The sequence below is a fragment of the Danio aesculapii genome, chromosome 3 (assembly GCF_903798145.1).
Source record: "Danio aesculapii chromosome 3, fDanAes4.1, whole genome shotgun sequence".
NCBI lineage: Eukaryota > Metazoa > Chordata > Actinopteri > Cypriniformes > Danionidae > Danio > Danio aesculapii.
The window spans coordinates 48122171-48234537 of record NC_079437.1 but is presented as its reverse complement, the minus strand read 5'-3'; the positions used below and the strand labels follow the sequence as shown (position 1 = coordinate 48234537).

Below are 112367 nucleotides of genomic sequence, written 5' to 3'. Positions count from 1 at the left end.
AATTGCAGCACACGTTTATTGCTGTCATATTTTATTAATTAATACATATTTAAATAAAATACGCACAAATATTATCACTCAAAAATGCTCCAATCTACAACCCCAAATCAGAAACAGCTGGGGCAGAATGGAAAACACAAACAAAGAGAGCAGTGATTTCCAGATGTACTGTGACTTGTGTTTCACTGCAGACAGTATGAACACAGAATATTTGAGCTCTCTGACTCTGACTTCTAGTGTGTGATCGGCAATCTCTCCTTTATTCAAGAAGTGGAGTTAAGTTTTAACCAACGATGCTACAAACAGAATGGATTTTAACTACTGGCCTCCACCTTTACTGGTGTCCATTCCGGTCTGCATGCATCAAACACCGCGGGATCAATGCTGTAAGAAATGCTGCAGATGGAGAGGAAAGTGCGGAGGAATTGCAGTCAAAATAAAACTTCATCTAACACGGTTGTCTCTACGTTGTCCTCTCATGGCTTTCAATGGCCGATCAATAGCTGGGGTGTATCATGATGATCAGTGAAGGTTCCACAGCAAGATGTTTGGCCCGTGATAGAGATTATTCCACAAAATCATGGCCATCCCTGGTTCTCTCTCGTCAAGGAGGAATAAACCACAGGAATCTTCATCCTTTAAACCGCACAGCTCAGCTGGTTGGTGGCTCAGTGCAAGTTCAGATGTGTCTGATAAATGCATGCACTCTTAAAGGACACTTCACTACTCGAACTTTAAATACTGAGACTTTCCCAAGTTTTGAGGTAGTGTTCCACCTGAGAAGTGATGAACAGTTTTCTATTACTGTTGTATACATCGTCCCTCAAAGTAACCAAAGACTTCATAGCTTGCTGATTTTCTTGGTGGAATCGTCTCTCGATTTGATAGGCTTTTAATTGTTGGAGATTTTAGCATTCGTGTCTGCTGTGATACAAACCCACTTGCTAATCAGTTTAAAAGCCTTATTGACTCTTTTGACTTAGCTCAAACAGTTACAGGACCTACACCAGGGGTCACCAAACTTGTTCCTGGAGGGCCGGTGTCCTGCAGAGTTTAGCTCCAACCCTAATCAAACACACCTGAACAAGCTAATCAAGGTCTTACTAGGTGTACTTGAAACATCCAGGCAGGTGTGTTGAGGCATGTTGGAGCTAAACCCTGCAGGGACACAGGCCCTCCAGGACCGAGATTGGTGACCCCTGACCTACACACTCACTCGGACACACTCTTGATCATACACAGCGTCACTATTCACAATCTTAGTATTTGTGATTTGAGTTTCTCTGATCACAACCCTGTCCTGTTTACTTGCTCTAGTTTAGAACAAGCTGTTAAACCCAAGAGCCTAATACTTCTGTTGTTGGATCTGAGTGCAGCCTTTGATACGGTAAATCGTGACATTCTTATTTCCCGACTTGATCATTGCGCTGGTATTAAAGGTGTTGCTCTTCATTGGTTCAAATCCTATTTAAACAACAGAACCTTCTCAGTTTGTGTTGATGAATGTTTATCTTCTAAAACTGTGGGGTGAGCTAGACTTCTTTGACTTCTCTGGACTGGTTGCCGGTATGTTTTAGAATAGAGTTTAAAATTTTACTCCTCGTGTTTAGGGTTTTAAATGGTCAGCACATGGGCTCAGCACTACTGCGGAAAACCTTTGTCAAATACCACAGTGCATAGTTACTTCCATAAATGCCAGTGACAACTGTACTGTGCCAAAAGGAAGCCCTATGTTAACAGTGTCCAGAAGTGCAGTCGACGTCTCTGGGCTCGGAGGCATCTGGGATGGAGCATCACACAGTGGAATGTGTACTGTGGTCTGATAAATCAGTATTTCAGGTGTTTTTGGGAGAAATGGATGCCGTGTGCTCCAGACCAAAGAAGAAAATGATCATCCAGACTGTTACCAGCAACAAGTCCAGAAGCCAGGGTCTGTCATGGTCTGGGGTTGTGTTCGTGCCCTTAGTTAAGGTAACCTGCTCTTCTGTGATGCTCCATTAATGCTGAACAGATTCTGGAGCACAATATGCTGCCTTCTTCTACAGCAACGCCCATGCAGAGATCAACAAGACAATCCAGAACCACATTCTGCACACATTACAGAGTCCTGCTGTGGATTAAGAGGATATTTTATTTGTGTTTTCCATACTATCCCAACTTTTTCTGATTTGGGGTGTTTATTTTGAGGTTACATAGATACAATTTTGGGAGCAGATGCAACCAAAGGTACAAACTCTCCTCAGTCTCTTGTTCATCAACACAGTTTCACTGATGATTCAGAATAAACCCAGAACCCAGGATAGAGCGGCTCAGTGAATGTGGTCTGGACTGAGTGGATGAGGATCATTGTGTCTTCATTGATGTTGTAGAAGATCAGAGTTCCTGCACTGTGATCCACAAACACTCCTATTCTCCTGCTGATCGGCTCTACAGGGAGAGCATTCTTCATGTTATTGTATCTGAATGAGAAACTGGAGGGAGAGCAGCTCAAACTCCAGGAATGATCATTATTACCAAACCAACACTCTTCACCGTATCCCTTCCTCGAGATGCTCTTATACGACACTGATATTAACACATGATCTCCACTCCAGTCAATCTCCCAGTAACAGCGTCCACAAACACTCTCTCTGCACAACACCTGAAGAACACAATCAAATCTGTCTGGATGATCAGGATACGGCTGTTTCTCTCTCACACCAGTCACCTCTCGGTTCTCCTCAGACAGAATGAGTTCAGCGTTTGCTGTGTTTGGATCCAGTGTGAGGAAACAGGCATCTGAACACAAGAAGAGACATGATATATGTAATGTGATGAATATTGATGTTACGGTATATACGATAGGCTACATGATAAGAAATCAATGTGATGCAATCTATATAGAGATTCAGAATCCACCCAAGGTTCTACAAAAACAGAGCGTGGTTTAATACATTACACCTTTAATACCATGTACCCTTAATATGAATGCAAAGCTCTAAATTACATTTACAATTACAAATAATCACCGCCTGAAAATAGGATATACTGAGTTTGAAAATAATGTGTGTGAGTGAGTGTGTACTGTGTGTGTAGTGTGATTGTGTATATGTGTGTAGACATACATTTGTGTAGTCCTGCTGTAATCCTCTTCTCTCCTCCATGATCCACACTGTAAACACACACAGATTTAAACACATTCAGCCAGTAAAACATTGCTCAGAGCTCAAAATTAACCTAAAATGTTCAATTTTGTCACAACCAGCTACAGAACATGTTGGCAGACAACTCCTTTATTTGACGGCATATGTATGTATGCTCCACAAACTTGAGTTTGTCCAGTGTGTAGTTTGGATCCTCCAGTTGTTCAGAGAGCAGCTTGACTCCTGAATCTCCTGGATGATTGTAGCTCAGATCCAGCTCTCTCAGGTGTGAGGGGTTTGAACTCAGAAAACCACAGCCCTCCTCTGTCACCATACAGCCAGACAACCTACAAACACAAACACATTAGTCTGGCAGACAGGCGTCACTAACACACCAGATAGCAACTGAGTAGGCTTGTTCAGCTCGCTTGAAGCTGCAGAGGCTTGAGGTTTTGGTTGGGAGGCCAGCCAAGAGTGCATTGCATTAGTCTAGCCTGGACAGGACACGATTTTGAATGTCAGACCAAAGTTATGTCATGTAGATGGAGAAGAGAAGCAGACCTAGAGCAGAGCCCTGAGGTTCCTCAGTAGCAAGGCTTGAACAGTTCACCTCTCCAAGACACCCTTAATGACCTTCCTTAGAGGTAAGAGCTGAACTACTGGAGTACAGTTTCCAAGATACCCAATGTCCTGAGGGATTGCCTAAGGGATTTTCTGGTCAATCATGTTAACAGCAGTAAACAAATCATAGAAAGTGAACACTGAGGATTTGGATGCAGCTCTTGTGATTCTCATGTCCAAAAGACTGTCTAGTTTCAAGTGTTTTTTTTATAAACAGCAGGAAGGATATTCACTCCAATAATCATCTGTAACTGTCTATAAGTGTTCGAGTTTGGCTTTGTGAGCACACTGACAGGCAAGACAAGGTGTAGCCTAAGGGAAGCTGGACAAGGGAGTAGAGAATCCAAGTGCAGTTTTATTAAGAATCGTCTGGCAGGCAATGGTAAACCGCAGGACAGTTAATCCAAAATAAATAGTCAAGAAACAGGCAAATGGTAAGTACAGGCTGCAGACAGGAGGTGAGGGTCAGGAAAAATGGTAAAGAAAAATAAGATACGGAAATGCTTCATAATGCTACAGTATAACAAGACTCAGCAATGTGTGTGGGAAGGTGAGCAGTATATATAGTCTGCAGTCAGATTAGATGAGCTACCAGCTGTGTGTGTGCAATCATCAGAGATCTGGAACAGGTGTGTGTGGTGCATGACGGGATTTGTAGTTCATAAAGTGACAGAATTGTAGTCCAGGTGATGCTGCAAGCCTGGATCACGGGTGATGGTGACTTAAGGACAGTAGTGAGTGTGTGGTTGTTTCTGTGGTGTGTTTGTCAGATGGTTGCTTTGTAACAGTAAGCGTAGCATACCTGGTCTTTTATTATGCAACTTGCCAGATGAAAAAGGAGCACTAAAAAGTGCTAACTGGTCGCTCCATTCATTTGTGATGCTAGTTTGATCCACACTGACTATAATACACCAAAGGTCAACAAAAGTGTCCTAACAATTTACTAGTCATAATGATTGCTGTACAATTCAAAGTAGGTTAATATATTTTATTTGGCTAGTAAAATTGAGATTATCAGAAAGCTTACAGAATGACACCCTGCGCTGGTGTATCCTGCCTATTGGATCCCAGACACTTTCGAAACTGTCCTCTAAACTATTCAATTTAGAACAATCATAAAAAAATACAGCATTCACCAAGACCTTTGTCTGGTCATATTTTACCAATCACACTGAGAGTGTCTGTGACGTGCTCTGGTAGAGGTACGGGATGAGTGACTGAGACAGCTGAACAACTTGTTTTCTTGTAGGTTTGCTTCTCAGAAAGGTTTTTGTTATGTTCCATGGTATCAGCTTTTGAGAGTTTCTTGGGAAAGAGGTAGGTAGATCAGAGTTTTCATTCAGCTCCATGAAGGAATCAGAAAATCAAAATGATCCTACAGAACGTTTTGAAGATCATAGGAGAGTTAGAAGAGTAAATTTGGTTTATGATAGAAGGTTGATTTACAGCATGCTCTTTCTGTCACCCTGAGTTAGGACCGATGCTCTCTGAGAACATCAGATAGCTAAGTGGCAGAGGAGATGTGGCATACTGGCCAGATAAATAAAAAGGCCAGATTGTCTTAGCAGGAGTGGAGCCTTGATTGGGAAAGGTGATGCATGGAGGTGAATGAAATATGTGAAAAGTGAAATTTAGGGTGAGGGGGAAGTGGTCTTATGCGTGTAGTTGGGTTACCAGCACATTGTCAGAGGAGCAGTGACAGATATAGATAAGGCCAAGATGCCTACCTGATCTGTGAATAGCTGAGGTAGGCACTTTCCTCAGATCAAAAGAGGCTAGCAGAGTGTACTATTTAGCATTATAAAGCTTGCCTAGGTGGATGTTAAAAACTCCAAGTACCACCAGAGGAGTCCCATCCTCGGGGAAGGTTGAAAGCTGCACATGCAATTCTTTCATAAAGCTGCCTTGTTGATCCAGAGGAAGATACACTGCAGAAGTATCCTCTATCCATAGGGGGGTAAGAAACAGTAAGAGCCAGAAGAGATTAGAATAGATGGAAAGACCTGTGATGAATTCTGTTTTGTTACCAGGAGAATGGCAATTCCAAAGACCAATTTTGATAGATTGCTAATTGTTGAATGAGATAGGCAAACTAGATATGAATTAAGCTCTACAAATAGTGAATAATAAAAGGAAAAGGGTGGCCAGTCTGTGTCATTGCTCAGTGGAGTCATACAGGTGGAGTTGCAGGTCTTTTCATTTATTTTAAAAGAAAACCTATTTACCTCAGTGTCTCCAGTTTACAGTGTTGACTCTTCAGTCCATCAGAGAGCTTCTTCACTCCTGAATCCTGCAGGTCATTGTTACTCAGGTCCAGCTCTCTCAGGACACAGTTTGAGGATTGTAGAGCTGAAGACAAACTCTCACAGGACTGAACAGTGAGATTACACATGCACAAGCTGAGAAAGAAGAACACAGATTACATTAACAGTGTGATTTTGGTAATACACATGTTTAAAATAATCAATCAGGTGTTTAAACTCAGACCTCAGTGTCTCCAGTTTACAGTGTTGACTCTTCAGTCCATCAGAGAGAAGCTTCACTCCTGAATCCTGCAGGTCATTGTTACTCAGGTCCAGCTCTCTCAGGACACTGTTTGAGGATAGTAGAGCTGAAGACAAACTCTCACAAGACTGAGCAGTGAGATTACAGCACTGTAGCCTGTGTAGAGGACAGAACAAGCAACATTAATGTGTTAATCTGGACCACAGATTAATTGAGAAACCACTGATTGCAGTCATAAAGTTAAAGCTAAAAAGGTACCCAGTAATTACTGAATTTAAGAGAGAATGAAAGTCACCCACAGAAAATGAAGAACCAACTAAAAAAAACTAACAGTGTATAATATTGGTTGTAAAGAAACTCTTACAATGCTCTTCTGGTGTTCTTGATCACTGGTATCAGTCTCTTTAGTGCTTCATCAGATCTTCTGTATTTCTGCAGTTCAAACTTCTCTTGAGTCTCTTCTGACATCAGGAGCACAAACACCAGACCTGACCACTGAGCAGAGGACAGATCCTGCGATGTAAGATTTCCAGAGCTCAGACTCTTCTGGAGGTCCTCCACAAAGTCATCCTTCAGTTCATTCAGACAGTAGAAGAGGTTGATGGTCCTCTCTGCTGATTTCTCCTTCTCTATTTTCTTTTTGATATAGTTAGTCGTGTCTTTGGTGTTTTCTGTTTTGAGCTTCAGTCCTGGCAGTAGCTCCTTCAGGTCACTCTGATCACTCTGATCTAACCCTAACTCCAGTGAGAGACCCAGCAGGAACCGGAGGAAAAGGTCCAGGTGTCCATTCCTGCTTTGTAAAGTCTTCTTGACTGCAGCCTTATGAAGTCCAAACAGGGTCTTTTTAGAGAGTTTCCATGTCAGCTTTTTCCAGAAATCAAGAAATGGATTTGTTTTCTTGATTTTGTAAGTATAAAACACATAGAGAGCAGCGAGGAACTCCTGGACGCTGAGATGTATGAAGCTGTAAACCTTTGCATCTGAAACTTCTTTTTCCTCCTGAAACATCAGAGTACATAACCCAGAGAACACTTTCCCCTCACTGATGTCCAGCCCACACTCCTGAAGATCTTCTTTGTAGAAAATCAGATTTCCTTCCTCCAGCTGTTTAAAGGCCAGTTTCCCAAGCTTCAGAATGATCTCTTCAAAAGACCAGACATTGGCGTCAGGGCCAGGATCATTGCTGTATTTCTTTTTCATCTGTTGCTTTTGAGACAGTAAGAAGTTGGTGTACATCCCTGTGAGAGTTGTCGGTGTTTTGCCATTGCACTTTTTACCCAACAGAGGCTGAAGAACAGTGAGAGAGATCCAGCAGAAGACAGGGATGTGGCACATGATGTACAGACTCCTGGATTTCCTGATGTGAGCGATGATGTTTCCAGCAACCTCAGGACTGCTGTTTTTGATGAAGTACTGCTCCTTCTGTTCATCATTGAATCCTCGCACCTCAGTCACCTGATCAATGTAGTCTCGGGGTATCAGACCGGATGCTGCTGGTCTAGATGTGATCCAGATGAGGGAAGAGGACATCAGCTGTCTCTTTAAGAGATGTGTTATTATCTCACTCACTGTCATTTCCTTATCAACATCTGTAAATCCATCCTCCTCCTCAAAGTTCAAGTCAAAGCGATACTCATCCAGTCCATCAAAGATGAACATGACCTTCCCTTGTTGTTCAGGAAGAGAGCTCAGTCCTCCAGCTCTACTAAAGTAGTACTTGTTACACAGACCTATGAGACTGTACTTTTCTTCTTTAATCAGATTCAGTCTACGGAACGGCAGTGGAAATATGAAGACTATTTCCTGATTCTCTTCTCCTTCAGCCCAGTCAAGGATGAATTTGTTAACAGACACAGTTTTTCCCACTCCTGCAATCCCCAGTGTCAGGACTCTTCTGTTTTGTCGACCTGTGTCAGGCTGAACTTTAAACATGTCATTACACTTGATTGGTTCATCCTGTTGTTTGTGTTTTGACTCCATCTGTATCACCTCATGGTCATTCTCTCTTCCTCCAGTCTCGTTCTCCACCACATATAGGTCAGTGTAAATATCATCCAGGTTCTTCTGATGACCTTTCTGTGAATTACCAATCAATATCTTCTCATAGCCCAGCTTTAACATGTCCTTTAGTTCACGGCTGGTGATTGTGTAATCAAGAGGAGGAGATTTACAGATCTCTGAAGCTGCATATAGAGATGATCAAAGTAAAACATATTATGCCCTGTGCTTCCCATTACAGAAAATAAGAATTGCACATATAACGTAATTTGTTTCATCCTTTAAATGCCTTGAACAGATTATGTTGAAGTTGACAACATTAATGGTAACTAAATAAGTAGAGGTAGGCGATTTGACTGAAATCTTACTGAAATTACTCAGAATCATGCAGGACTAGTCAGAAAAGTTCTCCAGAATTAAAGTATCCTGATTATATATATTTTTAATTACTTTACTGCTGATCATATGTTGTCTTAATGTTTCCTGACTTGACGTTTAGGTTCACAGGGAAAGCTGTCTGCAAACAAAACATGCTCACACATATGCATAAATTCCTTTATTATTAAAAGAAGAAATATATAATTGTACTATCCCAGAAAAAAAGCCCTTTCATTTAAGAAGAAAGGCCCCTAAAGCAAGATCCAAGTATTCTGCTAATGCTCAATTCAAGAGTTTGCACTTAGATATTGCTTGATAATACTAGCAGGTTTGGCATGCTGTCCCGGGAGAAAACACTGAGCTCGGAGATCATTGAGCCCAAGGCTCCCGCCTGGTCATTTAGCACGAAAGGGAGTCCGAGATCAGGTGGTCAGGTAGAGATCAGGAGGAAAAGAGGGAGATGAGGTGGACGGGGGATTCTTCAAGAACGAAGATAAGGAAAGTAAAGCAAAATGGGCTGTTTATTGTAGGCTCAGATTCATCTCATTGGTTTATCGATGATTGTAGATGAGAGACCAGCCGCAATCAATCATAGCACGTGCTCGTCTTGAAATTAGTTTATTAAACTTCACTTATTTCAATAGCCATGCAGACCGAGAATGAGGGACTGAAAACCAATAACTTTATATACATGCAATCTAACATGAACTAACATGAACAGTTTTGAGATGTTGACATAACATATATGTGTGGCATGTGGATAAGAAACACTGTTAGGACACTAACTACTCACTGTTGGGTGAAAATTGGTTAATTTGGGTTGTTTAGAGCAAATTAGTTTTTCCGATTTAAAGATAAATTTCAAAGCCCCATCATGGCCAGGAGGTTAATGCTCAGTGTCTGAGGGGTGACTGGTACACATTGATCTCCTCTGGTTTTCAGTGCTTCTGCGCATTAACTCATGAGAAAGAGCTGGTTCAATCCAAACATTATTTAACTCCATTAATATATATATAAACATGTCTGACTCTTCCGTCTTACCTAACAGTGAGTAACTTACCTGTTACAGTGTCGTAGTTTAGAGTCAGGGGTTGTCAGTGCTTGTTTCTAAGTGTGCTAACACAACTTTTTTTCTGTTTCCCCACAACACAAGCAGATTGCACACGGTTCAAGCTGTTCACTTGCTGTGGCCTGATGACCTAGGCCTAGACCTAGAAAATTAGCTTGTTTACCTGCAAGCTTTTTTAATCCTCCCCTGGCTTGCTTGGTTTGGGACTTGCGCCCTGTTTGGCCTTTGCTTTTCCTCGGCTTGTGTGGGTTTGCATTGCCAGTCTGCCGCTGCTTCGCTGAGTTCGAATTGATGTTCACTGTGCCTATGATGCTTCTATTGAAAAAAGGAGCATTTACAACCGCTCCTTCAGCTTTCACATTAGCAATGACTTCAGCTTTAGCACTGCTGCTCGCCTGACCTGCAATAGAGACAAAGATGAACACTGTTTACTAAAAGACAACTAGATTATTACTGATAATACTATTAATAATCCATTACATTTATATAGCACTTTTCTCAGTGCTCAAAGCGCTTTAAGGCCAGGACACACCAAACTGACCATCTGGACTGCACTAGACCATCGGGCAGCATGTGTCAGACTAGTGCGTTAGGTGTGTTACACACATCACTTATCATCAGGTTACCAACCCAGGCTCATTCTGAGAACGTAGTCCCGGGGACGTTTCTGGAGACCGCGAAATACGTCCCGGGAGGTACGTATTTGTGCAGTTTTTGTTTTCGCGAGTCCGCGAGAGGCCGCTGTGCGCGCTTTTTCCCGCGCCGTTCTCGCATAAACCCGCTACAGGCTGCTGTCGAACGACCTTCCGCCTGTCTGCCCTGATGACAGAATGATTGACTGTGCGACCGGCCAATCGGCGGGCTGACCCACCCTCCTCCATCCCTGAACCCAACCAACGACGGTTCACAAAAACCGTCCAGAAAAAGAAAAGCCCTCGTCTGATTTTTACCACGTTTTTGGATTTTGACCACATTCTCACCCTGTGACGAACTTGTTCGCTTCATTTTTTGGATTTTGTTTTTGTTTTCTTACCTGATTTCTGGAACCGCTCTTCCCCGGACTCGAACCCGGTCGTCTTCGTCGTGGTCAGCCCCTCTCTGCGCCTCGAGTCCGCCAGAGTACACGAAGAGCTAACCGGACAAACTGGCTGCAGCGGGAAAGCTCTCCACACGGAGGCGAGCGGCCGGCAAGCGCCGAAGGGAACGGCGTCACACCGCCCCGCAGCGTTCGCTTAAAAAAATGAAATGCAGCCGTACGTACCCCCGGCTACGTATTTCGCGGTCTCCAGAAACGTCCCCGGGACTACGTTCTCAGAATGAGCCTGGGTTGCAGGTTACCTTCAGATACAGTGGTCAGATTCAACATGTAGAAATATTATCAGCTAAAGAGAGAGCTCTGATTGGTTATTCAGCAACGAATCAGAGTGCAAGATCAGAAACTGAAGTGACATAATCAAGTAAAGGATTCAAGTCAAGAGCGAGCATAACGCCGCGGCCGGAAATTTACTACATTTCTCAAATATTTGCAAATGATGTGGATTATTAGATGATCAAATTATTTGTGGGAGCAGGTCCCTCCATGGGGTGTGACCATTACTCTGATAATGGTACTGAAAGCTGCTGTCAGGTCTGGTTCTCCTTTGTGGAATGAGAAAACAGATACTGCCACCTGTCTGTGTGGAGATCCATGTTCTCTGACACGGAACACAGAGTCTCATTTCATTCGACTGTCGTCTGTTTGGTGAGCGCAGCATTTTGCTCTAGACAGGAGTAGAAGCGGCTGACGTGAGTTAACAACACATTTGGGTTTTGTTGGTGTTAGCTCTTTCGGGTCGGCTCAGTGTTTCCCAGCCACTTTTGAGGGAATCTCCTCAAACATGCACCAGAACAAAGGACATCCCGAGGTGTTGAATGACCACAGAGAGTCAGGACCTCAGTTTAACCAAGAGTATCTGGCTGCAGACTTGCACATGCAGTGTCAGACACATGCACTCAATAGAGCTAGTGATGTCACTGTAAGGGGTGGGGTTAGGGGTGCAGGGTTTGGGATGAGGTCAGGAGTACACATTAAAAGCATTGCATGCAGTCTCAGCCTGCATGTGCAACCGATCTGCAACACCTCATCCGAAGCACTCTGTTCACTGATAGTTTAACGGATATTACTGATATGCTTTGCTTTATTACCTTCCTTGTGTTTGAGGTTCACGTCTTCCAGCTGGTTAGCAGATGCCATCGACCTTCACTGCTGTTAGACACAAAGACAAAGATTGACCAAAAGCCCTCTTTTATTTATTTATGTAGTGAAATTACTCATTCTCATGTTCATTTTGGTGTTAGTACATCTGACTGAACACTAAATCTTTTTGTGTGTACGCAGCGTTGATGCACAAGTCACGATAAGCAGGGTTTAGCCTATACATTGCTAGAGAACATCACCAGAACTACAAGTCTGCCACTGATATGAACTACAACTCCCGTCATGCACCTCACACACACCTGTTCCAGATCACCCATAATTGCACACACAGCTGAAGCTTGTATGGACTGACGGGCCTGGAATATATATACAACTCTCATTCTCACACACAATGCTGAGTCTTGTCATTGCCGTAACATTACCAAGCGTTTCCCGCTTTTTGTCTTGCTGTGTTTTCCTTACCATTTTGATTCCTTGCCACCTAGTCTGACTGTTTTGACCATGCTCTTCAGATTACCCTTCTACTCCTGCTTGCACATGTTGACCACTGCCAAACCTGACTTATCCTGTTAATAAACTGTACACATGGATCCTCAACGCCGTAGTCATCCCAGGCTCTCTTGGTTACAGCGTGAGGCTCTGCTGTTTTCACTCTGGTATTTGAGCTAACGGCGTTCATAATGGGCTGATTTGAGTGAACAGTATCTAGTGCTTTCTACATAACCACAAAGCGTAGGCAGCGAGAAATGAAGAGGTTTTGCAGAAACACTTCAACAAATCACACTCATGTGGCGAAGCAGGAAACGGTGTATATTTTAGAGAAATGGATGTGCTTTGTAGAAAAATGGGCTGAATTGAGTCAGATTGACTTGTTTTAGTGACTGAAAACCCTGCAAACCCACAATTAGCAGTAGCACATCTTGCCTTTAAAACCCTCTATTAAATCTGAACTATATTTTGTAAAGTATCATGATAAGTATCAACATCGTCATGTCCAGCTCCAGCTCAAATCTGAGCATCGCAGAAGCTTCGCACAAGAAGAACAGCGGTTCTTTATAACGTAAAGCGGCTAATAAAGTAACTGGAGCAGCAACCAAGAAAGCAAATATCTGCTGATGAGTGAATCTGACATATTCAGTGAGTTTAGCGTTGAGTATCTGGCACAGCTGAGCTCTGGAATTCAGTGTCTGTGTTTAAGCACATCCTGTGAGCGAGTAACAGAGGAAGTCAACTGCAGATCGGCACCTTGATCTAATATGCATGTGTCAAGGTGCTGTGCTTGTAATGCATGGGTGTGAGCTCATATGTGTGTGTATGGGTTATTTGAAAAACAGGAAGCTTTAGCCACAGTGTGTGTGTGTGTGTGTGTGTGTGTGTGTGTGTTTAGTCTAGTGCCATGAACTTGCAGCAACATCAGACAAGCTGGAGGTTAAAGCTGAGTACAGTTTCAGGGGAATGGGTCATGTGTACTGTAAGAACAGATCAGGTGTGTGTGTTCAGGGCTCTGTCTATACAGCCAAACATACAGCGTTATCTTATTTTAGGGCTCATTTATATCAGGGTGATATTTATATTATTTCACTCATGATGAACACGGTTTTATATGATTTAATCATTGATTAGGGAACATTTGATGGTCACATGTTGATCTGTTTATTATTATTATTCGTAATATTTCATGCTTATATTATATTTATTTCAGTATTGTTGTGTTCTTATCCTCCTGAGGTTTGGATTTTAGTTTTTTATGAGAAAAACAGGATTTCTCTACTTGTTTACCGTCACTGTACAACGCTGTTCACACTGCAAAACACACTGCTGCTCTCGTTTCTGCTCCAAATATCGAACAATTCTTAAATCAAGAAGCGTTATCTAGACCAGCATAAAATATAGAGTTATTTTCAGAAATAATGAGTCAAAATGAAGAGAGTTTCTCCTTAAATCAAGCTAAATAACCTGCCAATGGTAAATAATGTGAAGAGGAAAAGCAAGATGGTTCTATTCAGAGTATTGAGCTTGTTTTAAAGAAAACCTCACTTCATTTAGCAGATCATTTCTCACAGTAAGACAATATTTAATGCTCGTCTAGAAAATGCTTCTTGATTGAGGAACGTTTAGACATCTGGACTGTAAACTCTACAGGACTGGAGTCTAGAGTCTGTGTGTGATTACAGATTCTCTGCTTATGAAATGACTCTGCTGTTGGCACAGAGGCAGTTCTCTCATGCTCCAGCGGTACCGCTTATACCTCATGTCATGTGCGGTTTTATATCGCTTACCAGCCTCCTCAAATGTGGTAACTAATGCCTGTGCTCTGTCACTATTTCAGGTTAAGTGGAGGGAATCGGAGGCGTTTGTAGATGGAGCATAACAGACTGATGAAGAGCAGACAATAATGAAAATGATAGTATTATTATACTGTCTACAGCGCTCAGCATAACCCAGTACAGCCCATTTCCTCCATCTCTCAGTAAATATAGAGAATGTATTTTGGAGCATTAAAACAAAGCAGATTTATATATTTTAATATGAATAATTAATATTAAAAGTATATTCATTTAATTATATGATATATTAATATTAATGATTACTGAGTCATCAAACATATTGAGAAATATAAAGACAACACAGTTAAATTCAAGCTAAATATTCCTAAATTTCAGCTCAAATTCAGTTGTTTTGCTCTTGATTTCTCCTCTATTTTTAATTTGTATTTAATATTTCCCTATAACACACACATTTGGGTGTTCTAGTGTCTTGACTGTGTCTGGAAGTGATTCTGTTTAGATCAGCTCCAGATTTGGCTCCAGTACTGACTAATCTAATGTATAAGCACACACACATATAATACTGTAGAGCTCCTATTAAACATATGAATATAGAAGAGAGATGAGTGAGGGGTGAACTCAGATATGCTGAGCACTGTATGTACAGTTGAGGTCAGAATTATTCACCCCTCGGTTTATTTTCCCCCTCAATTTCTGTATAACGGAGAGAACATTTTTCTTCAACACATCTCTAATCATAACAGTGTTAATAACTCATCTCTAATAACTGATTTATTTTCTCTTTGTCATGATGACAGTAAATAATATTAGACTAGATATTCTTCAAGACACTAGTATTCAGCTTAAAGTCACATTTAAAGGCTTCACTAGGTTAATTAGGGTAACTAGGCAGGTTAGGGTAATTAGGCAAGTTATTGTATAATGATGGTTTGTTCTGTAGACTATCAGAAACAAATATATCTTAAAGAGGCTAATAATATTGAGCTTAAAATGGTGTTTAAACAATTAAAAACTGCTTTTATTCTAGCTGAAATAAAACAAATCAGACTTTCTCCAGAAGAACAAATATTATCAGACATACTGTCAACATTTTCTCAATTTGAGAAACAGCATGTGGGAAATATTAAAGAGAAATAAAATTCTGACCTTAACTGTATAAACAGGACATGTTGTCATTCATCTGGCATCTTAGTGTGTTGTATTAATGTACATGACATGTATTAACAGAGGTGTGTTGTGTTGAACATCTCTCTAAAGTGTCTTCAGCGTGTGAAGATGCTGCAGATCTTCAGTGCACCCCCACATGAGCTGCATGTACTCTCCCTCAAGTGTTTGAGTTCTGTCGAAAGCTAAAGAAGATATTTTGTAGAATGCTGAAAACCTGTCTCCATTGACTTCTACAGCAGGAAAAACAAATACTTAAGTCGATGTTTGTAGGTTTACAACATTTCTCTAAATATCTGCTTTGTGCTGAACAGAGTAAAGGTACAGGGGGAGTAAATGATGATAGCATTAGCATTGTTTGTTGGTGATCTTCCCCTTTAATGAAGGTTTTGATGATCTCCCCTGCTCAGGGAGCAGTGCACACTGTGACCCTAACAATCAGAACACAGCCGACGCGTGGAGCTGTTCTAATAAGAGCTAATCACTGTGCTGGGTTTCACAGTTTCCCAATGTAAACTGATGAAGTTAGCTTAACTCAATGAAGTGGACTGAACATGAAACTTCAGTTAAATTATCCTGAATAATCCTGAAGAGGTGAGTTGCTTCAGCTCATTATACAGAAGTGCTTAGAAAGAGTATTACAGACACAACAGGAGGAGATTTGGGCTGCGAGAGCCTCCGTCAGTGTGATGATGGATTATCTCTTGATGGTTTTCTGCTGTTATTTCAGGTGTTCAGACCCACATCTCACCTGATCAAGTCTTAGAGTTAAACTGAGTTCAGCAAACAGAAGAGGAGGAGGACACAACAGCAGAACTAAAGCTTCAATACTGCTGATACACTCTACTGTACTGTGAACAGTGCTTTAAATACAAAGATAGTCAAATATAAATGATGAAATGAGGAGATATTGTACATACGCAGAGCACAGACTGAGAAATAATCTCCAGAAAAGCATCTCTCACCTCTGATAATGACTGGATCTGTCTGCTCCTCTGAACTCTGAACACTCTCCTCAAACACTGCTGTATGAGAAAAGACATGAGAAAAACACTAGTGTACATCCCACACAAACCACACACACACACATGCACACACACACACACACACACACACACACTGTTGAAGCGTATAGATCTTTCTGTTTCCTTCATACCTATTGTGTTGACTGCAGGTGTGAAATATAGTTCACTTCAGAAAGACAAGCCAAAATGAGCTTTAAGTTGAGACACGAGCACACACTAAACACACACACACTAAACACACACACACTAAACACACTTGGTATTTCCTAAAGTGAAATGATTAAACAGTTCAAATGTTTGGAGGTTTGGATGATCTGTGAACAGTATCATTTATAAAGCATCCTTGTCTACATGTGTCAGTGGATGTCGTGTCTGGGAGACCTGCTGCACTGGAGAAACAAAAGAAGCTTAAAATCAAAAGCTAACTCCAATGATAACACAACTGATATGTGGAAAAAGAAACAAAAGCGTTGTGTGTTTGTTCATGAGCTTTGACGTGAGTCTGCGTGCGACATCATTGACGTGTGTTAGCAGAATGTTGAGCAGAAGCAAGTGATTGTAGAAGAATTATTACTGTATGTTCAGTGTTTGAGAGGACTAGTCAAGCGTTGAGACCGGCACTGCAGCAAGTTTGGACAGTAACTCTGTGTTGGTGCGCTCTCCCAAATGTCTCCGTGTTTGTGTATGTGAATGAAGAAGACACCAAAACACCAGGTCAAGCAGAGCAGCTTTAATTTAATGAGCTGTTCCACATTTAGGTACTCTCACACAGCACTGCAACAGCTTTCCACAAGAAAATAGAGCAGAGATTTAGAAAAATTCAAAGACTATAATGTATGGTAACAGTTTAGGTCACAATTCACGTTATTAACGAGCCTTTAACTAACACTAGCAGCTAAATAAATTAACAAATAGTGAGTTATTAATAGTAAGGTTGAAGTAGGGTTTAGGTATTGGGTAGGATTAGGGATGCAGAATAAGCTCATAATCACTAATGCACAGTTAATATATTAATGTTAGGTAATACGCCAGTAGTGAATAGCATAATAGTAATAATAAAGCATTTTATTTAAAGGAGCCTTTCTTGACAGTTGACACTGTCACTGTACTTCAATCCTAAAACAATCAATAGAATAAAACACAACATTTAAAGACAATACAATACAATTTAAAAACAATGTGGAGTTGAGTTTGAGAGAGTCGGCTATTCTAAACATACACGCAAGCAGAGTTTAAATTACAGAGATCAAGAGTTCCAGAGCTGACCAGATGTATAACTTGTTTATATTACACTGTGATGATAGATGATGAACATGTGACATAATGATCATACATTCAACATCAGCTCAAGCTCATCTGATTATTGATGCTCAAATCAAAGCAGTTTACAGTATAAGAATGACCTGTTCTGAGTGAATGTGTGTGTGTGAAAGCTTATTACCAACCCAGGCTCATTCTGAGAACGTAGTCCTGGGGACGTTTCTGGAGACCGCGAAATACGTCCCGGGAGGTACGTATTTGTGCAGTTTTTGTTTTGGCGAATCCGCGAGAGGCCGCTGTGCGCACTTTTTCCCGCGCCGTTCTCGCATAAACCCGCTAGAGGCCGCTGTCGAACGACCTTCCGCCTGTTTGCCTGGATGACAGAATGATTGACTGTGCGACCGGCCAATCGGCTGACCCACCCTCCTCCGTCCCTAAACCCAACCAACGACGATTCACAAAAGCCGTCCAGAAAAAGAAAAGTCCTCGTCTGATTTTTACCACGTTTTCGGATTTTGACCACATTCTCACCCTGTGATGAACTTGTTCGCTTCATTTTTTGGATTTTGTTTTTGTTTTCTTACCTGATTTCTGGAACTGCTCTTCCCCAGACTCGAACCCGGTCGTCGTCAGCCCCTCTCTGCACCTCGAGTCCGCCAGAGTACACGAAGAGCTAACCGGACAAACTGGTTGCAGCGGGAGGCAAGCGCCAAAGGGAACGGCATCACACCGCCCCGCAGCGTTCACTTAAAAAAATGAAATGCAGCCGTACGTACCCCCGGCTACGTATTTCGCGGTCTCCAGAAACGTCCACGGGACTACGTTCTCAGAATGAGCCTGGGTTGCTTATTACTCATTACACACACAGCTAAATTATTAGAGTCAAGTTTACTCCACTCAGTGTATTTGTTATCACTGTAAGTTAAAGTAACTCAGCAGCAGAGTTAAAGTTAATGAGATGATAAGGGATCGGTGCATTGTGGAAAGGGCAGTGGTCGAAGGTTGGGACCATGACAACCCGATTGTCAGGCACAGAAACTGGCTCTTGGGACATGGAATGTCACCTTACTGGGAGAAAAGGAGCCTGAGCTTGTGCCGGAGGTTGAATGGTACCTACTAGAGCTAGTTGGGCTCACCTCCATGCACAGCTTGGGCTCTAAAACTCAGCTTCTTGAGAAGGGCTGGACTTTATTCTATTCTGTAGTTGCCCACAGTGAGAGGCGGTGGGCTGGTGGCTTGCTTATAGCTCCCCAACTTAGCTGACATGTGTTGGCGTTTTCCCCGGTGAACATCCTGTGCCTTTGAGTCAGGGATAGGTCTTTCACTGTTGTTTGTGTTGCCAAACACCAGTGTAAAGTACCTGGCCTTCTAGGAGTCCTTGATAGTGGTGCTGGAAGGTGCTCAGACTGAGGACTCTACTGGGGTAATTCAACATACTGATGATGGTGATACCTGGAGAGGTGGGATTGGGAGGTGGTAATTCCGAGTGGTGTGCTGTTGTTGGACTTCTATGCTCATCACAGTCCATACCAAACACCATGTTTGAGCATAAGGGTGTCTATCAGTGCACATAGCACCAGGACATCTTAGGGCGGAGGTTGATGATTGACTTTGTGGTTGTATCATCTGATTTCCGATCATATGTCTTAGACACTTGGGTGAGAAGAGAGAAAGAGAAAGGCAGAACTGTCAACTGATCACCACTTGGTGGTTAGTTGGATCCACTGACAAAGAGTATCATCTAGCTGAACCACACATCAAAGGGAACTCTAACCTCCAGAAGAGCTTTGACCAGGTCCTGGGGGTAGCTGGAGCCATTGAGACAGTGTGGTCCATGTTCTTTGGCTCCAATGTGGATACATCTGTAAGAAGATGTGGCTGTAAAGCCTGTGGTGCCTGTCCTGGTGGCAATCCTGGAACCCAACGGTGGACAATGAAAGTAAGGGATGCTGTCAAGCTGAAAAAGGACTCCCGAGGCAGCTGATGGGTACCGACAGGCCAAGTGTGCTGCAACTCGGGTGGTTTGTAAAAGCAGTAACTTGGGCCTAGGAGGAATTGAAGAAGACCACGAAGGACCTCGACTGAGGATATAGCTGGACAGTGGAAGGATTACTTTGGGGATCTCCTCAATCCCACGGACATGTCTTCCATTGAGGAAGCAGAGACTGGGGATGCAGGGGTTGACTCACTCATCACCCAAGCTGATGTCACTGAGGTAGTGCTCAGCAGTAGCAAAGCAGTGGGGGTGGATGAGATTCACTCTGTTTATCTCAAGTCTCTTGTGGGGCTGTCTTGGCTGACATTTCTCTACATTATCACATGGAGATCCAGGACAGTACCCCTGGACTAGGCAACTGGGGTGATTGTTCCCATTTTTAAGAAGGGGGACCTGAGCATGTGATCCAACGGTAGGGGATCACACTCCTCAGCCTCAGTGGGAAAAGTCTATGCCAGAGTACTGGAGAGGAGGATCTGGCTGATGGTTGAACCTCAGATCGAGGAGGAATAATAGAAATTTTGTCCATGCTGTGGTACTCTGGACCAGCTCTATACCTTCACTAGGGTGCTGGAGGGTTCATGGGAGTAAGCCCAACCAGTCCACATGTGTTTCTTGAACTTGGAGAAGGCATTCGACTGTCTCCCCTGTGGCATTCTGTGGGTGGTGCTCAGAGTATAGAGGCACTCTGTTGAGGGCTGTCCAGTCCCAGTATGAACAGCTCGGGAGTTTGGTTCACATTGCTGGCTATAAGTAAGGCTTGTTTTCAGTACATGTTGGTCTCCAGCAAGGCTGCCCTTTGTCACCAGTGCTGTTCATAATTTTTGAGGCCTAATTTTTTGCAGATGATGATGCTGTTCTGTTGGCTACATCGAACATGGACCTTCAGCATGCACTGGGGTGGTTTGATACAGAGTGTGACGTGGCTGGAATAAGAATCAGCACCTCTAAGTCCAAGGTCATGGTGCTCGACCACAAAAAGATGGCTTGCCATCTCCAGGTTGGAGAAAAGTCCTTACCCCAGATGAAGGTGTTCAAGTATCTTGGGGTTTTGTTCATGAGTGAGGGAAGGACATGGATCATGAGATTGATAGCCCAAATGTTTCTTTTCTGTGATTAAATTAAGCAGGAGGATTAATGTTATAAAGAGAAGAAACTCTAGAGCATCTCACTGCTACTGACTGATCCAGCAGAGGATTGTGGGTAAATCTCTCCTCAGTCTCTTAGCACAGTTTCACTGATGTTCCAGGATCAACCCAGAACCCAGGATAGAGCGGCTCAGTGAATGTGGTCTGGACTGAGTGGATGAGGCTCATTGTGTCTCTATAGATGTTGTAGAAGATCAGAGTTCCTGCACTGTGATCCACAAACACTCCTATTCTCCTGCTGAGCTCATCTACTGGGAGAACTGTCTCTTTGTCATTGTGTCTGAATGAGAAACTGGAAGGAGAGCAGAACAAACTCCAGGACTGAGCATTATATCCGAAAGCACACTCATCACTGTCTTCCTTCCTCCTGATGCTCTTATATGACACTGATATAAACACACCATAATCTCCACTCCAGTCAATCTCCCAGTAGCAGCGTCCACACACACTCTCTCTACACAACACCTGATGACAATAATCAAATCTGTCTGGATGATCAGGATACGGCTGATCCTTCCACACACTCTTCACCTCTCTGTTCTCCTCAGACAGAATGAGACGAGTGTGTGCTGTGTTTGGATCCAGTGTGAGGAAACAGGCATCTGAACACAAGAAGAGACACATTTATAAAGCTGTGTGTGTGTGTGTGTGTGTGTGTGTGTGTGTGTGTGTGTGTGCCAATGCATGTAGTATGTCTGTATTTTTGTGCTGACATACATTTGTGTAGTCCTGCTGTAATCCTCTTCTCTCCTCCATGATCCACACTGTAAACACACACAGATTCATTTAGTCAGTAAACAAACACTAAATCACAATTTATTTCCAGTAGAACTATATAACTCAAACATTACTCAATGCATATTAATTAAATGAATGTATTTTTGCATTAAGTGTGTTAATCTTGTTCTACTTGCTGAAATTGTCAAAAACAAAAACACCCATATGCTCCTCCATATACTTGAGTTTGTCCAGTGTGTAGTTTGGATCCTCCAGTTGTTCAGAGAGCAGCTTGACTCCTGAATCTCCTGGATGATTGTAGCTCAGATCCAGCTCTCTCAGGTGTGAGGGGTTTGAAGTCAGAGCTGAAGACAGAAAACCACAGCCTTCCTCTGTCACCATACAGCCAGACAACCTACAAACACACACACACAGTCCACATTACATTAGTCTGGCAGACAGACATCACTAACTCACATTCATCTGTGCAGACCCAGCTACCAAAATTCATGTGGCTCAAATCCGGCCCACACCAGACACAATTAAGCCATAGCAATATCACATATCAGCCAGATTCCAACCAAATGAACCAGAACTAACCCTATTGTGGGCCACAGTTTGCTTTTATTCTGGCCCAGATCTGGCCTATTACTTCTAATAATGGATTAAACCTTGGTAACCATCAGTGAATTATATTATTTCATCAGAAGTTGTGCCTTCATTTTGTTTCAACTTTTCAAGCAAAGTTCTTAAAAGTTACAGCAGCCAAAAAGAAAAATTATATCAAGAGGTTCAGGGCTATGAGCCCAACTAAATCAAAGACTTTTCTCCATGATCATAGCTTACTGTGCCAAATATTCGCCAAAAGTGGCCCACATATGTCTTAAGATAACTGGGCCACATTTGCCCTATCTTCTCTGGGCCACTATAGGCTAACGGCTGCATTAGCCAGAGTTTACTGTGCCGAATATTTGCCAAAAGTGGCCCACATATGCCTTAAGATAACTGGGTCAAATTTGCACCTACACGTGTGGGCACTTTAGGTTTAGACCCAGATTACCCTTAAATGACTATGCCACTATTTTGCCAACTGTGGCCCACATTTGTCCTCCGTCGTTTGGGCCAAATTGATCATTTTCCACATGGGCCACAATAGGCTCACAATCAGTTACATTATCCCATAAGTGCCAAATCTATGCCTTAAATGGCCCATATATGAATGTGAATCTTTGGCCCCCCTTTGCCATTGTACAGGTGGGTAACTTCAGGCTCACATTCATTTTGTCTGGGCCAAAGGAAGACCACCAGTGCCGCATAACTGCCTTAAGTGGGCCACATTCGCATGCTATCTGGGGAAGCTGTTATTTTCTCTAGTTTCAATAACAAAAGGAAAAGTAAGCACCAGTAAAATAGAAATGTACTTATAACTTGGTTAACTAATAAATATCTACTGCTGCATTGTCTCTAGAAATCTCACAGTGTTGTTAAAAGATTCCTTTCAAGATTCAAAAGATTCAGCTGACTCCTTCCCTTTCTCTGATCATATGCTACTTTCATTCAGTGTTAATCTCTCACTTTCCAAATGTAATCCTTCACGCACAATATCATTCCGAAAAATTAAGGACATCAACTTGGACACTTTATCTTCTGATATCAACAGCTTTCCCAGTACTGATGGTCTCTATACACTCGATAAACTGCTCTCACTACAACAATAACCTTCAAAACCTTCTAAATAATCATGTTCCACTAAAAACCAGGACTGTTTCATTTACTGCACCTTGGTTCACTCCTGCTCTTAGACAATTAAAATCAAAAGGACGTCAGCTTGAAAGACTCTACAGGAAAACCAATCTCACTGTACACAGGGACATGTATGCAAATCACATTCATCACTATAAAGACTGTATTTCAGCAGCTAAATCCACATACTATTCCAGTTTAATCAGTTCCAATGAAGGTAGTTCTAAAGCCCTCTTTTCTCTCTTTACTAACATAACAAAATCCTCTATCTCACTTCCTCCAAACCTATATACCATGTATTTCTGTAACAACTTAGCTTCATTTTTCTCTTCAAATATTGAACATCTATCAGCAAATTCTGTCCACTTCTGTTTTGAATCCATCTGTCCAGGTCATATTCACCCCCTCTCATTCATTTTCAGAATTTGTTCTACCCTCAGTAACTGAAATATGTAGTCTTATTCTTAAATCCAAACCATCTACCTGCAGGCTAGACCCCCTACCTACTACTCTTATAAAGGCCATACTCCCTTCCCTGTCTCCTCTCATCACTGACATAATTCACTCCTCTCTCACCACTGGTATTGTTCCTTCCTCTCTCAAAGTTGCTGCTGTTACTCCAATTTTACCTGGTTTAGATCCCGACATCCTCAGCAACTTTCGTCCTATTTCTAATCTTTCATTCATCTCCAAAATTCTTGAAAAAACTGTCGCTGCTCAACTTCACACCCATCTTTCCTGTAATAACTTATATGAGCGATTCCAGTCTGGTTTTCGCCCACTACATAGCACAGAAACAGCTTTACTCAAAATCACTAATGACCTCCTCCTAGCAGCAGACTCTGGTTCACTATCCATTCTTCTTCTGCTTGATCTAAGTGCGGCTTTTGACACAATCTCACATAACATTCTTCTGGACAGGCTCACTTCAATTGGCATTGGGAACATACCTCTCAGCTGGTTTCATTCATACCTCACAGGTCGCACTCAGTTCATTTAATTAAAGTCTTTCACCTCGTCATCAGTCCCTGTCACTACTGGTGTGCCCCAGGATTCAGTTTTGGGTCCGCTGCTATTTATCATCTATCTTCTTCCACTTGGTTATATTTTCCGTAAACACCAAATTCATTTTCATTGCTACGCAGATGACACCCAGCTCTACCTATCAACCAAACCCAACCACAAACTCCCACCTTCATCCCTTACTAACTGCTTTGCAGACATCAAATCCTGGTTCACCATAAACTTCCTGAAATTAAATGACAATAAAACTGAACTTCTACTTATAGGTACACGATCCACATTAAACAAATCACATAGCTTTTCCATTCCCACAGATGATTCTGTCATCACCCCCTCCCTTCAGGTTAAGAGTCTGGGGGTCATCTTCAACAGCACCCTTTCATTCACTGCACATGTTAATAATGTCACCCGATCCGCTTATTTCCACCTTCGAAATATAAATCGTTTACGTCCTTCCCTCACACCTCATTCAGCTGCCATTCTCCTCACTTTTAAAGCCATCCACAATCTCGCTCCTCCATACCTTGCTAATCTTGTTCATATCGCCACACCTTCTCCAACACTCAGGTCTTCTTCTTCCATTCACCTCACTGTTCCCTCTGTCCGCCTTGTCACCATGGGGAACAGAGCCTTCAGCCACTCTGCTCCTCAGCTTTGGAATTCACTTCCTCCTGATCTCCGTAATTTAGACTCTCTTTCACAATTTAAATCCAAACTCAAAACACATCTGCTTAGACCAGCTTATTCTCTTTAACTCGACTGCATTTTTAAAAAAAGTTGGTATTGTACTTTATTGATTTTATTGTGTTTTTATTTGAACTGATTGTTCTAGCTGTTCTGTACAGTGACCTTGAGTGTCATGAAAGGCGCCTTTAAATAAAATGCATTATTATTATTATTATTATTTTGGGAAACGTTTACTTCTAAAGAAATAAAAATTGACTTAAACATTAGATATCTTATATCGTGTTTTTAATCGCAAAGGTAAGGCATTTGATCACAAACAGACATTTGTCTGTCAGAGTTCAAACCCAGGGTGTGGTGGCAAAGGTCTAACCACTACACCAAGGAGTGCACTGCAGAATTATGTAACAGGAAATCATTTTTATGCAATAGCTTGGTTGTACCAGCAGGTCAGTGTGCTTCATCTAGCTAGAGTAATTTATCTTTTCTAACAAAGAATTTGTGACCATTGGTAGTTTTGCTTTCCATCCATTTCCTCAATTCTTCAGCATACCTTTAATTTAGAGTTACTTTACATGATTTTAAATTGTGAAGTAATAAATGCAGACTTCTGGAAAGGGGAGGCATGTGACATAATAACCATTTTATATTCCCAGATGTGCTAAATGGGATTCAGATCTGGGGAACGGGAGGGCCAGTCCATAGCATCAATGTCCTTCATCTTGCAGAAACTGCTGACACACTCCAGCCACATGAGGTCTAGCATTTTCTTGCATTAGGAGGAACCCAGGTCCAACCGCACCAGCATATGGTCTCACAAGTTGTCTGAGGATCTCATCTCAGTACCTAATGGCACTCAGGCTACCTCTGGTGAGCACATGGAGAGCTGAGCGGCCCTTCAAAGAAATGGCACCTCACACTACCCACTTCCAAACCGGTCATGCTAGAGGATGTTGCAGCCAGCAGAATGTTCTCCATGGCAACTCCAGACTGTCACATCTGTGTCATGGATTGGTCAGGCTCTCACGACCCCCACTCACGAAGATCACCATCACCTGACTTCTAATGAGCACACAGCTGCATCACATTCACGAGCACCAGATAAAAGCACAGCACTCCAGTCGCTCATTGTCCGGGCTCGTCTCGACGAAAGCGGACAACTGAGCGACCACTCAGCGTAGTCATCCTCAGCTAAAACAAACGATTTACTTACCTGTTCTCTTTGTATTCCTCCTAGTCTTCCTGGTCCTCCCGAATCGTCCTGTCTTCCAGTCCTTCCAAGTCTGTGTCATCCTCTGTCAGCTGTATCTGGTGTGTGCTGTCCATCCTCGTGTATTCCTGTTACCCAGCCACGGAGGAAAAGACCCCAACATCATTCCTGATCCTCCTGGCTATCCTTCATGTGCTCCTTGTTGTCATTTAATAAACACCCTAACGTTTCCTTACCTCTGTCTCCTGTCCGCTTCATAACAGAAGCCCGGACCTATAACGACGACAACATGAGCACCCCCGATCACCTTCAAGAGCTGGTGGACCAGTTGAAGCGGATTCTACAGCCACCAGCTCCACTTTCCAACGCACCACCAGCACCGAGCACTTCCGCCTCCACAGTTTCTTCTTCGGCCCTTCCTTCCAGTCCCATGGCCCGACCAGCGCCCTACTCAGGCGGAGCGGGGGAGTGCAATGGTTTTCTGTTACAATGTTCCCTCATATTCGAAATGCAACCTTCTCTATATCCCACAGATAAGTCGAAGATCGCCTACATCGTATCTCTACTCTCTGGACCTGCACTTAAATGGGCTGAGACGATCTGGAACCAAGCCGGGCCGGTCATGAATTCCATCACTACCTTCACGGAGTATTTCAAAGAGGTGTTTGGACGTTCTGATGGGGAAGTAGCCGCTGGAGAGCAGCTGTATCATCTAAAGCAAGGTACTCTATCTACACAGGAATATGCTCTCCGGTTTCGCACTCTAGCAGCTGCAAGTGGATGGAATGAGAGATCGTTGTTGACCACGTACCGGCTCGGCTTGGAACCCACTCTCCGAATCCAACTGGCCACATTAGATGATACAATGGGTCTGGAGAGATTCATCCAACATTCTCTCCGATGTTCCGATCGTCTCCGTTCCTATCAACAGGACACCATCACCCCCCTCGTCTGCACTCCTCCAATCGCCTGAGTCAACAGCCTCTCCAGAACCAGAACCCATGATAATAGAGTCTGGAAGACTGACATCAGCGGAACGACAGAGGAGGCTGACCCGGGGTCTGTGTCTATACTGCGGTGTCAGTGGACACACCCGTATGGAGTGTCCCCTTCGTCCCATTCGGACTTCAGTGAGTGTATTCAGTACGAATATTGAACAATGTAAACCACTTACTACCACCGTACAAATAACTACTGCCTCTATTTCTCTCCTTGTCACAGCCCTCATCGACTCCGGGTCAGCAGGGAACTTCATCTCCCAATCCCTCTGTCGTCAACTCCACCTCCGTACTGAGGCGTCCTCGCATATATACCAGATACAACCGATAACCCAGTGCACTCGATCTTCGACCCGTATCCATCGACAATGCGAAGACATCCTTCTTCAAGTGGGGTTGTTACATCAAGAGAGGATTCAATTTCTGGTTCTGGAGGGTGCAAATATGGACATCATTCTAGGGCGCCCGTGGCTGGTGAAGCACGATCCCATCATCTCTTGGGGCACAGGAGAGATAAAGAAATGGGATCTGGATGTACACCTGCCTGTTTTCCAAATCTCCCTCTTCAAGGTCGGAACCCCATTTCTTTGTTTGCAACATCGGTCGAGAGCCCTCCTGAGAAGCAGTCTATCCACATTCCTAAGGAGTACAGCTCCTTTCATGATGTCTTCTGCCCCAAGAGAGCTTCCAGCTACCGCCGCATCGGCCATGGGACTGCGCGATCGACCTAGTTCCAGATGCCCAGTTGCCAAGAGGTAGGATCTACCCGCTCTCGCTTCCAGAGAATCAGGCAATGGAAGATTACATAAGGGAGGCTCTGAGTCAGGGGTACATACGTCACTCAAAATCACCAGCCGCCTCAAGCTTCTTCTTTGTGGCCAAGAAGGACGGAGGGCTGCGTCCATGCATCGACTACAGGGTCCTAAATAACGGTACAGTAAAATACCGATATCCCCTTCCTCTGGTACCAGCCGCTTTGGAACAGCTCCGAGAAGCTAAAGTCTTCACTAAATTGGACCTCCGCAGCGCGTATAATCTGATAAGAATACGTGAGGGGGACCAATGGAAGACAGCATTCGTGACCCCTACTGGCCACTATGAATATGAGGTCATGCCTTACGGTCTGGTCAACGCCCCCTCCGTATTCCAAAACTTCATTCATGAAGTCCTCCGGGAGTTTCTTCACCACTGTGTAATAGTGTACATAGATGACATCCTCATTTACTCCCGGAGTGAGGCCGAACATCGCCAACACGTTGCGGAGGTCCTACACACATTGAGAGAACATCACCTCTACCTCAAAGCGGAGAAATGCTCATTCCACCAGAAGTCGATTCATTTCTTGGGATACATCATTGACCAAACCGGTATACGTATGGATGGGAAGAAAATTGAGGCTGTTCTATCCTGGTCAGAACCCACTTCCATTAAGGAGCTCCAGAGGTTTCTTGGGTTTGCTAACTTTTATAGACGGTTTATCAAGGACTACAGCAGGATTACATCACCTCTCACTAATCTCCTCAAGGGTAAACCCAAAGGACTGGAGTGGACCAAAGAAGCAGCCGCAGCCTTCCGCCTTCTTAAGAAGGAGTTCACAAGGGCCCCACTCCTGACTCATCCTGACCCAAATCTTCCTTTCGTGGTGGAAGTGGACGCATCCACCACCGGCGTCGGGGCAGTATTATCTCAACATCATGATACACCGCCCCGACTGCATCCCTGTGCCTATTTCTCTCGGAAGTTGAGCCCGGCGGAGCAGAATTACAGCATAGGAGACAGGGAGCTTCTAGCAATCAAGCTAGCCTTGGAGGAGTGGCGTCACTGGTTGGAGGGAGCCAAACATCCGTTCCAGGTGATCACAGATCACAAAAACCTCCAATACATCAAAGAGGCCAAGAGACTATGTCCACGTCAAGCCAGATGGTCACTTTTCTTCTCACGTTTTGATTTCTCCATTTCCTATCGTCCAGGACCCAAGAATCTAAGAGCAGACGCTCTCTCTCGTTTACATGAGCATCACGATCATGAAGAACTCCCAACGAAGATTCTTCCCGAACACATCTCCATTTGTCCGATCACCTGGAACGCTCCTCCAGTCGTTGCCACTCCGGAAGCCCCTGCTCCGCCGGGATGCCCTCCTCATCGGCAGTTCATACCACCTGAACACCGGGTAGATCTGATCCACTCCTTACATACCTCGCTAGGCACTGGACATCCAGGGATCAACAATACTCTCTCGCTAGTATCCCAACGATTCTGGTGGCCAAACATGGCAAGGGATGTGAGGCAATATGTTCAGGGCTGTAAGGACTGTGCCCAATCCAAGAGCCCACGTCATCTACCCGCTGGAAAGCTCCATCCCTTGCCGATTCCGAACCGTCCCTGGTCACACCTAGGAGTGGACTTTATCACTGACCTCCCTTCGTCAGAAGGTAATACCTGTATTCTAGTCATAGTAGATAGATTCTCAAAGTTTGTCAAACTAATCCTCTGAAAGGTCTTCCCACAGCCTTTGAAACTGCGACAATATCTTTAATCAAGTCTTCAGGTCATTTGGTATTCCAGAAGATATTGTGTCGGACAGAGGTCCACAGTTCATCTCACGTCTATGGAAAGCCTTCTTCAAGCTCCTAGGTGTGGCCGTCAGCCTCTCTTCTGGATATCATCCCCAAACCAACGGGCAGACAGAGAGGAAGATTCAGGAGGTGGGACGGTTCCTGAGGACCTTCTGCAGTGGTCACCAGAACTCCTGGAGCCAGTATTTGGGCTGGGCAGAATATGCCCAAAATTCACTGCGGCAACCCTCCACCGGACTCACGCCATTCCAGTGCGTCCTGGGCTTCCAACCACCGCTCTTTCCCTGGGATGGCGAACCATCTGATGTCCCCGCAGTGGATCACTGGTTCCGGGAGAGCGAGAGAGTCTGGGACGAGGCTCATCAACATCTGCAGAGGGCAGTCCGTCGAAGCAAGGTAACCGCCGATAGGAGAAGGTCTGAAGAACCCAGATACACACCCGGACAAAAGGTGTGGCTATCCACCCGGGACATACGCATGCGACTGCCCTCTCGCAAGTTAAGTCCCCGATTTGTTGGTCCCTTCACCATCGTGGAACAGGTTAACCCCGTCACCTACAAACTACAATTACCCTCTCACTACCGTATTCACCCTACATTCCACGTATCACTCCTGAAACCCTATCACGATCCTGTTCTTCCCTCCACAGAGCCTGACCACGAAGAGGAACCCCCTCCTCCACTGCTCCTAGAAGAAGGAGCCGTCTACGCAGTGAAGGAGATCTTGCGTTCCCGACGTCGTGGTGGCCAGTTGGAGTACCTGGTGGACTGGGAAGGGTACGGCCCCCGAAGAAAGGACATGGGTTCCCAGAGCTGATATTCTCGATCCTAGTCTCATGGTGGAGTTTCATGAGAGCCACCCTGAGTTCCCAGCGCCTAGAGGCAGAGGGAGACCACCACGGCGTCGGAGGTGTCGGCCCTCAGGAGCGGGCCCTGGGGAGGGGGGTACTGTCATGGATTGGTCAGGCTCTCACGACCCCCACTCACGAAGATCACCATCACCTGACTTCTAATGAGCACACAGCTGCATCACATTCACGAGCACCAGATAAAAGCACAGCACTCCAGTCGCTCATTGTCCGGGCTCGTCTCGACGAAAGCGGACAACTGAGCGACCACTCAGCGTAGTCATCCTCAGCTAAAACAAACGATTTACTTACCTGTTCTCTTTGTATTCCTCCTAGTCTTCCTGGTCCTCCCGAATCGTCCTGTCTTCCAGTCCTTCCAAGTCTGTGTCATCCTCTGTCAGCTGTATCTGGTGTGTGCTGTCCATCCTCGTGTATTCCTGTTACCCAGCCACGGAGGAAAAGACCCCAACATCATTCCTGATCCTCCTGGCTATCCTTCATGTGCTCCTTGTTGTCATTTAATAAACACCCTAACGTTTCCTTACCTCTGTCTCCTGTCCGCTTCATAACAATCTGTCACTTGCTCAGTGTAAACCTGCTTTCATGCTGAAAGCCAAACGTCCTACAACCTGTGGACGTTGGGCCCTCATACACCCTCTTGGAGTCTGTTTCTGACCATTTGAGAAGACATTTGTGGCCTGCTGGAGGTCATTTCTCCGATGTAATTTTAAAATATTTATCTTTTGCAACACTTTATTTTGATTGTTGTTTTTTCATAATTGCTGTGCTCCGTAAATATAATTTATATTATGTAAAAATGTGGTAGCATTTATTTTACCTTAGTATCGACATCTGACAGTTTGGCCTCTTCAGTCCTTTAGAGAGAAGCTTCACTCCTGAATCCTGCAGGTCATTGTTACTCAGGTCCAGCTCTCTCAGGACACAGTTTGAGGATTGTAGAGCTGAAGACAAACTCTCACAGCACTGAACGGTGAGATTACACATGGCCAATCTGAGAAAGAAGAACACAAATCCAATTTACACTGTAATTTTTATTAATCAACACAATGAAAAATAACAAGTAATTCAAACTCAGACCTCAGTGTCTCCAGATTACAGTACTTCATTCCTTTAGAAAGAAGCTCCACTCCTGAATCCAGCAGGTGATTGTTACTCAGGTCCAGCTCTCTCAGGACACAGTTTGGGGATTGTAGAGCTGAAGACAAACTCTCACCGGACTCAGCAGTGAGTTTACATGTGCTCAGCCTGAAAAAGAACAAGACAGATTAAGTTAACAGTGTGATTTCATAAAAATCAGTCAATCAATCAGGTATTTGAACTCAGACCTCAGTGTCTCAATCTGGCAGTCTGGACTCTTCAGTCCATCAGAGAGAAGCTTCAAAACAAACAATATTTATGTGCTCATCTGACAGTTTATGCAGAGTACTACTGACCCTGTTGAATGTTCATGTGTCCAGTCTGCAGAGTGCTAAAAGAAACACTAAAACTAGTGTAATTGATGAGATAATTACTGCTAAAGACCTTCAGTTAACCAGCAGAATCACTGAGGGAATGACAAACAAAAGCATACAAATAGACAAGAAACTGCTTTCTGTTTTAGGTGAAAACAACTGTAAATAAATTAAGTCATTAATTATTTCAAGATTATCACTAAGTACAGCAAAAACATTTACAATCCTATTCACTTTAGCAGCATTTTCTGAAATCCTGCAACATGGGACCATCCTCCTGTGGGCCGTAATGAGCCTTAAGGGATCGGTGCATAGTGGAACGGGCAGTGGTCGAAGGTTAGGACCATGACCACCCAATCGTCGGGCACAGAAACTTGCTCTTGGGACATGGAATGTCACCTCACTGGGAAGGAAAGGAAACCGAGCTTGTGCGAGAGGTGGAACGGTCCCAACTAGAGATAGTTGGGCTCACCTCCACTTACAGCTGGGGTTCTGGAAGTTAACTTCTTGAGAAGGCTGGACTTTCTTCTACTCTGAAGTTGCCCACAGTGAGGCTTGCTTATAGCTCCCAAACTTAGCCAACCACGCAACTGTTGGAGTTATCCCCGGTGAACGAGAAGGTTGCCTCTCTGTGCCTTAGGGTCAGGGATAGGTCTCTCACTGTGGTTTTTGCCTACGGGCCAAAGACCAGTGCAGAGTATCCAGCCTTCTTGGAGTCCTTGGAAGAGGTGCTGAAAGGTGCTCAGACTGAGGACTCTATTGTTCTACTGGGGGACTTCAACACCCACGTGGGTAATGACAGTGATACCTGGAGAGGTGTGATTGGGAGGAACAGCCTGCCTGATCTGAAACTGGGTGGTGTTCTGTTATTGGACTTCTGTGCTAATCAAAGTTTGTCCATAACGAACACCATGTATGAGCATAAGGGTGTCCATCAGTGCACATGTCACCAGGACACCCTAGGGCAGAGGTTGACGATTGACCTTGTGGTTGTTTCATCTGATCTCCGACTGTATATCTTGGACACTCGAATAAAGAGAGGCAGAGCTGTCAACAGATCACCACCTGGTGGTGAGTTGGATCTGCTGACGGGGGAAAGCTGGACAGACCTGACAGGCCCAAACATATTGTGTCCTCTGAGAACATCTGGCTAAACCTCAAGTCAGAGCGATGACCTCTGGATCTTTGACCAAATCCCAAGGGAGGCTGGAGACATTGAGACTGAGTGGTCTATGTTCTCTGACTCCATTGTTGAAGCGGCCGTGGTAAACTGTGGCCGCAAGGTCTGTGGTGCCTGTCGAGGCAGCAATCCATGAACCTGGTGGTGGATACCAAAAGTAAGAGATGTCATCAAGCTAAAGAAGGAGTCCTACAAGGTTTGGTTGGCTTGTAAGACTCCTGAGGCAGCTGGTACTGACAGGCCAAGTGTGTTGTGGAAGCAAAAACTCGGGCCTGGGAAGAGTTCGGGGAGACCATGGAGGAAGACTACCAGTCAGCCCCAAAGAGATTCTGGCAAACTGTCTGGATCCTCAGGAGGGGAAAGCAGTTCCACATCCACACTGTTTACAGAGGAAGTGGGGAGCTGTTGACCTCAACTGGGGATGTTGTCGGACGGTGGAAGGAATACTTTCAGAATCTTCTCAACCCCACTGACATGTCTTCCATTGAGAAAGCAGAGACTGGAGATGCAGGGGTGAATTCACCCCTCACCCATGCCAAAGTCACTGAGGTAGTTTGCAAGCTTCACAGTGGCAAAACAGCAGGGGTGGATGAGATACACATTGTTTATCTCAAGTCTCTTTCCCAGGGTGGCAGGGCGCACCCTTAAAAATATTGTGAGGAGCTCTGTCACCTGAGAGGAACTTGGATTAGAGCCGCTGCTCCTCCACATCAGTCAACTGAGGTGGCTCAGGCATCTGTTTTGGATACTTTCCTGGACATCTACCTAGGGAGGTGTTCCAGGCATGTCCTACTGATATGTTTAAATGATAAACGTGTATTGCTCTTTCTGTATGCCAAGTTGTTTCCTCAAAATCTTTAGGCCTATTCAAGAGGGCACGGAGACCTTCTGTGGAAAAGGACTCTAGATAAATTGAAAACAACTGTTTCCTGAGTTATTTGCCATTTTAATAAAAGAAATAGTATTATGAATATGTTAAAGCAAGGCAGTAATTTGCTAAACTGATCTGAGACTTAAGTGAAGGCTAAAGTGTGTCTTCTGTGATAAATGAATGAATACTCACAGAGCTCTTCTGCAGTTTTTCACAGCTGATATCAGTCTCTGTCTTCCCTCAGGTGTTGTGATATATTTCTTCAGTTAAAACTCATCCAGCGGCTCCTCTGACATCTGAAGCATGTAGGAGATTGTTGAGCAGTGAGCAGGAGAGAGATACTCCTCTGAGTGTTTGTCTGATTTCACAAACTCATGAATCTCTCTGGACAGAGTCTGATCTTTCACCTCCAGCAGACAGAGGAACAGATTGATGGATCTGTCAGTGGAGAGACGGCCATCATCTTCTTCATTCCAGGATGCATTAATGTCATTTCCCTTAATCTTGTCTTTAATGTACTGTGTGGTTTCTCTGATGCTCTCTGAGCTCTCCTCTGTGTGTTTCAGTAGATCCTGGAAGAGTCTCTGATTGGACTCCAGTGAGACGCCCAGCAGGAACCGCAGGAACAGATCCAGATGACCATTACTACTCTCGACAGCTTTAACTACAGCTGATGTTAACAGTTCATACAGAGAGTTCTCAGACCTAGGCTGTTGATTTTTCTCATTTATATATTCATTAACATTCATCCAGTCATCTTCATAATAGGAATGTTCTTTGTCAATAATCAACCTCAGCGGTTCTGTGTTCTTTGTTAAATGGCAGTAAAATACATAGAAAGCAGCTAGATACTCCTGAAAGCTGAGATGGATGAAGCTGTAGACTTTCCTCTGATGAATCACAGATTCCTCCTTGAAGATCTCAGTGCAGATCCCAGAATACACTGAGGCGTCAGTGACGTCTATGCCGCTCTCAATCAGGTCCTCCTCATAGAACATCACATTGCCCTTCATCAGCTGTCTGAAAGCCACTTCAGCAAGTTTGAGGATCACTCCTCTGCTGGACTGCAGGAGTTTCTCTGGATCTCTCTCTTCATACTTCTGCTTCCTCATGTTGATCTGAATCAGCAGGAAGTGGATGTACATCTCAGTCAGAGTTTGAGGGATTTCTGCACTCACATCTTCTTCCAGGAGCTTCTGAAGCACAGTGGAGGAGATCCAGCAGAAGACGGGTATGTGGCACATGATCTGGAGGCTTCTTGCTCTTCTGATGTGGGAGATGATTCTGCTGGCTTGATGCTCGTCGCTGATTCTCTTCCTGAAATATTCCTCCTTCTGAGGCTCAGTGAATCCCTGAATTTCTGTCAGACGGTTGATGTATCTGGAGGGGATCTGATGGGCTGCTGCTGGTCTGGAGGTGATCCAAATGAGAGCAGAGGGAAGCAGATCTCCTTTCAGGAGGCTCCACATCAACACAGCCACTGATGAAGATTCAGTCACAGCACAAACTTTCTCCTCATCTGAAAAGTTGAGTGTGATTCTGCTTTCATCCAGACCATCAAAGATGAACACAACTCTACACTGCTCATAAATCTTGGGCTCCAGATCTTCAAGTTCAGGATGAAAGTCCAGCAGAAGTCTGTGAAGACTGTACTGATGATCTCTGATCAAGTTCAGCTCTCGAAATGGAAGCACAAACATGAAATCTACATCCTGATTGTCTTTTCCCTCGGCCCAGTCCAGAATGAACTTCTGCACAGAGACGGTTTTCCCGATTCCAGCGATGCCTTTAGTGAGAACAGTCTTGATCTGGGCTTTCTTCTTCTTGATCTTCTCCTCATGTCCTGCTCCAGCTGTGGCTTTAAAGATGTCATTGCAGTAGACTGGAGTGTGTTGTGAGGGTTCTGTTCTGGCTCTTGTCTCCATCTGTAAAACCTCATGTTCTTCATTCACTCCTTCACTCTCTTCTTCTATGATGTAGAGCTGTGTGTAGATCCTGTTCAGGAGGGTTTGAGTCTCTCGATGGTTGATTCCCTCAAATAATCTCTCATACCTGTTCTTCATGCTGGTTTTGTGCTGCTCTTTGACTCTCTGGAGTTCATCATGTTCTGGTTGGAGTGAATCCTGCTGCAGGTCTCCAGTCTGATCTTCTCTATACATACTGCACAAACAAAAAGGTCACACTTTATTATGATGGTTTGTTTGTTGAATTCAGTTACATTGCATCTACATGCCAACTAATTCTCATTATATTATAAGTAGACTGTTAGGTTGGGGTTAGGGTTCGTGTAAGTTGACATGTACTTGTTTCTTGTGCTTGTTTGCACAAGTTTCTTATAGTCAGTTAAATGTTGAAGTAGCAGTATCAACATATATTTAGCTGACAGTCTACTAATATTCTTCTTACTGCCATCTCTGTGCTTGACTTCTGTTTTGGATTGCTCTTCTTGCTTGGTTGCGCTAACCTTTTTTGTTAATTGACCCTTCTGCCTCTTATAATGATTGTGATTGTGGATCACCCTGACACCCTCACACAGAAGAACAACCCATCCATACCCTGTAGAAGCACATGGTGTGATCCTTACAGACAATAACAGGCTAGACAGACACAGCCTCAAACTATACTTCACATGCTGGAGGAGACAGCGATGCCTCCTCCTGTCTGTGATACACTGACTTTTTTAGTGTAACCCCGAACTTGTGTGGCTACCCAAAACTACAGGTCTGTACAGGTATAAGGACCCAAGCTAGACCACAGCCTAGGCTTTAGAGGACATCATCATCCAAGTTCCAACTATCATGGACTTTTTAATTTGTGTGCCCTGTATGTGTCTGATCTTTTGACTATTAGCAATTGCTCAGCTGCATCTACAAAACGGACAATGATGTGCGGAAAGGGGGATATGTAGCATCTGAGACTGATCAGACACAACTATCTTGTAAGACATGTCTGACATCTATGCATTGCACATTTTGTTTACTGAATGATTGTTTACAGTATACTTTAAAAGTTTCTTCATCAGCATCCAATTATGATGCCTATGCAAATCACTAGGCCTGAGGACAAAGAGTCATTAAAAAGCTCAACTCAATCCTCAACCAACAACAATGGAACACTGTTTCAAATGTATGAGACATGCAAGTATCAAACCTAGTCTTCTTAACAGATACATCAAGTATCATCTAAACCTTTTAACTATAGCTTTTAGACCTTGGGCGCCGCCATCTTGGAATATCCCTGCATCTGACGTCATGGGGTTGGTTCCATTTTCTCAGCTGAACAGATAGAGTGGAAGTAAAGAACTGACCATGGAAACTGCAAAGCCTAATTTAATAAAATGTGTGAAGAGAACATTCTCCACTGTCTGCACACTGCTGCATCTGTTGGTGAGTTTGTAAACAGATGTCAACTCATTCTACTGACCCTAACAGTCTACTGTATCAACACTGTACTAATGATCAAATGAGAACTAGCTGAAGTTCAGTTGTAGAGTGACCTGTGTTTTGTTCCCTGTAATAAAATGTCTTCAGTGGACTGAGAGAATAAAGTCTAATAATGTCTGATCTCTTCTAGAAAACACATGATCATATAAATGCTGCAGTATAGTCATGTGTGTGTACAGATGATCTACCTGAGGACAGGCTGGGTGTCTTCACTACCGAAGTTTATTGGTGGACCCATAGATGCATCACTCTTCAGAGACACACAGCTGGGCTCTGCTTCTGCTCTCTGCTTCTCAGGTGAGCTAAAACAGAAGAGATTAAAGTTCAGCACTGAACACACTGGACTCAACACACCTAATAATCATCATTTAAAAAACACTTTAAACAGCATTTTATAATCATGTCCTTTATGTTTAAACAAAAACTCCCTGTTATTATGTGTATGTGTGTGTCCAGGGCTGGCACAAACTCAGATGCCGCTGTGTCACAAGGGGGAGCAATGGGAATGGAGCCAGGTCGGTTGCAAGTGATAACAAGCATCGCCTGTTCGCTCACCGGCCTTAAGTCTCACGGAGGAGCGGAAGCATAAAAGGAGGAGTGACAACAGAGGAAGATGAGAGAGGACCAGGCCTGGACACTTTATGTTTGTTCCTCCTCCTTCTTCCCGATGACCAGGGAGTCAACATTTTTACAGTTCGATAACTGCTAAAGTCACCATTTATTGTGTCTTGTCTCTGTGTTCCCTGGCCCTTTCCCACCCTGCCACCTTTGAGTCTTGGATTCATCTGCTTGTCTGACATTGGTTCAGCGAAAGCAACCCTTTCCAGACTGTGCCTGCTGTGCCCTCCTGCTCAGTTGCACAGCCTGTTGCCAACTGTGGCTGCTATCCGTACCATCCAGGTCTCTTCTGCACTACCCACATCATCACCTTGTTGGACTGGTATTGTTTCTCACCTCTTTCTCCCCATCTGCCAATAAAACCCTCTGTTTTTGGGCCTTTTTTTCAGAATGTGACAGTATCTAATGATGTCCATGTCTCACGCAAAACAAAGGTGGTCAATGAATATTTTTTTATCATTATTGTAGCTTAGCACTGCAGGGTACTCTCCGTTAAGACCAGAGAACACCGGAAGATCCCAAAAGGTGGGACCATGTACAGCCATGCCTGACCTTGAATGCAAATTTAAGTCCTTTCTTTGATGAAGAAGGATAAAGACATGGATGTACGCATCTTTCAGGTCAGTTGTGACCAGATCAATCCTGAGGTTGAACACATGTAAGGATGTGCTTGCGCATAAAATTTGAAACAGCATCCTTTGAAGGAAGCAATTGAAAATTTGTGGATATACATTTGGTTGTGATCCACCACAACATTTTGGGTTCAGTGAAGTGTGGATTGTAGCACTCTTCATTTTGCTTCGAGGGACGGCACGAATGCATACTTTGCTTGTGAATTCGTTTTTTTTCTGCTTGTACAGTGTCTCACTGACACCGAAAGTTCAGTAGAACTCAATAACCCCTATGTCAGTGCTGTGGAGGAACAGGGGCATACTCTATAGCTTTATATCTATCTCACTCACTGAGCACCAGAACACATTGCTGAACATGTCATCATTGCTTATAATCTCCATCTATACAAACTACAGCACATTGCATGGACATATTGGATTCAGTGAGTTTGGATGCCCATGTTGGTTTGCAGAGCCATAAAAAAGTCAATCAATGGTGTACATCTTCTGTTGTTGTCACTGTAATGCATTATAAGACAATAAACAAATACGATTTTAAAACATTTCCTTTCCAAATAAATATGGCTCAATATCTAATATTAGTTTATGCGGGGGAAATGTGTTTGTCTCACTGAACTTGTTTATTCAAAACAAACAACCAGCTGGATGTACATTATCCCTAAAAGAAATCAATAATATCCATTCATCAATATTGGCCAGTAACACTGTAACTCAGCAACAGTCCACATTTTCAATCTCTTTCTAATCGAACACACCTGCTAAGCAGCAAATTAGAAGAGACTCCACATCCCGATGTTATTGGATCAGATGAGGGAGACATCCAAATACTTTTGGTGTGCCTTCAGCAACAGGCATGGGAAACACTAATTGAGCAGACCCTTTTGTCCAAAGCGACTTAAAAATAAGGCATTCAGCAATTCAACATGACGTGCTATTTATATAAGAGAACTGTTAGTGCAGTGCCAGTGGCTCTTCTGTAAGCAAGCATCAATAGTTTGAACTTGATCTGAGCTTCAATTGGTAACCAGTGCAGAAAGATAAAGATGGGCTCATTGACTAGCTGCAGCATTCTGGATCATCTGTAGAGGTTTAAGGTGCTGTATGGGAGTCCAGCTAGAAGCACATTGCAGTAGTCCAGTCTTGAATTGGTGCAGCATGATCTGTTAGGAAGGGTCTAATTTTTCTAATGTTGAAAAGTGGAAACCTGCATGATCAAGATGTGTTAGCAATGTGCTCTTTGAAGGACAGCTGATCATCCAGGATCACCACAAAATTCCTTACTACATTACACAGACAGTAGAATAGTTTTAGCCAGATTAAGCAGTAGGTGATAAGTCTTTCATCCAACTTTTTCCACTAACTCTAAATAACAGTCTAATAACTGATCACATAAGAGTTAGTGTAAGGTCTAATAATAATATGATCATATAAATGCTGCAGTATAGTCATGTTTATAGAGACGGTTTACCTTAAAGCTGGTCGTGTGTCTTTACTTCTGAAGTTTATTGGTGGACCCATAGATGCATCACTCTTCATAGACACACAGCTGGGTTCAGCTTCTGCTCTCTGCTGATGAACTAATCTAAAACAGAGGAGATTCAGAGTTCAGCACCGAACACACTGGACTCAACACAGCAGATATTATTCAGCATTTAACATCACTTTCACCAGCGCTTTATACTCATTTCCTTTATTATTAACAAAAGTTGTCTGAATGTGTTAAATGACTCCATCCACAATCCTATTTTGTTTACTTTTTAAAGTCTGATTAATCAAAAATAAATGGCTTAATTGGTTATGAAATTAATTGAATATTATTTGCAGATGTACGAGATGTTCTACCTGGGAAGGTGTCTTTGTGTGTCTTCACTACTGAAGTTTATTGGTGGACCCATAGATGCATCACTCTTCAGAGACACACAGCTGGGCTCTGCTTCTGCTCTCTGCTTCTCAGGTGAGCTAAAACAGAAGAGATTAAAGTTCAGCACTGCACACACTGGACTCAACACACCTAATAATCATCATTTAAAAAACACTTTAAACAGTGCTTACAGGCACCCCTACAACCCATCTATAGCAAACACGATCATTTTAATATATGTGACAAATCAGACCTTGTTGGATAAAATTGCACTCAAAAAGTATTTTTAAAAATACTGAAATGTTCTATTTTTATTCTGCAAAATAACCACACATGCAACCATGCTACAGACGCAATTGAAGGTTCTTTATTACACAATTTAATATAAATAGCTTTTATATAAGACCAAAGTGTCTATTGGAAAATGTTGGTTCTGTCCCGACCATATGTGCTTGGTTATTTACTATATCAATGTGATGTGTATACTGAGTTTGGTCTTTTAAAAACACTTTTGTAATGCCTTTAACCACTGAGCATTGTTCTTATGAGGTTTTTCAACAAGAGGAAAACTCAAATTACTTACAAACACTTCAGATGTAGTGTGTGTTAGTAAATGCAGGACTATTGATGAACTCCAGCATAACACTGTATGATAACGCTTCAGATGACTGTTCTAGAGCCTACAGCTGATCAATCTGTCAGATTCTGGAGTGCATTACAGCTCTTAACAAAATGATCTTAAATAAAAGACATTTATAGATAAAGTTATATAAAAAAATTCACTCAATGAGAAAATGGAGGCCTCATGAATGGAGTGCTCACAGCAGGCCATATCATCTGATCATTGTAAGAAATATCCACAAACGACAATTGACTGTGTAAAGCCACATAAAACTAAAGCAGAAATACAACACATACAGCTGAAGTCAGAATTATTCACCCCTCTTTGAATTTTATTTTCTTCTTCAAATATTTCCCAAATGATGTTTCTCAGAGTCAGGAAATGTTCACAGTATGTCTGATAATATTTGTTCTTCTGGAGAAAGTCTTATAGCTTAAAGGGGCTAATAATATTGACACTCTAATAGTGTTTAAACAATTAAAAACTGCTTTTATTCTAGCTGAAATAAAACAAATATTTGTTTCTGATAGTCTACAGAATAAACCATCATTATACAGTGAAGCTGCGCTCACACTGGGCTTTTCCTCCCCATGGACTTCCATTCATTCTCACGCGAATGCATCAGAGCGGAAACGCAGGGTCATGCGTCAAGTTTCGCAGGTCACTGCAGTGCAAAGTTCAAGCTTGGTTAACTCTGACCTGCGAAATCGCATCATTTGACTGCGTGAGACCAATCGAGGATCAAAATGTAAATTTAAACCATGGAGCAATCGCTCGCTTTATAAAATGTCTAGTCATCTTGTTTAATCCCACCCCATTTCACAGCGCCGTACGACTGAATTTCACACACACAAAGCCCAGTGTGACCGCAGCTTAACTTGCTTAATTACCCTAACCTGCCTAGTTAACCTAATTACCCTAGATAAGCCTTTAAATGTCACTTTAAGCTGAATACTAGTGTCTTGAAGAATATCTAGTCTAATATTATTTACTGTCATCATGACAAAGAGAAAATAAATCAGTTATTAGAGATGAGTTATTAACACTGTTATGATTAGAGATGTGCTGGAGAAATCTGCTCTCTGTTAAACTGAAATTTGGGAATAAAATAAACATGGGGGCGAATAATTCAGGGGGGTTAGTAATTTGGGGGGGCTAATAATTCTGATCTTAACTGTATGCCGAGTTCAGTGGCTAATCAGCTGAGATGACGTGACTCAAGTGGCCACGCCCTTAATTATGCAGAATTTTAAGGCTTAAAATAAATTAAACGGATGTTATAATAAAACACACCACCTCACAGTTGGACAATAGGAGGATAATATTAGCTATATGCACCAAAATCGTTTTCTGTACCAGGCTGTAAACACTGCTGTAAAGTTGGGCATTTTAACATTGGAGTCAATGGACATGTGCTGGGTATTGGAGCAGCCCCCAGTGGCCAGATGAGAAACTGCAGTTTTAGTTACTTCCGTATTAGTTTCACAAGGGAGAGCAAAAGGATACTGCTTGGTCATGGCAAAGTGAAGTGAAACTAAAGAAGCCGGTGCATAGGAGTGGATCCGGAGAAGATCAAATAAATGAAGCAGCTCATTATATATATATATATATATATATATATATGTATGTATATATAATGGGGTCCTATGTCCTAAATACCCAGAATGCATTGCACTGTAACAGCACATTCACATTTTCGATACCTTAACTACATGCTACAATCGAAATTTGTATGAGTTCAGTCGTACGAAATTGTACGATTTTAAAAAGGTGGCGTGGCACCTAACCCCACCCCTAAACCCAAATGTCATTGGTGGATGAGCAAATCGTACGAATTAGGTCGAACGAATTCGTACGAATTAGCCACTAAATTAAAAAGTTACGAATTGCCGTGAGATTGTGTTGTCCATACACACTCATTCACACACTCATACACTACGGACAATTTAGTTGATCAGTTCCCCTATAGCACATGTGTTTGGACTGTGGGGGAAACCGGAACACCCGGAGGAAACCCACACCAACACAGGGAGAACATGCAAACTCCACACAGGAACACACACTGACTCAGCCGAGGCTCGAACCAGCTACCTTTTTGCTGTGAGGCGACAGCACTACCTACTCCGCCACTGCGTCGCCGACACTATTACAAACGGTAAAAAAAAAAAGCCTATTCAAAACCAGAGCAAGAATAATTTCTGTAAGAAAATAACAACACAAATATGTTAAATGTAAACACATTGACGTGGTGGAGAAAGATTAGATTGGTGGAACAAAGAGACGAGCCAGAATGGTTAGCTATTGAGGACGCTTCTTGCAATATGACCTCATTACCAGCCCTGCTTAACAATCCTATTAAAACAGATACAGAAATATAAAAGGTAATGTAGTTATTGCCAATTCAATTAAAATATGGAGACAAATCAAGGCACACTTGAAAATTCCAGATTTGTATTTGGACTCTCCAATGTGTAATAATCATGCATTCCCTCCTGGACTAAATGATCCTTTTTTCTACAAATGAAAGATAAGGGCATCTTCATTATTCAAGATCTTTACAAAAAGGGACATTTAGCTCCTTTGAACAGCTAAGACTAAATTATAACCTAACTTCCTCAAACTTATTTCGTTTTCTGCAAGTTGGGGATTTTAGAAAACATATTAAAGAGTTTGAGACAGAGGCTGGATCCTACATTAGATACAATCGTTAACACACACCCTGCAATTACTGGCAATGTGTCTACCTTTTACAGGTTACTGCTGGGGAAGGTGGACAGCAGTACAGATAAAATAAGACATGACTGGGAAGAGGAAACGGGTATTAACATTTGTAATGACAGATGGGATGAATGCTTGAGAAATGTACATTCATGTTCTGTAAACGCAAGACATCATCTGATCCAATATAAAGTCATTCATAGACTCCAATATTATAAATCAAAACTCTATAAAATATTGCCAACAATCTCTTCAAGTTGTAATAAGTGCAATGTGTCAACAGGAGCTTTGTTTCATTCTTTATGGTCGTGCAGTAAACTGAAACCATTCTGGAAAAATATATTTCAATTTCTTTCTGAAGTGTATTGGACGAATCTGGAACCTGATCCTAGTATTGGAGCAGCTAGTATTTTAGGAGCAGAGGGCAGTTCTTGCAGTAGAAACCAAACTCAAGCAATTCTGTTCTGTATGTGTATTGCAAAAAAACTCATTTTACAAATGTGGAAACCGGATGCTGTCCCCACCTTTAAAATAAGGACTAGAGAAACTTGGAAACACTTAGAAGAACTGAGATTCACACTACATGACAAACTGTGCATTTTTAAGAAGATTTGGGAACCATTCATATTATTTTTGCAGATAGACTGAACTGATAGAGTTTTACAAGATTATTGGATGTTCATTTATTTATCTTATTTCATTATTTATTCTATTATTATCTTATAATTGTTTTTAATCTCTCTCTTGGTTTCATTGTCCATGTACACCTTGTTTCAATTAATTTTTTGTCCCAGCCAGATCCATATAAGATTGTAAATGTTATTCATGCATGCCTTATATTTAATTTTTTATGAACCTTCCACAAATATTTTGATCAATGTTGAATGGGTGGGGTGGGTGGTAGGGTTTTGAGTTCTGTTTTGTAGTAAGTTAAATTCACAGTAAGTAAGAGAATTTTGATACATGATATATCTCCTTGAAAGGATTTTGGCAGTACTGTATGTAATGTATGAAGGTTTTTTCAATGAAAATGAAAATAAAGAGTTTTAAAAAATTAAATAATAATAATAACGACACAAATATCTTATGTAATGTGTAAGCCTTTAGTACCTGTATCCTGTAATTAAATCCTGATCTCCAGAAGCTTGTGTATCCTCCATGACGCATATGAAAAGCTTGATCTCCAGATGGAAAACAATCATACATACCTGTTTAAATAAAGCCTACACATTTCGTCTTCATAAAAGTGTTTAAAATGAATTCTGTATGGGATTTAAAGGTTTCCTGGTTTGAAAACAAATGTTGACACTACCCAATACTTTCACTTTTACTTATGAGGAGTGCGGAACAGCGTGGGTTGCCAGATCCCAGAAAAACACCCATATTTATTTGAAATGCCAACATGTTTTTCAGTAATGCCAGCCTGAAACTCACGAGGAAACTAAGTATTTTATGTTTTGTCAGTTTGGTGGGTAATTCGAGTTCAGTCTACGAAAATGTACAATTTTAAAAAGGAGGCGTGGCACCTAACCCCACCCCTAAACCCAACCGTCATTGGGTAATGAGCAAATCGTACTAAAGACGTTTGGCCAGTGGAGAAATTAAAATGGTCGTGCCCAACTGAGCCTGGTTTCTCTCAAGGTTTTTTTCTTCACTTCCGCCTTTAGTGAAGTTTTTTTTCCCTCTCCGCTGTCGCCACTGGCTTGCATGGTTCAGGATCTGTAGAGCTGCGCATCGATGGATTTGCTCTTCAGTATTTGGACTCTCAGTAGTGATTATTAAACCACACTGAACTGAGCTCAACTGAACTGAACTTAAACACTACAAACTGAACTACACTGTTCCTATTTACTGTGACCTTTTATGTGAAGCTGCTTTGACACAATCTACATTGTATAAGCGCTATACAAATAAAGGGGAATTGAATTGAAAGTTGCGTCAGTCATGATGACCGATCACACGGTGTCATCATTTATTCATTTGTTGCAATAAAACCAAAAGATTTACAGTACAAATTAAACAGAATACAGTCTCTACACACTATAGTTCATTGTTAAACAATAAGTGAATTATGAAATAAATATAGAACAAACGCATGAGAGAAATAAGGGGAAATGAGAGGGCAATATAAACATAAACATGAACAGCTCTATTAAATACAAAGCAATAAGCACAAATTCTAGGAGTTTAAACATCCCTCTTTAGGCTAACACTTCTTGTTTGAATATGCTAAAAAGGGCTTTACATTTATTTACATTTATAGATATAAAACTCTCCAGTATTTATTAGTGTAAAGCCCAAAACACAGTGTTTTGATCAAGTCTTAAACGATGATGAAGATTATTTTGGATAATGAAAGCATTTAAAAAGCACTTTAATTCTAAAAGATTGAACAAAAGGACATTCCTAAAATAAGTGAGCTGCACTTTAAGCAGACATTTCCAGAAAGAGCAGGTGCTGTACATCAATGTCACTTTTAAAACACAAAATAAACTAATGATAAATGATCAATCAATGAACGGCTAGACAGATAATAATATATTAAGTTAAAGAACTGTTTTAATGCATAATTAGAAAATGATTTATAGGATTATAAAATATATATATATTTAATTTTCTGTCTAGCCGTTTATACCTGGTCTTTCTGGGAAACTTCTACTTAGTTCTTTTCCTTAATTTGTTAAGAAACCTTTAGGGTGGCAGGATCAATGATGATGATTATCTTATTTCAAGTCTTCAAGACTTCTTTGAGTTCATATTTAGGTTATTTACTAATATATATCATTTAAATCATTCATGGAGCTGAACGCAGTAAACAGCCCTTTTAAAAAAGTAGAAAGTAAACCTGTGCAAACAAGCTAGCCTTTATAATCACATTATTAAACAAAACATGATTACTGCAGTAAAATATCTGTAGTCTTTTAATAAGCATGATGTGTGTGTAACCGGGGCTCGACTACCCCTCTGCGTTGTGTAAAGTAAAGAGCTGGAGTCTGTCTGCAGGTTCAGCGGTCTCATTTATTCAAGCGTTGCATAAACAGAGAACATGCAGTTATGATTCTTCTCTTATAATTCCTCTTACGCCTGCTACTGCTCGCTCTGCTCTGTCCTCCGACAGACTAAGCAAGAATAATACAGTAAATATAGCGTATTACATAATGAGAAAGTCATTATAAAACTCTTAATTAGTCTAGTTAATATTTTACTTTCCAGACAATGAGTTACAAAAACTCCACTTAATATATATCTATATATATACCATTTACCAGTATTTTATATAACACAATGCACATTAAACACATAAAACACAAAAAAACAACACCTGCACAAACACAGAACTTGCAGTTGTGATTCTTATCTTATAATTCCTCTTACGCCTGCTACAGTTAAACATTCACACACAAAAGAGATCGAAAATCAGTTATCAAAATACACATTTCACAGGCTAAAGCACTTTAACACATGAGAAGCACTTTAACATCGAGAGCAACACTGTGTAAGTACATTTAGACCTGTTTTCAGTTGCTGTGTTTGGTTCGAGAACACTTAGACTTGTTTTCAGCTGGTTGTGCATAGTTGTTGGACATTTAAAATTGTTTTCAGCTATCTGTGTTTAGTAGTAGAAAGGTTAGCCACTGTTTCCTTTGTTACTGTAAGAGCTTGTGTGCCGAGCCGGACGTTTTTTTCGCGCCCCGCCGCTGCAAGTTTCGGGTGTTTTTACTCTCGAGACGTGCCCAGCTGAGCTCAATCAGCAAAGCGCTCGGGGGTGTATATAAGCGGCTAGTCTCACCGCGGCAGCGGTCGCGGCAGCCTCGTGTGAAGCCCGCCTCGTGTGAAGCCCGCCTCGTGTGAAGCCCGCCTCGTGTGAAGCCCGCCTCGTGTGAAGCCCGCCTCGTGTGAAGCCCGCCTCGTGTGAAGACCGACGAGGGTAAAGACCATCGACTCTACCTGTGCGACTCCACCGAGCAAAGACACCGACAAAGCACTTGAGTACTTCTTACTTTATTATTTTACGTTATCTCTGCACTCATTATTGTTTTCCTTGCACTCTTATTATGTGTTTACTAATTCCTGTTGTTACTAACACTCACAGAGCACGGGAGGTACGCTGCAGGCGCAACCCTCACAACCTTCGATCAATTCATGTATCCTCTATTTCACAACTCTCTCTCTCTGTGGGCCTCTGGAATTGTCAATCTGCTGTTAACAAAGCAGATTTTATTACCTCCATAGCCACTCATTCTGACTTTAGTCTCATGGCTCTAACTGAAACCTGGCTGAGACCGGAGGACACTGCTACACATGCAGCTCTTTCTACTAATTTCTCTCTTTCCCACACTCCTCGTCAGACAGGGAGAGGGGGTGGGACTGGACTACTGATTTCCAAAGAATGGAAATTCACTCAGAGACCGTCCCTGCCAAAAATCAGCTCTTTTGAATTCCATGCAGTCACCATTATCCACCCCTTTCGCATAAATGTGTTTGTCATCTACCGCCCACCGGGTACATTAGGTCACTTCTTAGATGAACTGGATGTTCTTCTCTCATCTTTTTCCGATTATGACACTCCCTTGTTGGTGCTAGGTGACTTCAACATCCACATAGAAAGACCTCAAGCTGCCGACTTCCGGACTCTACTTGCATCTTTCGACCTCAAAAGAGCACCTACTTCTGCTACTCACAAATCAGGTAATCAACTGGACCTTATTTACACTCGACAATGCCTCGCTGATCAAACACTAGTAACTCCACTACAAACATCGGATCATTTCCTTCTCTCTCTCAACATCCACATTACTCCTGAGCCGCCACACACTCCTACTCTAGTTGCCTTTCGCAGAAACCTACGCTCTCTCTCACCCAATAGACTATCCACCATTGTTTCTAACTCTCTTCCTCCATCTTGCAAACTCTCTGCACTGGATACGAACAGTGCCACTGATACACTCTGCTCCACGCTAACATCATGTCTAGACAGACTATGTCCTCTTACATCCAGACCAACCCGGGCCAGTCCTCCTGCACCCTGGCTCTCTGATGTTCTCCGTGAGCATCACTCAAAACTTCGGGCTGCTGAGAGAATTTGGCGAAAAACTAAAAATCCTGAACAGCTCATAACATACCAAACTCTTCTGTCCTCTTTCTCGGCTGAGGTTACTTCTGCAAAGCAGACATACTTCCGTCAGAAAGTCAACAGTGCCACCAATCCTCGCTTACTTTTTAAAACATTTTCCACCCTCCTCTATCCTCCTCCTCCACCCGCATCCTCCACACTCACTACTTATGACTTTGCTACATTCTTTTGCACCAAAACTGCAAAAATCAGTGCTCAATTTGCTGCACCTACAACAAAAACGCAAGATACACTGCCAACACCACACACACTCACCTCTTTCTCCCAGCTCTCTGAGTCTGAGGTGTCCAATCTCGTGCTATCAAGCCATGCAACCACCTGTCCGCTTGATCCCATTCCCTCTCATCTCTTGCAAGCCATTTCTCCTGCAGTCATACCAACACTGACTCACATAATTAACACATCTCTTGACTCTGGTCTATTCCCTACTTCATTTAAGCAGGCTAGGGTAACCCCACTGCTAAAGAAACCCAACCTGGATCAAACGCTACTTGAAAACTACCGACCGGTATCCCTGCTTCCATTCATGGCCAAGATTTTGGAGAAAGTAGTGTTCAATCAAGTCCTGGACTTTCTTACTCAAAACAACCTCATGGACAACAAGCAATCTGGCTTTAAGAAAGGCCACTCAACTGAGACTGCCCTGCTCTCGGTCGTGGAGGATCTCAGACTGGCTAAAGCAGACTCTAAATCATCTGTCCTCATCTTGCTGGATTTATCAGCTGCTTTTGACACTGTAAACCACCAGATCCTGCTATCTACGCTTGAGTCACTGGGCGTCGCAGGCACTGTTATTCAATGGTTCAGTTCTTACCTCTCGGACAGGTCATTCAGGGTGTCGTGGAGGGGAGAGGTGTCCAACCTACAGCATCTAAACACTGGGGTACCTCAGGGTTCTGTTCTTGGGCCACTTCTCTTCTCTATCTACACGGCATCTTTAGGAACAGTCATCCAGAAACATGGTTTTTCCTACCACTGCTATGCTGATGATACCCAGCTATACCTCTCTTTTCACCCTGATGATCCCTCGGTTCCAGCTCGCATTTCAGCCTGCCTGTCAGACATTTCACACTGGATGAAAGATCATCATCTCCAGCTTAACCTCATGAAAACGGAAATGCTTGAAGTTTCTGCCAACACGACTCTTCACCATAACTTCTCAATCCAGATGGACGGAGCAACCATCACTGCATCCAAAATGGTAAAAAGCCTTGGAGTAACGATTGATGACCAACTGAACTTCTCTGAGCACATTTCTAGAACTGCCCGATCTTGCAGATTCGCACTCTACAACATCAGAAAGGTCCGACCCTTCCTATCTGAACATACAGCTCAACTCATTGTTCAAGCTCTTGTTCTCTCCAAACTGGACTATTGCAACTCTCTGCTAGCCGGGCTTCCAGCTAATTCCATCAAACCTCTTCAGCTGCTTCAGAACGCAGCAGCACGAGTGGTCTTTGATGAACCCAAAAGAGCACATGTCACTCCGCTACTCACCCGTTTGCACTGGCTGCCAGTTGCTGCCCGCATCAAATTCAAAGCTCTGATGTTTGCTTACAAAGTGACCTCTAGCTGTGCTCCTTCGTATCTGCTCTCACTTCTGCAGATTTATGTGCCCTCCAGAAACTTGCGTTCTGTGAATGAACGTCGCCTCGCTGTTCCATCCCAAAGAGGGAAGAAATCACTTTCCCGAACTCTCACATTCAATCTGCCCAGTTGGTGGAATGAACTCCCTAACTACATCAGAACAGCAGAGTCACTTGCTGTCTTCAAGAAACCACTAAAAACTCAACTGTTTAGTCTCCACTTTCCCTCCTAATCTTAATTGCCTCTCTGGCTATACCACAAACTGTGCCCTCTCTCTCTCTCTCTCTCTCTCTCACAAAAAAAAAAAAAAAAAAAAAAATTTTTTTTACTAATGCTTTGCTTCTTAGACTTTTACACACCTGAAACTTGTCTATAGCGCTTGTTCACTGCTGCTCTTATAGTTGTGTAAATTGCTTCCTTGTCCTCATTTGTAAGTCGCTTTGGATAAAAGCGTCTGCTAAATGACTAAATGTAAATGTAAATGTAAAGTTCATGCTAATATCGTCCACTGCACTTCTCCTGGTTAAAATGACAGTTTGGCAGGTTAAAACACGGTATAAAGAACCCAAGCACACTCATATAACTCGTGTACATGTTATAACACAACTCACGTCATCTAAATTACAAATTTTTCTACTTTACACACATTTTCCACGGGACAGGAGTAAACGCCTACCTCGCTCTGCTCTGTCCTGACAGATTGAACCAAAGCGCGCGCGATGTCACTGACGTCACCACGGCAATGTCAAAACAAAAACAAAACATTTTCTCTTTTATTTCCCACATATTAGTTACAAACAAGACAAAGATTTTGCTGAATTTATAACGTAAACGTAACTTAATTGAGTACTTGTTACATGTACAGGATAGAGAGGGTATGAAAGTGAATTGTTTGTTTTGAAATTTGTGAATGGGAAGTTGTCCAATAATAAAGCTGAAACACACGTGGTTGTTGTCATGCGGTGAACTCGGCTAATCGTGTAATATCGGTGTCGTCATCGCAGCTCCAGCAGTCGCTCTTCAGATGCTGCACCGGCTGAATCAGTCGTCTGATCTCGGAGCGCTGTCGTGGTACTTTGATGCCACATGTGACAGTCGAGGGATGAGCGAGGGATAAAGGGATGAGCGAGGCATGAAAACTTTTTAAATTATTGGAAAATAAAGCGAGAACTCTCTCCTGACTGAGAGAGGAAAACTTGAGTGGGAGAGTTCCTTTGTTCCCCTGGCTAATTTGGAGAACGGGGTGGATTCACACACTCACATGCTGCATGCCATTAAGAAGGGCTCATCCCTATGACCTAATGCCTTCTTAGGGTTTACCCTCCAGAGTGAAGCAAGGGATAAGGTGGTAAAAAAGCTTTTCTTTAGCACACTTCATTTACATATACTTAACGTACATCTGAATTCATGTACTGTTATAGTAAAGTGTTTCACCACCAAAGAGGGTAAATCTCTCCTCAGTCTCTCAGTTTCACTGATGATCCAGAATGAACCCTAAGCCCAGGGCAGAGCGGCTCAGTGAATATGGTCTGGACTGAGTGGATGAGGCTCATTGTGTCTCTATAGATGTTGTAGAAGATCAGAGTTCCTGCACTGTGATCCACAAACACTCCTATTCTCCTGCTGAGCGGCTTCACTGAGAGACGAGTCTCTGTGTTATTGTGTATGAATGAGAATCTGGAGGAAGCGCAGATCAAACTCCAGGACTGATCATTATGTCCAAATAAAAACTCATCATAGTATCCCTTCCTCCTGATGCTCTTATATGACACTGATATGTCCACACCATAATCTCCACTCCAGTCAATCTCCCAGTAGCAGCGTCCACACACACTCTCTCCGCACAACACCTGAGGATGATCAAATCTGTCTGGATGATGAGGATACGGCTGCCTCTCTCCCACACGGGTCACCTCTCTGTTCTCCTCAGACAGAATGAGTTCAGCGTTTGCTGTGTTTGGGTCCAGTGTGAAGAAACAGGCATCTGAAGACAAGAACACACACATTTAACACCACAACACTTACTACAGCTGTGTGTGTTTGCATGTAAGTGAGTGTGTTGATGTGTGCTTGCGTGTTTGTTTGTGTGTGAGTGAATGTGTGCGTCTGTGTAATTTGTATAGTGTGTGTGTATATCGTACATTTGTGCAGTCCTGCTGTAATCCTCTTCTCTCCTCCATGATCTACACTGTAAACACACACAGATTGACATTCAGTCAGTAACAAACACTGAACACACTTTATTTTCAGCAGGGTGTCAGAGCTCCTCACCCTATCTATAAGAGTGCGCCCTGCCACCCTGGGAAGGAAACTCATTTCGGCCGCTTGTATCCGAGATCTCGTCCTTTTTCTCATGACCCAAAGCTCATGACCATAAGGGGAGAGTAGGAACGTAGACTGACTGGTAAATCGAGAGCTTTGCCTTTCGGCTCCACAACGGACTGATACATCAACAGGTTTGTACACAGCCAGAGGCAGAAATGGAATGGTACTAAGAACTGGGATAATTTCTTTCAGTGTTTCGGTTTCTGACCTTGCTTTTGTCCAAAACTTTGGGGAAATACACACACACACACACACACACACACACACACACACACACACACACACACACACACACACACAGTAAATGCTCCTCCACATACTTGAGTTTGTCCAGTGTGTAGTTTGGATCCTCCAGTTGTTCAGAGAGCAGCTTGACTCCTGAATCTCCTGGATGATTGTAGCTCAGATCCAGCTCTCTCAGGTGTGAGGGGTTTGAAGTCAGAGCTGAAGACAGAAAACCACAGCCTTCCTCTGTCACCATACAGCCAGACAATCTACAAACACACACACACACACACACACACACACACACACACACACACACACACACACACACACACACACACACACACACACACACACAGTCCACATCACATTAGTCTGGCAGACACATGTCAGTAACACACAGTTGCACAGAACACCTAAATATGACCCCAAGAATAACCAGTCTATGGTAAATCTTTACAGTGAAGCAGGATAAACATAAGAAATATACTGCCTTCTTCTGATTCATTGGAATGAATAAACACATGACCACAACATCAATATAATAGACGCAATGCTTTTGTCACTGCTAAGAATGCTATTATACATATGTTGCGTGCTTTATTCTGTGTAAGAAGCTACATAATTTCACAGGACTTATTTCAAAATCTTGACTGAAGCTATGCAGAGAAGCTACGCAAACAGCTGTCAATATCTCAGATTAATTATTAGTGATTTGATTATCGCATTGTATGTGATGTTTTGCATAGTTTGACAGAGAACTATGGGTTTGTGTAGTAAACACTGCTCCAGTTGAACACAGGTGCTGGAGATTCACAGCTGATTACAGAGCCGGCTTCATAGCATAATGCATGCCAGAACAATCGCATGCCATTTATCATTTAGCCCCATTTGAGGGATGTGTATGATGAGAGATGTATCAGCAGTTCACCTGCAGACCAGTCACATAGAAAAGTAAACTTCAGTAAAGTTGAGACGCACTAATATTTGAGAATAAGTTCATCTTCATCACACTTTAAAGCAGGGGTGTCCAAACTCTGTCCTGGAGGGCCGGTGTCCTGCAGATTTTAGCTCCAACCTGCCTCAACACACCTGCAAGGATGTTTCTAGAAAGCCTAGTGTGTGCTTGATTAGCTAGCCCAGGTGTGTCTGATTGGGGTTGGAACTAAACTTTGCAGGACACTGGCCCTCCAGGACTGAGTTTGGACATGTCTGCTTTAAAGGGTCACGTTTTGAACATACTTGTGAAGAAATAAATACTGACTAAATCATTAGATAACCTACTTATTTTCTATCACAAAAGTAAATCATTTGATCATATGCAGACGATTGCCAGTTAGGGTTTAAACACAGTGTGGTGATGGCCACTACACTGAGGAGTGATGTCTGAACTGCAGAAATATACAAGAGAAAAACAAACAGTTTTCACTAAAACACCATTGAATAAGCAACAATTCAAACAGTAAAGCAGGGATGAAGAGGTACATTAGCAGCATTCAGTCATTCATTTACTTTTCGGCTTAGTTTCTTTACCAATCCGGGGTGGCCACAGCGGAATGAACCGCCAACTTATCCAGCACATTTTTACGCAGCGGATGCCCTTCCAGCTGCAACCCATCTCTGGGACATTAGCAGCAATATAAGTCTTATATAAACACAAACAAGCCAGGCACAGGTGAAGTCATTAAACTAATAACTAATCAGTAAATTAACAGAACCCTCGGTCTCTCTCTGATGGACCATCTGTGGTGTGACCAGAATAATAGTATATTACTGCTACTGTCCTCTAACGTCAGAAATGTAGTGGAAGTAAGAACATAAACAAGACAACATTTAAAAAGAAAATTTCTAACTTTGTCGCTAAAATGAAATCGTAGAATAGGAAGCAGATACCCACAGTCTTAAGCTGCGGTCACACTGGGCTTTGTGTGTGTGAAATTCTGTCGTACTGCGCTGCGAAAAGGGGCGGGATTAAACAAGATGATTAGACATTAATAAAGCCAGCGATTGCTGCATGTTTTACATTTCTGTCCAGAGAGGTCCTGTGTTGATCCTCGATTGGTCTTACGCAGTCAAGTGATGCGATTTCACAGGTCAGAGTTCACCAAGCTTGAACTTTGCACCACAGCGACATGCGAAACTTGACTCATGACCTTGCGTTTCCAGTCTGACGTATTCGCGTGCGTATGAATGGAAGTCTATGGGAGGAAAAGCCCAATGTGACCGCAGCTTTACTGAATTCTCCACTTACAAGTCAAGAAACGGTCCATTGATATAGGTACCAGCCAATAAGAATCCTCTGCTGTTAGAGTTACTTCTGCTCCTCAAATCTGATTGGCTGAAAGATCTTTCAAGACATTGGAATTTATACTAATATCACCTGTAATGATGAATGCTAATACAGAAACACCTTGTGGAAGTTTCACTTGAATTTTGGATCGACCCAAATGCAAAAACAAAGTTTATTTATAACAAAAGTAGAAGAGAAGCCGTCAGAAAGCTCAGTTCTTCTTCAGAGCAATGCAAAAACAGAAGACTCTTTTGGCAAAATGGAAAAGAAGCAGTCAAAAGTGGTCCCGGCTCACTGATGAGCGTTTGCCTTTTACCAGACAAGTGGGGATACGGTGACCAGCTCCTCCACTGTCATGGATTGGTCAGGCTCTCACGACCCCCACTCACGAAGATCACCATCACCTGACTTCTAATGAGCACACAGCTGCATCACATTCACGAGCACCAGATAAAAGCACAGCACTCCAGTCGCTCATTGTCCGGGCTCGTCTCGACGAAAGCGGACAACTGAGCGACCACTCAGCGTAGTCATCCTCAGCTAAAACAAACGATTTACTTACCTGTTCTCTTTGTATTCCTCCTAGTCTTCCTGGTCCTCCCGAATCGTCCTGTCTTCCAGTCCTTCCAAGTCTGTGTCATCCTCTGTCAGCTGTATCTGGTGTGTGCTGTCCATCCTCGTGTATTCCTGTTACCCAGCCACGGAGGAAAAGACCCCAACATCATTCCTGATCCTCCTGGCTATCCTTCATGTGCTCCTTGTTGTCATTTAATAAACACCCTAACGTTTCCTTACCTCTGTCTCCTGTCCGCTTCATAACAGAAGCCCGGACCCATAACGACGACAACATGAGCACCCCCGATCACCTTCAAGAGCTGGTGGACCAGTTGAAGCGGATTCTACAGCCACCAGCTCCACTTTCCAACGCACCACCAGCACCGAGCACTTCCGCCTCCACAGTTTCTTCTTCGGCCCTTCCTTCCAGTCCCATGGCCCGACCAGCGCCCTACTCAGGCGGAGCGGGGGAGTGCAATGGTTTTCTGTTACAATGTTCCCTCATATTCGAAATGCAACCTTCTCTATATCCCACAGATAAGTCGAAGATCGCCTACATCGTATCTCTACTCTCTGGACCTGCACTTAAATGGGCTGAGACGATCTGGAACCAAGCCGGGCCGGTCATGAATTCCATCACTACCTTCACGGAGTATTTCAAAGAGGTGTTTGGACGTTCTGATGGGGAAGTAGCCGCTGGAGAGCAGCTGTATCATCTAAAGCAAGGTACTCTATCTACACAGGAATATGCTCTCCGGTTTCGCACTCTAGCAGCTGCAAGTGGATGGAATGAGAGATCGTTGTTGACCACGTACCGGCTCGGCTTGGAACCCACTCTCCGAATCCAACTGGCCACATTAGATGATACAATGGGTCTGGAGAGATTCATCCAACATTCTCTCCGATGTTCCGATCGTCTCCGTTCCTATCAACAGGACACCATCACCCCCTCGTCTGCACTCCTCCAATCGCCTGAGTCAACAGCCTCTCCAGAACCAGAACCCATGATAATAGAGTCTGGAAGACTGACATCAGCGGAACGACAGAGGAGGCTGACCCGGGGTCTGTGTCTATACTGCGGTGTCAGTGGACACACCCGTATGGAGTGTCCCCTTCGTCCCATTCGGACTTCAGTGAGTGTATTCAGTACGAATATTGAACAATGTAAACCACTTACTACCACCGTACAAATAACTACTGCCTCTATTTCTCTCCTTGTCACAGCCCTCATCGACTCCGGGTCAGCAGGGAACTTCATCTCCCAATCCCTCTGTCGTCAACTCCACCTCCGTACTGAGGCGTCCTCGCATATATACCAGATACAACCGATAACCCAGTGCACTCGATCTTCGACCCGTATCCATCGACAATGCGAAGACATCCTTCTTCAAGTGGGGTTGTTACATCAAGAGAGGATTCAATTTCTGGTTCTGGAGGGTGCAAATATGGACATCATTCTAGGGCGCCCGTGGCTGGTGAAGCACGATCCCATCATCTCTTGGGGCACAGGAGAGATAAAGAAATGGGGATCTGGATGTACACCTGCCTGTTTTCCAAATCTCCCTCTTCAAGGTCGGAACCCCATTTCTTTGTTTGCAACATCGGTCGAGAGCCCTCCTGAGAAGCAGTCTATCCACATTCCTAAGGAGTACAGCTCCTTTCATGATGTCTTCTGCCCCAAGAGAGCTTCCCAGCTACCGCCGCATCGGCCATGGGACTGCGCGATCGACCTAGTTCCAGATGCCCAGTTGCCAAGAGGTAGGATCTACCCGCTCTCGCTTCCAGAGAATCAGGCAATGGAAGATTACATAAGGGAGGCTCTGAGTCAGGGGTACATACGTCACTCAAAATCACCAGCCGCCTCAAGCTTCTTCTTTGTGGCCAAGAAGGACGGAGGGCTGCGTCCATGCATCGACTACAGGGTCCTAAATAACGGTACAGTAAAATACCGATATCCCCTTCCTCTGGTACCAGCCGCTTTGGAACAGCTCCGAGAAGCTAAAGTCTTCACTAAATTGGACCTCCGCAGCGCGTATAATCTGATAAGAATACGTGAGGGGGACCAATGGAAGACAGCATTCGTGACCCCTACTGGCCACTATGAATATGAGGTCATGCCTTACGGTCTGGTCAACGCCCCCTCCGTATTCCAAAACTTCATTCATGAAGTCCTCCGGGAGTTTCTTCACCACTGTGTAATAGTGTACATAGATGACATCCTCATTTACTCCCGGAGTGAGGCCGAACATCGCCAACACGTTGCGGAGGTCCTACACACATTGAGAGAACATCACCTCTACCTCAAAGCGGAGAAATGCTCATTCCACCAGAAGTCGATTCATTTCTTGGGATACATCATTGACCAAACCGGTATACGTATGGATGGGAAGAAAATTGAGGCTGTTCTATCCTGGTCAGAACCCACTTCCATTAAGGAGCTCCAGAGGTTCTTGGGTTTGCTAACTTTATAGACGGTTTATCAAGGACTACAGCAGGATTACATCACCTCTCACTAATCTCCTCAAGGGTAAACCCAAAGGACTGGAGTGGACCAAAGAAGCAGCCGCAGCCTTCCGCCTTCTTAAGAAGGAGTTCACAAGGGCCCCACTCCTGACTCATCCTGACCCAAATCTTCCTTTCGTGGTGGAAGTGGACGCATCCACCACCGGCGTCGGGGCAGTATTATCTCAACATCATGATACACCGCCCCGACTGCATCCCTGTGCCTATTTCTCTCGGAAGTTGAGCCCGGCGGAGCAGAATTACAGCATAGGAGACAGGGAGCTTCTAGCAATCAAGCTAGCCTTGGAGGAGTGGCGTCACTGGTTGGAGGGAGCCAAACATCCGTTCCAGGTGATCACAGATCACAAAAACCTCCAATACATCAAAGAGGCCAAGAGACTATGTCCACGTCAAGCCAGATGGTCACTTTTCTTCTCACGTTTTGATTTCTCCATTTCCTATCGTCCAGGACCCAAGAATCTAAGAGCAGACGCTCTCTCTCGTTTACACGAGCATCACGATCATGAAGAACTCCCAACGAAGATTCTTCCCGAACACATCTCCATTTGTCCGATCACCTGGAACGCTCCTCCAGTCGTTGCCACTCCGGAAGCCCCTGCTCCGCCGGGATGCCCTCCTCATCGGCAGTTCATACCACCTGAACACCGGGTAGATCTGATCCACTCCTTACATACCTCGCTAGGCACTGGACATCCAGGGATCAACAATACTCTCTCGCTAGTATCCCAACGATTCTGGTGGCCAAACATGGCTAGGGATGTGAGGCAATATGTTCAGGGCTGTAAGGACTGTGCCCAATCCAAGAGCCCACGTCATCTACCCGCTGGAAAGCTCCATCCCTGCCGATTCCGAACCGTCCCTGGTCACACCTAGGAGTGGACTTTATCACTGACCTCCCTTCGTCAGAAGGTAATACCTGTATTCTAGTCATAGTAGATAGATTCTCAAGTTTGTCAAACTAATCCCTCTGAAAGGTCTTCCCACAGCCTTTGAAACTGCCGACAATATCTTTAATCAAGTCTTCAGGTCATTTGGTATTCCAGAAGATATTGTGTCGGACAGAGGTCCACAGTTCATCTCACGTCTATGGAAAGCCTTCTTCAAGCTCCTAGGTGTGGCCGTCAGCCTCTCTTCTGGATATCATCCCCAAACCAACGGGCAGACAGAGAGGAAGATTCAGGAGGTGGGACGGTTCCTGAGGACCTTCTGCAGTGGTCACCAGAACTCCTGGAGCCAGTATTTGGGCTGGGCAGAATATGCCCAAAATTCACTGCGGCAACCCTCCACCGGACTCACGCCATTCCAGTGCGTCCTGGGCTTCCAACCACCGCTCTTTCCCTGGGATGGCGAACCATCTGATGTCCCCGCAGTGGATCACTGGTTCCGGGAGAGCGAGAGAGTCTGGGACGAGGCTCATCAACATCTGCAGAGGGCAGTCCGTCGAAGCAAGGTAACCGCCGATAGGAGAAGGTCTGAAGAACCCAGATACACACCCGGACAAAAGGTGTGGCTATCCACCCGGGACATACGCATGCGACTGCCCTCTCGCAAGTTAAGTCCCCGATTTGTTGGTCCCTTCACCATCGTGGAACAGGTTAACCCCGTCACCTACAAACTACAATTACCCTCTCACTACCGTATTCACCCTACATTCCACGTATCACTCCTGAAACCCTATCACGATCCTGTTCTTCCCTCCACAGAGCCTGACCACGAAGAGGAACCCCCTCCTCCACTGCTCCTAGAAGAAGGAGCCGTCTACGCAGTGAAGGAGATCTTGCGTTCCCGACGTCGTGGTGGCCAGTTGGAGTACCTGGTGGACTGGGAAGGGTACGGCCCCGAAGAAAGGACATGGGTTCCCAGAGCTGATATTCTCGATCCTAGTCTCATGGTGGAGTTTCATGAGAGCCACCCTGAGTTCCCAGCGCCTAGAGGCAGAGGGAGACCACCACGGCGTCGGAGGTGTCGGCCCTCAGGAGCGGGCCCTGGGGAGGGGGGTACTGTCATGGATTGGTCAGGCTCTCACGACCCCCACTCACGAAGATCACCATCACCTGACTTCTAATGAGCACACAGCTGCATCACATTCACGAGCACCAGATAAAAGCACAGCACTCCAGTCGCTCATTGTCCGGGCTCGTCTCGACGAAAGCGGACAACTGAGCGACCACTCAGCGTAGTCATCCTCAGCTAAAACAAACGATTTACTTACCTGTTCTCTTTGTATTCCTCCTAGTCTTCCTGGTCCTCCCGAATCGTCCTGTCTTCCAGTCCTTCCAAGTCTGTGTCATCCTCTGTCAGCTGTATCTGGTGTGTGCTGTCCATCCTCGTGTATTCCTGTTACCCAGCCACGGAGGAAAAGACCCCAACATCATTCCTGATCCTCCTGGCTATCCTTCATGTGCTCCTTGTTGTCATTTAATAAACACCCTAACGTTTCCTTACCTCTGTCTCCTGTCCGCTTCATAACATCCACAATCCAGACATGATCCCAAATGATTTTTGATCCCAAATAGAGTTTTGGATTAAATAGAGTTTAATGAGCTGATCCAAATCAGGGGGCTCCTCATGAGCGTAGAGTTCTGCCTTGAGTCCTGCACTCAACCCATTGAGGAAACGAGCAGACAAGGCAGCCTCGTTCCACCCTGATGGATTTGGATTTCTGCCTTCCAATTAATCCCAGCATGGATCAACATTTATCCTTTTTCTCATTACTTGATTAATATGATTATTTGAATAATTAATAAAGTTAAAACATTGCTCAATATAAGAATGTTCAGTGCATTTGCAGTCTCTTTGTAACTCTATTTTCAGGAGCCACCAAACTAGGTCATGGAGACCTCGAGTGGAAATGAATGGCTTGATGATTAAAATCAACTGTGCAACTGTTTTCCTATTTGTATTGCTGTGTTAATACTGTCTAAAGTGATTTTCAAGATAGACTTTGTGTTCACACCCTTTCTGGTCTTGTGTAGAGAGTATAATTGTTATTGATTGGTGATTGTAAGCTGGCTTCTGCTGAAGAAACTGCAGACTATCTTCACTAAACTTTATTTATTTATTTGAATCTCTGACTCCGACTCTTCTTCATCTGACAGACTGCTCATTCTTTGGGTTAAAACTGTAAATTATCAGTACACCTCAGAAAACCCTTTACCTCAGTGTCTCCAGTTTACAGTGTTGACTCTTCAGTCCATCAGAGAGCTCCTCCACTCCTGAATCCTGCAGGTCATTGTTACTCAGGTCCAGCTCTCTCAGGACACAGTTTGAGGATTGTAGAGCTGAAGACAAACTCTCACAGGACTGAGCAGTGAGATTACACTTGCACAATCTGAGAAAGAAGAACACAGATTATATGAAGTGTATTTTTAGTAATCAACACAATGAGAACAAGTAATTCAAACTCTGACCTCAGTGTCTCCAGATTACAGTATGCCATTCCTTTAGAAAGAAGCTTCACTCCTGAATCCTGCAGGTCATTGTTACTCAGGTCCAGCTCTCTCAGGACACAGTTTGAGGATTGTAGAGCTGAAGACAAACTCTCACAAGACTGAGCAGTGAGATTACACACAACCAATCTGAGAAAGAAGAACACAGATTACATAAACAGTGTGATTATTAGTAATTAATTTGGTGTATAATGTATAAATCAATTAGTAAATCAATCAGGTGTATGAACTCAGACCTCAGTGTCTCCAGTTTACAGTCTGGACTCTTCAGTCCATCAGAGAGAAGCTCCACTCCTGAATCCGGCAGGTCATTGTTACTCAGGTCCAGCTCTCTCAGGACACAGTTTGAGGATTGTAGAGCTGAAGACAAACTCTCACAGGACTGAACAGTGAGATTACACATGCACAATCTGAGAAAGAAGAACACAAAATACTTAAAAATTGTAATTCAAGAGTTCCCACTTTGATATGCTTGGCGTTTATAGCAGGTTTGGCATGCTGTCTTGGGAGAGAACCCTGAGCTCGGAGATATTTGAGTAGTGAAGAGGGCCAAAAAGGGGTGGGCGGGGTTAACTCATTAAGAGTCAAGAAAATGCTCGAGGAACACTCCTGACGGAGATAGAGCTGGGAAGTGGCATTGCTATATATAAATATATATGTATACATGACAGTGTATAAAAAAATTAAATAAATTATGGGTCAGAGCTGTGGAGAACGAGTGAATGGAAGTACGGGATAGTTTGAGTTTGGAGGGAAAAATTAAAGGAAGAAAAGAGGGGAAGAGGCCTAGAAATGCATGTGGGTGGAGGTCGGCTGGAGAGGATCAGCTGGGTTTCCCTGATGTGGCATTGTTCTCTTGAGGTGTAAGAAAGCTAAGAGGGTTTGAAATTAGTTTGTGTGTGTGTGTGTGTGGGGGGGGGGGGATGTCAAGAATGCATATAGAGTGTCCTTGTGTAAATGATCTGTTTGCTTAATAAAGAAAGACAGAGCTTCTTCATCATGCAAAGTTAGATCAGCTATGATGGGGTGGATTGAGGGATTGAAATGATGCTAGTTCAGACTTCTCAAAAACCAAAAAGGCTAGTGTGAATATAGCATCAAGTGTGTGGGCTGAATGAGTGGACATGTATCCTTTGCAAAGAGTGTGAATGCATTTGGAATGAATGTAGAGTGTGATGGGTTGAATAAGGGCAGTTTCTGGAGCCGGCAGTCATGATCTCTAAAATGAGAAAACAAGAGAGAATCCGAAATGACATCTTTTACAACATGGTACATGTACAGCAGACTTCTTGGAGTATCAGTCAGAGTGCAAAAGGTCGCTATAGTGTTTATGCCTGAAAGACTATTCTGCTGTACGCGCTCCAGCAGCTGGTTTAGATGATATCAGTGCACCCTTCCATGGACGTTTATCAACGTATGAGTATGTTGTGGACTAATGTTTGTGGATTAGATTGCCTGGTCATTTGCAATCGAGCTACTTCAGCTGTCAGAATGTTATGGATCTGTGGACAGGCGGGAGGTTGAGAGGTGAGTTCTTTATTGAAACCATTCTATTCACGCTGGTCTCGTCTTTCGAAACCTTTATAAAATGTTTAGTCTTTGTTGGAGTGTAGTTATGTAGCGAGGCTTCCTCTTAAAGCATGTACGTTACCGAAAGTGGACTGCTAGGAGATCAGTGAGAGTTCGGCTTCATTGCAATGGCTTGGATCGCTGGCGTCTTGAGTTTAGTCTGAGTTGTGGCTGCCGTTGTGTGAGGCAGTTGGAGTAGAAGTTAGAAGAGCTGGTGTGCCAGCGTCTTGCGGGAATTCAGGCTCGAATGCTGGCAAGGCAGCGGCTAAAGTTTAGGGGAGAGCGGGGCTCTGGCTGAAGTTGTTGTTTGTTTGTTTATTTGTTTGTTCTTCCATGTCGAAAGGTTAAATGATGCTGAAGCATAGGTTAAATGCTGGAGGATTTGTAGCGGGAAGCATTCTTCCAAAATGAAGATAGAGCAGTAGGGAGAAAACGTTCCATTTATAGTAAACTAGGATCACTCTGATTGGATTATTACTGATTACAGATGAGCAGCCAGTCGTGCTCAATCATATCACGTGCTCCTCACGAAATTAGTTTATGAAACTTCACTTATTAGTGGGACATATGTATAAAAAAAGCCAATCAATCAGGTGTTTGAACTCAGACCTCAGTATCTCCAGTTTACAATCTGGACTCTTCAGTCCATCAGAGAGAAGCTCCACTCTTGAATCCGGCAGGTCATTGTTACTCAGGTCCAGCTCTCTCAGGACACAGTTTGAGGATTGAAGAGCTGAAGACAAACTCTCACAGGACTGAGCAGTGAGATTACACATGCACAATCTGAGAAACAACACAAAATCCATCAACACTGTAATTATTAGTGGGACATATGTATAAAAAAAGCCAATCAATCAGGTGTTTAAACTCAGACCTCAGTGTCTCCAGTTTACAGTGTTGACTCTTCAGTCCATCAGAGAGAAGCTTCACTCCTGAATCCGGCAGGTCATTGTTACTCAGGTCCAGCTCTCTCAGGATACAGTTTGAGGATTGAAGAGCTGAAGACAAACTCTCACAGGACTGAACAGTGAGATTACACTTGCACAATCTGAGAAACACAAAATCCATCAACACTGTAATTATTAGTGGGACATATGTATAAAAAAAGCCAATCAATCAGGTGTTTGAACTCAGACCTCAGTGTCTCCAGTTTACAGTGTTGACTCTTCAGTCCATCAGAGAGCTTCTTCACTCCTGAATCCTGCAGGTCATTGTTACTCAGGTCCAGCTCTCTCAGGACACAGTTTGAGGATTGTAGAACTGAAGACAAACTCTCACAGAACTGAGCAGAGAGATTACAGCCCTGTAGCCTGTGTAGAGAAAAACAGTAAATAAGGATGCACTGAAACTAAAATTCTTGACCAAAACTAATACCAATATATCTGTAAAACTTGGCTGAAAAATTAAAACTGAAAATGCTCTGTAATAATTATTTGTTTACTTTGTTTAATAATAAAACGTGATTTTGTAAGTCTTTTGACGCTAAAAAATAAATTAAACTGATAAAAGAACAAAATAAATAACCATAAATGTTTTATTAATAAGAATAAAACAATATATACACAGAATGTACAAGACCTGGGGTCCGTTCTTCGTAGCTCGCTTAAATGATCTAAGATGATTTGGCAGATCCTGGATCTGTTGATCCTGATAACTGATCTCTGGCTAATTTGGTTCTTCAAACAAGTTCGTGAATCAGATTAAAGTGTCTGGATGAACTGATCTGAGATCTGTGTGTGTTGTGAAGGACAGATCTATCCATCCTCCAAATCATGATCAGCAATGCAGTGATTGGCTGACGGCACTGCAGCGTAATGACATCATCTGATTAATATTCAATTCTCCATCTGAGCTAAATGACATCATATTCACAGTAAACGCTTTGATATATATGATATGCAATAACTCCACATTTGTTGTGAGCTGCAGGTTTTACACTCATGTGTCAAGAGGATTCATCATGTAATTCAATGCATATCAATGTATTTAGTTCAACATTTAGAGCAGATTTTCTTTATTATAGTCGCCTAGGCCTACTCAAGTTTTAATCGGAGTAAGGAATAACTGTAGAAATTATATTTGCATCAAAAAAGCATTCTGATATATTTTTAAAGGCATCTGCAACTTTTGGGAGGCATCAAATCATCGGCATATTAGCGGTCACAACATGTGCATGACTGCATAAATTATTATCCTTTTAGAAAAAGTAGCATATTGTGCATGTACACGTTTGTATCTAAGAAGTTTATATCAATACATTTTCTCTTTAAACCACCAGGTGGCAGTCTTTACTTTTATTTTGGAGTGCAGATTGCATAAGTTTTATTAATATATAAGATTTTACTATATATATAGTTAAAATATATATATTTACTATTTTCTCAAGTGTATATGACTACTGTAAGAAAATATCAGCATTTGGTACATACTTTCAGTATTACCTTTGCTTGAACTGACCTGATCTAATCCTCTTTATATGAAATAAACCTGCTCCCAAGTAGGTTTGAGCTGCCAGAACTTGCTATGACAACAAGTCTCAGATGAGTTCTCAAGAACGAAACGATCCTGGATCGTGTCAAATCGTCAATATTCAAATCCAGCTAATAGAGTAATCCACGTATGAAGAACGGACCTCTGATGTTAACTTTTTTGATCACCAGCCACTGTGGCTAGTAGTTTTCCAACATTATGGTGGTGGTGGTTTCCAGGCAATGATGCTTCGCACAAGGAATCGTTTCTTTTTGAAATTTTAAACACTCACACAAAACAACAAAAATGAATTTAAGTGAATATATGCGTCAAATTAATATAGCAAACATAAAAAACTAATGTAGATTAGTAGTCTTGATGTTTTCCATTTATATTATTTCTTTTTCACATTATAAACTGGGTACACTCCCATACTAGTATTAACGGAGAAGTCAAAAAGAGATTTTGCAGAGTGGAAGGTCATGGAAAATGGAATAGATGTTCTTGGCTGGTGGAAGATGAACCAACAATCCTACCCAAAACATGTTTAACGCTACAGCTACAGTGGATTCAAAAAATGTTCCACAAAAACACGTTTACAAAGGCTAATCTTGGTGAGGAAGGAGTTTGAAATCATAACTAAATATTAATTAAATCATAAATGCATAATGTAGACAGAGAATATAGGCTAATGTTGGCATTATTATTTTATTATTCAGCTTCACCGTCACCTTAAGGCCGGATTGTAACGAGAAGTGGCAAAACAAATCTCGCAGAACCTTTATCTTATTTCGTATGGCCTTAAGCGCCGCGACATGGTGCGCACATGACAGTTGAAAGTATCACACACCAGACGCGCACATTCGCATTCAGTATTTAAAAGGAAACTAATCAGATGGTGCTCTGTGGCGCGGCAGAAATATGAATAGTCATAGCTGGGCGCCGCCGACTTGCGCACCGGTGTGTGTACCCTGACAGAAACCTATGTTGAGAATTCTAAAATGCATGTTGGAGGGAGCTGGAGGAGGTGATGCTGGCGGCTCTTGTTACCAGCGAGGATGATCTGGGATCAGAAAGCGTAAGCCGGAATCGGACAAACACTCTGGTCACCGAAGGTGATCATCTTTCGCCCGCGCAGCTCACTGACATCCGACACCTCCAAACAGAGTTTAAAAACATGTTCTCCATCCTACCCGGTCGCACCAACTTAATTCAGCACCACATCGAGACTGAACCGGGCGTGGTCGTTAGGACCCGACCGTATCGCTTGCCTGAACATAAAAAAGTGGTCCAGGAAGAATTAAGAAAAATGCTGGAAATGGGAGTAGTAGAAGAATCCTGCAGTGACTGGGCCAGCCCGATCATTTTGGTACCCAAGACGGACGGGTCGGTCTGGTTCTTTGTGGATTACCGCAAATTACACGCTGTGTCAAAATTTGACACGTATCCAATGCCGCAGGTTGATGAGTTGCTCGACCGGTTAGGCGCTGCTCGCTATTATTCGACATTGGATCTGACAAAGGGATATTGGCAGATCCCCTTAACTCCTTGATCCTGTGAAAAAACAGCCTTCACTAAACCATTTGGCTCACACCAATTTGTGACGCTTCCGTTTGGGTTGTTCCAGCAGCCACGTTCCAGCGCCTGATGGATAAAATACTGGCCCGTCACTCGGCATATGCCGCTGCTTATCTGGATGATATAATCATATACAGTAATAATTGGCATAAGTGCGCAATTGGGTGTGTGGAGGTGAGGTATCTGGGCTTCCACTTGGGTCATGGGCAGGTGCAGGCCCAAATTGATAAAACTGCAGCCAAGGAGGTAAGACAGTTTTTGGGTCTGGCAGGATATTATAGACAGTTTAATACCAAAGTATTCGGACCTCGTCAGCTCCCTGACTAATCTTACTAAAAAGAGGGAGCCAGATACCATCAGTCGGAGCAGTGCCAACATGGGGCGTGGGAGCTGCAGGCTGGACGGGTGCCCGGCCTGAGACGGGCAGTGGGGGTATGAGGTAAGGAGAGCATGGCAGAATACCCAGAAAGGGGGGAGAGCGAGTGGAGACACTGGTGGCTGGTCAGTGGCCCAATTAGAAATAATTAATAACACCTGTTTTCTCTAGTGATTGGCCTGGAGAGACACCATCCGAAGGGAGCGGGAGAGACCAGTCGAGAGAGAGAGCTGAGCGACTGCAGCCTTGTGCTATCGAACACTCAAAATAAAGTATAATTTTCACTTACCTTATTGCCGACCCTGTCTTCTTCTTCCCACAGCAAAGAACCTTTCTATATTCTACAGTTCAGTTTTAGAATGAAAACGATCCGCGTCCACACTAGCGTTTCACCCAGCGTTTCAGAACAACTCTCCGTCTACATTAAAATGGTGAAAACGCACATCACATGACCACACACACACTCTGGCATGCGCTGCAGCATATCTACCCAGATGAGAGCTGTGCTCGTCGGACTGTTCATCAAGGATCTACCGCTGGATCTAATCTCACTATAATTGTTAAACGTGGTCTTTAATTCATCTTGTTGTCTATATCTAATGACATATTCTAAAACTTTGGTCTTTGAATCTATTACTTGTTCTCAGGTAAGGTGTTTTGGAGGGCAAAGAGAAGTTAATAATTAATGTAACCACTTACACTCTGTATATTGACTGATTGCCTGCCTTTATTTCCTATAATGTATTAACTTATTGTACGTTACACTTTAATAATGGCCATTACTGATGATTAAAACTGATATTCAGCAAAAGAGAGGACATGTTTCTATTTTCAATGCAAATGAAAGGAGGCAGTGATGTTATCGGCTCTGTTTTGTTATGAATACGCACACAGTAAAGATGACGCTCATATAAATATGCAGCTACACGACGCCTCAACATTTCTGCTGTCTGTTAAGTTGTTAATATCAGAATGAGAATAGGCTGTTCCTCATATCATGCTTTCATTTTATTGTTAAGAAAGTGAAACAGCGTCACCTGCAGGGTGATGTGAATGAGCTTATGAAGTACACTGTTCTGAAGATTTACCGACATGTCCTCGGGAGTCTGTTTTCCATATTAAACTTGTGAAGTCTGAACTGAAGGAGAGGATGCAGGACTGAACTGTGTGTAGGCTTCTTAATATTGAGGGGAAAGCCCCAATCAGAGAGGTGAATGTCTGCAGCCCCGCCTCTGTTTTCAGATGTCTCCGTTTTCCCCCATCCATACTGAGATGGAGCAGCAGCGTTTTAGAATGAACACGGCCTCTCCAGCGTTTTCAAAACGCTGCGTTTTCAGCACTCGAAAACTTCGGCGTAGTGTGGACGGATGGCGTAACCATAGCAAAACTTATGCTTTTTAAAACGAAAACGCATTAGTGTAAATGGGGCTTCAGCCTATCAATAGCCGCGTTTCCACTATTGCGCCTAAAGTGAGCGAGCCAGGGTGAGCCAAGGCCAGTCCCGTTTCCACTGTCACTGATTGGTCACTTTGACACAGGTAATAAGAAAAATTAAACTTCAGTCATGTTCATGTTGTGAAACACTATCAAAATGTCCACTGTTGATTATATTAGTCTTCTGTTTTCAATGGCGATTTTAACACTTATAGGAAGTCCTTCGCTCTGCAGAGACCATTATTAATCAGAAATTGAGTGTACATAGTTTTACGCTAATAAATGCAGTCTTGACGTTACAAACAGTCGGCAAGTACCAGAGAACTGATGACATGCAGACAAATTCACAGCAGATGTTTAGAACAGCTCTCTTTAAGCTAGCCTACATATTATGACTTCAATTAAAAGAATCTATTGGATTAGAATTTTGAACCTACATCTGTTCTTTTGTTCATGCAGGCTTAAATACCATTAATTATTTTGTAAGTTATTTATTTAGTTTCATAGGTTTAGTAGGATAATTGCAGGAATGAATTATTCCATTTCATAATTAATTATTAAAGTATAACATTAATTAAAACAAGGATATGCATTTGTAACGGAGCAAAGAAGTGTGTTAAATTAATGCCTAAATGGGAACAGCGCCCTCTACAGTGTGCATGGTGTAATAAGCGCGTGGAGTACAGACCACCCTCAGCGTTAATGAAGCATTGCTATGGGTAAGTCGCACGTTTCTCCCGGATGGAAAATGACCATTTATAAGTGTTTAAAGCACCTAAATATCTGCTTTATTGTGACTGAATGTTTCAGTGAATATGTTGGGACACTGTTGAGTTGTGTTTGACGTCGAGTGTGTCGCTCAATCTTGAGTTATAACGTGTTTATATAACGAGGCCTGATTGTAATCAATTTGTGTGCTGTCTTGTGTTTTATATAGAAGTGGTCATTGTCTGTCTCCATTATACAGGTATGTTGTTAAATGTTATTAATTAATCGTTTGTAATTCTTTTTTTTATTATTTAAAATACAAAATACCTCTTGGGGACCAGAAAATGAACAACATTTACTGATATTGCGCACACACACACACACACACACACACACACACACACACACACACACACACACACCTGTGCTTCTACTGTTCAGTGTACTTTCATATTTATCTTTCTGCGTCTATATTGACATGAGGAATAATCAGTGCTTTCTGCGGGGTCTTTGAATCTGCGGGGCAGTGATAACTATAGTCCATTAAACTATATAGTATAAGATAACACACACAGCTTCCTAAATAAATAGGCCCAATCCAAATTCTCCCCCTAAGCTCTTCCCCTTACCCCTACCTTTCGTTTTGTGTGTTCACATGAAGGTTTCGGGGTGTCCCAATTCTCTTTAGCTTGAAGGTGTAGGGCTAAGAGGAAGGGGTAGACACCCCTCAAAACTGAGATTTTTCAGGAACACACTCGAAACCAAGAGGTATGAAAATTACCCAGAATACACCAGCCATACCGGCAGAATCACTGCACCGGGGAGTCAGGAGATCCACAGAGTATTTTTTGTCGTTATTACAAATTTTTACTACAAACAAACACATGTTTAATATATTCATAACCGTGTTCATGTTTTACCGTCATGTTTAAAAAAACGAAAATAGAAACCGCTGAATTTGGCGATCTATAATCATAACTCCTGTACAGCAGTCCCACAACATCCTGACACTGGAATCCCCTGTCAGAAGAGTCTAGTGTCTGTAAATGAGCTGTTTACAGTCTCTGCTATAGTGTTAGTGTTGTGTTTATGTGTGTTTACATGATGAATATGGCCACTGTGTAAATGCACAGTACAGTTATGATCTTATTACCACATTATACCGTCATGATAACATAATATATGCCTTCAGTGATCTCCTGAAGATAAATACCAATAAATAACCCAACTGGAGTAACTACAGCAGTCGCCATCGTCTGATCTCATATGAAGCAAGAGATCATGATGACGTGTGCAGGTGCTGTAGTGCTGGACCAATGATTAGGGGTACATCTGAAGCCCTTCACCTTCACACACGATTTCAAGGGCCAAGGGGAAGGGGTATAACAACAGACTTGGGATTGAGACTTACTAAACTGATCTGAGTCTTGAGTGCAGACTGATGTGTGTCTACTGTGATCAATGAATGAATGAATGAATGAATACTCACAGAGCTCTTCTGCAGTTTCTCACAGCTGGTATCAGTCTCAGTCTTCCCTCAGCTGATGTGTTGTATTTTCTCAGCTCAAACTCATCCAGCGACTCCTCTGACATCTCAATCATGTAGGAGATTGTAGAGCAGTGAGCAGGAGTGAGTCTCTCCTCTGAGTGTTTGTCTGATTTCACAAACTCCTGAATCTCTCTGGACAGAGTCTGATCTTTCACCTCCAGCAGACAGAGGAACAGATTGATGGATCTGTCAGCTGAGACATTGTTATTATCTTCTTCATTCAAAGGTAAATCTATGGATCTGTCAGTTGAGACCGGGTTATTATCGTCTTCATCACATGATGCGCTGATATCATTTCCCTTAATCTTCTCTTTAATGTACTGTGTGGTTTCTCTGATGCTCTCTGAGCTCTGCTCTGTGTGTGTCAGTAGATCCTGGAAGAGTCTCTGATTAGACTCCAGTGAGATGCCCAGCAGGAACCGCAGGAACAGATCCAGATGACCATTACTGCTCTCTACAGCATTATCTACTGCTGAACTGAGGAGTATATACAGAGAGTTCTCATTTCCTTCCACCCACTCATCTTCATCATCTGAATCTTCACTGTCATAAATCGACTCCAGCTCTTCTGTGTTCTTTGTTAAATGGAAGTAAAACAAATAGAAAGCAGCCAGAAACTCCTGAAAGCTGAGATGGATGAAGCTGTAGACTTTCCTCTGCTGAATCACAGATTCCTCCTTGAAGATCTCAGTGCAGATCCCAGAATACACTGAGGCGTCAGTGACGTCTATGCCGCTCTCAATCAGGTCCTCCTCATAGAACATCACATTGCCCTTCATCAGCTGTCTGAAAGCCACTTCAGCAAGTTTGAGGATCACTCCTCTGCTGGACTGCAGGAGTTTCTCTGGATCTCTCTCTTCATACTTCCGATTCCTCATGTTGATCTGAATCAGCAGGAAGTGGATGTACATCTCAGTCAGAGTTTGAGGGATTTCTGCACTCACATCGTCTTCTAGGAGCTTCTGAAGCACAGTGGAGGAGATCCAGCAGAAGACGGGTATGTGGCACATGATCTGGAGGCTTCTTGCTCTTCTGATGTGGGAGATGATTCTGCTGGCTTGATGCTCGTCGCTGATTCTCTTCCTGAAATATTCCTCCTTCTGAGGCTCAGTGAATCCCTGAATTTCTGTCAGACGGTTGATGTATCTGGATGGGATCTGATGGGCTGCTGCTGGTCTGGAGGTGATCCAGATGAGAGCAGAGGGAAGCAGATCTCCTTTCAGGAGGCTCCACATCAACACAGCCACTGATGAAGATTCAGTCACAGCACAAACTTTCTCCTCATCTGAAAAGTTGAGTGTGATTCTGCTTTCATCCAGACCATCAAAGATGAACACAACTCTACACTGCTCATAAATCTTGGGCTCCAGATCTTCAAGTTCAGGATGAAAGTCCAGCAGAAGTCTGTGAAGACTGTACTGATGATCTCTGATCAAGTTCAGCTCTCGAAATGGAAGCACAAACATGAAATCTACATCCTGATTGTCTTTTCCCTCGGCCCAGTCCAGAATGAACTTCTGCACAGAGACGGTTTTCCCGATTCCAGCGATGCCTTTAGTGAGAACAGTCTTGATCTGGGCTTTCTTCTTCTTGATCTTCTCCTCATGTCCTGCTCCAGCTGAGGCTTTAAAGATGTCATTGCAGTAGACTGGAGTGTGTTGTGAGGGTTCTGTTCTGGCTGTTTTCTCCATCTGTAAAACCTCATGTTCTTCATTCACTCCTTCACTCTCTCCTTCTATGATGTAGAGCTGTGTGTAGATCCTGTTCAGGAGGGTTTGAGTCTCTCGATGGTTGATTCCCTCAAATAATCTCTCAAACCTGTTCTTCATGCTGGTTTTGTGCTGCTCTTTGACTCTCTGGAGTTCATCATGTTCTGGTTGGACTGAATCCTGCTGCAGGTCTCCAGTCTGATGATCTCTATCCACACTGCAGGAACAACAACACCACCAAGAATCAATGAGTGTGAGTGTACAGATCCTCTAGTACAGCTGAAACAGCTGAGACACAATACACAGATTTAATCCAGAATCAAACTACAGTAATGCAGAAACTGTCCCAGATCAGCAAGAATCTGCCTCAGTCTTCAAATGACTCTCATAGCTCTATTGTGAAGCACTTTAAACACCACACATGATTGACATCTGCTGCTCAAAATGGTGTAACATTTACCAGTATTTGTAATTTATGTAATGTAACCCATCAATCACTGAATATCATTTATGTAAATTATGCAGGATGCTCACTAAAAGACATTTCAAATCTTAAAGATCAATTATAAAAAAAAACAAAAAAAAACTAAGAAAATGTTGCACCCAAATCTGCTTATCAGCGAGCTTATATGAGCAAAACTCAACATGTTTGATGACTGCAGTTTCTAGTAAGATTGGCAGAGGGAATATACATTTTCCGTCAGTCTTATTACACAATGTAACTACAGACAGCTTTAAATAGGAAAATTATTAAAACATCAGTGAACAAAACACTGATGGCAAAACAAATCACTTGATTAATTTAAAATGAAAATACTTAATCGTTGCAGACCTAATAGCAGGTCCTGTGTGTTCACTCTTAAATTTTAATGGAGGATTCATAGACTGGTCACTCTTCAGAGACACACAGCTGGGCTCTGCTTCTGCTGTCTTCCTCTTACGTGAGCTAAAACAGAGAAGATTAGAGTTCAGCACACACTGGACTCAACACACTGGACTCAACACACCAGATATTAATCATTCTTCATTTAAATAAACACCTGAAGCAGCACTTTATATTCATTTCCTTTATATCTGAATAAAAATAAAGAAATCAGCAAACACAGATCAAGGCGCATTTCTTGTAGAGAATGCATAAGAGAAATGCAGCACTATTAGAGCAGATCAGGGCTGAATCAACTCATCATCAAATCACTGAATGAAGTTGACAGTGTAGATGTGGGAGGAGCCTAATCATTCAGGTGTGTCAATCATCATCACATGACTGTATAAGCAGCAGTATAGACTGCACTGTGTCAGCTGACTGTTATTCCAGCAGCTCCACTTATCCTCCTCCTCACTCAGTCTTCAGAAGGTCACTCATTTGGGGGTTTGTCTGCAGAGCTCCAGTCCAGACTTTGAGGACAGCAAGACAAGTTCATTTACCATCATCTATCATGACTGAATGAGCAGGAGAACTCAGGAAATATCAATGATAGAAACTGCTGCCAATAACTCTGTTGATCACCCTTACAAAAAATAACTGCAGTAACGCTGCAGCACAACAGCAGTATATAGAAGTATAACTGCAGTAAACTGAAGTAAAGCTGCAGCACAACAGCAGTATATAGAAGTATAACTGCAGTAAAATTAAGTACAATTGCAAAACTGCAATACAATGAAGTATGAACAGTTCTAATACAGTACAATATAGTTCAACAGCAGTATAAGTTGCAGTAAACTGCTGTAAAAACAAGTAAACTTCATCTTTACTGCACTTGTGCTGCTGTAGTCTAATATACCAATGCTGTGGTAAGAACTGTACTGCACTTGTGGGGTTTGCCCTTCAACATCTACCAACAATATTTTGTACTTATTTCAGGGATGTTTTTTAGGATTCAAGTAATTTTCTAATTAGAACTTTAAGAGTTTATTTGCAGAAACGAATAATAAAAAATAACTGCAGTGAACTGAACAGTACAACAGCAGTAGCCTATATGGATAACTGTGACATATTCAATACAACTGCAGAATTGCAGTATAATGAGGTATAAACACAGTAAAATCTGCAGTACAACTGAAGGAACATTAAATAAACTGAGGGGCAGTATAGTGCTATGTTATATAATTTACTGCACTTAAGTACAGAAGCATTTAAAGTGCACTTTAGTTTTGTGACGTCTTGCAGTATTGTAGATGTGTTTCTGTAGTTAGTTACACTGCAATACAATACAGCTGAAGTCAGAATTATTCATCCCCTTTGAATTGTTTTTCTACTTTTAATTATTTCCCACATGCTGTTTCTCAGATTCAGGAAATGTTGACAGTATGTCTGATAATATTTGTTCTTCTGGAGAAAGTCTTATTTGTTTTATTTCAGCTAGAATAAAACCAGTTTTAATAGTTTAAAACACCATTTTAAGCTCAATATTATTAGCCCCTTTAAGCTATATTTGTTTTCAATAGTCTCCAGAACAAACCATCATTATACAATAACTTGCCTAATTACTCTAACCTGCCTAGTTAACCTAATTACCCTAGTTAAGCCTTTAAATGTCACTTTAAGCTGAATACTAGTGTCTTGAAGAATATCTAGTCTAATATTATTTGCTGTCATCATGATGAAGAGAAAATAAATCAGTTATTAGAGATGAGTTATTAACACTATTATGATTAGAGATGTGTTGGAGAAATCTGCTCTCTGTTAAACAGAAATTGGGGAAAAAATAAACAGGGGGGCTGATAATTCTGACTTTAACTGTATATGCAATGTGCAATTGAACTGAAGTACTGAAACCTCATCTGCAACCCATTGTCTACCGAGCAGGAAAAGTAGGAGCTGTACTTCAGTTGTATTGCAGTAGCAGTACTGTATTATAGTAGATGTAGTACTTCAGTATCATTACAGTAGCAGTACTCCATTATAGTAGTAGTATCACTTCAGTACTATTGCAGCAGTTGTACTGTGGTTGGTTCTATTGTAGTCTTCAGTTGTTTTGCAGTAATACTGCAATATACTTAAATATAAGTATATATACTTGAATATACAGCATTCAACACTGTCATACCCTCTAAGCTACTGATCAAACTCAGAGACCTGGATATCAACACGTCTCTCTGCAACTGGGTTATGGACTTTCTGACTAACAGACCTCAGAATGTTAGATCAGGCCACATCTGCTCCACCACCGTCACACTCAACACTGGTGTACCACAGGGCTGCGTGCTGAGCCCCTTCCTCTACTCTCTCTTTACCATCGACTGTAGGCCTGTGAACAGATCCAACACCATCATCAAATTTGCAGATGACACCACAGTGATTGGTCTAATCAGCAATAATGATGAGACTGCCTACAGGGAGGAGATACAGCATCTGGCCACTTGGTGCACTGACAATAATCTGCTCCTTAACACCAGCAAGACCAAGGAGCTCATTGTGGACTTCAGGAAGGGACGAACAGGCTCGCATGATCCCATCCACATTAATGGGATGGCCATTGAGCCTGTCTCATCCTTCAAGTTCCTGGGGACCCACATCTCAAAGGACCTTTCCTGGACCACCAACACCTCAAGCCTGGTCAAGAAGGCTCATCAGCGCCTATTCTTCTTGAGGCAACTTAAGAAGAACCAGCTTTCATCAGCTGTCTTGGTGAACTTCAACCGCTGCACAATAGAAAGCATCCTGACCAACTGCGTCACAGTCTGGTATGGAAGCTGCTCTGTTGCTGAGCGTAAGGCACTGCAGCGGGTGGTGAAAACTGCCCAACGCATCACAGGGACTACACTGCCAGCCATAGAGGATATCCAGAAGAAACACTGTCTGCGCCGAGCACGCAGTATTCTTAAGGACACCTCTCACCCTGCTCACAGACTGTTCTCTCTCCTGCCTTCCGGCAGGCGCTTCAGGCTCCCCCGGACAAAAACCAGCAGACTGAGGAACAGCTTTTTCCCCAGAGCTGTCTTCCTTTTGAACTCTGCCCCTCACTGACTCGTTTGCCCCCCCAATACACCCCCCACACTCCTCTAACTTATACTCCTCACAATCACTGCACTATTTAACATTTGCACATTTAAAGTTTGAACATATTCATTGCACTGATTCATTTATTGAACTGTACATACCCACTGCACATGGACATTTGTAATTATGTTTATCTATCTGCCACTCCTGATTATTAATAGCATCCTGTACATATATTCATTTATTGTAAATCTGTTCATAGCTAATACAACCTGTATATAATGTTGATAGTACATCCATCTGTAAATATCACCATAGTTTTTCTATAACTGCACTTTATAACTTATACCTGTATCCTGCACTTGCTGCTATTGCACTGCTGGTTAGACCTAAACTGCATTTCGTTGCCTTGTACTTGTACATGTGTAATGACAATAAAGTTGAATCTAATCTAATCTAATCTAATAACTGTTGTTTGTGTCCATAAACTGCACTTTTCAGAAGTTAACTAAGACTGCAGTATTCCTTTAAAAAACTGCAGTAATTATTTGTAAAGGCAGCTGGCATACAGTAGGTGAGAGTTCAAAGTGACTATTACCGTTGCGTCATATACCGCCGCCGTTTGAAATAGGAGTCGCATTGTTTTTAGTGTATGACCGCAGTTTGTGAATGAGCCGCCAGGGGGCGCAAAGGGACGGGATGCGAACGGACAGAAATAGCCCACACAGCAGCCTTAAATATGCTACTGTGCTTGTAAATGAGATTAAACAATAAGTCAAAGCATTATAAGTCCTTTATTAATCATTTAAAGTTTGTTAACACCCTTTATTGTTATTCTAAACTTTTTAAGTGCAAAGAGGACTCTTTTTGAAAAATAGAATTGAAGAAGTTAAAGACAACTGAAATGAAAGCACAAACATTCAGTACAAATATTCTAAGTATGCCTAAATAAAAAAATAAAGCAGTCTTTTAGCCTAAATGTAAAGAGATGTTCATGTGGTACATGTGGTGAAACACTAAGAAACGGTCAGGCGCATGGTCTAAAGCAGTGGCGCAATTCCCGGGGGGGACAGGGGGGACATGTCCCACCCACTTTTTTTTTAGATATAACGTTAGCACAGGCCCGGATTGGATAATCGGGAGGACCGGGAGAATTCCCGGTGGGCCGGTCCGTGTTTTGGCCGCGAGGGCTGGGTCCCTAGCTGCTCGCACTCTCAGCCGTCGCACTTTTTTCATTCATTAATTTATTATTTGACCATAGCCTCACTCTTTTTACTCATTATTTGGCCGCAGATTCACTCTTATTTTTTATTTTCTCGCAGCCCCGTGAGCAGAATCCAGCCTGCAGGTTAATGATGATGCACCATAATTCGACCCCAAACAGCGGCACCTTAGTGAAAATAAGAATTTGAATAATTAATATTAATGAATATTACACCTGCTCAATGAAAATCAGATGATTCAGTGCATCAAGAAATCTGACATAACTTGATTTAAGCATAAGTTTTTCCTCTATACGTAACAGCTACACGTGGTCCAGTGGTTTTGTCCAGCACCACGAGAACATGAGGACGCGGCGAAAAGTTGGACAATGATCACAAGACTCCTACCGTGTAAGTACAGTTTGTATTCGTTTAATAACATTATTGAGTTTTACACGAAGGAACTGAAATAAATGATGCACATTGCCAGTAGCGATGTGGAGTTGCTTTGATTAGGCTAAAATTAGCCGTTATGCTAAAATTAAGTCGCGTTTAAGCAATATGTCATGTTATTACAGGAATCTGGCGCAGTTTATCAGGGGTTCCCTACACTGGTCCTCGAAGACAGCTGGCCAACATGTTTTCCAGCATCTCTGCCCATCATCCACCTGCTGTGTGTTCAGTCAGAGCTGAAAATGACCATTTCAGGTGAGTTTGGAGTGGAATGGTGTATAAATAAAACAATTTAATAATGATAATAATGCACGAATTTGTTAGAAAATCTAACAAAAAGCTATATAGTATCATTCTATTGTAGATATGTCTCCAGCATTTATTACCACACCAGTATTAATGATTTAGTTTAGCCTACATTAATAGGCTGTCATTAACAATAAGAGCAAAACTTATGAGCATGTATATAAAAAAGTTATTTACTTAATATTTTACACTAACATAAAATGGTAAATATATGCATGTAGGTGTTATTAGCTCATGTGGAGATTTAACAGGTAAAGTCTAACCACTTTTTTTGTAACTGCTCCTGTAAAACAGTTTTTGTACTGTAATTTAAACTGCATTAAGGTTCAAATTTGTCTTGCAGGGTGAATAACAGTCAGTCATCTGTCAGACAGAATTCAATACTCTTTCTCCAGGCCAACTGTAAGAATCATATAAGGCTTTGCATTTATTTATTTGCTGTTCATTAAATATGTTCATTATTACCTTTCTCACTGTTTTGTTTGTCTGTAGAATTGTCTCCAGTGCAAATGATCCTTTGTCATCCCACTCCCTGAGGACACTCCAGAGTAGGTGAGAAACTTGTTGAATGCTTAAAAGTGTATTTAGGTGTATAATGTGTCTGAGTTCACATTTGCAAACCTAGAGCTAGTTTTTATACCTGTGGTGAGTATTGTGATCTTATTACTGCGTATCCTGATAAACGCTTTAGTAAATAATTGCAACTAGAAACGTTAACGTCATCATAAGCCTGATGTTAGCTATTGCTCTGTTACAGTAATTGTCATTGTGGACTCCAGCAGGTCTACATGTTCTGTTAAGAGACTGGATTCTGAGAGCGAGATCCTGTCAAGTGTTCATCAAAGCTGAAGAGAAGAACTGCATCTGTGTAAGTTTGAAATGTGAAAGAATGTGTGTCTCTGTCTGTCTGGATCGCTCTGACTGTGATTTTGGTGTCACATTTAGGTTCAGCAACTGTCCGGAGTTGGTGGATGTTCTGTCCGAGCCTGATTAAAAGATTGATAAACAGGTACATATTTATCTTGCATTGTTTGTGTTTATTTCTGCACAATATTTCAGGAAAATCTGTTTTACTACCCCAACAATTAACCCCGTATGTTATATTATTTAAACTATAGATTTCATCTGTTATTCATCATTGTACGTCTCCTTATAGACATGTCTAATGTTCAGATGTTTTAAAATGTTTGTACAGACTCAGGCTGTCAAGCAGACTAAAAATATTAAATTATAATTTTAGTATAAGCCATGAATGACAGTCTTTGCTTGTCACAAAACTGTAGATATGGGCAGTTGTAAAATGATGAGTAGTAGGGAATGTGTATGTATTGACATTAGATACTGCTCGGCGCATTGCTGTTTATTCACAAAACATGACAGTAATTCTTGATATATTGTACGTTTTTAGTTGTAGGATAATACAGAATCATATTCTCCTCCCTCAGATGCTGTGAAGTGAGTCCAGATGCTACAGACACAGAAAAAGATGCCGCAATGGAGGAACACAGCAAGCACCTTCCAGGAAGAGCTGAAGAATATTAGAAATAAAGACTCTAAAATAACATTTCACTTGTGTTGTCCATATTTCTGTGTTGTTGCTTTGTTTATTCTTATTAGATGTGTCTGTTTAACAGTGATGTACATCTGTTACTATATGCACAATAAATAATTTGCTTAATCGTAACACTATTGCATCCTTACATAATGTATTAATTATGATTTACACGTGATTACAATGCTATAAAGACGTTCAGGTATAACTGGTCTGAAATTGGACCTGATTGCATTTCACAGCTTTAAATAATAAGTTAGATTGTTTTATATGTATAATTAGGCTATTAAAACACTTATTATAAAAAATTAACACGTTTTAAAAACAACCAGAAAACGTCCAGAACATGACATATTTCGACGTGCAGGGACCGTGTAGAAAAGACGTGCGATTCACGGCCAGAAGACGTAAAAGACGTCGGTTGGATTTTCATTTTGGCACTACTTTTCAACCAGGACGCAACGTGGCGGAGCGACGTCTTTTCAACGGTAATCGGACGTCCAAATGTTTGCTGGGATGTTTTTATAAATGTCTTTACACACAATTATTATATGCTATAGCCTATAGCCTACTTTAAATAAGTCAAATATATGCGATTGTTGACTCATCACCGGTCGCAGATGCGCGTCTGTTTATAGCTTCTGTAATAAAAGACCTACATTTGACCAGCATTTTAGCAAAGCCTATATTAATATACTGATATTCCTGTGCCAGTTTGACACTGTAAATTAAACTGAGGAGAGTTTAACTACTTCACAACACTCCGTGACCTGAACTCAGCACGAGGGCGAAGGAGAAAAGTGCAGCGCTGAGGTAAAATCATATTCTCAAGTCATAATCTTTAAAATAATGACTTGTATTAAACATGTTGATAAAGGGACTGGGATATAGAAATTACAGCGGTGCGTTAAAATGCTTATTTTCTGTGGAGCGATTGATTTGAGTTAGTAGGCCTGCTTTATTAAAATAAGCTTAAAATAATAACAGCCTATGCTGGTTATTAAAAAGGATTCAGTGTTTTCGTTTTGTAATCTAAATTTGTAATTTAAGTGTAAAATACTCAGGGCAGGCCTTTTATTCCTTTTATTTAGTTTATTCTGTTTTTCTATACAATCCTGAAAGATATTGTATAGAGTTGACATCTCATTGACATCTCATTAAGGCGGTGATGCGGTTATCGTCACACCCCTAAATAGAATATAAGCCCATCCTAAATGTTAACTGATTTCCACAGTTATAGCTTATTTAATTATTTAAACAAATCCTGACACTAAGTCTTGGCCTTTTTGTTTAAGAAGCAAGTCTTGAATAACTCACCTCAAATGTTTTGTTGTTCTTGTTGATACCTGAACAAAAATACACTAAACAGGCCTATAAAGATGATACCAAACCAAATTTGTTTAAAAAATGATTTTTCCAACAAAAAAAAAGGGTTTTTATAAAGTCTGTCTGACTCGCTGCTTTTCTTCAGCATATTCCCGTACCTTATAACACGTCCTTATAGCGATTTAAAAAACAGAACTCAAGCAGGCCTAATATTTAAATTACATAAAAAGTAGCCTTGACTACCTGTACGAGTACCTTTGAAAGGGAGGGAAGGCTACAATGTGAGTGGAAGAGGATCTCACTTTTCACTTATGTTTGCAAGTCTATATATATTTTATTTTTAGGCATTTAATATAAACATTTTAAGAATTAATGATTTAGGGAGATACATTGTCCCAATAAAATAATATAAAAATAATTGAGCAAGCTGAGGTAGTGTGAAATCCTGAAGACCCTGGATATATAGCCCGCTCCCACCACTGATAGTGATAGTGGCATTCTTTAAAGATCAGTCACCTTTCCCCGCGCCCCGCGTCCCCCACCCGCCGCACACTCCAATATCTAATATCCAAATTTGTTCTTTTACTCTTAAAAACAATTAAATAAACTCTTCCCGTTATTTCCCAAAAATTATATTCTTTCATTTGTTCTCATTTTATAAATACTCTGTATATGTTATGACAAAATGTCAAATAAAATTGAAATGTAGGCTTTTCTGCACACAATTACCCAACATTGCTGCACATTTCTACAACTATAACCAACATTCCACTACTACAGTATTACCATCACTCAGATTTGGTCCCCCTCACCTCTCAGACCAGAATTGCACCCTTGGTCTAAAGAGCTTAAGTTGAATGCTGCTTCATAAAATAATTTTGCCTCAGGACATATCTCGCAGGTTTATTTTTAATAGATTTCAGTAAATTTTTTTGTTTCAAAACATCAATGTTCTCTTTAAAGTTCTCTTTAAAGTATAACTGTTGTTTTGTTTTTTTACTTAATGGCCCAGTATGTTTTGTATTTTAATTTCAATTTCAGTCACCTTGCATATGCATTTGAAATATAATGCGCACATAACCGCGGAAAGAAGAAAAAACTGTCAAAGGTTAGAGCTAATTCATCAAAATTAGCTATATTAAAATACAGCATGTAAGTTAATACAGGCAGAGTGTGAACAAACTCAAGGTAAGGCTTAGATATGTGCTTGCCTTTTAATGCATTTAAAAAGATTTGCGGCCTTTTTATAGGCTACAGGCTACTATGGTGTATAATGTTTCTTTTATTATTTTTTATTTTGTATGGTAAAGAACAATGCACTGTATGTTATTAATGTAAACTTAGGTTAAAATTTACCATTGATAAACGTAACCTACCTCAAGCAGATCACTTAAAGTATAATAAAATAATGTTAACGTCAATGTTCTTCTTTAAAGTAAAATTGTTGTTTTGTTTTTTTACTTAATGGATCAGTATGTTTTGTATTTTAATTTTAATTTCAGTCACCTTACATATGCGTGTGAAATATAGGCTAATGCGCGCATAACCGCGAAAAAAAGAAGAAAAAGCTGTCAAAGGTTTGGCCAGTGTGTTTTTTGTCTAATAAATGATAGTTTTTTTTAACTTTAAAACTTTAAAACAGATTGCTATTTTTCTAATGACGTATGATTTAATAAATTTGTATTTTAAACATTTCTCTTGTTTGAATTTTTTTAACTGCACTTTTTAGGAAATATTTTAGTACATCAAAAAGTGTGGTTATAATGACATCTGACTGGCTAATCCAGCAAAAAAGTCACTAAAATGTAGTATTTAAATCTCATAGTTAAATAGAAACTGAGGCGTATAACTGCAAAAAGGTCCACTTGAGAAAAAAAGAACCATGTCTTTCACCAGGCTGGCTACGGGCCTCATGTGTGCGCATGAGTCGATATGTTGCCCTTTTATAGTCTACATGCTACTATGATGTATAATAATGTTGTTATTGTTGTTTTGTCTGGTAACCTTAGGCTAAAACTTATAATTCATAAACGTGTTAGAAATAAAGCATGAAAAAACACTTTAAAAATTATTTCTTTTGCGTATAATCGGGAAAAAAACAGTCATACAGTTGGTTAAGAGGATATATTTATTCTGAGAAAAAAAGCAAATACAAATACAAAAATAACTGAATGTTTTTTTTTAAGTTGTCTCTAATACTGAAGACGTCGGTGGGCGCTAACAGAGGTTCGTGGGGACCGTAGAAATTCGTTCACTCTGTCCTTTATGCGTTTGCTGTCAGCGCTGGTCAGGTTAGGGAATCTCTAAATCACGCTGTCTCTAACGAACTGTTTTAGGTTCACGGGCAAAGCAACTTTGCCTCTCGAACCATCCCAGTTCGTTGTGGATGCCCACTCCGCGTAGCGCTGGTCTGGCACAACTGCACGAAACAAGAACAGTAAATCGGGATGGCAACTTGAATTTGGAGTCGGGCCAGCAGAGGTGACTTCGGACTGTTCCATATCCTCATTCAGGTTAACGGGTGTACGCATGGGGTCTTGTGTCCACTGAGCTTCCGTTGCTGCTGTTTGCGCTTCTTTCAGCTGAAGCACAGTGGTTGCATGAGTGCAATGAGGTCAAGCCAAAAAATAAAGACGAGCTTCTTAAAGCCATCGAAACATTCTGGCGGCATCGTTTGACAATAACTGTCTGCAACAGATACATCGACCACCTTCAGAAAGTTTTGCCAGCTGTGGTAGAGCGCAACGGAGGCTCCACTGGAATGTAGCAGATGTGTTAAAACTTGGTATTATTTATTAATATGTTATTAATGTGTTTTTGTGTTCCTCGTCTTGTACGTCGCCGTGTTATTGTGTGTCAACGTCACGTTTATCTGTCCTTAAGCGCGCATATAGTCGAACATTTCTGCTCGACACCGGTAGAAACAAACTTCACAAGTTAAACTCCGCGGACACTGATGAGCTGCAAGATCTCGGCTTGCTCCGGATGCCTACCCATCCTCCGACCCCCACCTCACCACCTCGCCCACAATGGAGGCGCTTCAAGCGGCGCGAGAGGAAGCAGAAGAGGGGTAAGCGCGGGGGTATCCGAACTAGGCTAGCAGCTAACCCCCACAAACCCGCTATCCCCTCCATCATTCTAGTGAACGTAAACTCGCTAGACAACAAACTGGACTACATCCGTCTACTTCGTTCATCACATTGGACTGTAAAGGACTGTTGTGCCTTTGTGTTTACGGAAACTTGGCTCAACGACAACGTTCCGGACAGCGCCATTCAGCTCGACCAGCTAACATGCTACAGAGCAGACAGAGCTATCGTCGCGGGAGGTAAGACCCGCGGTGGCGGGCTCTGTGTTTACATCAATGAGTCATGGTGCCGCGATGCCGTTGTAGTCCGCAAATACTGCTCACCACTGGTGGACTTCATGATTATCAAGTGCCGTCTGTTTTATCTACCGAGGGAATACACAGCCATTCTGCTTTTCGCTGTTTACATCCCTCCCAGCTCCAATGCAAACAACAGGAGTGAGGCATTAAATGACCTGTACCTGCACATTAGTGAGCAGCAGACAGCCCACCCCGATGCTTTTCTCATCCTGGCAGGGGACTTTAACCATGCAGACCTAAAGAGTGTGTTTCCAAAAATACAACAACACTTAGACTTTCCAACACGGGGCAATAACACAATGGACTTTGTTTACATCACACAGAGAGGAGTTTACAAAGCCTTCCCCCTCCCCACCTTGGTGGACCACTTAACTGTCATGCTAATGCCTGCTTACAGACCGATAGTTAAAGTCACCAAACCGGTTTGCAAGGAGATACAAGTGTGGCCAGAAGGTTCTTCAGAGGCTTTACAAGACTGCTTCAGAACCACAGACTGGGATATGTTCAAACAGGCTGCCACTCAAAAGAGCAAGAGCAGCCAGTCCCCAATCATGTACACCTTCTACAGAGGCACTATTGAGAGCATCCTGACCAGCTGCATCACTGTGTGGTTTGGAACCTGCAATGCATCCTACCCAATGCACAACTTCTTCAGTCTGCTGCCATCACACACACACAACACAACACACACACACACACGACTACACACACACACACACACACACACTACACACACACACACACATCACACACACACAACACACACACAGCACACGCACACACACACACACACACAGCACACACATATTAATTTATATATATTTGGTTGGACAATAAATAAATAAAAGAAAGAATTAATGAATGAATTCTACAGTCTGCTTGTGCCTCTATGTTTATAGAGTTACTGGAGACATCCAGTAAGACACAGTCAAATATTCAGCCCAAATGCACTGGAGAGACCTGAAACATGTTAATTTTTCCTTATTGGCTATATGACATTTAGATGTTGCATATTATTCTGTGGTCTAAAGAAAAGTGTTAAGTATTTCAGCACATAAGAGCAAATATAGCTTATAGCCCATTTCGTTGCGCTCGGCAGCTTTTCACTAATAAAGCTCTTCATGTAAATTTCATTTTTCTATTTTAGCACGTCATATAAAAACATCGACACAATTGTTTGGGGACACATTTTGCAGTTTTCCCCGATGTGTTTTTTTAAAGTGGCACTGAATAGCTGGATAACAGAAAAAGGTCGCATTCTGCTTTCACTCACCCCAAAAAAGCTCTGTTTGCACGATTTGATTATTATCATCGTACCCACTATATAATTATTTAAACCTTCTCTGGTGTTTATTGTTTTTAGAAAATATCTAAAATCTTTTAAAAAATATCTTGTAAAATGAAAGTTTAGTTTGGCTTTAACGGTTTCATTTATGTAGGCTACATAGACCTACCTAAACTGTTATAGCTTGCTTTTGCTTGTTTTATATTGGTTTATTTATTTAATGCGGTTTTATTATATCCGATAATGTAATTCTTTAAATTAAATTTTAATATGGCTCTGGCAATTTTTTCAAGATTTGACACTTGTTTTGAGTCTACAAAAGGGGACAGGTAATTTGTAATGTTTATGTCTTTCTGTTGTTTTAATATGGTGTATAGATTATTATGCGTTATTGAAACATCAAGGGGGACGCAGCAAAGTCACTTATAAATTACAATTGTATTACGCAACAGCCTTACATTTAAAACGAAAACATAAGGGCGATTATAAAAACGCATTAAATAAATAAACAATTATAAATTTGTTAGGTTGTCTTTATTTAATGCCCTCGTGATTATGGTGTGCTTCATCATTATGGGTGCACGTTATACTAACGTGATTCAAATGATGGATCTGCGACATGTCGCAGAGAAACTAGGGGTTTTTTATTTATTTATTTATTTATTTATAATTTTTTAAATAATGATGATAATATTCACTGTCTAAGCATTCCTCGGTATACTACCAACAAATACGCCCCTGTACCCAAGTAGCCTACCTAAGTTAATTTACATTTCATGTAAAAATTAAGAAATCAAAAAAACCAAAGTATTATGCTAAATATCCGTACAAACGAACATGTTTGTTGTTTAACTTTAAAACAACACAATACAGCCTATACAGCCTATAATGAAGGCTAGTTAAATAGAAATAACTTTAACTGCTTGCAGAAAAACTAACATGTTGACTTTGTTCGGTTTAAGCGGAGACTTATTTAAGATTACAATGTTTCCAGCAGCACTGAGACGGTGTGCCTGTAGCGCATGCAGATACTTTTTCGCAACCGTGGCAAAGAGGGTATCTTGCTCCGCCGCCTGCATTTCTCGGAAACCAGCTCTACATTGCGGAGCGGCGCGTTCTCAACTACCAAATATGCTGCTCCATTTCTCATCAACGTCTATATTTATCAGTTTATCTCTTGTATTTGGCCATTTTTGAAAAGGCCTCTCTGCCATACCTGGCTGGACTAGTGGGGCATTTGCGTTCAGTAGATGACATCGGAGCTGGCTCCGCATTTCATGGGCTGGGTGACATGACGCATGTGTTACCATCCAAATAGTTAACAAATATTTGTTGTACCATTTAGGGGCCGATCACAAAGCGCACGCCTTTACGTTCCAAAAACGCGTGGCGCACCGCGCTGCCTTTTATGGTTGACAAAAAAAAAAGAAGCCCTGCACTCTTTTGTATGTCACTAGAAAACGACTGAATCAGCTGGTGTGCACGAGTCGAGTTGCTGTCGATGTTATAATTGTAATTTTAATAATATTGTGATATTCAGATCTATAAATACAACTCTGGATAACTTGAAACAGCGACCACAAGTACTCTCCTCCATCTTTAAAAGTTTGCCATACTCACATTGACAACCCAAACCTCAACAGAAACCCTGCAGTGCTTTCATTTGACTAAACAATGAAACAGAAGTAACACGCTTTTTCCGCTCGAGCACACAGCACACAACAGCAAAACTTGAAGCCGCTGAGCGAGCATAAGCAGAGCGTAAAATACTGGCTGCAGTCAGTAAACCATTTAACAGATGCCCCGTATGCAGCCAAACTTTAAAAATGTATAAAGCATATTTTAATCGTTTAAACTGATACCATTCATCGGTTACAAACGCGCCCTTTCGGTTATTGCTTAATCGGTTATTTTGAGCATCCCCAAACTAACCGCATGTGCAAGCTCTATTTTTTTTTTCTCTCACGGCCGCACGCCGGAGATCCGGCATGGTGCAGGAATACTTTAAGCCCTGGTAAGATCATGTTATTACTAAGAAACTAAATCAAAATTATATTTTAATTGAACACATCTGAGCACATAAGGTACGCACAGAAAAGTCTGTTTAGTGTTGTGGAAAGGCAAAGCTGAATATCTGTGGTTAAACTGCCACCCAGCGGTTAAAAGCTGCTGGCGCACCAAGTACCGCTGTCGCCGCGGTATGAATGGCGCCAAAAGGAACACATTGAAGTAGTAACATCTGTATGCACCTTAATTTTGCATTTATGTGGCATATATACACATATATGCAACATATATATTATTATATATGTGCATATGTAACTGTACTCTCTTTTACTCGGCGTTGTGTTGTAAATGACGAGAGGACACCATTTTGAGTCTGCACAGAGAATGTTGTTATGTTTGTGACAGATCGGCAGCTTCAGCTCATTTCAATAAATGTACACTCTATAGTTAAAGGGCACCTAGCTTAGCCCTTTTTTCAGATTTAATATACGTGTTTTGCGTCTCCAGAATGTGTCTGTAAAATTTCAGCTCAAAACACCCATCAGATTTTTTATTATACCTTTTATTAAGTCCTATTAATACATTTTTGTACTGGGTGGCGGTTTTGGTGTACTGCTCCTTTAAGGCTAGTCCTCCCCGCCCACCGTTTCTACGTGCCTTTCTGAGTGCCTTAATCTTTTTTTGAGAGAGAGAGTACAGTTAGTGGTATAGCCAGAAAGGCAGTTACAGATTAGGAAGGAAAGTGGAGACTAAATAGTTGAGTTTTTAGTCATTTCTTTAAGACAGCAAGTGACTCTGCTGTTCTGATGTAGTTAGGGAATTCATTCCACCAACTAGGCAGATTGAATGCGAGAGTTCGGGAAAGTGATTTCTTCCCTCTTAGGGATGGAACCACGAGGCGACGTTCATTCACAAAATGCAAGTTTCTGGAGGGCACATAAATCTGCAGAAGTGAGAGCAGATACTACAGTAAGAACTTACCAATGATATTTGTTGTGCAGTTGCATCGATGAGTCACACAAAATTCGCGCGCGCGCGCGCGCACACACACACACACACACACACACACACACACACACACACACACACACACACACACACACACACACACACACACACACCACACACACACACACACACACACACACACACTGGTACGGGTGGTTTATTGGGACCTTTTTTCCCAAATAAGTACCATCATGGTATATGGGGACCCACATTTCCTTTTGTCTTGGAAATATTAAGACCTGACATCCTACAACAATGTGGGGACCATGGCAAAAGTGGGCGTTTCGGATTTAATCATGCATTATGAGGACAGCCATGAGTGTTACACACACACACTAACAACCCTGGATTATGAGCACAATCAGTGTTTAACTGGACTTCACTCATACACACCAACACACTTTACTAACACAGGATTGTGAGGACAATTGGTGTTTAACTGGACTTTACTCATACACACCAACACACTTTACTAACACAGGATTGTGAGGACAATTGGTGTTTAACTGGACTTTACTCATACACACCCACACACATTACTTACACAGGACTGTGAGGACAACTGGTGTTTAACTGGACTTTACTCATACACACCCACACACATTACTAACACAGGACTGTGAGGACAACTGGTGTTTAACTGGACTTTACTCATACACACCCACACACATTACTAACACAGGACTGTGAGGACAACTGGTGTTTAACTGGACTTCACTCATACACACCAACACACATTACTAACACTGGATTGTGAGGACAACTGGTGTTTAACTGGACTTTACTCATACACACCCACACACATTACTAACGCAGGATTGTGAGGACAATCAGTGTTTAACTGGACTAGCTAATAGACAGACAGACGGAGAGAGATAGGTAGATAGATATATAGATCAGTAACATCAAATCACTGTCTCAAATGCATTTATTCACCAAGGCTTTTTAAAAAAAACAACTCAATGACAACATTTTAAGGGTTCTGCCCCTTAAAGGGTTAGTTCAACCAAAAATGAAAATTGATTTACTCAACTTAATGCCATCCTCGGTGTACATGACATTCTTCTTTCAGATGAATACATTAAGAGTTATTTAGAATTTTTCTGGGCACTTTCAAACATTATATGGTAGTGAATTGTGACCCCTTTTTAAACCTTGAAAAAGCACAAATATCTGTCGTGAAACGAACCCATACGCATCCGGGAGGTCAATGTGTCTTTTGAAGCAGATCAATGGATTTTTGAATCTGTCATTAGCTTTGTTTCCATGCACCTATTTTTATGTGCATTTTGCATATGTGCATAATAAACAGTGGATGGAAACGCCATATTGCGCATAAATTTTGAAAATGCGCATAAAAAACGTATGCGCATAACCGAGTAAGATAAACTTTTTATTCGATAAGAAAAGATGCACATAAACTACGATGGAAACACTTTTACCGCACAAATTCCAGTGTGCGCATTAAAAAGGTCATGTGATGTTGTTATGAGAGATCATGTGATGATGAAGTGTGTGTGTGAATGGATAATCCAGCAGCACACTGTAAACCATCTGAACTGTTGTTTTGGTCATTCTAAAACACCTAACCGTTTAAGTATTAGTGTTATTATATTATTAATGACCTCAAGAAATAAGAGCGTCTGTGCTCCGTGTCATTTATTAGATGAAGAAAAGATTGACGCAGCTTCTCTTACCACAGCAAATTCAGTTTTTACTGTTGATATTTGGCGCCAGTTAATCAGGAAGTGACGATTTTGTTGCTTTGACTCGTTGGATGGAAACGCTGCTTTATTTGCACGTCTTAACGCATTAATCCAGTTTTGCGCATAAAGTTCATCCGCATTTTTGGATGGAAACACAGCTAATGTCTGTATGCTTGTTTGCGAAAAGTCAAGTTGGCTGAGTTTGGGACATCTTTAATTTGTTCTTTGATTTGTTTAGGTTCATGTGACTCTGTCGCCAACACGCAAGTAGCAACTGGAGTTCATAATTCATAAAAAATAAATATTTGTTACAAACCTATCGATCCGCTTCAAAAGACATGACATGTATTGGAACGGTACCAACAAGGCCCACACTTCACATCCATAATAGTATTTAAGTGCTCAGAGAAAATTTTAAATAACTCTTAATGTGTTCGTCTGAACGAAGAATGTCATATACAGCTAGGATTGCATAGGGTGAATAAACCATTGGCTAATTTAATTTTTTGGATGAACTAACCGTTTAAAAGCAGTTTTTGCTTTTCTTTGTTGAAATGCACTCCAACATTTCTTTTATTTATCTGCAAACCTCTGTTCCTCACAAAGTCATTTAATTTTTCTTCTTTCTTTAAGAACATGGTCTTCTGCTTTCTTGCATTGATCACACTGTGCTTTTGTGGTGAGGTGTCCCTTTAAAATGTTTTATGACTGCATTCACTTCAGTCTGCTCCATGTTTTTATAATAACTGTCCTTGAGTTGGTGTCTGCAACAAATAAACACAAATTTACAGAAATACATATTTTTAATGACATTGTAAAAAAAAACTATAAAGACTTATTTTACAGTCAGAGTGCAGGCTTTCTGTATCCTACTCAATAAGAGCACAGTTCCCTAGTGCTGCCAAACTGGTGTATTTCTTCAGATAATTACAGGTGCTGGTCATATAATTAGAATATCTTCAAAAAGTTGATTTATTTCATTAATTCCATTCAAGCAGTGGAACTTGTATAATGTATACATTCATTCCACACAGACTGATATATTTCAAGATTTTATTTCTTATATGTTTTATCTAATCTATAGTGTTTGCTGTGCTGTAAAATATTTTATTTTACATAGCACAATATACAACAACACTAAATGTGTAGTTTTTTGCCTTGCATAACAAAATGAATGCATGTTATAATACTGAATTTAATTTACCTTGAAATTAAATTATGCTCTTTAATCCTAGTACTTTTAGGATCAATTTTACATTAATTTATTCGTTAATATAATATTTTATTTACTTAAAACAACAAATGTGAAAAAATGGATATGGCTTTCAAATAGTGAATTGATGGAAGAAAAAAAAACACTATTAAAAAATACCTAGAAATTATAGGAGAAATCCATATTGTACTGAAGAACACAGACTAAAAAAAATGATGACACATACATTTCTACGCTAAATATTTGTGACATAGATACTTACATTTGCAAGTTGAAGTCAGCCACTTTCTACTTGACATGGAACCACTACAATCAATCATCGCACAAATCCAAACTGGAAAAAACAGCACTGTGTACTTCATGCTGACACTGTACAGAGGGAGAGTTTTTATTAAAATCCAATTCACATGCTAGACATACCACAACTTTAATATGAAAGCATCAATTTGTAAAAATTCACTGCAGTTATTATTGAATTAAAAGCATGTCCAGGCTAAAAAGTGCACACATCAGATAAACCTTATTGACGCTAAAATGTCAAATTAATACTAAAACACTTTGTACATGAATGACAAAAATCTTAGTGCCAGATGTAAAATGAGCCAACACATAACCAACCAAACTCTATTCATCAACTGTGTAAAATATGGGGGTCCTCACAAGGCCAAATTGTCCTCGCAATTCATGTCCATGTCACGCCCATCCCCCAATACACAATAAAGTGAACACATAACAGACCAAACTGTACTAATCAAATGTGTTAAACTATGGGGGTCCTCACAAGGCCAAACTGTACTTACAATCCATGACCATGTCATGCCCATCCCCCAATACACTAGTTATTATTATAAATTAATAGAGAGTAGGGATGCTAACGGTTACTCAATGATCGATTTATTGTCAGTAATCAGTTTAATCAACAGACCTTATCGATGACAGATTAAGCATGGACATTAAAGGATAAGTTATGATTTGTGCTGCGAGACAAGCGTCCACGACTTTACACATTAAATAATCAAGTGTGTGCAGTTTATGTTATGTGGGGGACGCATAAAACCCTGTTTTAAGTGGATCTCGGTTATATCTGCGGGTGCTGCCGTTAATTTGCAGGTCAGGAAATCAAAAAGTAGGCTATATGATGTTTAATTATGAGTGGGTCACGGGTGGATAAGATAAATTATTGGTTATGCAAACTTTAACTAGTTTCTCTAAAATATTAAGGTGTTTTAAGCAATTTCATCTGACAGACTGGCACGAATTGGAATTCTCACAATGAGTTTCTGAGTTCTCTCATCCTTCAGACCGAGTTTGTTCTTCCTAGGTAATCTGTGAACACGTTCAGTGCTCTGAATAGCTTGTAAAGCCTGTCCTGTTCTTTCAAATTACTTAATTAAATGTTAAATTATTATAGTTAAATTATTGAAACTGGCCAGCGCAATGGATGATTTTGTCATTAACAGTGAAAGCTGTTTAATATAGGCTTCCCTGAAACTGTGAATGTTTCACTTTAAATTTTTTTATATTTATTTATTTAACAAAAAGTTGTGTTTTGGGTCTGAATAGCAGTACTTCTTTTGAAACACTTCACCACAAATGTTATTCATTCTTTATTTTGTAGATAATTGAGCACCAAAAAATACATTATTTTCCAAAGAATATATATATGAAGTGTACATTTATGTTCGTGCCTGTTGCACAACTGTGCAGTGGATGATTTGTTTCACTCTCTGAAAAATAAGGATTTAATTAATGCTCCGCTGTAATTGGTTTATCCCAAACCGCTGTCTTATATTTGCTACAAACTTTTAGTTTAAAAGAAGTCATTCTTTTACAGATTATGTCTTAAGCATCTGAATTTTTATCTATGCTGATGTGTTTTTATTTTCTCCATCTTACTCGTGGCGAGTTCAGGTGAAAGTAAGATTTAAATAAATAAAGATTTATTAAATAAAGGCCACAATTTTATTTGCCTGCATCGAACTGGCAGGAAAATCTACATTTAAAATACATGAAATACAAAGGCTGGTTATTTTACCGGTGATGAGGGATAATAGTAGTATTACAGAGGAAATATCTTAATATTATAAAGGAAACCTAAGTTTGACATCAACAGATTCTATCAATGTCGTATCAAATGCCCTTAAATAAATGTAGCCTCTGACATCAAGCACCAAGTGTTTATTGAGATTGTGTCACCTATCATATATAGTCTGTTCTTTACAGAAGCTTTAAGGCACCTTTATTTAGCCTAGCCTACTACTGTATATAAATTTAGATTTTTTTTTTACATATAATGTTCCATTACTTCATTTCTTTTTTTTATATTTATAGTTTATATATAAAATGAGCACTTAGCTTATTTCGCAGTGATCATTATGCAAAGAGCATATTGCATATTGGTTTTATTCTTCATTAACACATTCATTAATTATGTATTTTATAAATGGACTGTTTATACAGACTAAGCTAATAATTACTGTAAGTCTCCAAATGGAAAAGGCTAGGGTGATTTGTTTAATATTTCAAAACATTCAAAACTTTATCTATTATGTTTATGGAGTGGTGATTAATGATTAATTAATAATTTAAATGATCATGGATCACAGGATTTTGTGGAAATTGACATCCCTAACAGAAAGAGGTCTATTTTACTCAAAGAGAGTTATTTTTGAGATAACAGCCCAGGACAAACAGCCTAAAATAGCACTTAACCCTTCTACATCGAACATTGTCATTGTCAAAGAGGAAATTATTTTGTTTGCAATAAGATATATTTGCAGTTTTGGATAGAAACTCTGCTCATATCAAGAAGGAAATTAAATTCACTTACTTTCTCCTTATCTGATGTGGAAGTGTTTCGAACCACATTCAATCATTGCCATTGATGACTCTTCACATAATTCCTGTAAATGTGAAAAGGAAAAAAAAAAAAAAAAAAAAAAAAAAAAAAAAAAAAAATTCACAAGATTGGGTCAAAAAGCCAAGTAAGTACTACACTTACCTAATGAACTAATAATACCTGGCCAATTTCAGGTGTTAGGGAAAAGCAAATGAATGAAAAATTCTTGGACAACATCTACAATTTCATTTAATTTGTTATCTGAGTTTTTGTACAAGAAAGCAAATGGCAAGTATAAATTGAGCCTAAAAAGCCAACACATAACTGACCAAACTCTATTCATCAAATGTGTTAAAATATGGGGGTTCTCACAAGGCCAGACTGTACTTACATTTCATGTCCACGTCATGCCCATCCCCCAATACACTAGTTATTATTATTAATTAATAGAGAGGTGTATATTTTACTCAAAGAGAGTCATCACAACAACATTTTTGAGAAAACAGCCCAGGTAAAACAGCCTAATATGATAAATCAACCCTCCTTCTACAACCACAAATCAGAAACAGTTGAGACAGTATGGAAATTGCTAATAAAAAAATTGCGTAATGTTGCCATTCATTTTTACAACACTTAAAAATATGTTTAGGGACTGGAGACAGCAAGTGATGAAGTGTTTCATGTGTAATTTTGCACCATTCTTCCTGCAAACAAATCAAAGTGGGCAACAGTACGGTGCACCACACATTCTGTATTGGAGACAGGTCGGGACTGCAGACAGGCCAGTCCAGTACCCGTGTCCTCTTTCACCTGTTGACATCACCCGTTTCACATCACATCATTATTTAACCATTTTACCTGATGACAGCCCTAAACTCCTGTCAACTTTTTTTGAAATATGTTGCAAGAAGCAAAATTGTATTCCAAGTTTATTAACACATTAAATAATGTCTGTTGGATTATCTGCAATGCAATACAAATCAAAGTAAATTTAGTAATCAGTACTTTCTTTTTTTATTAGCATTTTCCATACTGTGCCAATCTTTTCTGATTTGAGGTTCTAACATGGTTTGCATCAAGAAGGAAATTAAATTCACTTACTGTCTCTTTCCCTGACATGGACGTTTTCGCACTGCATTCAATCTCAGTCACCAATGATTCTTCATGCAATTCCTGTAAAAGTGAGAAAGAGAAACAAGATTGAGGCAAGAAGATTTGCAAAGTGACGATTTTATTATCTTTGACTCATTTGAGTGAAACATTGTTTGATTATTTGATATTCAAATTGATTATTTGAAACATTTTAATGCATTGTTTTAAATTTCCACATAAGTTACATTTGCCTATTGGCTTTTTGTCAAGGGAACCAGTGTGATGCCAACTGCTGGTTTGCCTACAAAGTGACATTATAGTTCCATCACTCTATTTAACAAATGTGTTTAAATATGGGGGTGAGAAAGGAAACTAGAGATGTTCATAATAATTGTTTAACCGTTAACTGAAAGGATGCATTTTTAACCAATTTATGGGATCAGTTAAACAATTAAAATGTAATATTATTTTATTTTGCAACACATAGGGCTATTTGTTAACTCAGGGACATTATAATATGTGCAACCACAAGTGCCTACAGATGTATTTTGATAAAAGAAGCACATCGAAGAGTGAAAAGACTTGTCACAGTTTGACACAGACAAGTTGATGCCAAACCAACGCTATTGGTTGTTGCCTCTGTCCTGGATCTGCATTATAAACCCCTTCGTGTATTTGCACAAGTGGAGAAAGAAGCCCCTAATGCAAAACTTTCTGAAATGTGCTCTGCTCTGAAAACAAGTCGAAGCATTGGGGTTTTCACTTGCTCTGAGTGCGCTCCACACGGCACCATCATAAATACAATCAACAACTAACTCAACTTTTTTTTCATTTGGAGAATTACAGTTATTAATATTCCTTATAAAAGATCCATTTATAAATACCCTACATAGCCTAATCAAGAAATAAAACAAATGCTTATTCACTTAAATTATTTTTGCATATGATAACTCCACACCAAACTGAGACTTTCATTTTATAGCTTTATAAACTATTAAAATGTATACAAGTAATGCAATCCTTGGCTACATGTTAAAAAAAACTAAATTATTATTTGCTATAGTAGCCTAGCCTATACTTTAAATATAAGTCAAGATGTGCCTTATAGTCTCTCATCACCACGGCCACAGCGCACATCTGTTTAAAGCTTCTGTAAAGAACAGAGCTTCATTTGACATATGAAACAATCTTAATAAAAAAAACTTACTTCTTTGCCATCAACTAGACTACACTGTTTAAGGGCATTCTATACGTTATGACAACGATAGAATCTGTTGTTGTAAAGTTTAGGCTATATTTCCTTCTTAATAAATTTCCTTTAAAATCTCTAATAACATTATTATACCTCATAGCTGGTAAGATATAACCAGCCTTTCAGCAAAGGCTATATTGATATACTGATATTTCTGTGCTACTGAGGACAGTGCAACTAAAAATCACACAAGCACTGGAGGTAAAATCAGATGCTCAAGACATAATCTTTAAAATAAAGACTTCTATTAAAAATGTTGACAGACGTTGCAATATAAGAATCAGAGAGGTGCATTAATTAAATGCCTATCTTCTGTAGAGCAAACGATTTGAGGTAGCCTGCTATTTTTATTTGAATGAAACAAAAACCAAAAGAAACATGATTGGAAATAAACAGCATGCTGGTTCTTAAAAAGGATTCAGTCAGTGTTTTCGTTTTGTAATCTCAATTTGTAATTTAACTGAAAAGAAAATATTTAGGGCAGGCCTTTTTATTTAGTTATTATTTTTTTCTATGCTGTTGGAAACACTGTGTGTGAAGACTTTATAATGTTCTATGCATATTTTACTAAAGGGTTGCACTTTAAAATACTGAGATGTGTGAAACCATTAGGGTATATTTAGACTGAGCATAAGGTACTGTTGCACTTTAAAAAAAAAAATGTAAAAGGTGAAGTGCCTTTTTATTTTTAAAAAAAGTTTCTGAATTTTAAGATACAAAGATGTTATTTTTCTATAGTATTCATATTCACTTTTTATATCTTTTTTGCACAGTTTTTATACAGTTATTTTGTAAAACTTTACTCTAGTTTGCTGTATGCATTTGTAATAATTTATTAATGGATAAGTCTGAAGCACACCATAAATTTAATCTGTCAATTTAAACAAGGCTAAAATTATACACAACAGTTTCTACAGATACCCACTCAGGTATCGGTTTAGTACTTGCATTTGGTTGATTCCCTGAGCTCAGGTATGAGAATCAGTATCGGTAAGGGAAAAAGGGTATTGGAACATCCCTACCTCCTATTCTATCATGGTCAGCGTCAAGAAGGAAATTAAATTCACTTACTGTCTCTTTCCCTGATGTGGAAGTTTTCGCACTGCATTCGATCTCAGTCACCAATGACTATTCAAGCAATTCCTGAAAAAGGGAAAAAGAGAAACCCAAGATTGAGGCAAAAAGTTTTGCAAAGTGACTATTTTTTTGTCTTTAACTAGTTTGATGCAAAGGATTATTATTCACAAATTTTAGAATATATTTCAATTTTCCACATAAGTTACATTTGCAGCTTCAGATGGAAACCTGGCTTTTATAAAAAAGGAAAATTAAATTCTCTTACTTTCTCCTTATCTGATGTGGAAGTGTTTCGAACCACATTCGATCATTGCCATTGATGACTCTTCACATAATTCCTGTAAACATAAAAAGGAAAAGGCACAAGATTGGGTCGGAAAGGCAGTGAATGCAGATATAAAATGAGCCTATAAAGCCAATACATAACCAAACCAACCCCTATAGAGTGGTGGAACTATGATGTCTCTGTAGACAAAACCCAGAAGCGAGTTTGTGTTTTAGCACTTCTGCTTCCAACTTTCTAAAGTAAATGTTTTTTTTTTTTTTTATGTTTTTGGAATGGCATATTTGTAAAATCCCTAAAATAAAGTGTGTTTAATGCAAGCTTAAGAAATGATCTTCTTCATTTGTACACTCCTTTGCGCTCACTGAGATTATCTTCTGCTGAACTGTTATCTGTCCCAAACTTTAAGATAAAGTCATTTGGTGGCAGGGCTTTTAGCTGTACAGCACCAAAGTTATGGAACTCCCTGCCTTTGTACATTCGCAAGGTAGACTCTATTTAGATAAAAACGTTTTTGTTTAGGATAGCTTTTAATGATTTGCTGGTTTAATTTATGCTGATTGTCATTTTTACTGCTTGTATTTTTATGATGTGCTTGCGATCTGCTGTAAGGTGTCCTTGAGTGCTTTTTATTATTATTATTATTAAGATACATTCATGTTTTATTCTAAGATATAAAACACACCAATTACAGCACATTTGTGATTTTTCTTTTAAGCTGTTAGGTGTCTTTATAAAGCTGGTTGCTAAAAAGTTGCTAAACGAGACTACAGGTGCTGTCGGACATGAAATATCTCACAGTGAACAGGTTGATGGTGATGAGGTGACGATCATGGTATAGTCCGTTTATAGCCTAGTGTCAGATTTTTAGTTGTGGTGCTTGTATTCAGGCTTTAAAATTCAGTAAAGTTATATTATGATGAAGAGCATTTTATATTAAAGATGATCTCAATGGACAAAAGGTGCAAGTTTAATGAACTATGGTAGAGCACAGAGCTTAGTTTTTGCAATAATCCTATTGGCTACACGAGTGACATTATAAATGAGTGATTATAATAAATGATTCACCATTCATATGGACCAATTTCTTCTTCCTTCAAATCACAAGCGGCAACCTCCCGCTCTCCCTCGGGAAGCCAATACGGAAGTAACTGAAACTGCAGTTCATCAAAATTCCGCTAGTCCTGGCTCCATAATAGAGCAAATTGTAATTGAGCCCACTGTTAGAATGGCCAACTTTACAGCAGAAAAAAAGGTGTTTACAGCCTGGTATAAAGAACCATTTTGGTTCATATAGCTAATATTTCCCTTCATGACAACTGTGAGGGGGGTGAATTTTTTTATAATTCATCCATTTCCTTTGTATTAGGTTATATTAAGTTTGCATAATTAAGGGCGTGGCCACTTGAGTGACAGCTAGGTCTCGCTGGTCGCCGTCACTTCACCTCAGCTGAATCCGGCAGATTAGCCACTGATCTCAGCATATTCATCGTATTTTTGTTTTGTTTTATGTGGCTTTACACAGTCAGCTGCCTTTTGGACTTATTTCTTACAATTATTAGATGATATTGGATGCTGTGTGCACTTAATTGTGCTCACAAACCATTCATGTGGCCTCGTTTCCCATGTGAGTAAAGTTATATACTTGTATACCATCTCTATAAATATATTTGTTTTATTTAAGATCATTTATCATTAATATTTTTCTTTAGACCCGTAAAGCACTCCAGAATGTGACAGATTGATTAGCTGTAGGCTCTAGAACAGTCATCTGAAGCGTTATCATACAGTGTTATGCTGGATTTCATCAATAGTCTTGCATTTACTAACACAGACTATATTTAAAGTGTTTGGAAGTAATTCACGTTTTCCTCCTGTAGAAAAACGTCATAAGAACAATGTTTAGTGGCTCAATGTATTACTAAAGTGTTTTTAAAAGTCTAAACACTTTATTGATATAGTGTACAGCCAAGCACATGTGGTCAGAACACAAACGAGTCGCATGTAATAAAGTATTAAGTGTTTCTCCCAGAGTAAAGTCTGTCTGCCAGGTCTAAGCAAAGTGCCAGCAGGTGTCTGTAGCTCCGCTCACTCTCCGCCTCTTTGCCCTTGTTTGGTATCCCGCCGTGGGTGCGATGACGCGCGAACAAAATGGCGACGGTTGGCCGCGCCTACTTGTAGCTTCTTTTGCAGTGTTCAGAAACCTATGGTTGACGTCACGGATGCTCCGTCCATATATTTTACAGTCTATGATCACAACCTGTAGATGTGATTAAAATGGTTGCCTTATTTTGTGTAGATTACAAAATATGTATTTAATTGTGTGTTGTAACTTGTAATCACCCGGCACGGCTTGTAATCACGTATCTATTATAGATCAGTGCTTGTACTGTATCTCTCAGGTTAAATCTGTATGGGGTATTCAAACATTGTGTCCAAAACCACGTTGAAAACTCAATGTGTGCTTCTTCCTTTACCAATTTAAATTAGTTTCTGAACTCTGTCATTGCTATGACCACAATCAGCTGTTCATACACATATGCTGCAGTCAATTTTCAGAATAGTTCAACTTTTGCCACTGTGTGGATTAATACTGAAATTTAAAAACATGCACAAACAATGAATTTATTTCTTTAGAGTAATTTGAAACATCAAAAACTAAACTAATAAATGAAATCCACAACACAATACAACAAACTAGGGCTGGGCGGTATATTGAGTTCTGGGGATATATCGATATGATTCCCCAACTCGATGCGGGATTATCCAACATCGTTTATATCGATATGGTTTGAAGCCACACATGCGCATTCTGCGCGAAACAGACCACTTCAAGGCAGCACACGAGCTTCACTTGCACAAATGAGCGCATGCGCAAATAAATGATTCACTCCATGAGTCATACAATAGATTTGTTCAAAATGAACAAAACATTCAAGAATGACCCATCACTGACACAACATGGAGGAACATGCAGTGTTGGTGTTGTATCGAAATCTGACTCACCTCGCGTACACGCACGTCACACAGCGCCTGCAGCTGTCACAGCGGTTTATCAGAAACCTTTTATTGATCATTCCTTTCGCAATTGACAGCAAGAATGAACATAGAAGCCTTGTCAAATTGACTGATGTGTTCAAATAAATTAAAAATGTCAAAATGGGAGGAATTTATACCACATTTCGAAAATAAAACCAGCTCATATTCACTGATTATAAGTTCAGTATTTATTGCATGACGGTCTCTTCTTTACATTGACATAATAATACATTTAGCTATGTGTTCTGCTCTGTTATAATGACTGTTTACATTTATATGCTTAACCAGCATTTTATCACAGTACTCTGAAACTGTTTCATTACTTCTCATATCTATAGTCTATTTGCTTTCATCTCCTTATTTAATATTTAGTAAAACAAGTTTAGTCCAAACAAAAGAAAAAGTGTAGGACTTTTTAACTTGGAGTGGAAGATTTCTCTGTAGATATCTTCGATATGTGCACTGTTTAATAATCGTGCACAATACATACATGTAAATGTGTAACTAATAAAACATATACAGCTGATTTAATTGTTGTTTGTAAAATCACACAACTGTGGTATACAGGATTACTTATAACAACACTGTAATTGTGTCAAAATAGTGTGCGTTTCATATTTACATTTATTGTGGTTTTTTCTATCCTACAATATTTTTTTGTTGTGTTACTATTTAAGTGTGTGTATGGTTCTGTTTATTTTGTTATTTGCACAACAGCACAGTAGTGCTGTGTATAGTGTTAAGCAGGAAAAAACCCTGTACTGTATTTATTTATCAAAGATTTTTTTTTTACTTGAAATGTTGTGTAACAGTTTTAAGCAGGAAAAAAAAAGAAAAAAAGATTTTGTGCAGCTGTTATTTTTTGTGCAGCTATTTTTTTTTTGTAAACAGAGAGGGAAACCCATGTGCTTGAATTATATGTTGCTCAAAAACTGTTTGATAAAAGTTTTAATAAAGGCTTTAACTCTCAAGTAACCATTTATGGGAAAATACCAGATATACATCATATACTGTCGTTCCTCCTAAAAATACCGGGATATGATTTTTTGCCCATATCGCCCAGTCCTACAACAAACGTGTCTTAAAGAGACCACACACTTACCCTTGAATGCCATGGCCAAGAAGAATCACCATAGAAGTGGGTAATTTCTTCATCTGGAAAGTTATCCCTGTAGAAAACGGACACAGGTGTGGGCTTCTTTAAGAACTACTGCCTTCATTTAGGATTTCTGTGATCATCATTCAGGCATCCCAGTTATCCATCCCTTTTTGAAGCATCGATGCTGTGGGAAAACTATTGCATAATTAAAACATTCCTGACTAAAACACAAAGTAATAACCTAATATTGAATAGTTTGTGATGTTAAGCTAACCTTGCTTTTTAATCTTTAGTCAAATATATGACACAGTTTACTACCCTTCCTTAAAGTGTTTCTATTGACATCCTGACCACCTTGTTATTGTTTATTATACCATAAAATTTGTATGTTGTTAATACTACTACTACTTATTATTACTACTAATAATAATAAATAGTCTACAGTGGACAAGCTCAAGTTTAGACCTCGTTTACACCTGTATTTAGCATCATCCATGTCTGTTTAAAATGTTTAAAATGAAGCCAAAAATGTCCAACTTACCAGTAATGTGTTTCATTAAATATGAACTCAAAGACTGTAGTGGACTGAGTTGTCAGACTGTAAAGTTAGTACAATCACTAAGAAATGAATATACGTGTCATATAACTGTAATATAAACAAACTGGGTCACGGACACCATTTAATCTGCTAATGATGTCGCACCTTAAGTGATATGACCCTGACTAACTCGTCATGCACACAATGTTTAAAGTTAACTTAACACACGCCACAAAAGTATACAGTAAATAAGCAGTTCATACCTTAAAGATGCACAAATGGTTCTCTTTTGTAGTTGCTGATAGTTCACTCCGTTGGAATTAAAGGTCTACCTCGCGTGTCTTCGGCAGCCAATTGGAAACATGAAGCGGGCTGCTATTGATGGACATGAAATCCAGCCAATCGCTGACGAGGATTCCGCTGATCGACCAATGAAACGCGATCAAATTCAGCCAATCGCTGACGAGGAGGCCCTCTCGCTAGACCAATGAAACGCGACTGTGACGAGCAGAAATGTGTATGAAAGAGCAGTAGCAGCGGAGGGACGATAGTGGGAGATTATACACAATGAGCATACACAGATACACACAGAAAAACGGGCTCACCGTAACTATTAGGACATAACGAGAAAAGGCGGGAGGTGGTATGTCACACCATTTTGAACACTTGTACGCTGCTTGACTTATCGGGACATTAGCACTGTCCCAATAGTTACGGTGTGTCCTCATATTGTCGGTATGTATTCAGGTGTTTTGTCCCAACAGTCCGGTCGCACCAACGCACACACACACACACACACACACACACACACACACATACTGGTACGGGTGGTTTATTGGGACCTGTAGTAAGGTTCGTTGTGAGGGAAGAAGAAGACAGGGTCGGCGTTAAGGCAAGTGATAAGTTTTATTATTATTATTATTTTTAGTGCTGAGCAACACGCTCCACAATGTGCCGGCTGTTACTCGGTTCTCCCTCTCCCTGGTCTCTCCTGCTCCCTTAAGAAGGCGTCTCTCCGGCCCAATCACTAGAGAAAGCAGGTGTTATTAATTATTTCTGATTGGGCTACTGACCAGCCGCCGGTGTCTCCACTCTCTTTCTCCCCTTTCTGGGTGTTCGGCCCCACTCTCCCCACCACATACCCCCACCGCCCGTCTCAGGCCGGGCAGCCGTCCGGCCTGCGGCCCCCCTCCCCCCCCCTGCCGCCCGGGAGAGGAAGTCAGCCACGACCATCTGCGCGCCCGGCCTGTGGACCACCTTGAAATTAAATGGTTGTAAAGCGAGATACCAACGGGTGATCCGCGCGTTGGTATCCTTCATGCGGTGGAGCCACTGGAGGGGAGCATGGTCCGAACAGAGGACGAATTCTCGCCCCAGGAGATAATAACGGAGGGTGAGGACCGCCCACCGTATCGCCAAACACTCCCTTTCTATGGTGCTGTACCTAGCCTCCCGGTTGGACAGTTTCCGGCTGATGTACAGCACCGGGCGCTCCTCATCCTCAACCTCCTGGGAGAGAACCGCCCCCGCCTAACCGGTCGAGCAACTCGTCAACCCGCGGCATTGGATACGCGTCGAATTTCGACACCGCATTTAATTTGCGGTAATCCACACAAAACCGGACTGACCCATCTGTTTTGAGTACCAAAACGATCGGGCTGGCCCAGTCACTGCGGGATTCTTCTACTACACCCATTTCCAGCATTTTTCTTAATTCATCCTGAACCACCTTTTTTTTGTGTTCAGGCAAGCGATACGGTCGGGTCCTTACGACCACGCCCGGTTCGGTCTCGATGTGGTGCTGAATTAAGTTGGTGCGACCGGGTAGGGGGGAGAACACGTCTGCAAATTCGGTTTGGAGGCGTCGGACGTCGGTGAGCTGCGCGGGCGAAAGATGATCACCCCCGGCGACCAGAGTCTTTGCCCCATTCCGGTTAACACTCTCCGGTCCCAGGTCATCTTCGCTGGAAACGAGTGCCGCCAGCATCACCCTCCTCCGGCTCCCTCCACAGTTTCAATAAGTTAATATGGTAAATTTGACGTGCCCCTCTCCTGTCCGTTCGCATCACCTCATAATCAAGATCGCCAACTCGTCGTGTGACCACAAACGGCCCTTGCCACTTGGCGAGTAATTTGGAACTGGAAGAAGGCAGCAGTACAAGGACTTTATCTCCCTTTGTGAATTTTCGTAGTTTAGTGCCCTTATCATATCGCCTGCGTTGTTCCTCCTGAGCCTTGAGCAAATTCTCCGTAGAGAGCCGCCCCAGTGTGTGGAGTTTTGCTCTTAGGTCCAGGATATATTGAATTTCATTTTTGCTTTGTGAAGGCTCGTCCTCCCAAACCTCTCTAACAACATCCAAAACCCCACGGGGCTGTCTGCCGTAGAGAAGCTCGAAGGGGAAAACCCCGTGGAGGCTTGGGGAACCTCCCGCACAGCAAATAATAAGGGCTCCAACCATTTATCCCAATTTTTCGCGTCCTCGTGAACGAATTTACGGATCATGGATTTAAGCCGTGCGATTAAATCGCTCAACCAGCCCGTCTGTTTGTGGGTGATAGACGCTGGTGCGAATCGATTTAATGCCCAATAATCCGTAAGTTCGCGTAGTGTACGTGACATGAACGCGGTGCCTTGATCAGTGAGGATCTCCTTGGGGATCCCCACTCGGGAGATCAGACTAAACAGACCTTCCGCAACACTCTTTGCCTAGATGTTACGGAGCGCTACTGCTTCCGGGTACCGCGTTGCATAATCCACTATGACTAATGCAAAGCGGTGCCTGCGTGCGGATCGCTCTAATGGCCCGATGAGATCCATACCAATTCTCTCGAAGGGGATCTCTATAATTAGTAAAGGGCGCAATGGCGCTTTTGATGTGGCCGGTGGGTTCACCAGTTGACATTCACGGCATGCAGCGCACCATCTGCTAACATCCCCGTGAATGCCCGGCCAAAAGAATCGGGTCATGAGGCGATTTAATGTGGCCGCTTGACCTAAATGTCCGGCCATGGGATTCGAGTGAGCCGCCTGGAAAAGCATTTCCCGGCGGTCTTTGGTACTAATAATTGGGTTGTATCTTCCTTTGTTTGAGTGTCTTGGGTCACTCGATACACCCTGTCATTAATAATCTTAAAATACGGATAGGACGGGTCGATCAGGCTGGAGGTTTCTCCCATCAATAACCTGCACTCTTTCAAGTGCATGTCTCAGCGTGTCGTCACGCGACTGCTCTAGGGGAAAGTCTTTCCACCGGGAAATTCCCGGCCCTGCCCCTGAGTCAGCGCGTGACGTCATCACTTGGGATTCCCCCAGCTGAGCGACCCGCCCCCTCTTCGGCGATTTTTTTTTTTTTTCCAAGATACACCCGCGCTTAAGATTTCCAGTAATTTGTTAAAATCAGGCCAATTCGTCCCCAAGATTAGCGGGGTGTTGAGGTGTGGATTAACCGCTACCTCCACATTATGCTTTTTTCCCCCTGAATTGAATTTTCATAGCCGTTAGCGGACAGTGTCTTACCTCTCCGTGCACACACCTTATCTGAACCGTGCGGCTCTTATCCAATGCCGAGCGTTGCACCAAGCATGGTGGATGGAGGTTTGGTTACAGCCTGAATCACCAATGCCTGATAGGTATCCCCCTTAATACTCACCGGTATTTGATACAGTCCATTGCCGACCGGGGCGACGGCTGGCACGTCGGGCAGGCGGGATCAATGCACCCACCTCCATTACGGAGCAGTTTTCTGGGGCATGATCCTCCCCCTCGCAATGCCAACACGCCGGCCCAGACCTTCCCGTTACACCCCCGGGGCCAGTAGGACCAACTGATTGGGCCGGAGAGAGACCTGTCGGCGCCTGAAATCCGCCCATAGTACGGGCGTCCCCGTCTCTGTCCCGGTAAGTGCCCCAACGAGGCGTGAAGCGCTGAGGGTCCGGGCCTGGGTTCGCCTCCGGGGCGCCGGAATGGGCGGTCCCCTCGATCTGGGCCTGGGAGTGGGAGGAGAGAGAGACAGAGAAGGGACAGGGGGAGAGAGAGAGAGAGAGAGAGAGATGTTACTTCGCCGACCCTGGACCTCGCTACCAGGTGATCCTCCGCCAGCTGGATGGCCGTGTCTAGATCGTCTGGCCGGTGGCACTGGACCATTCCGATGTTCGGGAGGGAAGGCGGGCGATAAACTGCTCCAGTACCACGGCATCCACGACCTGGGCGATGGTTCGGTCACTCCTGTACCAGCCATCTGCGGCAGGCATCACGGAGCTGCTGGGCAAATACGAAGGGCGGCCGCTTTCTTCAGCTCTTCAGCGACCGGAATCGCTGGCGTTGTTCCTCCGGATTGCGGCCGGCCCGCTGAAGTATGGCTCGCTTCAGGTGAGCATAGTCCAGGAGATCCTCGGCCGGTAGCTGCTGTGCGGCGGTCTGGGCTTCGCCCGACAGCAGCGGGATGACTCGGACCGGCCAATTGGCCCGCTGCCACCCACATGCTTTGGCCATCTTCTCTAATAAATCGAGAAACACTTCCGGATCATCCGTTGGCCCCATTTTGTGTAGCGTTATGGGAGGGTGGGTGGCTGATGTTACCGCGGGCTGGATCTCCCGGTCCAGCAGACTCTGGACGAGCTCGCGGTCCTCGCGCTGGGCCTCCACCAGGACTTTTGAAGCGCTCTTCTTGCTCGGCCCGTATATCCAGGAGTTCCTGGTGCTGTTCACGGTGGAGGACCGCGGGCGCCTGGATCACTTCCGCAAACGGACTGGTTGACGGAGTGGTCATCTTGGCAGCGAGATCTCTTCTTCTTCCTGGGTTTCGGCACCACTGTAGTAAGGTTCGTTGTGAGGGAAGAAGAAGACAGGGTCGGCGTTAAGGCAAGTGATAAGTTTTATTATTATTATTATTTTAGTGCTGAGCAACACGCTCCACAATGTGCGGCTGTTACTCGGTTCTCCCTCTCCCTGGTCTCTCCTGCTCCCTTAAGAAGGCGCTCTCCGGCCCAATCACTAGAGAAAGCAGGTGTATTAATTATTTCTGATTGGGCTACTGACCAGCCGCCGGTTGTTCTCCACTCTCTTTCTCCCCTTTCTGGGTGTTCGGCCCCACTCTCCCCACCACAGGACCTTTTTCCCAACAGTCCGGTCGCACCAACGCACACACAGAGACAGACAGACAGACAGACAGACAGACAGACAGCGCCCGTTTAGTATGGAGAGAGATTAGACTCAATAATAATTCACGCAAAAGACACGATGTACACATGCGTAGCCAAATTCACGTACGTAAAATATTTATTTATACTTACAAAAACAATTCACATGCACAAAATAAAAATACATTTTCATAAAATACGTTTCACAAATGCAAAACACCATTTGCAAATATATAAGAGTGTACAAAAAGTTTTGAATGTTTAAAATTCACGAGTTCATCCTGAATGAGAATGTGCAAATCCTCTCTCACGTACGACTCACCCTGAATACGAGTGTGTGCACTTTTGAGACTTTCCTGCCAGAAACAGGCAACTCGTACCTCTCAGCCAATCAGATGAGAGCTGTACTCGATGTCAACCACTCTGCGCTCCTTTTGCGCAGTCTGTTCCTCTAACCAACATGTAAGCTCGCATCTTATTGGCTACAGGGCACGAATGACTCACGTGGGAGGTGTGTGCTGACAGGAAAGTCTCAAAAATGCACACACTCGTATTCAGGGTGAGTCGTACGTGAGAGAGGATTTGCACATTCTCATTCAGGATGAACTCGTGAATTTTAAACATTCAAAACTTTTTGTACACTCTTATATATTTGCAAATGGTGTTTGCATTTGTGAAACGTATTTTATGAAAATGTATTTTATTTTGTGCATGTGAATTGTTTTTGTAAGTATAAATAAATATTTTACGTACGTGAATTTGGCTACGCATGTGTACATCGTGTCTTTTGCGTGAATTATTATTGAGTCTAATCTCTCTCCATAGTTTAGCTTCGCACTGTTTGCACACATATGTGACAGGATACAGGTTAATGCTCGCTGCTGTATGGATATCTGTTAAGTTAATGAACAAAATAAACCTGATTTAACATCCACAAAACCGGGATTGAAGCGTTCTTCCTTTATAATGGTTCTGACACACAACTGTGCTGATGAAGTAAAGCTAAGCTAAATCGCTGTAATTCATGACACACGTGCACCGTTTTTAAAACATTTTAAAACATGTGAAACTTACTCTTGATCACATTTAATGATGATTGATGAACCTAGCAAACTGAACAGACCTTTTATTCCCAGTCGTTTTGCGCACATCTGGTCTTGCTGATATGATTATACGCGTGACTACCGGGACATGTAATACACTCAGCTGTCAATCAATTCGGTGGGTGGGGGGACCGCAACTCCTACGTAAAGTTGTGGTCGATCTGAAACCGCTCCAATTGGTCCACCGTTTTTATGTTGCTAAATTGAAAAAAAAGGACTGGGTGTGTTTATTTCACCCCAATATGACGGTCTATACACCATACATGCACATATGTCTGTCCAAACAGCTTGAAAAGTAGATTTTTCACCATAGGTGCCCTTTAAAGGAAAAGGTGGAAAAGGGAAGAAAAGAGAAAGATGGAGGAACATGCGAGAGGCGCCGCAGAAGGATGCGAAGACAGGAAAGGGACAGAGAAAACTAGCTCTCACAATTACAAAAACCAGCATATGAACAGTGACAATCTGGATAAGGATATCTTAAGGATATATTGGGGTATGTCACATAAACTGCTCTGTGCAATACCCTCCTAGTATTCCATGTCATGCATACAAGTTTAGACTAATGCTGTCCACCAGGGAGAGCCACAGGTTAGAAATTGTGAGTACTTTTATTACACCAGTGGTTCCCAACCCCGCTTATTTTGAATGTCTACTTTTCCGATCCACCCATTACAGACCTTGGAGGTGTCTATGAATTAGCTTTGAATCGGTTTTAAGATGGAGACATGCAATTGTGAAACACTGCCATGTATTAAACTACTGATGGACACACTTGGTCCTAAATTAAACTGTCTAAATGGACCATATAAAAATATTTTTAAAGCCAATCCAGTTGAGGGGATCCATAACCATAAAATACATCACATGCTTGTGTATTAAATAGTTAAAACATAGTTAAAAACAATATTCAAGTCAATAATTAAATGAACAAATAAAAAGTTTAGTCACACCCTTGATCTCAAAAGAGGGTTAAACTTAAGAATTTTACGAGATCTCTGGGGGTGTTTCACTGTTCTTCTAAGATTTTACAATGTAAATTTACTTTTTAAAAAATATTTTAAAGAATGACAGTTTTGTCTTTTCAGTTCTGATAAAAACCCTCATACAGAAAGTTTTTAAACTCTGATTTTCCCTCACATTTTATTATCCTCTGGGCTTTATGATGACTCAAAGATAGTGCGCATGAAAAGTCTTCACCATGTCACATCTGTTTTTCTCCACTGACCTCTGTCTTGCTTGGTTTTTCAGACTATTCTTTGTTGTATTTTTAATGATACCCACCCCTTCTAAAACATTCTCACCGCTAATTATATTTGCATATAGCGACAATTGCAAATAGTGAAAATTGAGACAAGGAAAAAAATTAGATATTTATTTTTTTTCCAAAAAAAAAAAAAACAATACAGAAGGAAGATATACCATAAAGTGTTCACAGGTAAATATGCATATAAAATGTTTTTGTGAGAACTGACAAACATCCTATAGGTATATCTACCTATAAAGTTCAGCAATGGTTAATATACATAGCACCATTTCCAAGAATTTCCAAACACAAACAAAACAACACCTTTTTTTTGCTTTATTATTTTGTAATTAGGTTATAAGAAAAACTTCATTTCAACATCAAGAAATTCCCTTTGAGAATACACTTTATTAAAATCAAGATATTTGAAAAGGTTTATAACACACAATACAAAACAAACAAAAACAATTTTATACTTTTCCTATACTGTATCTCTCCTCCATGAGTATTTTTTTTAAATCAGGGCCTTCATTGACACTTAATATTTACAAAAACAAAAATAAAAAAGCCATGTAGATGTGATATAAATAGGCTCACCAGCCCTCATTTTCATCATGCTCACTGTGTCTTTGCTGTATCGAATCTTCATGAATGGTCAACTTCTTTAATCACATTAGGTCTAAATATTTAGGCCTGGAGGAGATGGCCGTTTAAGAGTCAGTATTTCAGTTCTAATAAAAATCCCAGAGGGCTGAACTCTCATTCTTTCTTCCTCAGGATAATGTAAATGAAGCCACTGATGACCGTAAGA

The 112367-nt window shown here is 41.6% G+C and overlaps 3 protein-coding genes, 3 long non-coding RNA genes and 1 pseudogene across 9 annotated transcripts in view; 1 reads left to right on the top strand and 6 right to left on the bottom strand.

Moving 5' to 3' along the window:
- Window positions 1–1207: 1207 nt before the first annotated feature.
- Window positions 1208–8633, bottom strand: LOC130220580 (protein NLRC3-like). Its single transcript, XM_056452812.1, has 5 exons — window positions 8624–8633; window positions 6613–8431; window positions 3308–3469; window positions 3105–3151; window positions 1208–2778 (listed from the first exon to the last, which is right to left on the bottom strand). The coding sequence occupies exons 1-5, from the start codon at window positions 8631–8633 to the stop codon at window positions 2255–2257; spliced, it is 2562 nt and encodes an 853-aa protein (XP_056308787.1). The 3' UTR covers window positions 1208–2254.
- A 9410-nt stretch (window positions 8634–18043) lies between these two features.
- Window positions 18044–45250, bottom strand: LOC130221597 (NACHT, LRR and PYD domains-containing protein 12-like; annotated as a pseudogene).
- A 4555-nt stretch (window positions 45251–49805) lies between these two features.
- Window positions 49806–74408, bottom strand: LOC130221595 (NACHT, LRR and PYD domains-containing protein 12-like). Its single transcript, XM_056454143.1, has 11 exons — window positions 74299–74408; window positions 71698–73683; window positions 64780–64953; window positions 64518–64691; window positions 64253–64426; window positions 62311–62484; window positions 62036–62203; window positions 61783–61956; window positions 53353–53526; window positions 52849–52895; window positions 49806–52691 (listed from the first exon to the last, which is right to left on the bottom strand). Exons 1-11 carry the CDS (start codon window positions 74346–74348, stop codon window positions 52165–52167), a joined length of 3822 nt encoding a protein of 1273 aa, XP_056310118.1. The 5' UTR covers window positions 74349–74408; the 3' UTR covers window positions 49806–52164.
- Window positions 74409–78947: 4539 nt separating this feature from the next.
- LOC130221598 (uncharacterized) lies at window positions 78948–80931 on the top strand. Of its 3 annotated transcripts, none has more exons than XR_008836297.1 (7): window positions 78948–79019; window positions 79187–79316; window positions 79711–79769; window positions 79860–79919; window positions 80150–80235; window positions 80313–80376; window positions 80813–80931. It is a non-coding gene; the product is annotated as an uncharacterized LOC130221598 (long non-coding RNA). The 3 variants fall into 3 exon arrangements; XR_008836295.1 differs by having other exon boundaries at window positions 80147–80235; XR_008836296.1 differs by having other exon boundaries at window positions 80125–80235.
- An 11207-nt stretch (window positions 80932–92138) lies between these two features.
- LOC130221600 (uncharacterized) lies at window positions 92139–99150 on the bottom strand. The gene is made up of 5 exons (XR_008836298.1): window positions 99107–99150; window positions 96793–96864; window positions 95683–95755; window positions 93115–93221; window positions 92139–92403 (listed from the first exon to the last, which is right to left on the bottom strand). It is a non-coding gene; the product is annotated as an uncharacterized LOC130221600 (long non-coding RNA).
- A 226-nt stretch (window positions 99151–99376) lies between these two features.
- Window positions 99377–104417, bottom strand: LOC130221601 (uncharacterized). The gene is made up of 4 exons (XR_008836299.1): window positions 104335–104417; window positions 104075–104131; window positions 103537–103603; window positions 99377–99450 (listed from the first exon to the last, which is right to left on the bottom strand). It is a non-coding gene; the product is annotated as an uncharacterized LOC130221601 (long non-coding RNA).
- A 7254-nt stretch (window positions 104418–111671) lies between these two features.
- Window positions 111672–112367, bottom strand: part of pmp22a (peripheral myelin protein 22a) — a 2497-nt gene continuing 1801 nt past the window's right edge. For both annotated transcript variants that reach the window (XM_056454145.1, XM_056454144.1), the window contains exon 5: window positions 111672–112367. This exon is cut by the window's right edge and continues 109 nt beyond it. In XM_056454145.1, the coding sequence (XP_056310120.1) occupies window positions 112316–112367 (52 nt within the window). In that variant the 3' untranslated portion in view covers window positions 111672–112315.

Bases quoted from the DNA above. Each gene is read 5' to 3' on its own strand.
- LOC130221595 (XM_056454143.1), bottom strand. From the start codon at position 74,348: ATGAATCCTCCATTAAAATTTAAGAGTGAACACACAGGACCTGCTATT. The intron at 64,427-64,517 runs GTCTGAGTTTAA...GTTGTTTCTCAG, and splicing joins TGTAAACTGGAGACACTGAG to ATTGTGCATGTGTAATCTCA. The intron at 53,527-61,782 runs GTAAAGGGTTTT...GTGTGTTTGTAG, and splicing joins TGTAAACTGGAGACACTGAG to ATTGTCTGGCTGTATGGTGA.
- LOC130220580 (XM_056452812.1), bottom strand. The intron at 3,470-6,612 runs GTAAGAGTTTCT...TTGTGTTTGTAG, and splicing joins AAGAACACCAGAAGAGCATT to GTTGTCTGGCTGTATGGTGA. The intron at 2,779-3,104 runs GTATGTCTACAC...TCTTGTGTTCAG, and splicing joins TACAGCAGGACTACACAAAT to ATGCCTGTTTCCTCACACTG.